Source organism: Giraffa tippelskirchi, chromosome 8 (assembly GCF_054371585.1).
Source record: "Giraffa tippelskirchi isolate mGirTip1 chromosome 8, T2T-mGirTip1v1.2.pri, whole genome shotgun sequence".
NCBI classification, from domain to species: domain Eukaryota; kingdom Metazoa; phylum Chordata; class Mammalia; order Artiodactyla; family Giraffidae; genus Giraffa; species Giraffa tippelskirchi.
In genome coordinates this window covers 84,820,927-84,962,459 of record NC_137282.1, presented here as the reverse complement: position 1 = coordinate 84,962,459, position 141,533 = coordinate 84,820,927, and the positions used below count along the sequence as shown (strand labels likewise).

At 37.4% G+C, this 141,533-nt stretch overlaps 1 long non-coding RNA gene, 1 other non-coding gene and 1 pseudogene across 2 annotated transcripts; 1 reads left to right on the top strand and 2 right to left on the bottom strand.

Moving 5' to 3' along the window:
- Positions 1–38,733: 38,733 nt before the first annotated feature.
- Positions 38,734–135,221, top strand: LOC145518265 (uncharacterized). Its single transcript, XR_014062795.1, has 4 exons — positions 38,734–39,189; positions 129,966–130,058; positions 133,637–133,805; positions 135,047–135,221. It is a non-coding gene; the product is annotated as an uncharacterized LOC145518265 (long non-coding RNA).
- LOC145517069 (putative inactive 1-aminocyclopropane-1-carboxylate synthase-like protein 2 pseudogene) lies at positions 90,702–92,037 on the bottom strand (annotated as a pseudogene).
- TRNAC-ACA (transfer RNA cysteine (anticodon ACA)) lies at positions 96,008–96,079 on the bottom strand. The gene has a single exon. It is a non-coding gene; the product is annotated as a tRNA-Cys (tRNA).
- Positions 135,222–141,533: the final 6,312 nt, after the last annotated feature.

The window sequence follows — 141,533 nt, the reverse complement described above, 5'->3', positions numbered from 1 at the left end:
CAGTCTGTAGTATTCCTTGGCTTCATCCCATGCATCACTCCGATCTCTGCCTTCACAGTCACACAGCATTTCAAACACCTGTCTGTGCTCAGAGTTTCCCTCTTTATAAGGACACAGGTTACACTGGATTAGGGCCAACCCTAATGACTTCACTTTAACTTGATTACCTCCTATCTCTCCAGATATGCTCTCATTGTGAGGTGCTGGGGGTTAGGATTTCCACATATGAATTTCAGGAAGAATAAAATTCAATTCACAACAAAGGTCAGTAAAACTAAATCTTGGTAAGTATACAAGCTGGCTTTGTAATGTGCAATCATCAGAACAATTTTTTAGTGGCTCCCAGTGTGTTTCTAGTAATAATGCATGTTTTAAGAAGCTAGAAGATCAATTTTCACTTATACTAGACTAATAGAATGTGGTGTGATAAATAGATTAATAATGCACAGTATCTACCAATGAATATAAGTTCAGTGAATCCACTGAAAACATAAAACAAACATGTTTAGACAATATTCATCCCAACATATTTTGAAAAGCCCTGAATCATGCTGAATTCAGAAAGTGACAGACCATGCAGTGTCTTTAATACTGAATGTAAATTGCTGATTGGGGCCTTTCTATGCTTCTTTCACCAAGCTTCCCCTACGGCTCAGTGGTAAAGAATCTTTCTGCAATGCAGGAGACTTGCAGGAGATGTGGGTTCGATCCCTGGAGTGCAAAATCTCCTGAAGGAGGAAATGGCAACCCACTTCTATATTCTTGCCTAAAAATCCCCATGGACAGAGGAGCCTGGAGGGCTACAGTCTATGGGGTCGCAAAGAGATGGACATGGCTGAGCAACTAAACAACAACACTTCTCTCATGAAAAAGCAGGAGAATCCACACAAAGAAGGATAAGGTATTTTATTTATTTCCTTCTATGTCTTGTAACTCAAGACCTTGGGCTTTATCAACCAAAATATGAAGCAGCCGACCATCGATTATAAACATGTTGCTCATTGATGTTGCCAGAGAAATTCTTTCCTTATTCCAATTCTATTTTCCAAATCCAGGCAATGAAAGTGGCACACTTTCCTCCTAAAGGTATGGTCTCTCCGTTGTTGTGGATGGAGTCAAAAAGACAAAGGCACAGCTTCCAAGGAACTTATTCTCTGTTGGAGAATACAGTTAAAGACATTTCTATAGTGACATTTTCCCATTGTGTTTGTCCAGAATCGTTACCTTTCCTTCATTTTTGGTAATGTTCAGTATTTTGAGTTCTAGCTTGTAAAGACAGAACAAAAGTCATACACTCCACTCCCTTTAGGTCAGTTGCAAGTAGATGGTCTAGGTTTCGCCAGTCCTTAGTACCCAAGCAAATCAGAAGATAGAAGAAGCAAATGTCGGGGGGGAGGGGGGCGGGGGGGCAGAGTCAGTCACCTGGCAGGTGTGAGGAGAGGCACGTAGAATCCCAGGGTGGCAGTTCCAACTGTCATATGACTGGGTGCTTGTGGCAGTGATATTATTGCCAGAGGCCACACAGCATGGTTGGGAATTGTGACCAGTATAACACAGTCTTAGGGTTCAGAGCTTTAGTACTCTTGGAAATTCTAGAACTGCTTATAACATTCAGTAAGCCTTTTGATACCAAAGAGTAGTCTTTTATTAATATCTGAGACTCTCTGAACAATAATATAATCAACTGTGAAATGCCAACTACTGTGAAGGAAAAAAAAAAGTTGGTAAGAGAATGAAATGTTCCCCAGACTTCATTGCTCACATCTCCCCAGAGAATTTTAAACTTATAGGGACCTCTGTTCAGCATATTTTAAAATGACATCCAATTTCTTTATAGGAGCCTAAACACTACAGTGCGATTTCTGTAACATAGTACATATTGACATTTTAAAATGAAACTGTTATACAGCACACTTTTAAATGTGTCCAGTGCAAATATATACTTTTGGAAATGTAACTCTTCATGAACCAAATAGAGGTTTTTTTTTTTATGCTTTAATTAGTTTATATGTCTATGGGTAAACATAATAAAAATCCTAGAGTCAGTTTTTGTGTGTTGTATGTTCAGTCGCTCGGTTGTGTCTTTGAGACCCCTGTGGACTGTAGCCCGCCAGTCCATGGAAACTCCCCTCTGTCCGTGGAAATTCCCCTCTGTCCATGTAAATTCCCAAGCAAGAATACTGAAGTGGGTTGCTATTTCCTCCTCCAGAGGATCTTCCCTACCCAGAGATTGAACTCGAGACTCCTGGGTCTCTTGCATTGCATGCAGATTCTTTAATCTGAGCCACCAAGGAGGCCAGTCTATTCTATTATTATTTTTTATTTTAATATTTATCAACTTTGAGAAACATTGTTCATGTAAATAATTAGAAGGTAGTTGAAAGAATTGTACTAGAGCAATTTCACTTATTTCTTTGAACACCTTACGAATTATATGTCAAAATGACATTGAAAGACCTAATTGAATTCCCAGATAATATATTATAGACCACTATGACATTCATTTATTTCAGTTTCTAGAATAGATCCCCAAATTACCTTTCCAAGAAGTATCAAATAACTATTAATTGCATTAGTTATTCATTTCCACATTAAATTGAATTAACTCATAAAACTTTGAAAAATCAAAGGGTTTTTCTGTATTAGATCTTTACCAATACAATGTTTCTTATAAAAGGTTTTAATTTTATCATGTGTATACAGAATCTTTTTTTCAAATCTTGCAGCTGTAGTAGTTAGTGTATTCAACCTATGGAAAATTTATACCTTATTATTTAAATTTGTAAATCAAACCATCACTGTCATTTAAAATATAATTAATCTTATTTTATTTTAGAAAAATACTTAATTTTTAGTTTCAGAGTAGTGTTAATAAAGTATTTTAAGAAGTACCATAAAAGCCACTAAAAAATGAATTGCAGCATACTCATGAAACATAGACTAGTAAAATCAGTAGAGAGTAAAAAGATGTAGAAATAATTTAACCAATTTATCAATTGTAAATCCATTTTTATAAATTAGAAAAACAAGATAATATATCATTATACTTTTTTCATGCTTAATTTGTAATGCTAAACCAGTAACTAAAATCACTACTAATAGAGCATGATGTAAGATAAAATATATTTTTATGTGTGACTACAATGTCAAATTGAAATGTTTGGCTTTTGAGAAAAAACAAGAGTTTGTAATAAAAACCTGTAATAATGCCAATGAGTTTATATTTTTTATATGCATTAAAGCTAGTAGGTAATAATGAAACATGATAAAAAATTACAACATATAGTCTATAAGGCTTTTTTTTTCTTAGAATGAGACAGAAAATGTTAAATGAAGATGGTATAGAGAGTCCTTAAAAAACAAAGAATAAAACCACCATATGACCCAGCAATCCCACTCCTAGGCATATATCCTGAGGAAACCAAAATTGAAAAGGACACTGTATCCCGTTGTTCATTGCAGTACTATTTACAATGGCTAGAACATGGAAGCAACCTAGATTTCCATCGACAGATGAATGGATAAAGAAGTTGTGGTGCATATACACAATAGAATATTACTCAGCCATAAGAAGGAACACATTTGAGTCAGTTCTGATGAGGTGGATGAATCTAGAACTTAATACACAGAGTGAAGTGAGTCAGAAAGAGAAAGATAAATATTATATTCTAACACATATACATGGAATCTAGAAGAATGGTACTGAAGAACTTATTTACAGGGCAGCAACGGAGAAACAGATATAGAGAATAGACTTATGGACTTGGGGAGTGGGGAGAAGAGGGTGAGATGTATGGAAAGAGTAACATGGAAACTTACATTACCGTATGTGAAATAGATAGCCAAAGGGAATTTGCTGTATGGCTCAGGAAACTCAAACAGGGGCTCTGTATCAACCTAGAAGGGTGGGATGGGGAGGGAGATGGGAGGGAGGTTCAAAAGGGAGGGGATATATGTATACCTATGGCTGAATCATGTTGAAGTTTGACAGAAAGCAACAAAATTGTATAAAACAATTATCCTTCAATAAAAAAATTAAAAATGTTAAATGATTTATGAAGTGAAATAGTGAACATTTACTAAACTTGGAATAATAGGTCAAAACTGTGATTTGATGAAATCAGTTTTGTTTACTTTATTGGCTAATGTACACTCAAATTAAAAGAAATTATGTATGAGTTTTGCCCATGGATTCTATTCAATGTATATGAGATAGTCAAAGAGCATCTAGTCAGTCATCTTTCACTGATGCTGCACTGACACGTTGCAAGAGATTGTTTTTAAGAGAAAATAAAACATTTTAGAGATGAGTGTTAAGAATTTCTGAAAATAACTTGTGTTTAAATGTTTTTACACTTGGGTTTAAACGTTTTCAAACCATTTTTTTTTTTTTTTGCCTTCAGTTATTTCATTCTTATGCTTTCTTAGCATTGCTCTGCTAGTACCCTTTCTTGAGAGCCATGCAATCTTTGACATTGTTCGTCTGAATTTATTAAATGGGTAGTTTCCATGTCTCCATTCCACCGTGTGTCCAGATTCAAAACATCCTAACAATACCTTGCTGGCAATGCCTCATTTCAGCATTAAGAAACAGGTTTGTAAGACAGGGAATGGGGAGCAGCCTTAAAGATATGTGTTCTTAATTAAACACAAACACTCTTTGTCCCTTTGCTTGACAATGGAGAGATTTTTATACACCCTGGAACATTAAAATGTCTGAAAGTTAACTGAACTGATAGATGCCCTTAAATGTATCCTTGCTGGAATATTATTGGGAGTGTCTTTTCCAACATGAATGCACCTGTGATAGGGTAGATGGGTTGAGGTAGGGAGTGATTTATTTAGATAGAAGAGTCGAAGAAAACATTTTGGTCCAAGTTTCATGTGAACTGAGACATGACACATGAAAATGAGTAGAGATACTAAATGCTTGATTGGTTGGTTTAGTCACTAAGTTGTGTCCAACTCTTGTGACCCCATGGACTGTAGACTTCTAGGCTCCTCTGTCCATAGGATTTTCCAGGCAAGAATACTGGAGTGGATTGCCATTTCCTTCTCCAGGGATCTTCCTGACTCAGGGATTGAAACTTGAAGACAATTTTAAGCAAATAAAATGCAAATACAAAAGTCCTAAAATGAGGATGAACTTGGCTCATTCAAAGAAATAAAAGGCTAGTGTGGATGGGAGGGAGATACAGAGAAATTGACAATAAGGCTGGTGGTGGAAGGACACAGAAATGACACAATCTAAGACCCATGTGAATAAGTAAGAAGTCTGTTTAAGTGGAAATGCAATGAGAATCCACAGAAGTGTTTTCAACATAAGAATTTCCTGATCTGATTTACACTCTAAAGGTACAATTCTGAGACTCTTCAGTGAGAAGTAGTGATAGACAAGAGAGATAGAGAAAGGTAGAACTGAAGGTCACTTTGGAAGAATAGCCAACAGGATTTTCTGATGAACAGAATTTTCAAGGTATGCAAGGAGTAGAAATTGTAATTGATAACCTGGAACTTGAATTGATGTCAGGTCCAATTGTTGAGATGGGAACTACTGGAGAATAAATATACTTAGAGAATTCTATTCTTGCTTGGTATCTCTTCCAACAGGTTTCTGCTAGGTCCTGTCTATGAGCTCATGTTCCCTTCTATATTACATATACAAAACCATGCTCTCCATATCCTTGCTAGTACTGACAATCTTTTTAACTTAAGCTCTTGTGGTAGGAGTGTACCTTTATCTCATTATACTTGCATTTGAGGTTCCCTGATTGTTTGGCCATTCAGACATCTTTTGTTAAAATGCCTATTTTGTTATCCTATTGATCATGTGAATATACTCTTTTATAAAAGATTTGTTTGTCTTTGCCAATTTTTAAAATAATTTTATTTATCTTTTTAAAAAACTGCTTTGTTCAGTTCAGTTCAGTTCAGTTCAGTCACTGAGTCGTGTCTGGCTCTTTGTGACCCCATGGTCTAGCAGCACACCAGGCTTTCCTGTCCATCTTCAACTCCTAGAGCTCATTCAAACTCATGTCCATCAAGTCGGTGATGCCATCCAAGCATCTAATCCTCTGTTGTCCCCTTCTTCTCCTGCCTTCAATCTTTCCCAGCATCAGAGTCTTTTCAAATGAGTCAGTTCTTCACATCAGGTGGCCAAAGTATTGGAGTCTCAATACAACATTAGTCATTCCAATATATTCAGGACTGATCTCCTTTAGGATGGACTGGTTGGATCTCCTTGCAGTCTGAGGGACTCTCAAGAGTCTTCTCCAACACCACAGTTCAAAAGCATCAATTCTTTGACACTCAGCCTCCTTTATAGTCCAACTCTCACATCCATACATGATTACTGGAAAAACCATAGCTTTGACTAGACCGACCTTTGTTGGCAAAGTAATGTCTCTGCTTTTTAATAAGCTGTCTAGGTTGGTCATAACATTTCTTCCAAGGAGCAAGTGTCTTTTAATTTCATGGGTATAGTCAGCATCTGCAGTGATTTTGGAGCCCAAAAATAAATTGTCTTTCACTGTTTTCATTGTTTCCCTATCTATTTACCATAAACTGATGACACCGGATGCCATGATCTTAGTTTTCTCAATGCTGAGTTTTAAGCCAACTTTTTCACTCTCCTCTTTCACTTTCATCTCCTCTTCACTTTCTGTCATAAGGCTAGTGTCAACTGCATAACTGAGGTTATTGATTTTTCTCCCAGTAATCTTGATTCCAGCTTGTGCTTCATCCAGACCGACCTTTTACATGATATACTCTGCATGTAAGTTAAATAAGCAGGGTGACAATATGCAGCATTAATGTACTTGTTTCCCAATTTGGAACCAGTCTGTTGTTCCATGGCCAGTTTTAACTGTTGCTTCTTGATCTGCATACATATTTCTCAGGAGGCAGGTCAGGTGGTCTGGTATTCCTATCTCTTTAAGAATTTTCCGTAGTTACTTGTGATCCACACAGTCAAAGGCTTTGGCATAATCAATAAAGCAGAAATACATGTTTTTCTGGAACTCTCTTGCTTTTTTATTGATCCAACGAATGTTGGCAATTTGATCTCTGGTTCTTCTGCCTTTTCTAAATCCAGCTTGAACATCTGGAAGTTCATGCTTCACATACTGCTGAAGCCTGGGTGGAGGATTTTGAGGATTACTCCAGCGTGTGAGATGAGTGCAACTGTGCGGTAGCTTGAACATTCTTTGGCATTGCCTTTCTTTGGTATTGGAATGAAAACTGAGCTTTTCCAGTCCTGTGGCCCCTGCTGAGTTTTCCAAATTTGCTGGCATGTCGAGTGCAGGGCTTTCACAGCATCATCTTTTAGGATTTGAAATGGCTCAACTGGAATATCTTCACCTCCACTAGCTTTGTTTGTAGTGATACTTCCCAAGGCCCATTTCACTTCACATTCCAGAATGTCTGGTTCTAGGTGAGTGATCACACCATCGTGGTTATCTGGGTCATGAAGATAGTTTTTGTACAGTTCTTCTGTGTATTCTTGCCACCTCTTCTCAATATCTTCTGCTTCTGTTAGGTCCATACCATTTCTGTCCTTTATAGAGCCCATCTTTGCATGAAATGTTCCCTTGGTATCTCTAATTTTCTTGAAGAGATCTCTAGCCTTTCCCATTCTGTTTTCCTCTATTCCTTTGCACTGATCACTGAGGAAGTCTTTCTCTCCTTGCTATTCTTTGGAACTCTGCATTCAAATGGATATATCTTTCCTTTTATCCTTTTCTTTTAACTTCTCTTCTTTCTCGGCTATTGTAAGGCCTCCTCAGACAGCCATTTTGCTTTTTTACATTTCTTTTTCTTAGGGATGGTCTTGATCAGTGCCGCCTGTACAATGTCACAAAACTCTTCCCATAATTATTCAGGCACTCTGTCAGATCTAATCCATTGAATCTATTTATCACTTCCACTGTATAATCATAAGGGATTTGATTTAGGGCATATCTGGGTGGTCTAGTGGTTTTCCCTACTGTCTGCAATTTAATTCTGAATTTGGCAATAAGGAGTTCATGATCTGAGCCACAGTCAGCTCCCAGTCTTGGTTTGCTGACTGTATAGAGCTTCTCCATCTTTGGCTGCAAAGAATATAATCAATCTGATTTTGGTATTGACCGTCTGGTGATATCCATGTGTAGTCTTCTCTTGTGTTGTTGGAAGAGGGTGTTTGTTATGACCAGTGTGTTCTCTCAGCAAAACTCTTTAAGCTTTTGACTTTCTTCATTCTGTACTCTAAGGCCAAATTTACCTGTTACTCCAGGTGTTTCTTGACTTCAAACTCTTGCATTCCAGTCCCCTATGATGAAAAGGACATCTTTTTTGGGTGTTAGTTCTAAAAGTTCTTCCATTCAACTTTAGCTTCTTCAGCGTTACTGGTAGGGGCATAGACTTGGATTACTGTGATATTGAATGGTTTGCCTTGGAGATGAACAGAGATCATTCTGTCGTGTTTTTTTGGTTTTTTTTTTGCATCCAAGTACTGCATTTTGGACTCTTTTGTTGACTATGATGGCTACTCCACTTCTTCTAAGGGATTCCTGCCTACAGTTGTAGATATAATGGTCATCTGAGTTAAATTCACCCATTCCAGTCCATTTTAGTACTCTGATTCCTAAAATGTCTACGTTCACTCTTGCCATCTCCTGTTTGACCACTTCCAATTTGCCTTGATTCATGGACCTAACATTCCAGGTTCCTATGCAATATTGCTCTTTACAGCATCGGACCTTGCTTCTATCACCAGTCATATCCACAACTGAGTGTTGTTTTTGCTTTGGCTCTGGTCTCTTCATTCTTTTTGGAGTTATTTCTCCACTTATCTACAATAGCATATTGGGCACCTACTGACCTGGGGAGTTCATCTTTCAGTGTCCTATCTTTTTGCCTTTCATACTGTTCATGGGGTTCTCAAGGCAAGAATACAACTCCCTTGAGGAGTGCCAGTATTTAAACTTAGATGTACTAGTTATTATATTACATGTAAATGGAAAAGTATCTTAATTAAAATATACAGTTTGTTTGGATGAAAAAAGAAAATTGAACTATATGCTATTTTGAAGAGGCACACATTAATTACAACCACACAGAGAGGAGGAATGTAAAAGAAAGAAAATTATTTCCTCTGTAAACCCTAGCAAGAAAAAAAGCTGATATATATTGATATTGAAATAGACTTTAAGACAAGAAGTATTGCTAGATATAAGTGAGCCATTTCACATGATAACATGATCAATTTGAGAGAAAGATATAACAATATTTGTATTCACTTAATTTATTTTCAGTTCATTTCAGTCACTCAGTCGTGTCCGACCTTTTGCGACCCCATGAACCACAGCACGCCAGGCCTCCCTGTCCATCACCAAATCCTGGAGTTTACCCAAACTCATGTCCATCGAGTCAGTTATGCCATCCAACCATCTCATCCTCTGTCATTCCCTTCTCCTCATGCCTTCAATCTTTCCCAGCATCAGGGTCTTTTCAAATGTGTCAGCTCCTCACATCAGGTGGCCAAAGTATTGGAGCTTCAGCTTCACCATCAGTCCTTCCAATGAACACCCAGGACTGATCTCCTTTAGGATGGACTGGTTGGATCTCCTTGCAGTCCAAGGGACTCTCAAGAGTCTTCTCCAAAACCACAGTTTAAAAGCATCAATTCTTCTGCGCTCAGCTTTCTTTATAGTCCAACTCTCACATTCATACATGACTACTAGAAAAACCATAGCTTTGACTAGACAGACCTTTGTTGACAAAGTAATGTCTCTGCTTTTTAATATGCTGTCTAGATTGGTCATAGCTTTACTTCGAAGGAGTAAGCATCTTTTAATTTATTTTAAAATATGTAAAAATATAAAGTGAGAGCTGACAAAATTGAAAGAAGAATAATCACAAAATGAATACTGGACTTTTTTTTTAATACTGGAGAGTGTAACACTGCTTTCTGTAACCAATGAAAAAAATGTCAAAAATCAATAAAGATTTAGAAGGTTTGAGCAACAAAATTAAGTACCTTGACTTTATTGATATGTATTGACCATGATTCTCTAAAACTGTAAAATATATATTCTTTTCAATTGCACAAAGACATTTGTCAAAATAATACCTATTTTAGACCGTAGAGTGAATATCAACAAATTGCAAAGAGTTGAAATCAAGCAGAGTTATCTCCATGTGGAATTAAACTAGAAATTAACAAGAGTAAAATAACTACAAAATATTTAAAAGTTTGGAAATTAATCAATACATGTAACTAATCCGTCAGGCAAAGAAGAATTCAGACAAAATTAGAAAATATTTTAAATTGAATGATAATTCAAAGTATGAAAAACTATAGAATGCTGCTAAAGCTGTGTTTAAAGGAAATTAAAAATTTAATATTTTTAAAGCCTATTTTCCTAAGATTGATCTATAGATGCAACTCAATTTCAATCAAAATTCTAATTTTTTTTTGTGAAAATTTTCATGTGTTATTTCTATGGAAATACAGAAGACCTGACATAGTAAGACAATGTTCAAAGAGAAAAGCTAATGAAGGCTCTACTTGTTATAAAGCTACAGTAATGACCTGTTATAAGCTACAGTAATCCAAGACAAAGAAAAATTAACACAAGCACAGACTAGCAGCCCAATGCACTAGAATAAAGAGCTCAGAAGCAGTTCCACAAAACACAACATATGACATTATATATAACAGAATCAGTACTGCAGTTGAATATGATAAACAGTGCTTAGTCAACTGGACATCTAAAAGGGCAAAAACATGTACTTTGGACCCCTAAATCCTAAATAAATAAATTAACATGATTCATAGACCTAAATGCAAAAAAAAAAAAAAAGAGGTAAAGTTACCTGAAGAAAATAGGAGAAAATCTTCAAGACCTTAGGGTAAGCAAAGATTTTTTAAAAAGAATGCAAAACACCTAATGTAATAGAAAACATTGAAAAGTGAACTACATTAAAATTAAGAATTTATATTCACTGCAAGACATTTTCACAGTAAAACTGCTAAAAGGAAAATCATAGATTGGATATTTGTAACACACACTGTATAAAAGACATATGTAGGTCCATGAATCAAGGCAAATTGGAAGTGGTTACACAGGAGATGTCAAGAGTAAACATTGACATTTTAGAAATCAGCAAACTAAAATGGACTGGAATGGGTGAATTTAACTCAGATGACCATTATATCTATTATTGTGGGCAGGAATCCCTTAGAAGACATGGAGTAGCCATTAGTCAACAAAAGAGTCCAAAATGCAGTACTTGGATGCAATCTAAAAAATGACAGAATGATCTCTGCTCGTTTCCAAGGCAAACCATTCAATAAAACAGTAATCCAAGTCTATGCCCGGACCAGTAATTCTGAAGAAGCTGAAGTTGAACAATTCTATGAAGACCAACAAGACCTTCTAGAACTAACACAGCAAAAAAAAAAAAAAAAATGTCCTTTTCAGTATAGGGAACTGGAATGCGAAGGTAGAAAGTCAAGAAACACATGGATTAATAGGCAAATTTGGCCTTGGAGTAGAGAAGGAAGCAAGTCAAAGGCTAAAAGAGTTTTCCCAAGAGAATGCACTAGTCATAGCAAATGCCCTCCTCCAACAACACAAGAGAAAACTACACATGAATATCACCAGATGGTCAATACCAAAATCAGATTGATTATATTCTTTGCAGCCAAAGATAGAGAAGCTCTATACAGTCAGCAAAAACAAGACTGGGAGCTGACTGTGGCTCAGTTCATGAACTCCTTATTGCCAAATTCAGAATTAAATTTAAGAAAGTAGGGAAAACCACTAGACCATTCAGGTATGACTTAAATCAAATCTCTTTTAATTATACAGTGGAAGTGAGAAAGAGATTTAAGGGACTAGATATGATAGACAGCCTGATGAACTATGGACTGAGGTTCCTGACATTGTACAAGAGACAGGGATCAAGACCATCCCTAAGAAAAAGAAATGCAAAAAAGCAAAATGACTGTCTGAGGAGGCCTTACAAATAGCTGTGAAAAGAAGAGAAACTAAAAGCATAGGATAAAAAGGAAGATATACCCATTTGAATGCAGAGTTCCACAGAATAGCAAGGAGAGATAAGAAAGCCTTCCTCAGAGATCAGTGCAAATAAATAAAGGAAAACAATAAAATGGGAAAGACTAGAGATCTCTTCAAGAAAATTAGAGATACCAAGGGAACATTTCATGCAAAGATGGGCTCTATAAAGGACAGAAATGGTATGGACCTAACAGAAGCAGAAGATATTGAGAAGAGGTGGCAAGAATGCACAGAAGAACTGTACAAAAATGATCTTCATGACCCAGATAACCACAATGGTGTGATCACTCACCTAGAGCCAGACATCCTGGAATGTGAAGTCAAGTGGACCTTAGGAAGCATCACCACAGACAAAGCTACTGGAGGTGATGGAATTCCAGTTGATCTATTTAAAATCCTAAAAGATGATGCTGTGAAAGTGCTGCACTCGATATGCCAGCAAATTTGGAAAACTCAGCAGTGGAAAAAGTCAGTTTTCATTCCAATCTCAAAGAAAGGCAATGCCAAAGAATGCTCAGACTACCGCACAATTGCACTCATCTCACACGCTAGCAAAGCAATGCTCAAAATTCTCCAAGCCAGACTTCAGCAATACGTGAACCGTGAACTTCCAGATGTTCAAGCTGGATTTAGAAAAGGCAGAGGAACTAGAGATCAAATGGCCAACATCTGCTGGATCATTGAAAAAGCAAGAGAGTTCCAGTAAAACATCTATTTCTGCTTTATTGACTATGTCAAAGCCTTTGACTATGTGGATCACCACAAACTGTGGAAAGTTCTGAAAGAGATGGGAATACCAGACCACGTGGCCTGCCTCTTGACAAATCTGTATGCAGGTCAGGAAGCAACAGTTAGAACTGGACATGGAACAACAGACTGGTTTCAAATAGGGAAAGGAGTATGTCAAGGCTGTATATTGTCACCCTGCTTATTTAACTTATATGCAGAGTACATCATGAGAAATGCTGGGCCCGATGAAGCACAAGCTGGGATCAATATTGCCGGGAGACATATCAACAACTTCAGATATGCAGATGACACCACCCTTATGAAAGAAAGTGAAGAAGAACTAAAGAGCCTCTTGATGACAGTGAAAGAGGAGAGTGAAAAAGTTGGCTTAAAGCTCAACATTCAGAAAAATAAGATCATGGCATCCGGTCTCATCACTTTATGGCAAATAGGTGGGGAAACAGTGGAAACACTGATAGACTTTATTTTGGGGGGCTCCAAATCACTGAAGATCGTGACTGCAACCATGAAGTTAAAAGATGCTTACTCCTTGGAAGGGAAGTTATGACCAACCTAGACAGCATATTAAAAAGCAGAGACATTACGTTGCCAACAAAGGTCCATCTCGCAAGGCTATGGTTTTTCCAGTAGTCATGTATGGATGTGAGAGTTGGACTATAAAGAAAGCTGAGCGCCGAAGAATTGATGCTTTTAAACTGTGGTTGTGGAGAAGACTCTTGAGAGTCCCTTGGACTGCAAAGAGATACAACCAGTCCATCCTAAAGGAGATCAGTCCCAAATATTCACTGGAAGGACTGATGTTGAAGCTGAATCTCCAATACTTTGGCCACCTGATCAGAAGAACTGACTCATTGTAACAGACTCTGATGCTGAGAAAGATGAAGAGAGGAGAAGGGGATGACAGAGGATGAGATGGTTGGATGGCATCACCGACTCAATGGACATGAGTTTGAGTAAACTCCAGGATTTGGTGATGGACAGGGAGGCCTGGTTTGCTGTGGTCCATGGAGTTGCCAAGAGTCGGACACGGCTGATCGACTGAACCGAACTGAACTGAAGTTCCACCAATAAGAGATAAGCAAACAAGATAAGTGGGATGGGAAAATGGTCACTGACTCTGCTGTCCAGCTTTGGGAAGCTCTGGATGGGAAGCAGAGGTGGTGAATGGAAGGTTTGGCTGCTAGTAAGTGGAAGAGCTGGGATTTAAACGGGCTATGCAACTGAAGTTTGCTTTTTTTGCAACTTTTGCTCTACCCCGCCTTTTTCCAAGAGCACAAATCCTTTTCTACTTTGAAAAGATCTGCTTAAAAGTTGCAATCTGGAAAGATAATCAGAATTTTCTGTTAATGGTGATTTAAAACCAGGTGAAAATTCTGGGCACATGTCAGAACTCAGTAAATGTGAGTAATATTTTCTTCACTGGAAATCCATTTCAGCTGTTTAAATATGTTGCCATAGACGTATATTTAGTAACTGCTTTCAATGATGAAGGCACAGGGCCCAACACTGAGTAATTTAAAGTAGTACTTTTGGAGGAAAAAGATGAGGGAATAACTGAGGAGAGTGTAAGAGAGAAAATTTTTCATGTTCTTTTCTAAGAAGGTATTAGATGACATTTAAGATAAAAAATGAGGAAAAATTATAAAACAAAAATATGTAGATAAATATCAGAAAATAAAATTTTAAAAACAAAAAAGTGAAAATTTAGTACTTCAGGTCAATTGCATAAATTGAAAAGTATTAATAAAAAGTTTCATAAATGTGGTTATTTGTTAAGAAACAATGTTTTAATCTTTTTTGTTTTAAAACCTTTTAAAGAAAATGTGATTTCATAAAAATATTCTATTTACCTTGAAGAAGACAATGTTTTAAGCTAGGAAGTAACTAAAATATGTTTATGCTATAAAATTTCCTTAAGGAAATTTTTTAGAAAAAATTAAAATGTTTATTTGCTGCTTACATCTGATTTGTGAATAGCTAGATGTAATACAATGATACATTGTTATTACTCAAATCCTAAATTGTCTGAACTGAAACATATGTCTGAGACCTGAAATAAACTGGATTGTAGCTCTGATAAAAACTGTTTGTTAAGGGAACTAAATATACTGTTGGAGACATTTTTGTAAAAATGTTTAATTATTTATTTGGCTTAATTCTAGAGGGAATATGCACAGTTCACTACTGCCCTCTGCTGCATGGAAGGACCAAGGAAAAAGAACTATCACAGAAACCACAGTATCTGAACTGAGTTGCTGGATAACCTACACCAGCCATTCTTTCCTGTAAAATATGCTGACCAATACTCACTGCAAAATGAGCCCTTGGATTAGATTCCTAGTACACCTAGAACTACTTAAAGAGAGAAGATGATAATTTTAAAAAAACTTAGACAAGATCTACATGAAGCAGCTACTATTTCAGAGGCAAGGTCTAGAAGAAATTTATCTCATTACTAATAGGTCAGTATAGTTTGTCTTATTGTGGGAAGAAGCTTTAGAGAACACATCATTCAATGATAATTGTATTGTTGAAACAAACATAAATCAATTTTGTTTTTAAGGGTATGAAGTTCTTTTTGTTATATATAGAAAGCCTCCATTTATGAGAGGGTAAAACTATGCCCTCTTGTTAACAGGTGGTTTATTATAATAGAAGCAAATCTTAAACCTCTTTCCCCCAAAGATAAAAACATTTATTCACAAACAAGAAGTCACTTAGTCTAGTCATGCAAGCTGGGAGAACCCCCATTCTGTTCTCATATACTCACACAAGAAAATTGAAACGCTAGTCTTTCTGCAGAACTATTCAGTCTTCTAGTTAGTTCACAAAACAACTTCTCTGTTAAATGAGGCAAGTCAGTGGTAATGTGGGGAAAATCACAATCAGACGTTAAAGACAAGATAACATATCTCCCAAATAGACACAAGTATCTTTTAAATTGTCAGGATAATATTAATGCTTAATAAAAGTAAGAATGACGCCTGAATATCATCACCTGATTCATTTCCAATTCTCGTGCATATGACTGCTTAGTCATGTCCAGCTCTTTTGAGATCCCATGGATTGTAGCTCACCAGGCTCCTCTGCCCGTGGGATTTCCCAGGCAAGAATACTGGAGTGGGTTGCCATATCCTCATCCAGGGGATCTTCCTAGTGCAGTGTTCGAGCTCACATCTGTGTCTCCTGAATTGGCAGGAGGATTCTTTACCATTGAGCCACCTGGGAAGCCCTTCCGGTTCTCATTTATACCCAAACTGTGCTTTGCAACATCTATATTATAATCCTCAATACCGTTTTGGTGATACTCTGACTTACAGAATGGTTTGTATTAGCTTGTATTCCCACACTGGTTGGGACTATTCTGTTATCCTTGGGTCTCTGTGAGAACGGGTTAGTTTTAAGCTGCTTTTAATAGAAGGATCAATCTACATTGTGTGTCAGATAAGACAAATTCCTCTGTGACAGTAATAGGGGATTGGACAAATTGGAGCTTGGGGATCACCATTCCACACACCCTGGATTCTTATATTTCTTCCTGCAAGGTGATTGTCCAAATTGGTTGAGATTTATTACTGTTTTGTCTCCTCTTTCTAGTAATTATTTTGCATTTGACAAATATTGCTTTAAACTTGTTCTCACAACAGCATTTCATCAAATGCTGAGACTGTAAAGGAGCTTCTAAAATCTAGAGCGACTAACATTTATTCCTTCCAAAAAAAATAAAATCTGACAATTAACAAGTGGTTGAACTGATCAGTTCTCAAACTCCACCAAGGGCAATGAATTATCATAACCAACATATAATGGGAGAGATTATAAAGGAGGCAGGGGATACTGTGAACAACAATGGGAACCTTGGAATAGTCTTGCAAGTTAAAATCACAGGTAAAGAACAATTACTAAATAAAAACATCAAAAAACAATCTACCTAAGTTTACTAATATCAAAGTGAAAGTGAAAGTCATTCAGTCGTGTCCAACTCTTTGGGACCCCACAGACTATAGAGTCCATGGAGTTCTCCAGACCAGAATACTGGAGTGGGTAGCCTTTCCCTTCTCCAGGGGATCTTCCTAACCCAGAGATCAAACCCAGGTCTCCCGCACTGCAAGCAGATTCTTTACCAGCTGAGTCACCAGGGAAGCCCAAGAATACTGGAGTGGGTAGCCTATCCCTTCTCTAGCGGAACTTCCCAACCCAGGAATAGAACCAGGGCCTCCTGCTTTGCAGGCAGATTCTTTACCAACTGGGCTATCAGGGAAGCCCAAGTGAAAGTCTCCCAATTGTGTCCAACTCTGCAACCCCAGGGACTGTCACCTGCCAGGCTCCTCTGTCCATGAGATTCTCCAGGCAATAATACTGGAGTGGGTGGCCATTCCCTTCTCAAGGGGACTAATATCAAAGATGAAATAAAATCAGAGTGATGGGGTTGATCATTGAAAATCTGCTGCAGATGAGTTTTAAATCTGCACTTGAAGGAAGATATCTGATTAAATTTTTAAAATCAGATTTAAAAGAGCAATTCTTCATGTTTTAGATGAAAAAGTTCTCCAAGGAGTGCAGGGTAATACAGATAAGGCATGAAGACGAAAACTACAGTGTAAAGAGAATCTAATGAATTGCAGATGGCTGGCCTAAGCCTTTGTAACATAATTTTGATGTTGGCAACACATGCAATCTATGCAGTAACTCCATGCCCTAACTCCAGCAAGAGGTGTTAAAGTCCCCTTTCAAGATGAAAAATGTTTAGAATGATTTAGTTATACAGAATTAAATGCATTAAAATTATATTTTGGCATAAACTTAGATTTTAAATGAAAATTAAAATTTAAGTGATGAAAAATGAATGTAGCATAATAATTTATGGAAGCAATGGTTAGAGAAAAGGCAAGGACTACTGCCATGATTAATAATGTGACCAATGAGCTTATTTCCTTGCCAAGCAAAGGAACACAGACCAAAAAAGAAATTTCCTAGGAGATGATTTTTTCCTAGTGGGAAAAATCAAGAGGTTTTAATGTGCTAGAAAGGTAGGGTTCATTATAGTTATGTTAATTAAGGGTTGAAAATCACTTTCTGGATAGGATGGAATAGGTTACTAAGTCTGTGCTTAATTGGTTAAAACAAAACCTGTTGTCCCTTGTTCAGGAAAGAATCTTGATTTAGATATGGTGAGGGTGAACACACTGATGGCTCTCCAAGCTCTTTGTCATTGGGACTTCTCTGGTGGTCCAGTGGCTACGACTCTGCACTCCCAAATCAGGGAGCCTGTGTTTGATTCCTGTTCTGAAACTAGAGCCGATGTCCCTGCAACTAAGAGTTTGCATGCCTCAACGAAGATCTTGAATTCCGCAGAGCATTTAGTTTTGATATCTTTTAGGCAAATGCTGCTTTAAGTAGAAAGAGCTCTTTTTACACAATGTGCAAGCTATCTAAATTGGATTTCTCTGTGATTAAATTTCTCTATTATGTCTTCATCCTCCCACCCTCTATACTTCATGACCCCCCCAAAAAAAAAGATTGGCAAAATACAGATCACATCAGGTACAGTTTCTGATAATAGACATGAATAACTTCCCCAACTATAAGGTTCATTGCTTTAACATTTCTGTACCTTGAATAAATAACAGAATAGTGTGGGATAATAATGCTTTCCATTCACTGGAAATGGTTCACTTGTGTTCATCTGGAATAACTCAATCCATCTGCTCTCAGACAATTTATTAGATTTACCAAAACTATGACTTTAAATTTAGATGCTTGGAAGAGGAACTGTATGAGGCAACATGAGTTTACAACAATATGCAATTCCATACCTTTTTCCTTTGACCAGAATAATTTGGCCAATTTCACAAACAATTTAACACTGCTTAACGTTAACACTTAAAATGTAGCAGAGTGTGTCCTTTACTTCTTCAGAGTAAGTTGAAAATGTGATCTGTAATTAAAGCACAATGATTCAACTTCTCCCTAACAGGAAAGATGCTGATGATTGGCCTCTTAAAGAGCGTTGCATTCCTTCGTGAGGTTTGCCAAGTAGCATTTTGAAATGTACCTCTTCGTATAGGAGGCAGTTGTGGTAAAGAACAGACCTATAAATGTAGGAGAGGTAAGAGTTGTTGCTGTTGTTTAATCCCTCAGGCGTGTCCGGCTCTTTTCAACCCCATGGACTGCAGCATGCCAGGTTTCCCTGTCCTCCACTCTCTCCAGGAGCTTGCTCAAGTTCATGTCCATGGAGTTGGTGATACTATCTGTCTCATCCTCTGCCACCCTCTCCTCCTTTTGTACTCAATCGTTCCCGGCATCAAGGTCTTTTCCAATGAGTCAGCACTTCACATCAGGTGGCCAAAGGATTGGAGCTTCAGCTTCAACATCAGTATTTTCAAAGAATATTCAAGATTGATTTCCTTTAGGATTGACAGGTTGATCTCCTTGCAGTCCAAGGGATTCTCAAGAGTCTTCTCTAGCACCACAGTTCAAAAGCATCCAACTCTCACATCCATACATGACTACTGGAAAAACCATCGCTTTGACTAGACAGACCTTTACTGGCAAAGTGATGTCTCTGCTTTTTAATACAGTGTCTAGGTTTGTCATAGTTTTTCTTCCAAGGAACAAGTGTCTTTTAATTTCATGGCTGCAATCACCATCTGCAGTCATTCTGGAGCCCAAGAAAATAAAGTCTCTCACTGTTTACATTTTTCCCTATCTTTTGGCCATGAAATGATGGGACCAATGCCATGCTCTTCATTTTTTTGAATGTTGAGTTTTAAATCAGCTTTTTCACTCTCTTCTTTCACCTTCCTCAAGAGGCTCTTTAGTTCCTCTTCACTTTCTGCCACTAGGGTAGTATCATCTGCATATCTGAGGTTATTAATATTTCTCCAGGCAGTCTCGATTCCAGCTTGAGCTTCATCCAACCTGGCATTTCCCATGATGTACTCTCCATATAAGTTAAATAAACAGGGTGACGATATACAGCCTTGACGTACTCCTTTCCCAATTTTGAACCACTCTGCTGTCCCATGTCAGTTCTAACTGTTGCTTCTTGAGCTGCAGGTTTTCTCGGAGGCAGGTAAGGTAGTTTTCCCATTTCTTTAAGAATTTTCCACAGTTTGTTGTGATCCACTCAAAGGCTTTAGCATAGTCAATGCAGGAGAGGTAAGAGACACCAGTTCAATCCCTGGGTGGGGAAGATCCCCTGGGGGAAGGAAAGGCAACCCACTCAGTATTCTTTCCTAGAGAATCCCATGGACAGAGGAGCCTGGCAGGCTGCAGTCCACAGGGTCGCATAGAGTCAGACATGACTGAAGTGACCTAGTACACACGCATATACACCCTATTTCAATTTAGAAACTCACTAATTGTATGACAATACCCAATACCAGCCCATCCACTAATCTTCCGTATTTAATAAAGTTGTCTGCATTTATGACCACAGAATGGCTATTAACTGTGGAGCCTTAGTGTTGTTGCCTGGAGAATCCCATGGTCAGAGGAGCCTGGTGGGCTACAGGCTGAAGCAACTTAGTACGCACGCATGTGGAGCCTTAGACATGTTGCAGGAATGTTATGTGCCTTCATCCTTAATCGTAAAGTAGAGGTAATAATAGCATTTATAGGATTCCTGTAAGACTGAATAAGATAACACATGTAAAATTCATGGAACAGAATCTGAAACATGCTGAGTACAAAATATGTTAGCTCTTGATAGTATTGATATCAAAACTGAGTTGGCCAAAAAGTTTTTTCAGGTTTTTCCATAAAATGGTATGGAAGAAAACTTGAACAAGCTTTTTAAGCTAATCCTTTATTTTGGTGACATCCCATTGTTCATTGTCATGCTATCATGAAACCATGCTATCAACTCACCAGGTCAAGAACTGGGCATAATAATTCTCAAAAACATAGCATTTTATTTTAATAGATTAAGAATAGTCAATAAAAAAACAATAGTCAATTTAACTTCTGCATTAGAAAATCTGAGATAAAAGGAATTTAGAGTATTAATTACTTTTCATAGATGGGGCAAAAAGCTAGAAATAAAAGAATTCCCTGGTTTGATATACCCTGATCATTGACTGTGTGGGTTTTCAAAGGAATTATGATAGAATTACAGGTAATACTTATTTTGCATGATATTTTCTTTGATCTTCAAATTTTTCTAAGCCAAACAAGCATTAGTTTTTAGCTCCAGGCAAAAACTAAAACAAGCAAATGTGACAGTATTTTTTTAAAGAAAGAAACTAAAGAAAATATTAATTTGTAATGACTTCTGTCATTGAAAATAAAATTTTGTGACTTTAGTAAATAAACTTTAGCTATCTAAAACATTTAAAACCCACAATTCATAATCTGATGATATGCATGAAGAGTTGCCACAGTGACTTGAAACAAAATGCCAATTTATTGTCGATGAAAAGTTCAAGACTTTTCTTGAGTAAAATTGGAGACATTGCCTCCATCAATACATTCACAACAAAGCAAATACAATGTAGGGATAATAACACTAATATTCATTAGTATGCAGATCTTGAGTTCCAAATTCCTATTTTCCTATGGAGAGCACCTCAATAGTAGCCTGTCTTCAAGGACTCTCAAGGATGCTCACAAGCTTTTTCTCATCACTTCTGGCCTTTTGCCTCCTTCTGCTGCTGATGCTTTTCACCAAACTGGTAGACATCTTTGCCAAGGTACCACCTTAGAGCTGAAACCCTACTCCTGACCCATTACTGTATCACTACTTCCTGTGGATGTTCAATTTAGGGAAACTTCCTATAGCAAAGGTTCATGCTTTAAAATCTGCTGGTAGTTAATGATAGAGCTCTTTCCACTCATCACATGAGATCATGCCCAGGCAGTGTCACATGGCCCAAGGCAACCATTGAGAGGGCAGCTTCATGCAGTCACCAGTTCCCATGACCTTCAGTGTCACCACTGTGACTGCTATCTCTTCCTTGAGGATTCCTGTGAATTTACCCAGGCTCAGCATTATACGTGGTGAAGTTAATATGTATTTTCCATTTGTCTACTGTGTTCCTATCTTTTGTTTAGTCAGGGAATATTCCACAGTAATGGTGCATTAGTCCTAGAATATTGTAGTTTCTTCTGTGCTGACACAGTTACTCATCAGTCCCTGGTCATACAGATACACTCAGTCTCCAACTGGAATAAGTTTCAAAATCAGTCATGTCCTTTGACCACATAGACTTTTTGCTACATGTGGACTCATAATTCCAGACTCTTTCTTCCATTTGGGACCCTGTTGTTCTTTTCTGTTGTCTGGGCACTGCTGAAACCACTCAGATTGATCAGATATGTTTGCAACATCATTTAATAGTATATTAACATGGATTCCAGCCTTTTCCTTCCACCCCAGGAAGTCAATCTCTTGGCAAATTAGTAGATTCATATAGATATCTATCATCTCTTATCAAACAGAATTGTATAAACCCTTGTCTCCCCAACCTGAATTCCAGATAAGAATACTTTCAGCATGTACTGCCTTTCCAGAAATTAAGTTGGTAGCTCTGGGGGTTTTTGTTGTTGTTTTTGTTTTTACCAACTTTCAACTTGTTATGTCCCAAATTTAAAAAGTGTTAAAATTTATAGACCAAAGGGTAGTTAGTCAGGTGTACAAGCATTATCTTTTAAAGCTCTCAGATAAAAGTTGTCAATGTTTCTGACTTTTTGCTTGTCATATCATTATTTGCATAGGTAGTAAGAGAAAATCTATACATTTTATATATTTTTTGATTAAAATAAATCCTTTTAAGTATTGAAACAGTATGAGACTATGTAAGGTAAAAGTGTAAGAAAAAGAAAGTTAGAAAAAGCACAGAAAAGTCAAGGAGGAGTTGTGCTAAAGTCCTAAAAATGGTTATGCTGGAAATGTTATTGGAGAAAATTTCCACCCTTTGTGTGATTGCAGAATGGTGTGGTTGAGGTTGAATTTCACTTCTATTAGTAATATGAGAAAAATGTAACAAAAAAACATAGTAATGTATGTACACCTTTAGGGTACACATTTTTTCTCTTTGAATGGCACTATGTTTGTAATGAATGACTTCTCTAGATACTGAAGTAATAGAAATAGAAATAACATCAATTTCTTTTCCCACAGATTATTTGCAGTTTAAACATTCTGCTATTCACTGATGTAATATTACTGTGATCTAGTTTTTCCATTCTTTAATTTTGACCTCAAACAATCTGATCAAATGAAGTTCAGCTACTTTCTTATCAGAACTGGAAGTTGTCTGTGTTATGAGTGGAAAAGGAACCCATTTACTATAAATTCAAAACCTACTTCTATTCTGTGTAAGATATAGTCAAATAATAGGATACACTGTCTTAGATAAGCCATTTGATTTATGTGGAAAACAAGAAACTCCACCCAGTGTTCAAGGATTTCAAGCCTGCTGTCTTTAAAGTAGATTTATAGTTTCATATTTGTCACTATTCATTCATATTTTCTCTCACATGCTGGCTTGCTCTCTTTCTCTTATGTTGATGTATTTTCTGATGAAAAAGTAGGTATAAAGGTCAGGTTGTGAAAAATATCCCATTTATGTTGTAAATAGTAAGATACAGTTTTTTGCTTTGTTTTTTGATAGAGTCAATATGCCATTAATTTCTTTGAAAGCTACAACTGATAAAGTCAGTTGTACAGCTTCTAGAGATTACAGTGATCTATTTCTCTTTAATCTGTCCTTGATCTGACTTATGAGCCCCTTTTGGAAAAAATGACTCCCAAAGGAAGAAAAACAATGCCTGTATTCCCATCCCATACCCAAAATCTCACTCAGATACTTTAAGAAGACGACAGTAAACATGGTCCTGAGGATGCAAACTTGAAGATCGGAGGCCTGAAGCAATGCTTGTGGCTGGTGCTAATGATCAGATGTGGAAGAGACAAAACAAAATTTATTGCCATATTTTTCTCCTTTACAATCTTTTTATTTGTTTTTCTTTTTAATTGAAGTACTGTTGATTTATAATGTGTTAGTTTCAGGTATTCAGCAAAGTGATTCAGTTGTATGTGTTTATATATACTCAGATTCTTTTCCTTTATAGGTTATTGTAAAATACTGAATATAACTGCCTGTGATACACAGTAGTCTCTTTTTGGTTATCTATTTTATATATAGCAATGTGTATATGTTAACTCCGAATTCTTTCTATAATGTATGTGCTGTGTGTGTGTGTGTGTGGTTAGTCACTAAGTCATGTCCGACCCATTGAGACTCCTTGGACTGTAACCTGCCAGGCTCTTCTGTCCATAGGATTTCCCAGACAAGAATACTGAAGTGGGTTGCCATTTCCTTCTTCAGGGAATTTTCCTGACCCAGAAATTGAAAACACATTTCCTGAGATTCCTGCATTGGCAAGCAGACTCATTACCTATGAGCCAACTGGGAAGCCCTTCTATAATATATAATAGAGATCAATGATCTGGGGTGATTTTTCTAGCTAACCCCACACCTGAAGGAGAGTAACATTAAAATGACTAAAATGAAAGCCCAGTGGAGACAGATAATATAGGGTCTCAGCTGAACAGAGGACAGGTAGCTGGGTTCACGGCACAGGCTAACAGGGGAGGCCATAACAATGTTTGTATAGGATCAACCCTTTTTTCCTTAATCAGTAGGAAACAGTCATTGTAGGTCTTAGGAGGAAATGCACTGAAGGTTTTTTGCAAGCGAGGCCAATGTCTAGTGGCACAGTAGTTGTCAATTAATCAGGTAGTCCTTGATAAGCCTTAGCATTCCACCTATTCTGTTCTGTCAGCAGAGAAGAATGGAATGTGAGAGAAGATGAGAGTTTTGATAAACCCTGTCCAAAGGATTTAAAAAAAAAAGAGTAGAAGTCTATGAGAGTTTCAGTTACCAACTTAGATGCGGGTTAGGAATGACCTTTATAAGAGATTTGAACGTTTTGCCATTCCTTATGTTTGCAATTTTGTAATTGTTATGGGGACTTTTTATTGTTATCAGCAGCCTTCCTGATTATCTTTGAGAAAAACAAATACCAAAGGAACTAGGGTGTCTGTATCTCATTTATAAGCTTAATTTTGGAGGGCAGAAAGGAAATCCAACCGGCTAGAACAGCACTTACGAAAGAGGAAGAAAGCAATTGAATCCTGGTGATCTGTTGAAAAGATAAAGAAGATGGGTGGCTGACCTGGTTTTGCATGATTTTTATTTTATTTTATAAATAAATTTATTTATTTTAGTTGATTTTGCATGGTTTTAAGAAAGGTTTTAGCAATGAAAAGCATTAGTTGAAATTTTTAAGTTTAATTTTTTTAACTTTAAAAATTTTTTATATTGAAGTGTTGCTGATTAACAATGTTGTGTTTGTTTCAGGTGTACAGTAAAGTGATTCAGTTATATACATATTAATACATTTATCTATTCTTTTTCAAATTCTTTTCTCATTTAGGTTGTAACAGTTTAATTTTATTCACAAAGTGTATGGACATTTTTTTTTTATTTCTACAATATTGGGTTGAGAGTTTGTACAAGTAGGAAGTACCAGGTTGTTCACTAAAGTCTATTTTCTTGGGAAAAGGAAAACAAGGTTTAAATAAAGTCAAAGATGAGTATCCCCAACTTCCCTTCCTCAAATTATCTCATCCTTCTCCTGGCAGAGACAGAATTGTACTAAGGGTTGCATTTGTTGTATTAGTAAAGGACAATCTGTTCCATTCACCTGGTATAATTTTAGGAACAGAAACACATTTTAGTAGTAAGTTGTAAATTTCCTGTCAAATATGTTTCCGCCACATCCCCACACTTGATGCTCAGCAGACTCCAGAAAAAATAACTGCAACAATCTTCTGAAAACTTTATTAAATCATTTCCCTTCCTGTGGTTCATATACTAGTTTCTAAAAAGAGTTCTAGAATGTAAGCTCCAATGGAACATAACAATATGCCATAATAAAAATTAAAGTTAGAAGACTACATATGCGTGAATTCAGAATGCTGATGATTACTCCCCAATCCAAAAAGATAAATAATTTCAGGCACTTGCTCATCTCTTTCTCTGGCCTGAAATAACTCAGTGATGGTGATCATCACCCGTGTGCTCTCATATCCTTCTAAGGGACTCTGGCCACCCTTAACCTCTGCTGCCAAAGTAGCCACATGTTCACACCCCTCTCATTGCTGACCTCAGCTTATTGAATTAGGACTAGTCCCTGATTAGAGGCAGTTTATCCATGGAATGCTTAATCACTTCATCCAACACAAGAGTTAGGCTCTCTCTGTTGATTGCAGTGGGAAGCAAAAAATTCACAGTTGGATGACTGACAAACATTAGGACCAAAACTCCCTAGGGTATGGCCAAGTCATAGCTGCAAAGACTTAGAAGAGAAAATCTATTAACCACAAATTCTAAGCTTTCAAGGCATCCTGAGAAACCAGTTGCCCCCTACCAAGTTCTCAGTTTAGTGAGAACTTAGTGTAGCTGCTCTTTCCAAATTTCCATGAGAATCCATTTATTTTCTCAAGGTTAGCTTGATAATAAATTGAATTAACTTGAATTTTTTCTTTTCATTGCAACAATGAACACTAGACCAAAATACCCTACACTCAACTTTCCATCAAAGCAGAGTCTCTTCCAGGCATTATTCAAAATTTACATTCTCCAAGCAGCATTGTTTTTAAAGGGAGCCTATTCTATACATTTGCACTCATCTCAAAATTGCAATCACTCATCTCACAATTAAACTCATCTCACACACTAGCAAAGTAATGCTCAAAATTCTCCAAGCTAGGCTTCAACAGTATGTGAACCGAGAGCTTCCAGATGTTCAAGCTGGATTTAGAAAAGGCAGAGAAACCAGAGATCAAATTGCCAACATCTGTTGGGTCATAGAAAAAGAAAGAGAGTTCCAGAAGAACACCTACTTCTGCTTCATTGACTATGCTAAAGCCTTTGACTGTGTGGATCACAAAAAGCTGTGGAAAATTCTTCAAGAGGTGGGAGTACCAGACCACTTTACCTGTCTCCTGAAAAATCTGTATGCAGGTCAAGAAGCAATAGTTAAAACTGGACGTGAAACAACAGATTGGTTCCAAATTGGGAAAGGAGTACGTCAAGGAGGTATACTGTCTCCTTGCTTGTGCTGTGCTCAGTCACTCAGTCCTGTTGGACTCTTTGCGACCACAAGGGCTGTAGCCCACCAGGCTCCTGTGCCCATGGGGATTCTCCAGGCAAGAATACTAGAGTGGGTTGCCATGCCCTCCTCCAGGGAATCTCCCCAACCTCAGGATCGAACACAGGTCTCTCGCATTGCAGGCGAATTCTTTACCATCTGAGCCACCAGAGGAGCCACCTTGCTTATTTAACTTATAATGCTGACTTCATCATGCGAAATGTTGGGCTGGATGAAGCACAGGCTGGAATCAAGATTGCCTGGAGAAATATCAATAATCTCAGATACGCAGATGACGTCACCCTTATGGCAAAAAAAACGGAGAGAAACTAAAGAACCTCTTGATGAAAGTGAAGGAGGAGAGTGAAAAGGTGGCTTAAAACTCAGCATTCAAAAAAATGAGTATCATGGCATCCGATCGCATCACTTCATGGCAAATAGATGGGGAAACAATGGAACCAGTGAGAGACTTTCTTTCCTTGGGCTCCGAAATCGCTGCAGATGGTGACTGCAGCCATAAAATTAAAAGACGCTTGCTCCTTGGAAGAAAAGCTATGACCAACCTAGACAGCATATTAAAAAGCAGAGACATTACTTTGCTGACAAAGGTCCATCTGGTCAAAGCTATGGTTTTTCCAATAATCATGAATGGATGTGAGAGTTGGGCCATAAAGAAAGCCGAGCGCTGAAGAATTTATGCTTTTGAACTGTGGTCTTGGAGAAGACTCTTGAGAGTCCCTTGGACTGCAAGGAGATAAAACAAGTCAATCCTAAAGGAAATCAGTCCTGAATATTCATTAGAAGGACTGATGCTGAAGCTCCAATACTTTGGCTACCTGATGTGAAGAGCTGACTCATTTGAAAAGACCCTGATGCTGGGAAAGATTGAAGACAGGAGGATAAGGGGATGACAGAGGATGAGATGGTTGGATGGCATCACCAACTCGATGGACATGAGTTTGAGTAAGCTCTAGGAGTTAGTGATGAACGAGGAAGCCTGGAGTGCTTCAGTCCATTGGGTCTCAAAGAGTTGGACATGACTGAGTGAACTGAGCTGAACTGATCTGCTTACTCAACAGAAGATAAAAAATTGGACCAATTCTATATACTTGCTGACTGTACTGACTATAAATTTGTGCTCAAATTAATGGGCATTATGAGCATTCAACACTGCTCTAGTAGATTTGTTTTCAACTCTGAGCCAACTAGTTAACATCTTAGCTCCTTAAATCTCCAAAGCTCAAGTGCCTCTCACATAAATTGTCAACTTCCAACACATAGTTCATTGGGAAAAAAAAAAGATGAAATCTCAGACCAAAAATCCCAGTCTCAATTTCCACTACCAATTTCCTTAAACTACCACCATCCAGCTACACATTCAATTTGTTTTTTTCTAGTGGAATTAGAGGTCCTCTTTCCGGACTAAGTCCCCTCTTACCCTGTGCCTTAGATCCTATTCTTCTTTGCCTTTATAAAAAATACTGCTTTTGAATAATCTTCCTTCTCTTCTACAGCATTAATTTCTCTATACTGGGTCAATTTTTTGAGTTAGAAGTATGTATTAATGTCTCTATCATGAAAACAATGAGCCTCCTTAGATTCCTTGAGCACTTCCAGCCTCAACTGTATGCCTTAGGTCTCCTTCACAGAAACCTCCTCCCAAGGCTTGTCTACAGCTACTGTTTCTACTTCCTTGCATCATATTTTCTTCTCAATCCACTGCAGTTGAGGTTTAGTTTTCATTTCTTTAAATTTACTTTGCGGGGGTCACCAATAACCTGAGCCTCATCAAAGCCAGTGACTGCTTCTCCATCCTCATCTTGAGGAAATATCAATTTCCTCAGCAAATAGCAGAATTGGCCACTCCTCTCACCCTTTTTTCACACATTTATTCTTCAATTCTAGGATCATAGTCTTAGCTTTCTTCAGACTTTACTGGATCCTCGCTCTGTGTGTTTATGAATGTGCATCAGTCTGTCTGTCTCTCCTAGCCACTTTTCCCCCACATGATCTCTATATTGATGCCTCAAGGCCAAGTTCTCTATCTCAAGCATTCATCTTTTCCCCATAAATTCTATGTTATTAAAATGCAGCTGTATACTAAAAATTTACATCTTAATCCTCAATCTGTCTTCTAAATTCCAGACTTAACTATCTAGTTGTTCAATTCATGCGTGTGATGGATGTCCAATAAACAGTCAGGTTTAGCACAGCTTATATCTACATGATATTTGGGTCTTTCTACAAACAGCACCTCCCTGCTGACACTTTATCAACATACCTATTTAAAAGAGCAAATCCGTCTTTCGGACTCTGTGGGAGAAGGCGAAGTTGGGATGATTTGAGAGAATAGCCTTGAAACATGTATATTATCATATGTGAAATAGATTGCCAGTTCAGGTTCAATGCATGAGACAGGGTGCTCAGGGCTGGTGCACTGGGATGACCCTGAGGGTTGGGATGGGCAGGGAGGTGGGAGGGGGATTCAGGATGGGGAACACATGTACACCCATGGCTGATTCATGTCAATGTATGGCAAACCACTACAATATTGTAAAGTAATTAGCCTCCAACTAAAATAAATTAATTAATTAAATTTTAAAAAATAAATAAAAAAGAAAAGAGCAAATCCACCCTAAGTGTTTCTGTTTTCCTTGTAACATTAAAATTGGCTTTATTATACTCATCACCTTCTGATATCTATTGTTTATTTATTATCTATCTTACCCTCAAGGAAAGGTAGCTCCATAAAGGTAGAGACTTATTCTACTGCCTTCACAGCTATATTTCCAAGGGTAAGTATAATCTTGGGGTAGGAATAATGCACTCAAAAATGTTTGTGAAATTAATATACCTCACAACAAGTCTTTGCTACTCAGAAAATGGCATCATGCTATGCTTATTTGCTCAGAACAAAAGCCCCCAGAATTATACCTAATTTTTCTCTTCTCTCATTCTCTACATTCCATCCCATCAGTCTAATTCAAAATATATCCTACATCTTAGCATTCTCACTATCTTAATTGCTATTCACTTTCAGTCCAAGATACCACCATCTCATTGGGTTATTTCCACAGGCTCCTAATCATTTTCTCTGCACCCCTAATTTTCTCCCCTAGCCAAAGAGGTCCTCCTGCACAGTACATTGAGTGTTTTTTCTAAATTACAAATCTGACCCCACCACAGTTGTACTCAAAATCCTTCAACTTCCTACTGAAACTCTAAAACATTCAAAACTATTCAACACAATATGTGGGGTCCTACACTAGCTCCCCTTTGCCTATGTCACCATCCTTATCTCTTAACACTACTTCTAATCATTTCCTTTGGACACAACATGAGCAGTCCCATCTCAGGTTTCTTCATTTGGAACACTTCCTCCAGGATTTTTACTTAGTTGATTTCTTCTCATAACTTGGACTTTAAATGCTAGCTCTTCGGGCCTGGAGTTGTAAAACATGATTAAATCTCAAACCACACCATTAACTCATTTTGTGACTGAGAAAATAATTTAACATCACTAAATGCTAGTTTTCATAATATAACAATAAAAGTGACAGTCGCTCTGTTCTGACTTTTTGTGACCCCATGGACTGTAACCCACCAGGCTCCTCTGTCCATGGAATTCTCCAGGCAAGAATATTGGAGTGGGTTGCCATTCCCTTCTCCAGGGGATCTTCCCAACCCAGGAATCAAACCCAGGGCTTCTGCATCACAAGCAGATTCTTTACCATCTGAGCCACCAGAGAAGCTCATAACAATAAAAACCTGTAAATTATAAGACTATCATTAACCTCAACTGAGAGCACAAGTTGAAAGTTCTGCATAAATCATAAAGTACTATAATCATACTCTGATCACCATCTGTACAGATTGCCTGCATTATTAAAATTCTGTGAAGATTAATTGGGATTTTATGCAATGAATAGACCTGTAAATAGGTGAAAATGACAACTTTTACATGGAAATATTAATATATGCTTTATATGTAATAGTATTTGATCTTTGAAATAGTGTATTAATGTGTTACTCTTTATTTCAATGATAAAAAATAATATCCAGCATTGGTTGTCAAGTACCTTATTGAAATTTTATTTCATTAAAGAGGGGAACATACATAAAGGCAAATTTTGTTCAATTTTCTTAATTAAATCTTGAAATCTTGGATATGATACTTGTAAAACTACCTGTATGCCTCACTACTGTGGCCTTTTTTGACTATATCATTTTGCCAGCTATCTACACAAATGCCTACACTTCAATCATGGGTAAACCCTTGAGTCAAAAAAAGAAATAAAAGCTATACTACAGTGGAATGGCAACTGTTAAATACAAACTGCAACTCCATCACAAAAATAAAGATTCATTGATAAACAATTTTTCAATTAAAATGACAAGTACAAAAATCAGTAAATGCATAGATTAAATTTTGACCAGAGTATAGGAAGATTTACTGGAAAATTAAATGACCTGAGTTGTTTCGTTGAACTGGAAATAAAGCAGTGGTCTGGAAGTAAGAAATGCAAATTCTATTTCTGTATTTATAATTTATTAAGTGTGACAGAATCTTCTACCTCTCTGGGGATCAATTTCTTTTCCATAAAAAATGAAAGTTATAGATGACCTAGATGACTGCCAAGGTCTTTCTATTTTTGGAATTGTAATTCCATGAACAACTTCTGACAGAGCAGCTCCAGAATGGGATAAGCTACAGACCAAAAAACACAGTGATAAGAAGCTAGAAGGAGCTATCAGGGCCTGGACACACATATCATTTGGGTAGAAGGAAATCTGTCGGCCCAGATTCATTTCCTAGCTTCACTGCAACCTCTCTGAATGATCTCTGGGAATTTTTGCTTTATTTTGGTCTCCGAACTCCAGAGAGTTTTGAAAATTACATGAGATAAGAGTGGGAAAGCACCTTTCTCTCCTGGAAAATTCCAATGGAAAATTATAAATAGTTTCTATAGTTCATAATCTAAATAGTTGCTCAGACTTTTGCTGTCATAGATGATATCGGAGATGACAAATTACTTTTCTATTTATCAGGCTCTAAAAGGAATGTACACACTTTGACACAGCCTGTTGGGAAAATGAGGACTCCCTAACTGAAAGGAAAACAACTCTGGGCCTTGAAATAGTAAAGAAATATAGCTCTACTAAGGCATGAATTTAAGACATTTGTCTTCAGTAGATGTAGATTTTACCAGGTTGGGTGAATTAAAGTTGCACTGGAAAATTTCTTGGGAAACTTGGTACTTTTTCATTTTCTTACAAACCACGTGAATAATTTTGAATATTTATGTCTTCTTTACAATTTTCCCCACTGAAATTCTCTCTAAGATGAACAGTGACTTAATTAATTACATTTTTAGGTTTATTGGTAAACACAGCCAGTCCAAAGTAAGTGTAACTATCAGTGAGAAAAATGGGTTCCAGGTTTAGTCTAACCTCGCCACATGGTATTTGCTAAAAAGCCTGTCTCTTTGCTCTGCCAATTTATAAAGGAATTATGCACTAAACCTGGAAGCTTAGTGGTCAAATGTTCTACCAAAGAAAAATGTTTTATTCTATTTTAAAAATACCAAGAGCATTAAACATTATATCAAGGTTTTTTATTCAATAATCTTTTTTTTTTCTGTTTCTCTCTCTGGATAGTTGATTGATAGCTAGGTAGATAGATAGATAGATATGAATTCATTTTAAAATGTAATTAATTAAAAAAAAAAATAACTTAAAAATCCTATAATCGGATGTTACAAACACATATAGCCATCTTACCACAAAGCCCCTCCTGTTTTCCACTTTCCAGAAATACAGAAGAAATGGAAGACAGGAGCAAAAAGAAAAGATGACAGAACAAACGAGAGAAAGAGGGATTTTAAGATGGCATGAGGGGAAAAGGCAGAGTGAAAGATGAAAGGGAAATAAATGGCAAAAATAGGGTAGGATAATGAGGCAGTAGGATGAGTGGTAATTAAATGTCTTGCAATTTTTCTTTCCATGCCTTCCTGCTTAATATTATGTGCCTAATTATTTTTTAAGTTGTTTTCTGATTATTTTGCCTAATAGGAATTGTTTCTTCTTCCATTCAACTCACAGTGGAGACAACTGTAGTGTAGTGGTGGAGACAACTTTTGATACCATTGCCTCTTCCCTAGTCTAGTAGATCTTTAAGCAGAAGACAAGTGCCTCAACTTCCAAGATGTTACAATCACACATTTTATCTTTTCTCTGTGTTCTGAGATTTGCTAGTACCTAGATCTATGTGCCTGGTGGTGAAATGAGTTTAATAGTCTTCATGTAAGTAGATGCCATGACATATGCAATCTCTGTATATTCTTCATGAAAATACACAGAAGAATGAGCAATGCAGGCATAATGAGATGAGACTGTTTTATTGTTACCATTTTAGTTTATTTTTCTTGACTTCTATTTTAAGTGCTAGACTTGGCCTAGGGAAGAACAGGCAAACTATAAGGAGGCTTTAGGTCCCAGAGCTGACTCAGTCCTTAACTATCTTTGAGAATTTACATACTCCTCAATGAACAGTTTGTTTTGAACATACAAATTGAAAATGTAATATTTTTATACTGGTTTCTTTTTTTATAGGTATACAATAAAGTGATTCATTTATATATATGTGTGTGTATTCTTTTCTATTTTAGGTTATTACAAGATATCAAATATAGTTCTCTGTGCTGTACAGTAGGTCCTTGTTGTTTACCTATTTTATATATAGTAGTGTATATCTGTCAATTCCAAACTCCTAATTTATCCTTCTTACCCTTTTTCCCTTTGGTAACCATAAATTTGTTTTCTATGTATATGAATCTTTTTCTGTTTTGTAAATAAGTTCACGTGTGTCATTTTTTTAGATTTCACATATAAGTGATATCATATGATATTTGTCTTTGTCTGCCTTACTTCACTTATTAGGATAATCTCTTGGTCCAAATATGTTGCTGCAACTGCCATTATTTTATTATTTTCTATTTTTTATGTCTGAGCAACATTCCATCATATGTGTGTGTATGTGTGTGTTTGTGTGTGTGATAGTATTAGTCACTCAGTCATGTCCAATCTTTGCAACCCCATGGACTGTATAGCCCACCAGGCTCCTCTCTCCATGAGATTTCCCAGGCAAGAATCCTGGAGTGGGTTGCCATTTCCTTCTCCAGAGGATCTTCTTCACCCAAGAAATGAACCCAGGTCTCCTGCATTATAGGCTGATTCTTCACTGGTTGAGCCACCAGGGAATCCTACATCTTCTTTATCCATTTGTCTATCCATGGATACTTAGGTTGCTTCCATGTCTTGGTTATTATAAATAGTGCTGTTATGAACATTGGCATGCAAGTAATTTTTTGAATTTTAATTTTTTGTGTTTTTCTGGATATATGCCCCAGAGTGGGATTGATGGATCATATGATAACTATATTCTTATGTTTTTAAGGAAACTCCATGGGCTTCCTAGATGGCGTTAATAGTAAAGAACCCACCTGCCAATGTGGTTTCAATCCCTGGGTCAGGGAAGAACCCTGGAGTAGGAAAGGGCAACCTGCCCCAGTATTCTTGCCTATAAAATTCCACGGACAGAAGAGCCACAAAGAGTCAAACACTCCTGAACTACTGAGCACAAGGAACCTCCTCCATACTATTCTCCATAGTGGCTGCCATACTTGCTCTGCTTTGTAAACTGTAAAACAATGACAAAAATGATGGCCATTATTACTTCTATTTTTTTGTAGTAATATTACCAACAAAATAGAGGTATAATAATTTATTTCCCATTTCTAAGGTTTGTTGCACCAATTTACCCCATTTCTTATGTACTTATGTGGCACTTAAAGAAGTGTTTTGGTATATTTGGGCTTCCCCAGTGACTCAGACGATAAAGAATCTGCCTGCAGTGCAGGAGGTTCCCTGGGTTGGGAAGATCCCCTGGAGAATGGAATGGAAATCCACTCCAGTATCCTTGCCTGGAGAATTCCATGGACAGAAGACCCTGGCAGGCTACAGTCCATGGGGTCACAAAGAGTCAAACATGACTGAGTGACCAACAGTTTGGTATAGTTGTTCTCCCTATGACCCATTCTGCCTTGTCTGTAATTTTTTTCTCCTGGGCAATTGATGCCTAGTTCCCCTTGTTAAATTCACTTAAGCCTCAGGAATCTCCATCGAAGCCTATAGCACTGTTTGTATAGGCAGCAAACTGTTCCCCATATTTGGGGGAGGCAATAAAATTAAACTAACTTATTTACAATAACAGCCACTTGTTGCTATGAGATGTGCCATGACAGGACTGAAAATCATCCTCTTGGTCATGCAAGAAGAAGGTATAAATAAGGCAGCCAGAGAGGTTTTATTTGTGTTAGCAACAGATGCAGAAGAGCAAAACAGCTACTCCAATAATACCTCCCATATGCTGGCGCAAACAAAAAGAAGACCTAACTGTCCCCAGCTAAATGAATTAGTGCTCCTCAGTGATGCCATTGCCCAGGGCAGGGTTTTGTTCTTCCTCTATGATGTCTTTTCAGTGCCAAATCTCTCTTCAGTTTCACTAAGCTCAGTTTCCAGGAGCCAGGCTGCCTGGACTCTGATTTGGACCTATTCCAAGGACAATGATTGGTTTATTCACAGGCTGTTCACGTGATATCTCCTTTGACCTTGGATGCTCTTCAGAGTTCAAACGATGCAAATTGGTGTTTTTGTTTTTCTTTCCACTTTAGTTTTCAGAATCACCTTTCTTGGCCCTGTGACCATTTCTAGCAAGAATTTTGCCCTCCTCCCTTCAAAATTTGCTTCACTGCTCCTGAAATATGAAGTAGAAAAGATTGAAGCTGCCTCTGAGGCAGACTAAGCTGTTACACTCAGCCAAAGTTTAAAGAAAGAAGGCTTTGAAGTTGCATTTTAACTCACAATCCAATGAGAGTTTTACATTTTTTTCAAGCACAATGGATGTGGCTGATGAACAAATCTCCCTTTTTCACTACAGGGCACCCTACTCATTCATATAAACATTAGGAATAGTCTTTAAAGAAAATAGAAATCCTAGTCTGGCCAATGTGAAATCAAAAAGAATGAGAAATATGCATTTTTGCCTTCATGTCAGTGATATAATATGGATTTCCTACATGTGTATCAGAACGTCAGGATTTTTAAAAATAGCCTTTTTGCTCTGGCTGGTTTCTCAAATAACCTCAGACTATTTGTGGTCTGTAAATAAGATTTTGATAGTTTGCATTTTTCCATTCATATCAAATACTTGATTTGAGACTAATATTACATGCAGTACTGTAGGGAGTAAAAAGATGAGTTAGTATATTTAAGTAGATCAGAGCTCAATAGAAGAAATTAACACCTATACATATGCAACTTTTATACGTGCTTCATTCTCTTTCCTGGAAAATGATGTTACCATTGATTTAGCTCAAGCTAGAAGTCTCAGCATCCTCCTCAATGTTCTCTCCCTCTCGTGCATCACATAGCACTCGTTATAAGAGTCTGTATAATCTATTTCCAAAATGGTCTTTAATATTTCTCTTCTAATACACAAATTTTTTCATACATTAAACTTTCATAAATATAGCATTAATTCATAGATTGGAATTTTCTCTTTATCTATTACAACAAATTGCTTATTTGATTATTCTGGATATAGTAGGAAGTTTCTGAAATATTTAGAGCTGCAGGACTATGTGATTATGCATGCTCTTTATTTTTTCCTCCTCTCTTTTTTAAATTGGAGTGTAACTGCTTTCAATATTGTGTTATTTTCTGCTATACAATGAAGTGAATCGGCCACATGTATATGTATATCCTCTGCCTCTTGGATCTCCCTCTCACCCAACCCCCATCTCACCCCTCTAGATCATCATGGTTGAGCTCCCTGTGCTGTACAGCAGTTTTCTACGAGCTACACATGGTAGTGTATATATGTCAATCCTAATCCCCCAATTTGCAAATGAAGCAACTGACAAAAGATTAATCTCCAAAATACACAAACAGCTCACATAGCTCAATATCAACACAACAAACAACCCAATCAAAAAATGGGCAGGAGACTTAAATAGACATTTCCTCAAAGAAAACATACAGCCGGGCAAGAGGAACAAAAAAGATGCTCAACATCACTAATTATGAGAGAAAAGAAAATCAAAACTACAATGAGTTATCACCTCACACTGATCAGAATGACCATCATCAAAAAAGTTTTCTCCTTTCTTGTCCATTTTACATTATGCTAACTGATAGAACCTGACACAGAAAGACAAATATTACATGATTCTACTTATATGAGTTACCTAAAAGAGTCAAATTCATAAAATCAAATAATGGAAATGGTGATCACCAGGGACTGGGGAGTTATAAATCAACAAAGTAAAGTGTCAGTTAAATAAGCTTAAGAAGCTACAGAGATCTGTACTATGCTGCTGCTGCTGCTAAGTCGCTTCAGTCATGTCCGACTCTGTGTGACCCCATAGACGGCAGCCTACCAGGCTCCTCCGTCCATGGGATTTACCAGGCAAGAATACTGGAGTGGGTTGCCATTGCCTTCTCCGGATCTGTACTATAGTCAACAGTAATGTATTGAACACTTTACATTTGTTGAAGATATATTTTATGCTGTTTCTTATCATAATAAAATTAAATTTAAAAGTACACACACGTGCACACACATACATACAAAAAATTTGGCACCATCCCTCAAGCAGACCAACTAGCTGCATTATTAATCACTAATGCACAGGCTGCTATTTGTTTTGATAAAAATACATGCATTTTCTGGATATAGGTTTTTCTTTCTTGCCTACAGAGTTTCAGCCAGAACCACTACCACATGCCTTATGAAAGTTTTGACCTACTGGGAAAGTGTTAATCATTCAGTCATGTATGACTTTTTACAACCACATGCACTGTAGCTCACCAGGCTCCTCTGTCCATGGGATTTCCCAGGCAAGAATAGTGGAGTGGGTAGCCATTCCCTTTTCCAGGGGATCTTCTTGACCCAGGGGACCTTCTTGACACAGGGATCAAACCCAGGTCTCCTGCATTGCAGGCAGATTCTTTACCATCTGAGACACTAGGGAAGCCCTGACCTACTGAGAGTCCCACATATATCACAGCAAACCAAGCAGGTCACTTTACAGTGAAGAATATTGGGGAGTGGGTCCATGCTATCGGCCCCACTAATCATGTCACATATCAAGCTATCCAGAAGCTGCTCACCTCACAGAATGCTGGAACAACTTCCCGACGGCACAGCTAAAGCATCAGCTCATATATAATTCTCTCTAAAGATGGTGTCTACATACTACAGGATACAGTATGGACTTTGAATCAAATCACTTTATATGGTTTTATGGCCCCAATAAGAAGAATACAACAGTTGAAGAATCAAGTTATAGAAGTAGTAATGACCCTCCCAACTCATTTCCAATAACCTGCTAGGGAAATTGTTCTCATACCCACAACTCTGGGTTCTGCAGAGTTAAGAGTTCTTGGTCCGCAAAGAGGGGACACTTCAGAAAGAACTCCATTGATCTATAAATTTCAGCTGCTCTCTGGTCGCTTGAGTCAGGTAGCAGCAGTAAGTAGAATTGACATACTGGCTGACAAGTAACCCTGACTGTGGGGAGGAGGTGGGATTCTCCCTGGAGCAGCCGGGAGGAATATATATGATCTCAGACTGGAGCACTTCCTTTCACTTCCTTGCTGTATTATGATGTTAAATGGACAAGCGCAGCATCACAGTCTGAGGAGCCTTGGTAACCCCAGTCTCAGAGCCCTCAGGGATATGGTCTTAGTCCTGACACCAGTTATGCCACCGAGGTCAGCAAAGCTATTTACCGAATCAAGAGGAATCTAGAATAGATAGTGGAGAAGGGAGACCATGACCATTTGTTGTGATGTCAGCTGCAATAGGGGAAGCTGTAGTTGGTCCTGACCACCTCTTTCTCCTGTTTCTCTGGGGAAGAAGGACCCACCAAATGCCTAGTTGAACTCTTCCCCAACTGTGTAAGTGGCTCCAAGCAGTACAGGTGTAGACTGCAATGGACATGAAGCTATAACTCTCAGATCTCCTTCAAGAAAGAACAGTTTGAGGTTGCCTGTCAGTGGGTGATCTCCAGCTGTCAGCCTCATCTGATGGAAATTCACTTACCCATGGGCGTACCCTTCCAAAGAAGACCCACCTTTAATGACTGATGTAAGTAGAGGTGATCCATTTCTCCCTGGGCCACTTTCCTCCCTGGAGGAGTCTGTTACTAGCCTGGACTTCAATTCAAATTTTCTGCACAATGCCTGCTACACTGTGTTTCAGACTATGGTTCCCAACTATGGACTTTAGTTGATCCAGCATTGATTTTCTTCATTATGGCACATTTCTCTGACTAGCAAATGTGATGATGTAACAAATGATATTTTTTCATTTAATAATTAAAAAATTGTGTAATGTTTTGCAAAAAAAAAATTTAGAAACAGTTATGCAGTGGTAGATAGACTTTTAAAAATACCCTTCAAATAATTTGAGAAGCTTGTGTAAAAATGCTAAGAAATAGTAAACAAGTTATAAATTCCTTGAGGAGTGGGAGCATGTTTTATTCATCTTTATATTTCTTCTGCCTGGTGTGGTAGCTGTTAGACAGCATAAGATCACAATGAAGTGAATCATTCTGAACTGGAAGGACGGAATAATATATAGCATTCAACAAATTTTAGAGGTTCCTTGTATAATTAGTCACCTCTTGTTGTTCCTATATGCTTATTTGCTTTTAGAGAGCAAAGTGTGAAATAATTGCAGCCATCACCTCTTTGAAACATTATAGACTTCCTGTTAAAGGAATCCTGGTTCCCAATCTTCATATTTCCTTTAGGAACTATCCATTGAATCTACACTTAAGGTCACTGTTTTAACCTTCTTATCTGACTTGCAAGGTTGGGATAAACTGTATGTATAGTTCAGTCCCTTTATTTTGGAGCACCTGCTAACACAGATATGATTTCTGTCTGTTTTATACAGGTCTACCTCTGTGATGAGAGCTGTAGAATCTATGACTATGTAGGTAATTATTCCAATTTGAGGGAATATGAAAAAGCTCCAGGAAGTCTGTCTGTCTTTTAATCCAAGTCATGTTCTCTAAAACCAATTCTACCAATCATAATAGTGATATATTAATGTCTATCAGTTGAAATTTGATGTGCAAATATCTAAGATGGGGAGAAGCGTGTGATTAAACCCAAAACTCTAGCTGACTCTCCAACAACTGATGACTTCGCTTCCTGTTTCTAGGAGTCTACTCTCCTTTGCACCCAGGCTGTTGTCCAGTACCCTTCATCCACCCATCCTCATATCCCATGGGGCACTGAGTCTATCTGAGTCTTTACTCATGATCAATGTATAGAAATTTAGAGCTAAGAGATGTAGATACAGACAGGAAGCCTTATCCTCCCTAATCCCTTATACTTGCCTCTATAACCTGGAGGGCAGGCAACCAACTCTAGCAGGTAACTACTTCTCTGTTAAGGTGAGGAAGGTCTCTGTGATGCTAGGAAGTCATTATCAGCCACTCAGCTTTCATTCTAAGATTTACACTGAGAAAAGTTTGTCCCACATAGAAAAGACCATAATATAAACACACTTAACAAAGAACTTACATTTATTTTCTTACCATTTTATGTCACTTTTATTGAGGGTAGTAAAACTTTGTTTTAAAATTAAGTCTTGGATAACAAAAATTATATCTTTAAAAACTTAAACTGGCATAATTAAATCAATTTCTCATATATCAAGTTTCCCTGCAGCTGCCACAGATTGCAGATGTCATTTAGACAAAGAAGGAAATCTCTTTGCATTTCAAGCCTCAAAATAAATTTTGAATCTATAATGACATTATGGTCCTGAAAGGCTATTTTTGAAATATGAAAGTTTTCTTTTCTATATTATAAAAGCTTTCCTTACATGTTAAGAACAAATCATGGAATTCTGAGCTTAGCTTAGGTTTATCCTAGTTATGGAAGATAATGAATATTGCTTCGCATTTTTCTGCTTGTTATGGTTTAACTATAAAACAGAAAAATATATTCTTTAATTTTATAGCACATATATTTTTCCACTTTTACAATGTCATTTTTTTCTTCTCCATTTTCTCAACACATATCTGCATCCAAATAAGCAGAACTAAAGCCTAGTATGTATTATTTCATTCATTTGTTAATTTTCATATAATCATAATATAAAAAATATAGGGTGATTTTTGGATATTTACTTTTATAAGCCAACCTATATATGTTAATCACTTAATAACACATTAAAGATTCCTTTTCAACTCAAAGTATGCATCTGACTCATTTTGTTATCATTGCTTTGTATATTTTTTAATTAATATAAATTTAGAAAAACTATAGATTTACAGAAAAATGGAGCTAAATTAGAGACCCCACATTCTCTCTCTCTTTCTCTCTCACACACACACACGCTCACACATAGTCACCCTTGTTATTAACATCTTGCATTCACATGGTGCTAAAATAAATCATGGACTTAAGTTACTAGTAATGTACCAACATCAGCTCATCAATTGTAACAAACAGACCACATGAATGTATAACATTTTAAACAAATATATGATGTTATGTTGTTTGAGTTTAGTTCTGCATTCCTTAACTGATGAAGGTCCTAGCTGTTTATAAATTTTAATCACTATTACCATTGCTGCCATACACATCCTTGAACATTTATCCATAGGTACTAGGAGTTGTACAACTATGAAATGAATTTTCTTATGAAGTAATCAGGTAGGTGACAGTGAATGCATATTTTACTCATTTACTGTCACTGGATAATTCACCCTCTTTTTTTCATCAGTTCAGTTCAGTTGCTCAATCATGTCCGACTCTTTGAGACCAATTGGATTGCAGAATGCCGGGCTTTCCTGTCCATCACCAACTCCCGGAGCCTACTCAAACTCATGTCCATCGAGTTGGTGATGCCATCCAACCATCTTATCCTCTGTCGTCCCCTTCTCCTCTTTCCTTCAATCTTTCCCAGCATCAGGATCTTTTCTAAGGAGTCAGTTCTTTGCATCAGGAGGCGAAAGTATTGGAGCTTAAGCTTCAGCATCAGCTTTTCCAATGAATATCCAAAACTGATTTCCCTTAGGACAGACTGGTTTGATCTCCTTGCAGTCCAAGGAACTCTCAAGAGTCTTCTCCAACACCACAGTTCAAAAGCATCAATTTCAGTGCTCAGCTTTCTTTATGGTCCAACTCTCATATCCATACATGACTACTGGAAAAACCATAGCTTTGACTATGGACCTTTGTCTGCAAAGTAATGTCTATGATTTTTTAATATTCTGTCTAGGTCGGTCATAGCTTTTCTTCCAAGAAGCAAGCATCTTTTAATTTCCTGGCTGCAGTCACCATCTGCAGTGATTTTGGAGCCCAAGAAAATAAAGTCTGTCATTGTTTCCATTGTTCCTATTTGTCATGGAGTGATGGGACCAGATTCCATGATCTTAGTTTTTTTAATGTTGAGTTTTAAGCCAGCTTTTTCACTCTCCTCTTTCACTTTCATCAAGAGGCTCTTCGGTTCCTCTTCCAATTTCTGTCATAAGGATGGTATCATCTACGAATCTGAGTTCTCCTGACAATCTTGAATCCAGCTTGTGCTTCATCCAGACTGACATTTCACATGATGTACTCTGCATAAAAGTTAAATAAGCAGGATGACAATATACAGCCTTGATGTACTCGTTTCCCAATTTGGAACCAGTTTGTTGTTCCATGTCTGGTTCTAACTGTTGCTTCTTGATCGGCATATAGATTTCTCAGGAGACAGGTCAGGTGGTCTGGTATTTCCATCTCTTGAAGAATTTTCCACAGTTTGTTGTGATCTACACAGTCAAAGGCTTTGGTATAGTCAATAAAACAGAAGTAGATGTTTTTCTGTAACTCTCTTGCTTTTTCTATGATCCAACAGATGTTGGCAATTTGATCTCTGTTTCCTCTACCTTTTCTAAATACAGCTTGAACATCTGGAAGTTCATGCTTCACATACTTCTGAAGCCTGGCTTGGAGGATTTTGAGCATTACTCCAGCATGTGAGATGAGTGCAACTGTGTGGTAGCTTGAACATTCTTTAGCATTGCCTTTCTTTGGGATTGGAATGAAAACTGACATTTTCCATCCTTGTGGCCACTGCTGAGTTTTCCAGATTTTCTGGCATATTGAGTGCAGCACTTTCACAGCATCATCTTTTAGGATTTGAAATAGCTCAACTGGAATATCATCACCTCCCCTAGCTTTGTTTGTAGTGATGCTTCCCAAGGCCCACTTGACTTTGCATTCCAGGATGTCTGGCTCTAGGTGACTGATCACACCATCGTGGTTATCTGAGTCATGAAGATACTTTTCGTATAGTTCTTCTGTGTATTCTTGCCACCTCTTCTTAACATCTTCTGCTTCTGTTAGGTCCATACCATTTCTGTCCTTTATTGTGCCCATCGTTGCATGAAATGTTCCATTGACATTTCTAATTTTCTTGAAAAGATCTCTAGTCTTTCCCATTCTATTGTTTTCCTCTATTTCTTTGGATTGATCATTGTGGAAGGCTTTCTTATCTCTCCTTGCTATTCTTTGGAACTCTGCATTCAAATGGATATATTTTTCCTTTTCTCCTTTGCCTTTCACTCCTCTTCTTTTCACAGCTTTTGTAAGGCCACTTCAGACAACCATTTTGCCTTTTTGCATTTCTTTTGCTTGGAGATGGTCTTGATCCCTGCCTCCTGTACAGTGTCACAAACCTTCATCCATAGTTCTTCAGGCACTCTATCAGATCTAATCAGTTGAATCTATTTGTCACTTCCACTGTATAATTGTAAGGGGTTTGACTTAGGTCATACCTGAAAGGTCTAGTGGTTTTCCCTACACTCTTCAATTTAAGTCTGAATTTGGCAATAAGAAGTTCATGATCTGAGCCACAGTCATCTTCCAGTCTTGTTTTTGCTGACTGTATAGAGCCCCTCCATCTTTGGCTGCAAGGAATATAATCAATCTGATTTCGATGTTGACCATCTGGTGATGTCCATGTGTAGAGTCTTCTCTTGTGTTGTTGGAAGAGGGTGTTTGCTATGACCAGTGCATTCTCTTGGCAAAAGTCTATTAGTCTTTGCCCTGCTTCATTCTGTACTCCAGGCCAAATTTACCTGTTTCTCCAGGTATGAGAATTCCTACCTTTGCATTCCAGCCCCCTATGATGAAAAAGACATCTTTTTTGGGTGTTAGTTCTAGAAGGCCTTGTAGGTCTTCATAGAACTGTTCAACTTCAGCCTCTTCAGCATTACTGGTTGGGGCATAGACTTGGATTACAGTGATACTGAATGATTTGCCTTGGAAATGAACACAGATCATTCTGTCATTTTGAGTTGCACCCAAGTACTGCATTTTGGACTCTTTTTGTTGACTAATGGCTACCATTTCTTCTAAGGGATTCTTGCCCGCAGTAGTAGATAAAATGGTCATCTGAATTAAATTTGCCCATTCCAGTCCATCTTAGTTCACTGATTCCTAAAATGTCAATGTTCACTTTTGCCATCTCCTGTTTGACTACTTCTAATTTACCTTGATTCATGGACCTAACATCCCATATTCCTATGCAATACTGCTCTTTACAGCATTGGACTTTATTTCCATCACCAGTCATATCCACAACTGGGCGTTGTTTTCACTTTGACTCTGTATTTTCATTCGTAGTGGAGTTATTTTTCCACTCTTCACCAGTAGCATATTGGGCACCTACCGATCTGGGGAGTTCACCTTTCAGAGTCACATCTTTTTGCCTTTTCATACTGTTCATGGGATTCTCAAGCAAGAATACTGAAGTGGTTTGCCATTCCCTTCTCCAGTAGACCACGTTTTGTCAGAACTCTCCACCATGACCCATCCATTTTGGGTGGCCCTACACAGCATGGCTCATAGTTTCATTGTGTTAGACAAGGCTGTGGTCCATGTGATCAGTTTGATTAATTTTCTGTGACTGTGGTTTTCATTCTGTCCACCCTCTGAGATAATGTAATATTTTCATCAAATATTACAAATGAAAATCACATTTTCTTCTAGGGTTTTTGTACATATCTATTGAGATTTTTGAAGTTCATTTAATAGATTTAGAGTTTTACCAACAATTGGATAATAGGTTTGGCTGATATTACTGTGTTCTCAGGAATAATACAGTAAAAAACTGTTCTCAAAGACATAAATGACTATATAAGGATCTGTACCCATATCATCTTTTTTTGCAATTTTTAAAAATTTTGTTGATGTATAGTCGATTTACAATGTTGTGTTTAATTTCTGCTATACAACAAAATGACACAGTTATATACTTACATATTCTTTTTCATATTCTCCTCCACCATGTTTTATCACAGGATAATTAATACAGTTCTTTGTGTTATATAGTAGGACCTTGATGTTTATACTTACTTATTCTTATCTGAAAGTGAAAGTGAAGTTGCTGAGTCGTGTCTGACTCTTTGTGACCCCATGGATTGTAGTCTACCAGGCTCCTCCATCCATGGGATTTTCCCAGGCAAGAATATTGGAGTGGGTTGTCATTTCCTTCTCCAGGGGATATTCCTGACCTAGGGATTGAACCTGGGTCTCCTGCATTGCAGGCAGACGCTTTATCTTCTGAGCCACCAGGGAAGCTTACTCTTATCTGAGGGTGGTCATTTTTTCCATAAGTTTAATAATAGTTCTTTCGTGGTGCTGTTTCTTGATAGAATTGTTCCCTGTGTTCACTGCTAAGTAATCTGTATACAACTGATCCAATCCAGCATTCAGGCCTTAAAATTGATATGGCGTTGCATTTTATATTGTGTATTCCATTATACTCATATCATTTCTCATATATTTGAAATCACTGTTTAGGGAAATACTATGAAGTCATGTATTTACTATGAAATAAAACTTAAAGGACTCCTATATGGTCAACAGTATGCCCATAACAGTAGCATTTTGCATCTTCAACTTCTTGACTATAAACTTGTTGACTGGAAACACATATTCATGGCACTAGGAAGCAAATGGAGTTAAGTCACAAATTCTGAAAGTGTATTTTTGTGTGCAAGAAAATATAGAAGTGATCCATTTCAACAATCAAATATTAGTTGAAGAAACTCAATTTCAGAGAAGCAAAGTGAATTGCTACAGATCACCCAATCAGTTATTAATAGGATCAAGATGAGAACAAATATATTCATTTTTTTTTGCCTTTGAGATTTTTTTAATATAAATTTTTATTGAAGGATAATTGCTTTAGAGAACTTCATTGTTTTCTGTCAAACCTCAACATGAATCAGCCATATGTATACATATATCCTCTCCATTTTGAACCTCCCTCCTACCTCCCTTCCCATCCCACCTCTCTAGGTTGATACAGAGCCCCTGTTTGAGTTTCCTGAGCCATACAGCAAATGCCCGCTGGCTATCTATTTTACATATGGTAATGTAAGTTTTCATGTTACTCTTTCCATACATTTCACCCTCTCCTCCCCTCTCCTCATGTCCATAAGTCTGTTCTCTATATCTGTTTCTCCACTGCGGCCCTGTAAATAAGTTCTTCAGAACTGTTTTTCTAGATTCTGTATACATGTGTTAGAATACGATATTTATCTTTCTCTTTCTGACTCACTTCACACCGTATAATAGGTTCTAGGTTCATCCACCTCATCAGAACTGACTCAAATGTGTTCCTTTTTATGACTGAGTGATATTCCATTGTGTATATGTACCACAACTTCTTTATCCATTCATCTGTCGATGGAAATCTAGGTTGCTTCCATGTTCTAGCCATTGCAAATAGTGCTACAATGAACAATGGGATACATGTGTCCTTTTCAATTTTGGTTTCCTCAGGGCATATGCCTAGGAGTGGAATTGCTGGGTCATATGGTGGTTTTACTCCTAGTTTTTTAAGGACTCTCCATACTGTCTTCCATAGTGACTGTATCAATCTACATTCCCACCAACAGTGCAAGAGATTTCCCTTTTCTGCACACCCTCTCCAGCATTTATTGTTTGTCGACTTTTTGATGGCCATTCTGACTGGTGTGAGGTGATATTTCATTTGATTTACATTTCTCTAATAATGAGCAATGTTGAGCATCTTTTCATGAGTTTGTAAGTCATCTGTATGTCTTCTTTGGAGAAATGTCTGTTTAGGTCCTTTTCCCACTTTTTGATTGGGTTGTTTATTTTGCTGGTATTGAGTTGTATGAGCTGCTTGTATATTTTGGAAATTAATCTTTTGCCAGTTGTTTCATTTGCTATTATTTTCTCCCATTCTGAGGGTTGTCTTTTCACCTCGCTTATAGTTTCCTTTCCTGTGAAAAAGCTTTTAAGTTTAATCAGGTCCTACTTATTTATTTTTGTTTTTATTTCCATTACTCTAGGAGTGGGTCATAGAGGATCTTGTTTTGATTTATGTCATCAAGTTTTCTGCTTATGTTTTCTTCTAAGAGTTTTATAGTTCCTGGTCTCACATTTAGGTCTTTAATCCATTTTGAGTTTATCTTTATATATGGTGTTAGGAAGTGTTCTAATTTCATTCTTTTACATGTAGCTGTCCAATTTTCCCAGAACCATTTGTTAAAGAGGCTGTCTTGGCCCCATTGTATATTCTTGCCTCCTTTGTAAAAACTAAGGTACCCATAGGTGCAAGGGTTTATTTCTGTGCTTTCTATCTTGTTTCATTGGTCTATATTTCTGTTTTTGTGCCAGTACAATACTTTCTTGATGACTGTAGCTTTGTAGTATAACCTGAAGTCAGGAAGGTTGATTCCTCCAGTTCCATTCTTCTTTCTCAAGACTTCTTTGGCTATTCAGGGCCTTTTGTGTTTCCATATGAATTGTGAAATTTTTTGTTCTGGTTATGTGAAAACTGTCATTGGTAATTTGATAGGGATCACATTATATCTGTAGATTGCATTTGGTAGTATAGTCATTTTCACAATATTGATTCTTCCTACCCAGGAACATGGAATATCTCTCCATCTGTTTATGTCATCTTTGATTTTTTTCATCAGTGTCTTATAATTTTCTGTGCACAGTTCTTTTGTCTCCTAGGTAAGCTTATTCCTAGATATTAAATTTTTTTGTTGCAATGGTGAATGGGATTGATTTCTTAATTTCTCTTTCTGATTTTTCACTGTTAGTATATAGAAATGCAGGTGATTTCTGTGTATTGATTTTGTATCCCGCAACTTTGCTAAATTCACTGATTAGCTCTAGTAATTTTCTGATACTATCTTTAGGGTTTTCTATGTACAGTATCATGTCATCAGCAAACAGTGACAGCTTTACTTCCTCTTTTCTGATATGGATTCCTTTTATTTCTTTTTCTTCTCTGATTGCTGTAGCTAGAACTTCCAGAACTATGTTGGATAATAGTGGTGAAAGTGGACACCCTTGTCTTATTCCTGATCTTAGGGGGAAGACTTTCAGTTTCTCACCATTGAGAATAATGTTTGCTTTAGGCTTATCATATATGGCTTTTACTATGTTGAGGTAGTTTCCTTCTATGCCCATTTTTTGAAGGGTTTTAATCATAAATGGGTGCTGAATTTTGTCAAAGGATTTTTCTGCATCTATTGAGATGATCATATGGTTTTTATCTTTCAATTTGTTAATATGGTGTATCACATTGATTGATTCGTGTATATTGAAGAATCCTTGCATTCCTGGAATAAACCCAACTTGATCATGGTGTATGAGCTTTTTGATGTGCTGCTGAATTTTGTTTGCTAAAATTTTGTTGAGAATTTTTGCATCTATGTTCACCATGATATTGTCCTGTAGTTTTGTCTTTGTCTGGTTTTGGTATCAGGGTGATGGTGGCCTCGTAGAATGAATTTGGAAGTGTTCCTTCCTCTGCAATTTTTTGAAAGAGTTTTAGAAGGCTAGGCATTAGCTCTTCTCTAAATGTTTGATATAATTCACCTATGAAGTCATCTGGTCCTGGGCTTTTGTTTTCTGGGAGATTTTTGATCACAGCTTCAATTTCAGTGCTTGTAAATGGGTTGTTCATAATTTCTATTTCTTCCTGGTTCAGTCTTGGAGGACTGAACTTTTCTAAGAATCTGTCCATTTCTTCCAGATTATCCATTTTATTGCCATTTAGTTGTTCATAATAGTCTCTTATAATCCTTTGTATTTCTGTATTGTCTGTTATAACCTCTCCTTTTTCATTTCTAATTTAGTTGATTTGATTATTCTCTCTTTTTTTCTTGATGAGTCTGGCTAAAGGTTTGTCAATTTTATCTTCTCAAAGAACCAACTTTTAGTTTTATTAATCTTTACTATTGTTTCTTTCATTTCTTTTTCATTTATTTCTGCTTGGGCCTTTATGATTTCTTTCCTTCTCCTAATTTTGGGGGCTTTTTCCTTCTTTCTCCAATTGTTTTAGGTGTAAAGTTAGGTTGTCTATTTGATGTTTTTCTTGTTTCTTGAGGTAGGATTGTATTGCTATAAACTTCTCTCTCAGAACTGCTTTTGCTGTATCCAATAGTTTTTGAGTTGTCACGTTTTCATTGTCATCTGTTTCCAGAAATTTTTTGGTTTCCCTTTTGATTTCTTCAGTAACCTGTTGGTTATTTAGAAACGTGTTGTTTAATCTCCATGTGTTTGTGTTTCTTACAGTTTTTTTTCTTGTAATTGATATCTAGTCTCTTAGCATTGTGGTCTGAGAAGATGCTTGATACGACTTCAATTTTCTTAAGTTTACTGAGGTTTGATTTGTGACCCAAGATGTGGTCTATCCTGGAGAATATTCCATGTGCACGTGAGAAGAAGGTATATTCTTCTGCATTTGGATGGAATGTCCTGAAGATATCAATGAGATCCATCTATTTAATGCATCGTTTAAGATTTGTGTTTCCTTATTAATTTTCTGTTTTGATGATCTGTCCATTGGTGTGAGTGGGGTGTTAAAGTCTCCTACTATTATTGTGTTACTGTCAATGTCTCCTTTTATGTCTGTTAGTGTTTGCCTTATGTATTGAGGTGCTCCTATGTTGAGTGCATACACATTTACAATTGTTATGTCTTCCTCTTGGATTGATCCCTTGATCATTATGCAGTGTCCTTCCTTATCTCCTGTAATCTTTTTTATTTTAAGGTCTATTTTGTCTGATATGAGGATTGCTACTCCAGCTTTCTTTCACTTCCCATTTGCATGGAATATATTTTTCCATCCTCTCACTTTCAGTCTATGTGTGTCTTGAGGTCTAAAGTGGGTTTCTTGTAGACAGCATATATATGTGTCTGATTTTTGTATCTATTCAGCCAGTCTCTGTCTTTAGGTTGGAGCATTTAATCCATTTAAGGTAATTATTGATATATATGTTCCTATTGCCATTTTTAGTTGTTTGGGGTTGATTTTGTAAATATGTTTTCTTCTGTTGTATTTCTTGATTATATAAGTCCCTTTAACATGTGTTGCAAAGCTGGTTTGGTGGTACTGAATTCTCTTAACTTTTGTTTGTCTGAAAAGCTTATGATTTCTCCATCAATTTTGAATGAGATCCTTGCTGGGTACAGTAATATATGGTTGTAGATTTTTCCATTTCAGTACTTTAAATATATCCTGCCCTTCCCTTCTGGCCTGCAGAGTTTCAGCTAAAGATCAGCTGTTAAGCGTATGGGGTTTCCCTTGTATGTTACTTGTTGCTTCACCCTTGCTGCTTTTAATATTCTTTTTTTGGTGTTTAGTCTGTTAGTTTGATTAGTAGGTGTCTTGGTGTGTTTCTTCTTGGGTTTATCCTGTATGAGACTCTCTGTGCCTCTTGGGCTTGATTGACTATTTCCTTTTCCATGTTGGGAAAATTTTCAACTATAATCTCTTCAAAAATTTTCTCATACCCTTTCTTTTTCTCTTCTTTTTCTGGGACCCCTATTATTCAAATGTTAGTGCATTTGATATTGTCCCAGAGGTCTCTGAGACTGTCCTCAGCTCTGTTCATTCTTTTTACTTTATTCTGCTCTTCAGAAGTCATTTCCACCGTTTTATCTTCCAGCTCATTGATTCATTCTTCTGCTTCAGATATTTTGCTATTGATTCCTTCTAGAGTATTTTTAATTTCAGTAGTTGTGTTACTTATCTTGCATGCTTATTCTTTAATTCTTCTAGGTCTTTTTTAATTGATTCTTGCATTTTCTCCATTTTGCTTTCAAGGTTTTTGATCATCTTTACTATCATTATTCGGAATTCTTTTTCAGGTAGTTTGCCTATATCCTCTACATTTATTTGGACTTCCATGTTTCTAGTTTGTTCCTTCATTTGTGTAGTATTTCTCTGCCTTTTCATTATTATTATTTTTTTTAACTTATTGTGTTTGAGGTCTCCTTTTCCCAGGCTTCAAGGTTGAATTCTTTCTTCCTTTTTTGTTTCTGCCCTCTAAGTTTGGTCCAGTGGTTTTTGTAAGCTTTTTATAGGGTGAGATTTGTGCTGAGTTTTTGTTTATTTGTTTGTTTTTCCTCTGATGGGCAAGACTGAGTGAGGTGGTAATCCTGTCTGCTGATGATTGGGTTTGTATTTTTGTTTGGTTTGTTGTTTAGTTGAGATGTCCTGCACAGGATGCTATTGGTGGTTGGGTGATGCCGGGTCTTGTGTTACAGTGGTTTCCTTTGTGTGAGTTCTCACTATTTGATACCCCTTAGGGTCAGTTCTCTGGCAGTCTAGGGTGCTGGATTCAGTACTCCCACTCCAAAGGCTCAGGGCTTGATCTCAACATGGGCACACCTGTCAGCGGTATCTTATTCCACTTTACTGGTGCCACTTCTAGGTCCTCCACCATTTCTCCTTGCCTCACTTTTCTCTGAAGTTGCAAAAGTGGGTTAGAGTAGTACCTGGTTGTTGACTGAAAGCCTTGGTTGAGGATTCAGTGAGGTTATCCACCCAAAGCTCTTAAGACAGTTTTTCTAAACAGCAAGGACTCAAAACTGCTAGTTCCTTTGAACAGTATGTGTATAGTCTTTGAGGCTCACCCTTTCTCTGGGATCAACAAATGTATTCTGAATTGACAGTTATAGCCTTTTCCCCAATGCCATACTTAGTCCATCCAGTATTTAGGACTGACCATATGAACTCAGCATCCCTCCTCCTTTCTCAGTTTAAAAAATAAACAAAACTTCTACCTCACTTCAACTTTGCAGTATTACTTATTACAGAGAATATTACATTCAAGTTGTAATAGCTAATTTTTTTTATCATTTACCATGAGTCTGGCAGGCTTCTCAAGTGGCTCAGTGGTAAAGAACTTGCCTGTCAAAGCAGGAGACGTAGCTCAATCCCCAGGTTGGGAAGATCCCCTGGAGAAGGAAATGGCAACCCACTCCAGTATTCTTGCCTGGAAAATTCCATGGACAGAGGAGCCAGGTGGGCTACAGCCCATGGGGTTGCAAAAAAGTAGGACACAACTTAGCAATCAAACAACAACAGCAAAACATGAGTCTGGCATCATGGCTGATTTTTTTAGTGATAATTTTTTTTAATTGTGATAAAATAAACATAACATGAAATTTATTATCTTAACCACTTAGAAGTATGCAGTTCAGTAGTGTTAAGTAAATTCATTTTGTTGTACAGTCAGTCTCTAGGGCTCTTTAATTTTGCAAACCTCAAATTCCATTTCCATTACACAATAGCTTCCCATTCCTTGCTCCTCTGAATTCCTGGCAAGCAACCATTTACTTTCTGTCTTTATAATTTTGTCTACTCTATATACTACATATAAACAGAATTACAGTACTCATCTTTTTGTCACTGGCCTATTTAACTTCATATAATATCCTCAAAGTTGATCAGTATTGTAGCACATGTCAGGATTTTCTTCCTTTCTAAGGCTAAATAATAGTCCTTTGTAGATACATACCACAATTGTGTTTGTCTATTCGTCCATAGGGTTGAAAAGGGTCGAACACAATTAAGCAACTGAGTACACATGCATGCACTAATCCATACGTGAACAGTTTGGCTGCTTTTGTTAATACCTTTTGGCGCTTGTGAGAAATGCCGCTATGAACATGATGTAAATTTATCTCTTCTAGACTTTGATTTTAGTTCTTTTGGGTTATACCCAAAAGTGGAATTGCTCAGTTATATAGCAATTGTATTTTATATATTTTGAAGAATGACCAAGGACTGAAATCTGAGGATTTCATATTCCTCTCTCCCCCGCTTACAATGGACATTAATAACAGTAGTAAATCTTTGGGAAAAAATCATAAAGAAATATTTACATAAGAAGTGAGTTTATAAATAGAAATTGATAACAACAAATATTTTTAAAAACTATATATCAAATATGTTGTCTGTCCCTTGGAGACTTCGTTGGCAATAAAACCATGGGCTAAATAGATTGTAAGTATGAGGCAGTATAGCAAATTCTATTTTCTTACAAACTAATCATGGGCAGGATGGCAATTCTATACCACAGAGATGCCAATGTTGATAAATTTAATTTTTTAAATCTGATATTCCTGTCTGTTCTTGATTCCAGGAAATCAAGATTTTTGCATTGCTTTCCTTTGAACATCTATGCTATGAAAACTTGAACAGAAATGATAAAATTTTAAGTTTTATGAGATGTTTTTGTTTGAATTGAGATTGAGGATATTCCTTGGAGAAAATTCCGCCAGTTTTCAGGGAGCAAGTCTGTAGCCAGTCAGCACAGGAAAGGAAGCACAATGGCGAGTGAGACAGGGCTAGTGTGTGACCCTCTCTTCCTGTCTTTCCAATTCCAATAGCCTCAAGCCAGACTCTGTCTAAGGCTGTGGTAATAGATATGGTACACAAGGAATTCTGAGTCTGGCTAGAGCCCATCAGTCTCATTTTTCTCGCAATCTATATTTAGTAACTCACAGCCTTTGTGATTGACCAGAAATTTTAAGTGGCTCTGATGCTTTCTCTCTGGCAACTTTGGGAAAGTTAACTTCTTTTTGCCTCAGTGTCCTTTCAGTAAAATATCTTCTATTTTTTAATCTACTATTAATTCAAAATAGAGAACACTTAACAGTTTTATCATGTCTGTTCAAGTTTTTTAGAGTATAGGTATTCAGGGGAAAAAAACATATAAAGTTTCTTTTCCTGAATTACTTAGGTACTGAACAGGAAAACCAGATTTTTAAATTAAATTTGTCAATATTATGTGGTAATTACCTTCAAATATGCTATTGGTCTCCCCAGGTGGCACAGCGGTAAAGATTCTGACTTCCAATATAGGAGACATGAGTTCAATCCTTGGAGAAGGAAATGGCAACCCACTCCAGTATTCTTGCCTGGAGAATCCCATGGACAGAGGAGCCTGGTGGGCTACAGTCAGTGGGACTGCAAAGAGTCGGACACAACTAAGCAACTGAGTGAAGTGTATCATGCTCTTATGGAATATGTACAGGAAAATGGACCAGCATAATCCAGACTCTTTTAGCTGATTTTTCAGCATGGGATCTTTAGTCATAAACTTTACCTAATCCCAATTCATTCCTTCCCTTAAAAGATCTGCCTTCCATCACTGGCGCCCAAACCCCAAACTCTACAAATATTTTCCTTTAAACTTTCCACTCTAAGACATGATTCAGGTACTATCTATTTGTTATTCTTCCTATATTCCCTTGAGTCTGATTAACATCATTTGGTCACCGTTTTTTCCTGGTGGTCCTTTGGGGAGCTGAGAGTGGAAATAGGAAAGTCATAGTGTCATTAACAATGGTGGGCTCTTTTTAAACTGTTGGAAATCTAGAGTCTGTTTTTCCAGAAGAAATGCTATCCAAGTTAAACTATACTGTTGTTTTTTACTATAGATAAACATCTACTGAGTCCTTCTATCTTCTATTTGTGTGTGCCTTTACATGTGTTGCCTTTTAAAATACTTACAAAACCCTCCTCAGGTTATAGTACCATATAGGAACCAGGCTCATTGTGCTTTAGTTGACTGTTCTTCTGTCCCATCATTCTACAGCCTAGTCTTCCTGCAAACACTCTTGTTATCCCTACTCCTGCTAAGTATCTTGGCAATTGCCTCCTTTCACCGTTACACTGTTCCAGTAAGTTTCTCAGTGCTGATATTCTCAAATTCCTCACATTCAGTCCTACCTACCTTGGAAAAGTCCTCTTGTTTATAAAAATAGTAATAGTCTTGTGATGATTGCAAAGTTAAATTTTAAAAATGTTTAAAAATTAATTGTCATTCATATATGTATTTATGTGAGTGCCATGTCGCTTCAGTCATGTCTGACTCTTTGTGACCCTATGGACTGTAGCCTGCCAGGCTCCTCTGTACATGGGTTTCTCCAGGCAAGAATACTGGAATGGGTTTCCATGCCTTCCTCCAGGAGATCTTCCTCACCCAGGGATTGAGCCTGTGTCTCTTATGTCTCCTGCATTGGCAGACGGGTTCTTTACACATTAGGGCCACCTGGGAAGCATATATATATATATAAAGCATATATATATATATATATATATATATATATATATATATAAAGCATACCTGACCATTTAAGCTCATTAATGAGGGAACCAATAGAATGAAAAAACAGGAATTTTATATGATCAGTGAAGAAAGGTGCTGAAATAAAATGGCTTAATTATGTACAAATGGGGCTATATTCTATAGAGCAATAAAACTGTGGTTTTGAAGACCTCAAGTCTGACAGAAGAAAAACAAACCATTGCATCTTATCAGTTTTCTACAACTTAAATTCTATATTTCAAAGTTGTACAGTGCTTGGATCCAAATAAATTTCGATTGCCATAGTGAAAATTCCATTTTCTGAGGGAGTCAGATGTGTTGGATAGCACTTTGGCATAACATTAAAAGGTTGCACAATCATCTTGCTGATTTATTTCCAAGTCAAAAATAGTTCTCTGTAACATCATAAACAAATTATTAAAGAATCTAAAAAATTTTAATTACTAAATAAATATTGTTTAAGGGGAGTGAATTTATTAACTAAGGTGAACTTTTAGCTGAAAATAAGGGTTTCATTTATTAAATCCCTGTGATGGATTGTGCTACATCAACTTGGTGAAGCTGGGATTTATGTTTTACTGAAGCTCCTTCTCTGTGCGGTGCTGGATAGGACTTGGAAGGTAGACGTTAAATAGCAGTCATGATTTATTGAAGGACAGTGGGGTGAGTTACAGCAATGTTTCTTCATAGAAGCGCCCGACAGATCCTAGCTCATCCCCACTCCTTCCTGCTCTCTGGTCAGCTCGCCTTCCCAACCAGGGGCCATGCTGGGCAACAGCTGTTCCGGGCCCGCCAACAGATGTTTGGCAATGGCTTCCTGGAGGTTGAGGGCCTCTAGTAGACATCTCTATGGCAACCTCCTTTGCATCTATTTCATTGTCTGGGCATGCTTAGTTTCTGTATTTGTCTTCAAGCTCTGACTTAGTCATTCTTGCCAGAGTGTTTGGCATTAACTGGTTAATGTTTGTGTCTGATCTCTACTTCCTGTTCCAGACCTTCACTTTACCACCTGTTCCCACATTTCTGTAAGATCTAAGGTCTGTGATAAATCTCTTACTCCCCAAATGTTCAAAGGAGCTCTGCTGCCCTGACTTAACCCTGACTAATGCATTCCTACTATTTTAGAGCTATGATCTCTAATTTCAACCCACTCAAATATTTCCAACCACATTCTGACACAGAGTCTAGTGACTAAAATGATAATGATGATAATAATATTAAAACAATAATAATAATAGTAATAGCTAATGCTTACCTAAGGGGGCTAGCATTACTGTAAATAATTTACTACTAAATGCTTAGATATTTCTCAGTCTGTTTAAGCTCTGCTTCCTTTGTCTGTCAACATCAGGTTGAAAGTATTCTTAGTTCTGTGGTCATATTCTTATGAAAGGATCACAGGGAAATCTAGGGGTGTAGTTAGATGAATGATGTAGGTAGCTAAATATAATCATTAGAAATTCTCTAAGATGTTAAGAACTGTTGCTATAAAGGATCACAGGAAAATTTATTTGGACCCAAAATGCTATATATTGCAATCACGGCTCTTATTGTGAACTTGTCATATATCAGACACTTTGCAAAGGAGTTTATATATACTATCTCATAATTCTGCCAATGACACCAAAAGATAGAGAAATACCATCATTTCTATATAAGTGATAAAACTGAGACTAAAAAAAGTAACTTGTCCAAAGTCACACATTATGTATGCAATTATAATGGATACTTGCAGTTGTCTTCCTATATTCATTCTCTCCTATTACTAGACTCCTGAGTCTTAGCGAAATGAATACTCACAAAAATAGTGACTACATCCCTACAGTGCTTTGGAACTAGGTACTGCCACTTGGCTATATATCTGACAAACGAGGTAAAAATAGAAGTGATAGAAAGTGATCCTAGAGGGAGAGACTATATTCTCTTATTTGCCTTCTTTCCTGATTGCTGTGGTGCAGATGCAATGACTAGATCTTCAACAGCCATCTTTGGTCATGAGGTGACCTTGGGAATGGTGGTCAAGCATAATGCAGAAGGATGCCATAAGTATCTTGAGTCATTAATACACTACAACACCTTAGACACCTTTAGAACTTTTACCTGAATGAAAAATAAACTCCCATCCTATTTAAGCCACTGTTACTTGGGATTTTCTATAACAATTTAACTTAACCTAATCTCAATTAATGCAATAATATAAACTTTTTATGTACACACACAAAAATAGAACTGAAAACCCTTACCATCAGTATCACCTTCATTCTTAGCATTTTTCCCCCTTGTGGTAGATTAGAAATCAGAAATATTTCTGTTATTATAGAATTCCACCCTCAAGTCTGAGAACTTATATTCATCAGGAGTCCTTGAAAATGCCAGTTTATGTCTATCAACATGACCTCTAATCAGAGTACTAAAAGTATAGAGCTATTGCTAACCTCTAACTTTGATTTTTTTTTTCTGTAATAGCAGGTTGGTGGAAAAATGCATTACTCAGGATCTTGAAAATTAAAATGACTTCTACCTTAAGTGATGATCAGTTGAAAAATTGGACTGGATTGCTTTTTACAAACCTTAAGAGCATAGACCTGAAGCACTTCAAAATATATGTAGTCAAATTGACTAACTTGGCATCTTTTGCTCTTCCTTTATACCTATGGGAGAGTCAGACAGGCTTATTTTTGGCTTGACAACAAAAGTAAACAGGCTATATTATGAGAGAATATCTTCTTAGAGTCATTAAAATCAAAGAATAATGCTTAAAAAAAACTCTTGTAGATGTGTATTTGTGAATCTGAAGAGAGTAAAGCTAATGCTCTATGTACCCAAGTTCAAAATAGTTTTCCTAGTTTTTACTATTCTTGGGGCCACATTCCCAAGACCGTTGTTTTGGGAATTTTGTTTAGCAACAAAAGTTGCTAAATCCATTTTCAGTGCTGAAAGTGGTGGGCCTCCAATTAACCAATAACATTTATTTCTGCTGGGCATGCAGACATTAACAAGCCTTGTAAGTTTATACACAATTCATGACCGAAGCGTTCAGACCTGTATGAGGGGAAATAAACTATGTTAAGAACTGTCCTGTGGTGCCTGTATAGAAGGTATTTAAGGTTTGGGATTTTAAGGTTCAGTGAGACAATCTCTCTATAAATTAATTCCCTCTGGACTTCTAGATACCAATATTTCACCATTAGAGCTTCATCTGGTCATAAGATGAGTATGTCTCTTGTTTAAATACTCTTGAAGTGAATAACATGCTAAGTATGTCAACTCCTTTCTAAGTACGTGCATCAAAAGTAGGTTGTAAAAGAATGAGGGACATTGGCCTAGTACAATGCCTTAGCCCTCCCCGAAGCCGGCAAGCTGGAATGACGTGCTTAATTCACCGGGAGCATTAGAAAGGCATTTTGTACCTTTGGGCGTATGTAAGGAAAACACAACAAAATAATAAGCTAGCTGCAAAAAGGGAAGGTGATGTAATTAGAGACTTGTTTTTCCTACTGAATACCATGTAATTTTCAGGTTGCCAAGCTGGCATTTTAAATCAAATCAATTTACTTCTCAGTTACTGAAGTAAGGAAAAAATGTTTTGAAATTCTGTTGAAAATTAAAAAAATAAATAGCTCAATCAAATATCTACTTTTATGATTTCCAAATGGTTTTATTAACATATTTCCCTAAATTTACAATTGAGCAAATTTTTTGGCATCAGAGGCCAGAAAAGGAAGACATGAAGTTGGCTGTGTCCTTTCTCGAGTGGGAAGGAAAAGAGTGAAGACAAATTTAGCTGTGTAAATCATCCTACAAGGAATTTTGTACCAGTATACTTGTCCCACTTACTATACAGAAATTCCTCCTTTCTTGTTGTTGCGGGTAGCCTTGTTCTCTTCTAGAAAGAACCAAAATTTCCAACAGCTTGGAATCCATTTTCATTTCATCAGGGACAAATTCAGACACATTTCTACTTTGACTTTCCAGGCCCCTTTTAAAAAGTCATCTGCAATAGAGACTAAAAATATAATCCAATGAACATCATTCTACTTCTAATTTAAAATACTAGAATCTATTCACAACTGAAAAACATAGAAGAAATGTTGAAATGATCTTAATAGAAATTGGTCAAACAGTGATCCCACTGGGAAATCTTTTTCTAAATCCTGAATCCCTTTCTTAGGTACAGATTCAGAATGTATGGCTGAGTCCCTTTGCTGTTCACCTAAAACTATCACAACATAATTAATTGGCTATACTTCAATACAAAGTAAAAAGTTTACAGGAAAAAATATATAAAAGAAAGCTTCAGTGGAGCCAGAACTCAATGTCTGTTAAGGATCTAAGTTGTTCAAATGAGAAGTGGATTCAGTTGCCAGTAGTTTTCCTCTTGTTTTCACTATTTTTCCTATTATTCTGAGATAAAATAAGAATCTAATGATTTGTTTTTTGGAGATATAAGCCCTCTTCCTATAGTCCCTTCCCTGTGAAAGCAGATAGCTCTGTAATTGGACATTTGACTTAATAGAGCTACTGCTTTTAATGTAGTAATCCTTGCAAATGAAAATTGAGTTAAGAGAGACTGTCTGGAATGGAGACTCCAAAATAATGAATAACAAATACACAATAGATGACAGGACCCAACAGTCCAGCAGTGTGCACTTGTCTTCATTTGGAAAATTCTATGTATGTTCACCAATAATTGAGGAGTCCAACCAGGAATAAAACAAAAATAAGCTGCTGGGAATTGTTTCCATGTTCCTAAGTTTGAGATCACAGTTCAGTGTCCAGCCTCTTCATTACTAGAGAACCGTATGGCCTATTTCTACAATAAACACATCTTTAAGAACATGAAAAAGGAGTCCATGTTGGTAAGAATTTAGGCCAAATTATACTGGGAAACACAATACAAATATTTCTGAGTGATTGTGTTGTTTTATTTTATTATTGTATTTAATAATTTCTTTTTATATTAAAATTACTGCTACTATAGTAGGTGACAGTATGCTGGATTCAACTCAGACTTTTTTGGAAAAAAAAAAAAAGAATCACCTCAGATTTTTAGCAAACAAAACTATTTTCTGCCTTCAACTTACATGAGTTTATTCACTTGAATGGTTTCCCAAATATCTTTGAAATTTTTGTTGTAAATTTTGTAGAAACAAGCATTTTAGAAAATGTATATTCCTCATCAAATAAGAGAAGAAAAATATGTTCCTTCATTTTTCTACATATATAAATCTCCTACATTTGCAGAAAGATTTACCTGTTCTGTCATACTCAGAGATAAAATATTTGTTGTTTATTTCAGATTTTTATTTTTATTGAAATATAGCTGATTTACAAAGTTAATTTCTTCTGCACAGCAAAATGATTCAGTTAGACATTTATATATTCTCTTCCATTATGGTTTATTCAGTTCAATTCAGTTGCTCAGTCGTGTCCGACTCTTTGCAACCCCATGAATCGCAGCATGCCAGGCCTCCCTGTTCATCACCAACTCTCGGAGTTTGCCCAAACTCATGTGCATCGAGTTGGTGAAGCCATGGTTTATTATGGTTTATTATAGGATATTAAATATAGTACCCTATGCTATACAGCAGGGCCTTGTTGTTTATCCATTCTATATACAACAGTTTGCATCTCATTGTTCTTCAGTTACTCAGTCCTGTCCAACTCTTTGCAGCCCCATGGACTGCAGCACACCAGGCTTTCCTGTCCTTCACTATCTCCCAGAATTTGTTCAAACTCATGTCCATTGAATTGATGATGCAATCCAATCTTCTCATCCTCTGTTGCCCCCTTCTCCTCCTGCACTCAATCTTTCCCAGCATCATCATTTGCAATGAGTCAGCTTGTTGCATCAGGTGCCCAAAGTATTGGAGCTTCAGCTTCAGCATCAGTTCTTCCAATGGCTATTTAGGATTGATTTCCTTTAGGATTGACTGGTTTAATATCCTTGCTGTCCAAAGGACTCTCAAGAGTCTTCTCTAGCACCACAGTTCAAAAACATCAATTGTTCAGCACTCAGCCTTCTTTATGGTCCAACTCTCACATCCATACATGACTATTGGAAAAATTCATAGCTTTAACTATACAGACCTTTGTTGGTAAAGTGATGTCTCTGCTTTTTAATATATATGTTACCTAGGTTTGTCATAGCTTTTCTTCCAAGTAGCAAGTGTCTTTTAATTTCATGGCTGCAGTCACCACCCACAGTGATTTTGGAGCCCAAGGAAATAAAGTCTGTCACTGTTTCCATTATTTCCCCACCTACTGGCTATGAAGTGATGGGGTATTTAGATATGGAAGCCCATGTCTTGGCTATTATGAAGAGTGCTGCTATGAATTAGGAGTGCATGTATGTTTTTGAATTATAGTTTTAACCAGAAGAGGAGTTTCTGGATTATATGGTAGTCCCATTTTTATTTTTTTTGAGGAATTTCCATACTGTTTTCCCTATTGACTATACCAACTTAAGTTCCCACCAACAGTGTAAGAGGGTTCCCTTTAGAGATGAAATATTTAGAAAAATAAAAAGTTTTTTTTTGCAAATGATTACAAAGGATCTAGACCTTAGAAGACTGATTCAACAAAAATAAAACAGGTACTCTATGATAAAAATCTTAAAAGTTTAACCATATTACCGAGTTTAGACTTCATCTATTCATAGTGGAAAACAACTTTCTTTCATGAATATAAGAAACAACAAATGTCTTCATATCATCAGGTACTACCTTGCAAAATTCAGGAATAAAGTTGTTTGTGTTAGAGAGTTAGCAATTTAAAGGAAATGCTAGAGTTTTCTTTTCTTTGAAAGACTAGAATTCAATAAGAAACCTATCTTCTTCTTGTTGCTGATGTTGGTATTGTTTCGCTGTTTGAACTTAACTCAGGATATACTGATTGTTCTATTTATCAAAAGAAGTTTCTACTTCTCCATGATGTCAAAGGGGGCAAACTGTTATTTTACAATTGGAAGCATTCAAAAGTTTTATATTATTATTTGAGGAATTAAAGAAGAGAGAAAGGAAGAAGGAAGTCCAGAGTGGTGTGAAGAAAAGAAGACAGCCAAGGAAATGAGGCAACAATTGGCATAATCATTCAGCATTATCAGAAATATAGATTAGGGAATAAGCACAATAATATAATCCCCTCTGAAATTCCATGATTTGAGAGAGGGTAGAGACTTCTTACAAAATTGGGACTGGAAGCTCAAGCTTGTTATTTGGATATTAATAAAGAGAATTCCTGGGGCTTCCCTAGTGTCTCAGATGGTAAAGAATCTGCCTGCAATGCAGGAAATGCAGGAGACGCAGCTTCGATCCCTGAGTTGGGAAGATCCCCTGGGAGATGGCATGGTAACCCGCTCCAGTATTCTTGCCTGGAGAATCCCACAGACAGAAGAGCCTTGTGGGCTACTGTCCATAGGGTTGCAAGGAGTCGGACATGACTGAAGTGACTTAGCATGCACGCAAAGAGAAATCCCACTGGAGTATTTCAGTATATTTAGATATTCTACTCTCTGATTTCCGAAGTGACAAGCTCTTAGGATAAATGAACATATGTGCAATATTTTAGAAAAAATATAGTCCCCATAACTTTGTTTTTTTTTAGTTAAAACATGCGTTTTAGTCCCAGACTTCTGAAGATATTCTCTTTAGCTAAAGGGCCCTTTGTACACCATAGCAAGCCAAGAAGGAGATGGCATTTCTGGAAGGTGAAGGAAGGGTTTTTATTGTGTGTCATGTTATCTTACATTAAAAACAAATCAATATTATAAATTTAAAGTTTTCTTATCCAAAAATCCAAATTCCTTTTTAGATGAATTGTCCTCGTGTACAGTTTTCAAGTTACCACTCAAGGATGGTATCTTCCATCTCTTTAAATAGAATCGACTGTTTCTTCTTTTGCATCTGTCACTGACATGGCATGAGTCCATAGGGGAGGAGGGGACTGTGACACAGTGTATCAGCTGACAGAACCTCTTCCTGCTTACCCAGAAAGCTCTCAGTGACTTAGCCCCATCTACTGGACATCAATATGGAGTCCATCACAGTCCAATGGGATGTTTCCTGGGGAGTATTCTACTCAGTGATTCCAAGACCAACTCCTTCCATCTTAGTTAGGCAATCGCCAAGGCCTTTGCCTGGTTCTCAGGATGTGGCTAGCAGACGGAGGAAAAGGAAGAAGTCATCGTGCAGAGAGAGATTTTGTAGCCCAAGCCTTGAAATAGCACCCATCTTCCCACTGATATTTCATTGGCTGTAACTCAGTCACAGGACAAGACCTAGGAAAATGGAATTGCAAGGGAAAATGGAATTTGCAGTTTGTTTATCCAGAAAGAAAAATAAGCATCTGTCTAATCTCTGCCAAAAGGTACATATCATTAACTGTAACACATCTTGCTTTTTCTGAGGTGTATGTATTTAACAATTTTGTATAAAATAATTTCAATCTCCAGGATCAAAGACACATCTGTAATCATATCCAAGAACTAAAAATGTTCCAACAATAATTACACTGTGTTATTCTGCTTTTTGAATATTCTCACCCTTACTTCCTTTAATATACTCATATTTAATTAAAGGAAATCTGGCTCTTCTTAATGTTCAAATTATCAAAATTGCATGCATCTATGTCACCCGTTTGTATGTCTCCTTTGAAACAGGTTCAGGTAAAGTTCGCTTTGTCAGAAAGCTGTAATGATTTCATGCATTAAATAGCCTGATTTAAGAGTATGAGCTCTAAATGAAAGCAGCAGTCCTGCTTATCATCAACTTTGGACCAGTTTTGCCATGGTCTTGCTGGAAGTGTTTTTGAAAGCTCAGGATTCATTTTCTCCAGTTGTCACAGAGATGATCCTCCAGTGCTGTTATGTGTACTGTGCTAAGTCACTTCAGTCATGTCCAACTCTCTACAACCCTATGGACTGTAGCCCAACAGGCTCTTCTGTCCCTGGGATAACTCCAGACAAGAATCCTGGAGTGAGTTGCCATGTACTCCTCCAGGGGATCTTCCCAGCCCAGGGATCAAATACGTGTCTCCTGTGTCTCCTGCATTTTTGCAGGCAGATTCTTTACCACTGAGTCACCTGGGAAGACCACTCATTCTCATAGCCAATTCTTTTTGAAACAGATTACTGCCAGAGGGTATAATCACTATATCTAGCTGTGTTAGTGAAGAAAGTTAGTGAATTGTTTAGCTTTATAATGAGACACAATGTTTCTCTGAATTTTGCACTTTTACAAAATTTTGCCTCTCTGCATGAGTTCCAGAGAATTTTGCAGTAATTAGTTGAGTTCATATATCATATAACTCACTGTCTGTAGTAAAAAGCAACATAACACAGGATCAGTTTATAAATCTGATTCTTTTGCCCAATTTCATATAACATTGAAGGCTTCTGTTGGACAACTGTCTTTGAATATTAGAAGTTAATGTACTGTTAATCAAAAAAGAAGAAACAAAGCAAAATTATTAAAGTAGGCCTTTTCCTATAGAGTGTCAGATAGTAAATATTTTCAGCTTTGTGGATGATAGTCTTTGCTGCAACCTACTCAACTCTGACATTATAGTGTAAAAGCAGTCATAGGCAAAACATGAAAGAATGGGTAAGGCTGTGTCCCACTATAACTCTATTTACAAAAAGGGACAATGGGCCAGATGTGTCCTGTAAGATAGAGTTTGCCAGAGTTTGATGGAGAGATTACTGGAGGTCATGGGCTTCCCAGTGGTAAAGAACCTGCCTGCCAGTGCAGAAGGTGTAAGAGACGTGGGTTGGATCCCTGGGTTGGGAAGATACGCTGGAGGAGGAAATGGCAAGCCACTAAAGTATTCTTGCCTGGAGAATCCTATGGACAGAGGAGCCTGGCAGGCTACAGTCCATAACGTTTCAGAGTTGGACATGACTGAAGCAATTTAGCACACAGCACTCCTATATATACTTATACTGATCAAACATTTTCTAAAAGGTATATAATTTCTTCCTCACTACAGTTAATCTTACTTTAATTAGCTTTCTGCCAAGAATATCTTGCTTTCACCTACAAAACATTGTGTGAGTGGAATAAAAGATGATGATGCTTTTCTTCTTAGACTTCAGACTCAGAAGAAAATGGTACATACAGAAGCAAAAGACCCAGACATAGGAGAGGGCCTGACTTGTCACTACTACCTAACAAGAATGAACGATTTCTAAAAAGATGCTGAAGAAACAATGGATCCATTAAACAAAATAAGTTCCCTTAAATTTATTAATGGTGCAGTCATATAAGAAATAATGTAATAGACTGTGTCAGGAATTGTGTTTAATAGTGTGTCAGGAATTGAGAGATGAAAGTAGATACTGTGTAAAAATCCTCAGCAATCCAGTGCTTGTTGAACGGACTGGTCAAATGAAAACCATACTCAGTTGAAATTGAAAGTATTTTATGGTACACTTAATATAAAGTAGATGACAAAATTTTATATGCTATTATTTTAGAATAATGTTTGGAAGGAGTTTTCCAATAAAAAAGCATATAGAAAAGCTTTTTGAGCAGTGAAAACACTGAGTTGGAGTAAAACAATAAAAATATATTTCCAGCAGTACAGAAGCAAGACTGGTTTTGCCCTGTGCCCTTCCTTGTTTCCAGTGTGGCAAAGTGCCACCAGCAGCTGCCCAGAAAGTATTTGTTTAAAGGATATTGACTTTGTTTTCAAACAAAAATTTCTAACAGGACTTTGTTTAAAACATTCCTATTACTGAAGCGCCATTCTAACCTTAAGAAAAACAGTCATTGAGAGTTGTGTGTGTGTGTGTGTGTGTGTGTATGTTTTAGTGTGGAGTGTCCAATGAACAGTGAATTATCATTTTTACCAGGTCTCTTAAAATCTCTTCTAATTTGATTGATGAACTGTTTCATCATATTTTGAGTAAATATTCTGACTCCACCTTATTTTTAAGCATCTTTTTTGGCTGAGCCCCTGGTGCATTAACCTTTTATAATTCCAAGTATTTCTTTCCTAAACTTCCAGTTTCATATCAGCCTAATGAAGACTGATCAGAAAACATACCACACTTAAAAATAACATTCTGTATTTCTATTCTAGAGAGATAAAGCACAAATAGAGAATAAATGTCAGTCCTCAGCAGAGCAGCAGAGGGTGTGTTTTCTCTCATTTCTGTGCCAACCATCATTAGGCTGGGAATGACAAGAAGAGCCTGACAGAAAGCAAAGAAATGTCTCTGGCTAATGATATAGCAGGCATTTGGGGCACTGTTGGGTGGCTAACTTACTGGCCAGCCCTTATTTTTGGCTTATTACTCCATCCCAGGGTTTTTCTATGCCTCTTCAGATACATTAGTTCTCTCTGCCCTGTGTTCCTATAACAACCCATCCTTCACATTTCATCATACTTGTTAAATTATAAATTCCATGAAGGTCAATATTTTGCCTGTGATGTTCATTGCTGTTAGCCCAGCACTTTAGTCAGTGCCTGGCCCTTTGTCAGCATTCAGTATATAGTTATTGAATGAAGGAGTGAAAATACGAACTGCCTGGGAGATTCACATTATTGGTAATGATCATCTTGCTATGGTGGCTGCCCATATAATTTGAGTACAGGAATCAGGAAAGCTTGTGTTTTTAAATGTCCCACCTACATCCCCCCAGAATGCTTAAAATACCACTGCTAAGGCATGCTGTCTACAAGGCATCATCTGATCAAATGAAATGTGAAAACAAAGGACCTTGTTTTCAGTCTTAAATAGTTTCTTATGAAAGAAACTTGTGAAAGAGTCCAACCAGGACAACCTATTTCAGAAATTAGCCAAGAGAAGGGCCACAAGGAGGAGCAACATACGAGCACAAGGAGAAGAAAGGAAGGGGAGATGAAAGGCATTCTGACTGCTGGGAGCTGGTGGCTGACTGTCCTGGTCAGGGTGTTCCCAGCGGTCCTATTACTCAGGACCTGTGATGGCTGGGCTTCATTTGACCTAGACAAGAGGCTTCAAATATAGAGAGCAGTGACCCTCAGGACAAAAAAGTGCCCCTTTGCTTTTCCTCTCTCTGTCCCTATTAATGTATATTCCATCATGCAAGGAACCACATTTTTGCACATCTGATTTTTCCCTGATGCTACCCAGAACCGTTACTTTATGTACTAAAAATTATATTTAAAAAAACAGTTTTAAAAGAAATTGCTTCTCAAAAATTAGCATGTAGTGCATTTACCTAGAAAGTACTGTACTTTAGTACTCTTGTCTGTTTTTATAAAGTACTAAGAACTCAAAGTAAATGTAATATTCTTTAACCGAAAAAACCAAACTGTTCCCTTTCAAATCTCAATATTGTGCATAATATAATATGAAAATGGAAAATCCTTGTCACTGGATCACTTGATTTTGATTTGGTACTAAGTATAAATCAAATGTCATTTTTAAATGGGCTCTCTTAGTCACATGTCATTAAAGAGTACTTACATTTCTTAAAAGTTTTTTGCCAGAAGGTATGTCATCCAACAGAGAAGTGTGCCTTAAGTGGATTTGTTTCATATTTTATTATTTACACCACAATATCTTTCTAAATCCAAGAGTCTATGAAGTCCAAAATGCATTATATATATTTTTAAAATGTGAAATGGCATGAGAGTCTTATCATTAACTATCATGAAGCTATCATAGAAGTCAAACACTGTTAAAACTTAAAATCTACATGTCTAAGGAGATGAACATGTGTAAGCTAGGAATAATCCGTCCTAACAGAGTGGAGTGGTTTTCAAAGCCGCCTAAAACATTTATTTTCTTTTCTCAAAAACTGCTACTGCGTAGCAAGAAATATGTATTTCTGACTCACACTGCTTTTGAGTAAGGGATGATTTACTTTAGGGGAATTTATCACTGTAGGTAGAAACAAGAGATGTGCAACTCTTTTACACGTCTGTAAGGAATCTCATCTAGGTGGAGTAGAAGGAAGCTACTTAGTGACTTAATACATCAAATAAGCTGTAGGCCTTGTGTAGTTTGAAGATGCTAAACAGAAGTAGAGGAGAATAGAAGAAAGAACAAGAGACTGGGAATCAGAAGTCTGCCTAATTGGATTCTGAGCTTTAGTATTTCTCACCTGTTAAATCAAAGAAATCATAAGAGGATCTACAGCTTCTCATCCAAGTCCATTGATCTATTCCAAGTCATTATCACATTATCAACTCTATTTGGGTCAACGGAGACTACAGAGAAGGGACAAGAGTAAGGAAACAGCTATTTTTATTAGATTAAAGCCACAGTTTTAGATCTTCCTAGCAATTTCCCTTCGTTACTAGCAGAGATTCATAAAGAAAGTCCACCGCACCCCCTAACAAACTTCAGTTTCATGTAGGAGTTTCAACTACATAATACATGTTAGAACTGTTTATATTCCAAAGATACTATGAACTTTATATAGTTCATCTATTTACAATTAGCATTCAAATCATAAACGGTAGCTTGGCTTTAAGTTGCTACTGCAGCAACACTTCTAGAACTGGCCATTTTGTAATGGTTCCAGAGGCAGATTATGTTGTGCAGATAATGTTTATTTTCTTGATTTACTAAGCCCTTATTTTTCAAGTAATGGCAAAGTTAGATGAGTAAAACATGAACTAAATCTTAAAAATTAGATCATAAAAGGAAACTTGAGAGGTTGAACATAAAACCCATTCGATTATTATGTACAGATACCAAGACAATTTATAGCACTAGTAAAAACAATCTACATCTTCCTGCCACTATCATGTACCCTTTAATTTGTGTTAGAAATGTTGCTCAGTGAACTGATACAAATATATGTGAACACTGATGATGTATGTCTAAGTTCATCCCTTGAGAAATCAGACTTCAAAATGAAAGAAGACTTCCCTGGTGGCACAAGTAGATAAGAATCCACCTGCCACTGCAGGAGACAAAGGTTTGATCCCTGGTCCAGGAAGATCCCACATGCCATGGAGCCACTAAGCCCATGTGCCTCAACTACTGTGCCATAGTGCTGCAACTACTGAAGCCCATCCCCCTAGAACCTCTGCTCCACAACAAAAGAAGTCACTGCTATGAACTGCAATGAAGTGTAGCCCCCATTCACCTCAACTAGAGAAATCCCGTTCAAAATTACAAAGACCCAGAATAGTCACAAATTTTTTTAAAAAAATTTAAAATTGATAAAAGAATACAAACCAGAAAAAAAAAAGTTAAAAACAATGAATAGCTGATAATAAGGGACAAAATTAAGTTAAAGAAGTTGTCTTGGATCTGTATTCAAAGTTTCTGGAACATTCTTTTGTTGTTTTATTAACTTCATTAATTTTATTCTTTACTGCATGAAATAAGTAAGGAGCATGTGTTCTTATTCATGGATATATTGCCACTGAAGTTCAAAAGTATGAAGAGGCCAAGCCAGGGTTGAATTTAATTGTCTTAGCATGCCCTTTAGCTTCAGAATTTGTCATGGTTATAGTGAATTTACTCCCATATTAATATTAGTGAGATGTAAAAAGTCATACTGCTAAATTCAATTCAGATGCTTCAGGAAACAATATCATTAACTGTGTAGGGAAGTGAAATTAGAATATTAGTCAAATAAGTAATACGAATCATTATTTTCTTATAATTCAACAATAAAATTAATTTTCTTTCTAAAATTCTTGATTTGATGGTCAGGAAGCTAAAGTTTCACAGAAAACAGTAATTAGATATCTTCTCTTTTTTTTATCATTGACCTAATGTACAGGGTGTTCAGTGAATAAATTCAAGAGGGCACACAATAGTCTCTGCTCTCTTGAATTTATTCATCAAACACCTTGTACCTGGCAGGTGCCACACTCTGCAGTCGGGGAACCTGGCCACAACTGTAGTTTAGCATTCACTAAAACTACCGCACAACTGCACGCATCTCACACGCTAGTAAAGTAATTCTCAAAATTCTCCAAGCCAGGATTCAGCAATACGTGAACCGTGAAATTCCAGATGTTCAAGCTGGATTTAGAAAAGGCAGAGGAACCAGAGACCAAATTGCCAACATCCGCTGGATCATCGAAAAAGCAAGAGAGTTCCAGAAAAACATCTATTTCTGCTTTATTGACTATGCCAAAGCCTTTGACTGTGTGGATCACAATAAACTGTGGAAAATTCTGAAAGAGATGGGCATACTAGATCATCTGACCTGTCTCTTGAGAAACCTGTATGCAGGTCAGGAAGCCACAGTTAGGACTGGACATGGAACAACAGACTGGTTCCAAATAGGAAAAGCAGTACGTCGAGGCTGTATATTGTCACCCTGCTTATTTAACTTCTATGCAGAGTACATCATGAGAAACACTGGGCTGGAAGAAGCACAAACTGGAATCAAGATTGCCTGGAGAAATATCAATAACCTCAGATATGCAGATGACACCACCCTTATGGCAGAAAGTGAAGAAGAACTAAAAAGCCTCTTGATGAAAGTGAAAGAGGAGAGTGAAAAAGTTGGCTTAAAGCTCAACATTCAGAAAACTAAGATCATGGCATCTGGTCCCATCACTTCATGGGAAATAGATGGGGAAACAGTGGAAACAGTGTCAGACTTTATCTTTTTGGGTTCCAAAATCACAGCAGGTGGTGATTTCATCCATGAAATTAAAAGACGCTTACTCTTTGGAAGGAAGGTTATGACCAACCTAGATAGCATATTAAAAAGCAGAGGCATTACTTTGTCGACAAAGGTCTGTCTAGTCAAGGCTACGGTTTTTCCAGTGGTCATGTATGGATGTGAGAGTTGGACTATGAAGAAAGCTGAGTGCCGCAGAATTGATGCTTTTGAACTGTGGTGTTGGAGAAGACTCTTGAGAGTCCCTTGGACTGCAAGGAGATCCAACCAGTCCATCCTAAAGATCAGTCCTGGGTGTTCATTGGAAGGACTGATGTTGAAACTGAAACTCCATTACTTTGGCCACCTCATGCGAAGAGTTGACTCATTGGAAAAGATGCTAATGCTGGGAAGGATTGGGAGCAGGAGGAGAAGGGGACGACAGAGGATGAGATGGTTGGATGGCATCACCGACTCCATGCACATGGGTTTGGGTAAACTCTGGGAGTTGGTGATGGACAGGGAGGCCTGGCGTGCTGCGATTCATGAGGTCGCAAAGAGTTGGACACGACTGAGCGACTGAACTGAACCGAACTGAACTGAACATTATCACCATAGACAATTTATTTAACTCAGAAAGCCTTGGTTTCCTCATTTGTAAAGTAAAGATTGTACTAATCTATCTTGCAGAGTTACTGTGAAAACAAGAAGTAATGCATGTTAAACATTGACTGTAAATTATCTTCCTCATTTGAATTTTATAGACATATATTTCCTATAACCTATGGCCACCAAAAGCCAAACCAGCTGCAAAATCTAAAACCAGAAATACTTCTTTTGTTTAAATGGAAGTATTCCTCACCCCTCATCCAATTCCACCCTTCACATTCCCAAGCTAGGGCAGCGGAATTACAGGGAATGAGAATAAAGAGTGAAACAGACTATATACTTTATGTGCAATCATCTTCCTTTAAGCAAGCTGACTAAACAAGGAGTCCCATTTGTAATACTCTAAGGAGGGATACTGGTGGCTCAGTGGTAAAGAATCTGACTGCCGGAGATTCTTGCAGGATACACAGGTTTGATCCCTGGGTCTGGAAGATCCCCTGGAGAAGGAAATGGTAATCTACTCCGGTATTCTTGCCTGAGAAATTCCATGGACAGGGGACCTTCGTGGACTACAGTCCACAGAGTCAGACATGACCTAGCAACAAAACAACAACAACAAAGGAGGGATAAATATTGTCTTCAGAGGAGGTAAGAGGGTCGAACACACACTGAAAGAAAGGGGATGAGACATAGCAGAGAGCCTAGGGAGCCCAAGCTGAATAAAAGCCATTTGTGAACATGCAGTCATTTCATGTATGCAGCAGGCTACTTAGAGAGGACTTTTGCAGCATCAACTGCCAAAGCATAAACTTAATCTTCTTATGACATTCACTCATACTTCTTCAAAGTATTCAGTATGCAACAAATAATTTGCAAAGTAAGAATGCTGTTATATAAACTTGTTTCACTATTCAGCGTGCCAAGGTACTTCATGGTCTATATGAGAGAGATCTATATCTATGTATTTATCTATCTAGATCTTTCTATAAATAGAAGCTTAAATATTATCTGCTCAAGTGTCCTAAAATTGAATAAAAGAAAATATAAGCAAGAGTCATTTAACTATTGATATTATTTTTTTAACTCCTGAAGCTAGTTAGAGATGAGAAAACAAACTTTCTGGTTTCCTGATTACCAGGTAAAAAAGACCATATACGAACAGCTATGCCCTACATTCAATCAATCATAGTAGGACATTTGGTCCAATTATCTCTAAAACTGTTGATCCGTGGTCATAAGTATATCAGGCAGGTCAGCTTTTTATTTCATTCTCTTTCTATTTCTAAAACCTGATTATTCAAAATGTCCCTACGTATCCCGTTTCCTACATTCTCTATAACAAAATAATTTGCTTAACTTCTAGCAACTAGGCTCCAGTTGAGTCATCCGGTGAGACTGAGAAGCAGAACAGGAACTTTTAAGTACTGTGGCGATGGTTTTCAGAGAAGGGCAGGTGATCGGATGGAAGAAGAGTGCCACACACTGGGAAAAGAGAATAGTGTCTCCTCAGATGTTTCTAAAGGTGTTTAAACGAAAGTTCTCAAACTGAGAACATTCAAATTTCATTCTCCCCCTCCTTTTTATTGTCATTTATTTTGCTGATATCAATTACAGAGGATTGGGTTTTGGATTAGTCATAATCCCAGTTCATGACAGCATCATCACTGTTGTATTTAAGGCAAGGTCTGCTTTTAGTTAGTAAGTTCTTGAATTGATATTTTTTAATAACATGGTAAGCCCGGTGGACCCACCACCCCAAACAAAAGCAAGGCCCTTGACAACAGTTTACGTGAAGCCATGACCCCACCTCATCTTCTTGCCTGCCCCCACCCAGAAGAACCAGGCTTAGATAAGTCTAGACCAGAGTTGAGGTATGATTGTCATAGGCAATAACAGTTCTGAAGTTTTGTTGTATTGAATTAACAATCATTTTCATAACTGTCATCACTGGCCAATCCTACTATTTTCATACAATTAATTTAATCAAGTTTCAGATTTCAAGTTGGCAAAGCAGTTGGGCACTTTGGCGAAGCAATTGGACTTGTCTTCTGGAGTCAGACTAACTTCTGTATTAAATTCAAGAGCCACCACTTATTACCACCACTTATTTTTACCCTAGGCAAGTTGGCATAACTTCCCTAAGCTTCAGTTTGGTCATTACAAATAGCAACAATAGCTAGTATTGTGAGAACGTGATGATATAATCATGAAAACTAACATACTGCCTACCTGGCACAGAGAAAATGCTCAATTTATGCAAGCTATTAGTATTTCTATCTTTTATTTTCTGGGAAGTATTTTTTAAGAATTATGTTAAAAAATTTATAGTTATAATGTCATAAAACAAATTTCATGTTATTGTGGACTTTTAATTCCAAGGAGATGATTACTATTTCTTGACATGTTTTTTGTAGTTTCTCTGAAACTATATGATTTTCAGAACATCTTTATCTCATCTGTTACATAAAAGAGTTCTAGGTATGTTTCAATAGGTCAGATTATTTCAAATGTATGCAATTGAGATTCAGTACAATTAAGTAGCTGGTAAAAATGCATGACATCTATACGCCTATAATAACCTGACATTCAGTAAATTTTGTTTGTCTTCAAACTGTCTATTCTACTCTGAGAATGTGGACAATGTTTTAATGAGTCTTTTTTTATACTACAGGTCATAGTATTTTGTTTACTGGGACAAATTAGACACTTCTTTCCCAACTAAGGAAATTTATCACTTAGCTTCCTATCATGAACAACTCCTTTCAAAAATCAAACAGATTAAAACTTTTACTTAATTTATTTTTATTATTAGTCCCATTTATTATATTCTGCATTAGAGACAATATTTTCATTTCCTTGGAACTTTTACATTTCCCCCGCTACTCTTCCCACATTAATAAACAAGTCTTCCAAGGCATTTGAATGGCATTCAAATTTAGAAACAGCCTTATAAACTTCTCAGAGATAGAAATGACTGTTCTAAACCAACCTGTACTTCCTGACACATTTTAACTTCCAGGTTAATAAAGCCTCTTGTCTACTCAGAGTTATAAATCTCATTATTTTATTTATATTTCTTTATTTTTAAACTGAATTATCATAAGAATTGAGAATTGGGGAGAAAATAAAATTGAAGAAATGATAGGAGAAGAAACATCTATGACAAAAGCTAAGAAATCTTTGGTGGTGATTAAGAAGAGATGCTTCGGGGGGCTTATATTTACGTAAATGTATTATTTATGTTTATATTTATATACTCAAAGGAAAACTGCAGCAGATTAAATAGCAAAATGAAGTTTTATATTAACAAAAAACTCACCATATGGAAACTAAAATGAATTTTTCAGAAGTACATAAATAAATAAACAATACTTAATAGTCCTTGTGTGAAGAATAAAGAAATAAAGCAAATCAGAAAATACTTACAGATGAATGACAATGAAAAGACAACTTCAAAACTGCAGCACTTTTACATGACAAATGGCTGTCATCATATCAGAAAACAAGAATGACTGAAAACATAGGAGTCAAGGATAAACTACCATATGACACAACAATCCCACTATTGGGAAAATACCCTGAGGAAACCAAAGGAGTCTATTATACAGAGTGAAGTAAGTCAGAAAGAGAAAGGCAAATATCATATATTTACACACACATATGGAATTTAGGGCTTCCCTGGTAGCTCAGTTGGTAAAGAATTCTCCTGCAAGGCAGGAGACTCTGGTTCAATTCCTGGGTCAGGAAGATCCTCCTGGAGAAGAGATAAGCTACCCACTCTAGTATTCTTCAGCTTTCCTTGTGGCTCAGCTGATAAAGAATCCTCCTGCAATGTGAGAGACCTGGGTCCGATCTCTGGGTTGGGAAGATCCCCTGGAGAAGGAAGAGGCTACCCACTCCAGTATTCTGGCCTGGAGAATTCCAAGGACTGTATAGTCCATGGGGTCGCAAAGAGTTGGACATGACTGACCAACATTCTCTTTCATTTTTCATGGAATCTAGAAAGATGGTACTGATGAACCTATCTACAGAGCAGCAACAGAGACACAGATGTAGAGAGCTTGTGGACACAAGGGTGGGGGAGGAGACGGGCTATGCATTGAGAGAGTAGCATTAAAACATATATATTACCATATAAAAAATTAGGTAACAGGTGGAAATTTGCTGTGGCACAGCAAGCTCAAATCTGGTGCTCTGTGATGACCTAGAGGGGTAGGATGAGGTGGGCAGTGGGAGGGAGGTTCAAGAGGGAGGGAACAGTCCCTGCTCCCTGCTCCCTGCTCCCTCCACTCCCATCAAAAGATCGATTTCTAAAAGTCCCCTGATTTATGAATGACTTTGAAATGCACCAGAAATCCAAGAATTGTTCAAATCAGAACAGATGTAGGGGTTTTCCCTTGTTTAAATGAATGAAAACTTCTAAAGTAAAACAAAAACTGTTTTCTTAAGGGAAATTGAAGTTAGAATTCTGTCCTAAAGCAAGAAAATCTATATAATGGCATTCTTTATTTTTTAACTTTTAATTTTGTATTGGAATATAGCCCATTGACAATGGTATGTAGTTTCAGGCAGAGAGCAAAGGGACTTAGCCATACTTATTCATGTATCCATTCTCCCCCAAACTCCCCTCCCACCCAGGCTGCCACATAACATTGAACAGAGTTTCCTGTGCTAACATAGCAGATCCTTGTTGGTTACCCATTTTAAACACAGCAGTGTGTACATGTCAATCTCAAGCTCCCTAACTTCCCTTCCCTCCACCCCTTCTCTCTGGTGACCATAAGATCATTCTCTAAGTCTGTGAATCTGTTTCTGTTTTGTAAATAGGTTCTTTTGTATCATTTCTTTTTAGATTCTGTATATAAGGGATATCATACTTTCTCTTTCTGACTTACTTCGTTCAGTGTGACAATCTGTAAGTCTATCCATGTTGCTGCAAATGGCATTATTTCATTCCTCTTAATGGCTGAGTAATATTCCATTATATATGTACCACATCTTCTTTATCAATTTCTATATCAATGGATATTTAGGTTGCTTCCATGTCTTCACTATTTTAAATAGTGCTGCAAGGAACACTGGGATACATGTATCTTTTCAAATAATGATTTTCTCTTGACCTATGCCCAGGAGTGGGATTGCAGGATTATATAGTAGCTCCATTTTTAGTGTTTTAAGGAACCTCCATACTGTTCTCCATAGTGGCTGTACCAATTTACATTCCCACCAACAGTGTAGGAAGGTTCCCTTCTCTCCACTCCCTTTCCAACATTTATTGTTTTTGGATTTCTTGATGATAGCCTAAAATAACAGCATTCTTGAAACACTAGAAACTGATTTCTTTCTCACTTAAAAGAAGTCTCAAACTTAAGAAAATTATTAGGGACCCAGGTTCCTCTCATCTTGCAGCTCTGTTATTTTTGGCATGTGGCTTTCTCCTCTTCATCCAATATAGCTTCTGGAACTACAACCATCATGTCTGTATTTTAGCTAATAGGAAGAAGGAAATGAGAGGAACACATTGTCTCCTTTTAGAACATTTTCCTAGTCATACACAACACTTCTGTTTACATCTCATTAGCCAAATCTTAGTCACAAAGCCATAAAAAGCTGCAAAAGGCCAGAGGATAAATGTTTAGCCCAAGCAGTCATGATTGCAGCTACAAATGAGAAGTTCTGCTGAAAAAGAAGGAAAAAAGTAGATATTTAATCCAGACTAAGACCTTCTGCCATAGGAGAGTGAAAACCATCTTCCAGGACTTTCTGTCAACAATATTGAGTCTTCTACTTGCCCCAATTAGGAATCTTAAAAGGAAGGCTGAACTTGGTGCCCTGTAGCATACTCTTTGCTACAACTTATTTAGCATCCACCTGTTGTCCTCAGTGGGCATTCCTGCTGGCTCAATGGTGAAGAATCCTCCTGCCAATGCAGGAGACACTGGTTCGGTTCCTGGGTTGGGAAGATCCCCTGTGGGTAACCACGTGGAGAAGGAAATGGCTACCCACTCCAGTATTCTTGCCTGGAAAATCCCAAGGACAGAGGAGACTGGTAGGCTACAGTCCATGGAGTCACAAAGCAGACACAACTTAGCAACTAAACAGCAGCAGCATTGTTCTCAAGTGCTGACTACTATGAAATTAGGCTTGACTTTATGAGAGTAAATAGGACAACATGAGGACATTAGTCATTGAAAATCTTTTCCAAAAGCTTAATTTATCTGATGTTATTTTATTATCACTGCACCTGAAACTGGAAAGTGGGGCAGAAGGCTTTAATATGCATTAAACATTCCTGCCTGCTTATCTTTCCTTCCATCTCTGTATTCCTTTCTTTGATGAGTAAGCAGTCTCAGAGTCTCAGGGATCACCAAATATAGGTGTCAGCAAACTAGTGTCTGCTGGCCAAAGAGTGGCCCACTGCTAGTGTTTATAAATAAAGTTTTACTAGAACACAGACAAATCCATTAGTTTACGTATTGTTTATGGCTGCTTTCACACTATAGTGGCAAAATTGAGTAGCTTTGACAGAGTCATTTGGCAGACAAAGTCTAAAATAGTCTCTATCTGGTCTTTTAAGAGAAAAAGTTTACCAACCCCTGATCTAGCATCCTGGAGCTGGAACACTTTATAGATAACCCACCACATAGGTTCCCATTTTTAACTCTTCAAAAAATACAGTGCTCCTTTTTTCCTTTGCTGTCTTTTGCCTTAAAAGTTTGTACCTACCAAATTATAATTTATTAATTAAATAATTTAATGCACATAATGATGTTCAAACAAATTAGCTGCTCAGCCTGAGACCACTTATGGGGTTACATGCTCTTATTACCACTTGTGGGGTTACATTAAACTGCTATTATTGCTTTAAAAAAGTAAAGAAAACAGTTTCTTTCAGACTATCTACCCTAATTGAGAAGAACATAATTGATTTCAATTAAACTTTTTTTTAAATTCAATAAAACTTTCAGATTCTCCTGACATCCTAAAGGACCCATAGAGGTTTTGGGATCCTAGGTTGAGGATTAAAATAGGTGAGAATAACAGCCTAAAGAGATTCTTGCTCAGTGTCACCCAATAAGATTTAACAGTTAGTAAGACCCAGGTATTCAGACTCACCTTTCCATGTATTGCCTTGACAATTGCACAAATGAACGGGAAACCAGGAAATAATGCTAAGCCACCTACATTCTAGGTATACATCTGTAAACAACATGGATTCCTGAGAGAACTGGGATCCTCATGGAAAGATCAGGGTGAATCTAAACCTTGTAAACTAATAAATCTCTTGGAAAAAATTTTCTTTTTTTCTTTTTAATTATTTTTTTATTAAAGTATAATTGCTTTACAGAATTTTGTTGTTTTCTGTCAAACCTCAACATGAATCAGCCATAGGAATTTCTTTAAAAAGAAAGATAGATAGAAAAATATAATATTTTAAAATGCTAATAGATACTTATTCTGTTTCAATACTTAACTTTCAACAAATTTAAAGCCTCCTTAATCATTACCAGCTAGTAAAACAATTGTGGAGTTTTCTGCATTCTCTGAAGAATTCAAGCAATTCTTTGTTTTTTCTCCATGTCAACATTGTGTTTTCTTTCTAACTTCACCATTTGGCAAGAAGAGCCTTCCTGTCACTGTGGTCTCCTTTCTCCCATAGTATGAAATTTTGCAGAATAGTTTGTTCAAGTTACCAGGAGTGATTCCAGAACTGTATGCTCCACATTCACTAGCAACTTTGGAAATGTTTTCCCTTGAAACAGGATTAAGCTTTGCACAAGTTGAACTGGGAAAAGGCCACACAAGTTCCCTGGCAAAGAAGGATCAGAATCAAATTCTTCTATTTCTCCTTTAAAATGTATTGCAGAGTTGCTGTTGTTATTTTGTCATTTGTTTCATTCAGAAATAAAGTGTCAGTAAGGTGACAACAAACATTATTGAACATAGAAACAGAAGGAAACCATGTTTTAATTTACTAAAAATGTGAATAGGAAATAAAAATCAACAAAGAAAGGGACATTGCCCCATAAATGATCTGAAATTCGTAACCTGAGAAACTCTTGTGAACACCTACCTTAACCTTTTAGAGAAGAAGTCAATCAGCTAGAGTAGTCAAGGACTTGGCCAAGTCATGAAAGGAAGAACTCAAAAAGAGAAGCAAAAACATCTGGGTCTAGGATACAAGACCATTACTTTCCTCTGTCGTATAATGACAAAGAGAAGAATACCTCAGAAAACATTTCTATCCAGGCAACTCCATGAATTAATGATTTTGATGGGACTCCAGGCTCTTCATGGACCCTAAGTCTCCTGAGCCCAGTGCAGTGATATTCTGCCAAATCATATTATTACTGTATTAGATTTAATGAAGGTAATTAAACTTGACATATGTCTTCCTAAACCATCTATATGTCTTCTGTGACAATACCATGGTATAATGATTTAATAGTAATTTAATAAATTGTATGCCTAATGCCTGAATTAATTTCATTCATCTGTTAAACATTAGATCAATTATTTTCAAGTACCTATCAGTGCCTGAACTGAAAGTGTACAAAGTAGCTCAGTCGTGTCCGACTATTGGCAACCCCATGGAGTATATAGTCCATGGAATTTTCTAGACCAGAATAGTGGAGTGGGTAGCCTTTCCCTTCTCCAGGGGATCTTCTCAACCCAGAGATTGAACCCAGATCTCCCCCACTGCAGGTGGATTCTTTACCAACTGAGCCACAAGGGAAGCCCAAGAATACTGGAGTGGGTAGCCTATCCCTTCTCCAAGGGATCTTCAGAGAAGATTATATAATATATAATGTATATAATATAATATATATCATAATATATATTATATTAAAATAATTCCTATATTATATATACATCATGTATTATGTATTACATAAATATATTATAAATTATATATATTTAATATATATGTTTTATATAATGTATATTATCATTATATATTTATGTTATATATAATATAATATAAATATAATATATAAATATTAAATATATATATAATATATATTTATGTAATATATATAATATACAATATAGGAATTATATTTTAATATATTATAATTATATTTTATTATATTACATATTATATTATATAAAAATATATAAAATAAATATAAAATGTATAAAAATATTATAATATTTTAATATAAACATATTTTAATATAAACATATTTTAATATAAATAATAAAATTAATAATATAAATAAAATTAATATCAATAAAATAAATAATAAAAATTTATAAATAATTTTTATCATTATAATAATTTTTATAATTATATATTTTATATTTTTATGTTTATAATTATAATAATTTTTATAATTTTAAAAATATATTTTAAATTTTTAAAATTTAAAATTTATTAAATTTTATTTATTTTATATAAATAAAATAAACAATATAAATAAAAATATATTTAATATAAATATATTTTAAAATAAATACATTTTTATTACAATAAAATATATAAAATTATAATATTATAATATTAAATTTTATATAATATATTATATAAATTATATATAATACATAATATATTATATAATGATGTAAATATATATCATATATACACATTATACATATGTACAAAATATATAATATATATATTTACATAATTACATATAGATCTATAATTTATATCTCAAATTGGAAGAAAAAAAAGAAAAGAGAACACTCTTTAGTCCAATCCCACCATCTCATACCTATTTGTCCTAAATCATTCCCAGGAAAAATGACTTAAACTCTGACTTATTCTAGTGATGAATTGAATTTCAAGAGCTTTTGCAAAACCCTTATATCTGTGAAATGCTATTATCTAAAGCAAGCTCTTTAAATAAAACATAATTTAATTTGTGGAGAAGAGAAAAATGTAACTTTATACTTAAAGATGATCCTAACATTTTAAAACATTAAAATAATTTATCTTAACATTTTATCTACATATTGCCAAGTTTCTAGGTATTGAAAACCACCACAATTGTCAAAGTGATCCTGTTCATTTTTTTCCATATAACTTTCATATGAAATTATAGGACTGTCTAGCATTAAATAATCATTCTTGATTAGGGAATATTTGCTAAAACAATAAGTTATGATATAGCAGTGATGTGGGTACTTTATCGACTTCAGTTCAGTTCAGTTCAATCGCTCAGTCGTGTCTGACTCTTTGCGACCCCATGAATCGCAGCACGCCAGGCCTCCCTGTCCATCATCAACACCCAGAGTTTACTCAAACTCATGTCCATTGAGTCGGTGATGCCATCCAAACATCTCATCCTCTGTCGTTCCCTTCTCCTCCTGCCCTCAATCTTTCCCAGCATCAGGGTCTTTTCCAATGAGTTAGCTCTTCACATCAGGTAGCCAAAGTGTTGGAGTTTCAGCTTCAACATCAGTCCTTCCAATGAACACCCAGGACTGATCTTTAGGATGGACTGGTTGGATCTCCTTGCAGTCCAAGGGACTCTCAAGAGTCTTCTCCAACACCACAGTTCAAAACCATCAATTCTTTGAAATTCAGCTTTCTTTATAGTCCAACTCTCACATCCATACATGACCACTGGAAAATCCATAGCCTTGACTAGACGGACCTTTGTTGACAAAGTAATGTCTCTGCTTTTTAATATACTGTCTAGGTTGGTCATAACTTTCCTTCCAAGGAGTACTGCTGCTGCTGCTGCTAAGTCGCTTCAGTCGTGTCCGACTACGTGTGACCCCGTAGACGGTAGCCCACCAGGCTCCCCCGTCCCTGGGATTCTCCAGGCAGGAACACTGGAGTGGGTTGCCATTTCCTTCTCCAAAGCATGAAAGTGAAAAGTGAAAGTGAAGTCACTGAGTCGTGTCCAACTCAGCAACCCCATGGACTGAAGCCTGCCAGGCTCCTCTATCCATAGGATTTTCAAGGCAAAAGAGTACTGGAGTGGGGTGCCATTGGCTTCTCCAGCGTCTTTAATTTCACGGCTGCAATCACCATCTGCAGTGATTTTGGAGCCCAGAAAAATAAAGTCAGCCACTGTTTCCACTGTTTCTCCATCTATTTGCCATGAAGTGATGGGACCAGATGCCATGATCTTAGTTTTCTGAACGTTGAGCTTTAAGCCAACTTTTTCACTCTCCTCTTTCACTTTCATCAAGAGGCTCTTTAGTTCTTCTTCACTTTCTGCCATAAGGGTGGTGTCATCTGCATATCTGAGGTTATTGATGTTTCTCCCGACAATCTTTATTCCAGCTTGTGCTTCCTCCAGCCCAGCATTTCTCATGATGTACTCTGCATATAAGTTAAATAAGCAGGGTGACAATATACAGCCTTGACGTACTCCTTTTCCTATTTGGAGCCAGTCTGTTGTTCCATGTCCAGTTCTAACTGTTGCTTCCTGACCTGCATACAGGTTTCCCAAGAGGCAGGTCAGGTGGTCTGGTATTCCCATCTCTTTCAGAATTTTCCACAGTTTATTGTGATCCACACAGTCAAAGGCTTTGGCATAGTCAATACAAACAATCAAAAAACAAGTCTCGCAAAGTATGTGCGTGCGTGCTTAGTTGCTTCTGTTGTGTCAGACTCTGTGACTCTATAGACTGTAGCTGGTCGGGCTCCTCTGTCCATGGGGATTCTCCAGGCAAGAACACTGAAGTGGGTTGCCATTTTCTCCTCCAGGGGATCTTCCTGACCAAAGGATCAAACCCATATCTCCTGAAGGTCCTGCTTTGCAGGCAGGTTCTTACAGCTGAGCCACCTCAGAAGCCCCTTGCAAATTACACTTATCATAAAATGGCATCAAATTATTTTTTCAATATGTTATAGCTGCTTATGAAATTTAAAAAAAGCACCACTAAATTATTTGGTGTTAGATGTATTCTATAACACTCTTAGATTAAAAAACCGCATCCACCCAGTAATAATTGGGTGAAAATCCAGTTATATTGATTTATTTTCTGCATCTTCACCTATTTTACAAACTCTCATCTACAACAAATACATTTTCATTTCTCTTCTTTCATGACATTATATCTTAAAATTCTATTCAAAATGCAAGCTCTCCTGGTACTTGAAAATTGATTAATTTGAAAACAAAAGTTTTCCATTTACTTCTAAGTTGCCCTTTAGCCATTACTCTACCATCATTTTATGTGTGATTTTTTTTAAAAGAATACAAAAAAAGAAAGCAAAAAATTCAATGTGTTTGTGAGACATTTTTGCCTATGTTTCTTTGGAAACATTGCTTTCTATAGACTTTATTTCAGTGAAAACCACCTTTATTGGATGCTTTAGATTTTTGGACTGTGAAGTTTGTGCAGGTAGACAAAGGTCCATTTATTTCTATAGCTAGTGAAATAAATAATAAGATATTGTCACTACTTACACCTATGGCTTTTAGGCATCATTCATATCAAAATCCAGTTCAGTCACTTAAAGTGACAATATACTCCCTCTTGTCTTTCCTGTTTTCCTCCCCATTCTTACATTTTAGTCTCTTTCAAGAAAGCCATCTATGACTTTAATTCAGCTAATTCAAAATTCTGCATTAAATGTTCCACTTAAAATGCAGTTTCCACAAACTAATATATTTCCAGGAGCTTTGAGCCTTCAAGGCAACCACTGTGGCATGTACTTGTTAGAAAGATAAGTAACCACAAACTGTTCTTTTAAAACCATCCAAAGGCTTGATTTTGATTCTCAGAGAGTATCTAGGAGTAAGTAGCATACACAAAAAGAGATTCTACAAACTAGAATGAACAAACTCCACAAGTATACATATTTCCCCAATTTTAAGATGAGTTTCCATTCTCCTCAAAATGAAAAGGACATAATTTTTATAAATTCTGCACAAATTACTTTGGAATTAGTCTCAGTGGTTCTCAACTCTCTCTCTTTAGACTCAGAAGAAGCTCTGGTTTCATCCAAAGATTTAATCTTGTTGGTTTGGGATACAGTCTGGCTGTCAATATTTGTTAAAAGTTCAAAGCATGTATATGAATGTAATATGTATGCCAATATTAAGAATCAGTGAACTAGGGTAAAAATAACTTTATCACAAAGCATTTAATTCAATTCACCTCTAGAAACTCACCCAACCTCAAATATATGCTGTCTATGTCACACCTGGCCAAATATTTGCTATTGAAAAATTGATGCTACTACATATATTAAAGCAACCTTAAATGTATAACATTGCTTGCAAATTATTTCACAGAAGCATTGTTTCATAACAATAATTCCTCCATTATTTCAGTAGACGATAATGAGTTTATTCTGAAGCTAGATATACGATCCTTAGAGAGGTATGGGAACAAGGTATGCACAATATGCAAATAAATATTGCAAGGTAATTAAAATAATGATAAAGATCTATGCTTATTGATAGCCATGAAATAATGCTAAGTGAAATAAAAAAATACAGATTCAAGAATATTACATTAAAATGCTATTTTTGTATGGATAATATTTTGGTTATATATATTCTATAGTGTTTGATCTTTAAAATTAGTATGCATGCTTTTAACAAAACAACAAATAAAACATAGTTTGAAAGGAAAGAAAAAGGACTAAAAGCAAGAGAAAAAGAAAAAAGAGATAAACTGGACAAAAAGTAGCTTGTATTACTTTGAGACATCAAAATTTTAGCAGGTCTTGAAAGATGAGTTTATAAAAGCCTTGAGAAAAAATCGATTCCAATTTCCTAAATGTGTTTGTAGCAAATTGTACAATTTCCTTGTCAGCAATAGTACTGACAAAATCTTCTGAGATTATTGAAACTCTTAAAAGAAATATTATTTTAGTTCACTTAATTTTAGTTCAGTCGCTCAGTCATATCCAATTCTTTGTGAGCCCATGGACTGCAGCATGCCAGGCCTCAGTGTCCATCACCAACTTCCGGAGCCTACTCAAACTCATGTCCATTGAGTCTGTGTTGCCATCCAACCATCTCATCCTCTGTCGTCCCCTTCTCCTCCTGCCTTCAATATTTCCCAGCACCATAGTCTTTTCAAATGAGTCAGCTCTTCACATCAGGTTGCCAAAGTATTGGAGTTTCAGCTTCAACATCAGTCCTTCCAATGAACACTCAGGACTGATCTCCTTTAGGATGGACTGGTTGGATCTCCTTGCAGTCCAAGGGACTCTCAAGAGTCTTCTCCAACACCATAGTTCAAAAGCATCAATTCTTTGGTGCTCAGCTTTCTTTATGGTCCAACTCTCACATCCATACATGACTACTGGAAAAACCATAGCCTTGACTAGACGGACCTTTGTTGGCAAAGTAATGTCTCTGCTCTTCAATATGCTGTCTAGGTTTGTCATAACTTTTCTTCCAAGGAATAAGTGTCTTTTAATTTCATGGCTGCAGTCATCATCTGCAGTGAGTTTGGAACCCAAGAAAATAAAGTCTGCCACTGTTTCCACTGTTTCTCCATCTATTTGCCATGAAGTGATGGGACCGGATGCCACAATCTTAGTTTTCTGAATGTTGAGCTTTAAGCCAACTGTTTCACTCTCCTCTTTCACTTTCATCAAGAGGCTCTTTAGTTCTTCTTCACTTTCTACCATAAGGGTGGTGTCATCTGCATATCTGAGGTTATTGATGTTTCTCCCAACAATCTTGATTCCAGCTTGTGCTTCTTCCAGCCTAGCATTTCTCATGATGTACACTGCATATAAGTTAAATAAGCAGGGTGACAGTATACAGCCTTGATGTACTCCTTTTCCTATTTGGAACCAGTCTGTTGTTCCATGTCCAGTTCTAACTGTTGCTTCCTGACCTACATACAAATTTCTCAAGAGGCAAGTCACATGGTCTGGTATTCCCATCTCTTTCAGAATTTTCCAGTTTGTTGTGATCCGCACAGTCAAAGGCTTTGGCATAGTCATACCTACAATTTTATAGTTTCATTATTTAGAATTGAAGATTCCTAAGTGATGAATTAGTTTACACTGTTTAGGTTTCCAAATGAAAACTACTTAAAAAGTATTTTTTATTTAAGGGATACTTCCCTGGTGGCTCAGCAGTAAAGAATCCACTTGCCAGTGCAGGAGACATGGCTTTGATCCCTGTGTTGGTAAGATCCCCTGGAGAAGGAAATGGCAACCCATTCCAGTATCCTTGCCTGAAGTGTCCCACATGGGGTCTCAAAGAGTCGTGAGAATTTACCATACTTGGAAAAAAACCTAGACCATTCTTCTATGACATTTTCTCATTCATATAAGTATTTACTCAATATCAGATAACTAATAATATAAAAATAAATTATAATGTATGTTTCTATCATTTCCCTATTTTATTCTACAGATGAAAGGATGCAACTCAGAGAGCTTTTTCCTTCCAAAATTGTAAACATGTGGTTCTTTCCTCAAATAACCTTTATATCATATTTTATATCTGTAAGGCTCCACACTAGATATAAATGGGATAAAAGGTGCTATCTTCAAGTCTCTAGGAACCTGGAATGCACCATAGAAATGACAAAACACACACACAGAAACGTAAAGTCTAATGTGGAGATGCACCTTCATACATGAAACCGACAAGCAGGATTTTGAAACTAGACCTTGAAGCTCCTGTCAATTTCAATAGTCAGAGGTTGCATAAAGACCATCATTCTAGTAGCAGATCCATGAGAAGTAATTTGGGGTCTGATGAAGACTGTTGGGCTGACGTGAAGTATTCACGTAAGGGGACTATTAAAGTAAAGTTGGAAAAAGTTGAAAAAAAAATAATGGGGGCCTTGGTTACTCAGTCAAGGAGTCTGTATTTTGTTCACTGAAATTTGAGGAAACATATTTGAACAGGTTGGGATAGAGGACTCTAATGACCTGGCCATTCTGTATCTTTTCTGACTTTATCTCTTACCATTCGTCACCAGATTTCCTCTGTTCCAGCCACACTAGAAAAGTGAAGTCACTCAGTCAGGTCCAACTCTTTGTGACCCCATGGACTGTAGCCTACCAGGCTCCTCTGTCCATGGGATTCTCCAGGCAAGAATACTGGAGTGGGTTGCCATTACTGGCTCTTCAAATACATCAAAGTTCTCTTGCCTTAGGGCCTTTGCTCTTGCTGTTTAGTACATTACTGCTGTGCTTTCTCCTTGGATCTTTTCTTAGCAGGATCCCTCACTTCACTGTTGTACCCGTTCACCACGCTCCTCAGACAAGGCTGGATCAAAAATAGTACTTTCCATACCACCATTCTATACGTTTATGATTTTCTTTGGTTTTCTTTGTAACATTCATACTTTCTTCTCAGACAGGACATATACACTTTGTTGTTGTTTTAGTTATCTGTCTCCGCTACTAGAAGGTGAAAAAGAAAATGCATGCAGTATGAGCAGCACAACGCTATCTGTCACGTTTACTTCAGAGCCTGGCACGTGGATGAAACATAAGGGATGTTCAACATGCATTATTTAAAGAATTAATAGCATTTTAACTAAGTAATTAAATAATCAAAGAAGAACTTTAGGAACATTGGTATGAATATGGGAATCTGTGACAATAATCTAGACAAGAGGTAATAATTGACCAAGAATAAGCACCATGGGGATAAGGAGAAAAGAAATGGATGTAAAACTTGATTTTCCTCCCTGGGCTCAGAATCCTTATCTGTAAAGCAAGGATTATTGAACTAAAATTATGAATACAATTTTTCAGTATAGTAAAAATAATGCCTCTCTCAGGGCCAAATTTTAGGCAGGCTTACTGGTCATTACAAAAGAATCAGGTTCTCTAAATGTGGGTTTTCTCTCCTGCAACCCACCCCGTTGCACATGCAGGCGTCACTTGGTCCTCCTCACTTTGCCCTGTAGGAAGCAAGGCTTGGGGAACCCAAGCAGAAATTAATACTCTGATTACTGCTGTTACTGTGGTTAATAAGTTGTCATTTGTCTGTGATCCAGGCTTCTCATGCCTTCTGTCAACTTCCATGAAATCTATTAGTTTGCAAGTAGGGTAAAATTTCAAATCCCCCAGGGTGGCACAGTGGTAAATACTCTGCCTGTCAATGCAGGAGATGCAAGAGACATGGGTTCAATTCCAGGGTTGGGTAGATCCCCTGGAGAAGTAAATGGCAACCCACTCCGGTATTCTTGCAGAGAAAATTCCATGAATAGAGGAACCTGGTGGGCTACAGTCCATGGAGTCATGAAGAGTTGGAGACAACTGAATACAGGCACAAAACAAAACACCATGGTAAAACCTCAGAATCTTCAACGTTCTTGATAGGTACAAGATTCATTTTATAGACATCAGTTATTTCAGTATACTAGCAACAAACGATTAGAAGACGAATTAATTAACAAGACATTTAAAATAACATGAAAAGCATAATAGAATGATAAATTTAACAAAATATGTATAAGATCTTTTATGCCAAAAGCTAGAGAAGCATTGTTGAGAGAAATTAAAGACCTAAATAATGGAGGGAGATTCCATACTTGTAGATGTGACAGTGTTCTCTCCCCCCTCCCCCACTCTATTATTTGAATCTGTGGAACAGGAGACAAAAACAGTCTATCTCTTCCATGGAAGGTATCATCTCTCCCATCTTAGGGACTGAATCCTGATAAGACTGTCTATTAGCTGCTATTTCAGAGGCCCTAAGAAGAGCGTGTCTGGTCATGTCTAGCTCCCTCATCTTTCCAATGCATTCCCTTTCTCTTTTTATTAGCTGTAGTCAATTTCTAAAGAACACTATCTGGTATTAAAAAAAAAAAAAAAAATTGAAGAATCAGGATTTGTTGGTACACTTCTTTTTTTAATTTTTTTATAAAAGAACATTATTACTGAAGAACAAGAACCCCCTAACCTAGACCCTAATGCTGGGTAGGATTGGGGGCGGGAGGAGAAGGGGACGACAGAGGATGAGATTGTTGGATGGCATCACCGACTCGATGGACATGGGTTTGGGTAGACTCTGGGAGTTGGTGATGGGCAGAGAGGCCTGGCGTGCTGCAGTTCATGGGGTCGCAAAGAGTCGGACACGACTGAGCGACTGAACTGAACTGAACTGAACTGAACCTAGACCCAAGAGGGAGGATGACCACAAACCCAAATGACTGACCAAAGCCACCAGTTGTTTCTAAAAGCCCTATCATCATCTGTAAAATGGTGGTGGTCCCTGTCTGATTCATTTCATAGCAGCAGTGTTCACACTAAATCTCAGATTTGCAAAAGTTTTGCAGAGAAACTCTCAAGTGGTGTGATTAAAACAGCTGAAAGCACCAGAGTTGGAAATGAAAGACCCCAGGCTTGTCACAAGAGATTCATTTTAAAAGCCTTTTGAAAAAGAGGAAGTAGGGACTTCTGGAATTCTGCCTCCACCCTGTCAGTCAATCACCCGTGGGCAAGGACAGTGTGACCTTGTCAGGATCCTGTGGGACAGTGCCTCTAATGCCTGGAATATGTTCCATCAGTTAGGGGCCATTTTTCCCCTTTCTTTCTGGCCTGTCCCTGAACTATTCATCACGTGTAACCTCCCTCAGAATTTTTAAAAGGACAAAAATTCATCTAACTTTCGAAGGAGATTATGAAAAATATCAACAAGAAAAAGAACAGGCCTGGAATTCAAAAAAATATGGAATTTAGAAGACATCAAATACAAAAACAAACCTAACTAAACAGGGCCCCAAGGAGTTCCCTTTATTCCTGTAGGCTTTCCCATTCCAACCCCATAAAATTTGTTTGCACATGCAATAGCTAGCAAATAATGAAAGGATGCAAAGCTTCCAAAAATGATAGATGCTCAGCTGAAGGAGGTTGATGACTGAGTCACATGAGCACCTTCCTGGAGGAGCCCACTGTTTGCTCAGCCGCAGCACCAGTTTAGCTCAGTGCCCCAGTGTTCTAGACCAGAGGCTGATAGCAACGCCTCCCTGTGCATGTGATTGGCTGGAGTGACTGACTGGGAGGAAGAGAGCTTACTCACTCCCTCTGCACATCCTCCAGCCACTTCACTATCAAATCCTGCTTCTGCTCCATAGAACCACCTGATAGAACTGGTGCATGGTGTGTTTTAGCAGATGAGTTTATCCACCATGATTAGGTGGAAAATTCTAGGCACCTTATACTTGTAGGTTTCACCCTGGGACATCAGCTTGCTGTTCAGGAAGCAGCAATGGAGGAGCAGCTCTTCCTCACATGCATACAGGTCCAGGATATGTTCCAAGCTGACTCAGACATAGAGGCCAGAGCCACAGTTGAGAAAGGAGATCTTCAAAACCTTCACCTGTTGATAATGCACCTGTGAGAGTTAGTGAGCAGATAAACTTTTTCAATCTGTTTTCTGTGCTGTAGCAGCCAACATGGCTTGTCCTGGGTGATACCAGAAATGCTGCAGAGCTCATGGCAGAGCCTACCTCCTTGTTGTGGGTTTACAGAGCACCTAAGCCAAAGTGCTGCTGCTGCTGCTGCTAAGTTGCTTCAGCCGTGTCAGACTCAAGCCAAAGTGAGAGATGCTGAAATCCTTATTGGTGTTGATTGATTGATCAGGTGTTGTTGAAGTCAGACGAACTTTCTATGCCCAGTACATTTTTGTGTTCATCCAACACAGACAGCATGTAAATCTCATTTATGATGACATGTAGGTTGTATTTCTTGGCAAATTCCAGATATTCCTTCAGTGAATCTGGGGAATAGAAGTCATCCAGAGGATTCTGATGATTAATTTTGCTTATTCTCCATAAGCATAGCCTCAAGCAGGGCTTTCTCCAACTTGTACACAATGAGCTGGAAAGCATGGGTGTTCACATCAGTGGACAAGCATCAGCTCAACTTTCACACACAGCTGGAAACTGAAGAGGAAACCACAATAGAAGGGAGTGAGGAATCAGAAAGGCCTTAATTGGATCACACAAATCTGTGGCCAGCATGGGAAAGACAGAGCAACAACCATTTAGAAAAATCAAGTTTTCTGGATCAAGGTGGGCACCTGCCTTGCAGTAGTAGGTCAGGAATGGGGTCACTTCTTCCTCAGAGATGATTGCCCTCTCTAATTGGGATATTGCAACAGGATCTTCTCAATGCAGTTCATGTCACTCTGACTTAAGATTTCAGTCATCAGATCAGTACACAGCTTATTCTCATCAGTACCAGGGTTAATGAAGCCCGAAGTATTCTTGTCTTCCTGGTATTTGTCTCTATGGCAGCTCTTGTCATCCTAGAGGCTGGAGCAGTACAAGGCAGAGATGTCAATCCTATGGTTGGACAGGCCAAAGCTGAAAAACGCAGCTTCAAAATCTCTCAGTGGATGAACTAGGAGGTTGGGCTACCTGGATGATGGGCTCACTGCCCAACTCTGACATCAATCCTGGGAAGGGCAAGACAGTTTGTTGGAGCTCCAGGCCACCCATGGCCTCAGACTGTAGGAGGTAGACCAGTTGACAGATTAAGTGGTCCAAGAGAGCTTCCTGCTCCTAGCTGATTGTTCCTTTGCTCTTCCAGTGGCAGGTTCTGTTGCAAGTGCTTGGATATCAGCTGTATGTTATGCTCTTCAATGATCTACTGTAAATGCACCATCATCTCTATCAGTTGGCTGTGAATGCTCTGGTTTCTGAGACCCTGGCCCCTTATTGGGCCACAAAGCATGTGGAAAGTGTCTGATCCGTGATTCATGCTCTGGATATTTGCGTGGCCTCTGAAGGCTGGCTAGAAGTTTTTCCATTCATCTTTCCCTGGTCTAAGATCCGCATGCCCGATGAAATTACCCTGGATCATCAGGGCTTAGAGATCTCTCCAACACTTTCATCTCACTAAGCTTGCTTATCCATTTTTTTAATTATAATAATCCTAGTTAGTTTGAAGTTGTAGGTATTTCATTGTAGTTTTTTGATTGACATTTCCCTACTGACTAACGATGTTGAATATTTTCTCATGTGCACATTGGCCATTTGTATATTTTCTTAGGATAAAGGTCTATTCAATATCCTTTGCCCACTTTTTAATTGAGCTATTTGTCCTTATAGTATTGAGTTGTCAGTGTTCTTTATATATTCTGGATACAAATCTCTTATCAGACATATGATTTGCAAATATCTTCTCCCATTCTGTAGGTTGTTTTTTTATTTTCTTGATTATATCATTTTCAGGACAAACTGTTTAATTTTGGCAAAGTCCAATTTAGCTATTATTTTCTTTTATATCTTTGCTTTTGGTGTGATATCAACGAAACCACTGTCTAAAATTAATATCATGAAGGTTTACTTCTATGTTATCTTCTAAGAATTTTCTAGGTGTAGTTCCTATGTTTAAGTCTATGAATATTTTGAGTTCATTTTTGTATATGGTGTGAGGTAGATGCCCCAATTTCACTCTTTCATATGTGAATATTTCGTTGTCCCAGTGTCATTTGTTAAAAAGATTGTTCTTTCTTACAGTGAATTATCTTAGTACATTTGTTGAAAATAAATGTGTCATTAATGTAAGAGTTTACTTCTGAACTCTAAAATCTATTTCATTAATCTATATATCTACCCTTATGCCAGTACTACACTGTCTTGATTACAGTAGCTTTGTAATAAGTTTTCAAACCAGGAAGTATGAGTACTTTCACTTTGCTCCTTTTCAAGATTATTTTTTGCCATTTTCAATTCATATCCATTACTTTAAGCTGCTGAGAACATATCCTTCCAATCTGCTTGGTTTTAGACTGAAATGCTTCTTTTAAATCCTTCCTCAAATGCCAGACCATTCAGCCCCTTTGTTTGCAAGTATGTTGCCACCTCTCCAAATTTTCACTTATGGTAGTCAACAATGAGCACAAAGAGCAGCTGAAAATCAAGGACAGGATGGAAAATATGGTCTTTTAAAAGTAAATGGCAGATTTAGGTCACCAGAAAGTCTTTCAATAAGATGTTGTGAGAACAAAGTGACTGTCATGGTGAAAAAATTAGATCATAAATCTCAGAATAAATTCCCAAAATAGGTCTCGTGTTTTCCTCTTCCTTCTGTGGACTGGGGAGATTGTATTGACTAAGTTAGTTCATTTTCTCAGATTCCTCCAAAATGAAATAAAGCTGTGCTGTTTCTCATGTTCTTATTGCAGACTCTGCCTTTTGGCCTTTTGTAGTCAGTGTTCTTGATCTTTTTGTATCTGTTAGAGATTAAGCACTGCATTCCTTAATTATGTTCAAGGGAAAAAAAGTTATCATTTAGAGATGCACGTATAATAAGAAGGTTAAAATAAACATGTCTATATATGAGGGTTTCTGAGAACACATGTCCATGTTTCAACACTTCACATAGTTACATCAGACTCTGTTGGTTGGCTACAGAAAGTTACTGCTCTCGTTTTACAGAAGCATAACTGAAGTGCCAAGAGGTAAATTGATTTGCTTAGATGATTGAGCATGGCAGGGACAGAGACAGTATGAAAGTGCAATGTATCAACCTCCTGGGGATGCTGTTAAGGGTTAAAATGTGTCCTCCGAAAGAATATGTTGAAGTCATAAGCTCTGGTACCTGTCAACATGACCTTATCTAGAAAGAGGGTTTTAGTAGATGTTAAGTTGAAATCATTAGAATGAGTCCTAATCAAACATGACTGGTATCATTATGAGATGAAGAATGCCATGTGACAACAGAGGCAAAGACTGAAGCAATGAACTGCAAGCCAGAGAATGCCAAGGACTGATGGCATTCAGAAACTAGGAAGAGTCAAGGAAAGATTTTTTTCCCCTATAGGTTTCAGAAAAAATCTGTCCCTGCCAACATCTGGAGTTTGAACTTCTAACCTGTAGAAATTTGAAACAATAAATTTCTGTTGTTCAATACCACCTAGTTTTAAATACTTGGTTATGGCATACCTAGAAAATGGATACAGACAGTATGCATTCCTTGACACAGCATTTTATTTTTTTAATATTTTTATGTGAACCATTTTTTAAAGACTTTATTGAATTTTTTACAATATTGCTTATGTTTTATGTTTTGGCCACAAGGTATGTGGGATCCTAACTCCCCAGCCAGGGATCAAACCCACACTCCTTGCATTGAAAGGGGAAGTCTTAACCACTGGACCACCAGGGAAATCCTGACATAGCACTTTATAACAGAAAATCAGCCTTCTCAGAGCACCAGAGGGTGCTTCACAATTTAAGAATCATTCCCTACTATTTAAACACAATTCTCCTGCCCTAGGACAAATTCAGTCTTGCACAATGACCCTGGTATAAAATATTCTTCCCCTGATTGAATATTATCAATGAAGAAAAGCTTCCTATTTCATGATTCAGAGGAATCGCCCCCCTAACCCCTTCTGCACAGCTCTGGTTGTTTAAAGGTTCTTCCTCATAAACTAATTTGCCTTCCTCTCATATCTCTCCATTAATACTAGCTCTGTTTTCTGAAGGCACTTGGGATGACGCTAATTCCTCTTTCATATGCTAGGCCTTTAAACATTTAAAATCAGATACATGTCCCCCACATCTTCTTTTCTCCTAAGAATTTCAACTGTTCCTCATCGATCATGCTCCCAAAACCACTAACCATCCCTATTGGCCAGACACCAGTGAATCAATGTCCCTCTAAGTGTAGCATCAAGAACTGAACAGCAGATTTCCAGTGTCAACTCCTTACAATAGATGAAGCACAACCAGTTCTTCTGCTGTAGAGACAATTATTCTGATACAGGAAAATACCACTATTATAGTCCAAACTGCCTTTCAATGAGGTAAATCTAGACAAATGAAAGGACACTTTATTCCTGTTACCGTCTTCATAGATTGGGGTTGGTGGAGGGGACAAATTTTGGAGTCCATCAGATTTTCCATGTGAAGATAGGGTTTCCTAAAGAGTGTAGGGGCATGAGATGGCAATACAGCTATGCAAGTGTCTACTTCATGAAATAAAACCCCAAAGTGTTACAGCCAGTTAGAAAGATGGGCCAAATAAAATAACATCAAGTGGAATATGGATAAATAAGAAATCCATCACTTGGGATTTTAAAATGTAAACTTGCTATAGACTGAATTTTGTCCCCTGCCAAAAAATATTATATGTTGAAGCCCTAGCCACCATCCCCTCCAATATAATCATATTTGGTGATAAGGCTTTTAGGGAGGTAATTAAGATTAAATGAGGTCATGAGGATTAGATCTTAATAGGATAGAATTGATGACTTTGTCTAAAGAGGAAAAGTGCCCCTCTCTCTACTTCTATCTCTCTGTTTCTCTTCCCATTTGTATGCACAAGTGAAAGTGAAGTCGTTCAGTCGTGTCCGACTCTTTGTGACCCCATGGACTGTAGCCTACCAGGTTCCTCCGTCCATGGGGTTTTCCAGGCAAGAATACTGGAGTGGGTTGCCATTTCCTTCTTCAGGAGATCTTCCCAACCCAGGGATTGAACCTGGGTCTCCTGCGTTGTAGGCAGACACCTTACCATCTGAGCCACCAGGGAAGTCATAAGAAATGCACAAAGGAAAGATCATATGATGTTAGAGCAAGAAGGTGGCATCTATAAAGCAGGAAGAGAGTTTTCATCAGGAATCAAGTAGCCAACACCATAATCTTAGACATTTATACTCTAGAACTGTGAGAATTAAATTTCTGTTATTTAAAGCCACCTAGACTATGGTACCTTGCTATGCATGGAAGCCTGATCTAAGACAATATTAATGCAGGATGGAGAAGACGAATATCAAATGTGACAAAGACACAATATGAATTGCAAAGGTGTTAAAGCTGTTCCAAAAGACAATGTAGCCAAAGATTGTCCTAACACAGTTCAGTTCAGTTCAGTCGCTCAGTCGTGTCCGACTCTTTGTGACCCCATGAATCGCAGCACGCCAGGCCTCCCTGTCCATCACCAACTCCCAGAAGTTCACGGTTCACGTATTAACTTTCTGCCATAAGGGTGGTGTCATCTGCATATCTGAGGTTATTGATATTTCTCCCGGCAATCTTGATTCCCGCTTGTGTTTCTTCCAGCCCAGCCTTTCTCATGATGTACTCTGCGTGTAAGTTAAATAAGCAAGGTGACAATATACAGCCTTGACGTACTCCTTTTCCTATTTGGAACCAGTCTGTTGTTCCATGTCCAGTTCTAATGTTGCTTCCTGACCTGCATACAGGTTTCTCAAGAGACAGGTCAGATAATCTGGTATTCCCATCTCTTTCAGAATTTTCCACAGTTTATTGTGATCCACACAGTCAAAGGCTTTGGCATAGTCAATAAAGCAGAAATAGATGTTTTTCTGGAACTCTCTTGCTTTTTTGATGATCCAGCAGATATTGGCAATTTGATCTCTGGTTCCTCTGCCTTTTCTAAAACCAGCTTGAACATCTGGAAGTTCACGGTTCACATATTGCTGAAGCCTGGCTTGGAGAATTTTGAGCATTACTTTACTAGTGTGTGAGATGAGTGCAATTGTGAGGTAGTTTGAGCATTCTTTGGCATTGCCTTTCTTTGGGATTAGAACGAAAACTGACCTTTTCCAGTCCTGTGGCCACTGCTGAGTTTTCCAGATTTGCTGGCATATTGAGTGCAGCACTTTCACAGCATCATCTTTTAGGATTTGAAATAGCTCAACTGGAATTCCATCACCTCCACTAGCTTTGTTCATAGTGATGCTTTCTAAGGCCCACTTGACTTCACATTCCAGATGTCTGGCTCTAGGAGAGTGATCACACCATCGTGATTATCTGGGTCATGAAGATCTTTTTTGTATAGTTCTTCTGTGTATTCTTGCCACCTCTTCTTAATATCTTCTGCTTCTGTTAGGTCCATACCATTTCTGTCCTTTATCGAGCCCATCTTTGCATGAAATGTTCCCTTGGTATCTCTAATTTTCTTGAAGAGACCTCTAGTCTTTCCCATTCTGTTGTTTTCCTCTATTTCTTTGCACTGATTGCTGAGGAAGGCTTTCTTATCTCTCCTTGCTATTCTTTGGAACTCTGCATTCAGATGGCAATATCTTTCCTTTTCTCCTTCGCTTTTCACTTCTCTTCTTTTCCCAGCTATTTGTAAGGCCTCCTCAGACAGCCATTTTGCTTTTTTGTCCATAGTTCATCAGGCCCTCTGTCTATCAGATCTAGTCCCTTAAATCTATTTGTCACTTACACTGTATAATCATAAGGGATTTGATTTAGGTCATACCTGAATGGTCTAGTGGTTTTCCCTACTTTCTTCAATTTCAGTCTGAATTTGACAATAAGGAGTTCATGATCTGAGCCACGTTCAGCTCCCAGTCTTGTTTTTGCTGCCTGTATAGAGCTTCTCCATCTTTGGCTGCAAAGAACATAATCAATCTGATTTCGGTGTTGACCATCTGGTGATGTCCATGTGTAGAGTCTTCTCTTGTGTTGTTGGAAGAGGGTGTTTGCTATGACCAGTGCGTTCTCTTGGCAGAACTCTATTAGCCTTTGCCCTGCTTCATTCTGTACTCCAAGGCCAAATTTGCCTGTTACGCCAGGTGTTTCCTGACTTCCTATGTTTGCATTCCAGTCCCCTATAATGAAAAGGACATCTTTTTTCGGTGTTAGTTCTAAAAGGTCTTATAGGTCTTCATAGAACCGTTCAAGTTCAGCTTCTTCAGCATTACTGACCGGGGCATAGACTTGGATTACCGTGATATTGAATGGTTTGCCTTGGAAACGAACAGAGATCATTCTGTCGTCTTTGAGATTGCATCCAAGTACTCCATTTCGGACTCTTTTGTTGACCATGATGGCTACTCCATTTCTTCTAAGGGATTCCTGCCCACAGTAGTAGATATAATGGTCATCTGAGTTAAATTCACCCAATCCAGTCCATCTTAGTTCACTGATTCCTAGAATGTAGACGTTCACTCTTGCCAAATGCTGTTTGACCACTTCCAATTTGCCTTGATTCATGGACCTAACATTCCAGGTTCCTATGCTATATTGCTCTTTACAGCATCGGACTTTGCTTCTATCACCAGTCACATCCACAGCTGGGTATTGTTTTTGCTTTGGCTCCATCCCATCATTCTTTCTGGAGTTATTTCTCCACTGATCTCCAGTAGCATATTGGGCACCTAGCGACCTGGGGAGTTCATCTTTCAATGTCCTATCTGTTTGCCTTTTCATACTGTTCATGGGTTTCTCAAGGCAAGAATACTGAAGTGGTTTGCCATGCCCTTCTCCAGTGGACCACATTCTGTCAGACCTCTCCACCATGACCCATCTGGACCACAGCCTTGTCCTAATACAGGTGTAACCCAAATGTGAGTTGGGTACTTGTCTTTGTTAGATTTAAATGAAGTGCATTGAATTGTTGAGGTCTCAGTTTCAACTTTTCCTTGAGAAAGTCAACCATTTCCAGCCGATTAGTGACACATCTCAAAGTTCACAAGCTGGGCCAGCTTCATGAGAGTGTAACCACTGCAGTCATCCATGGTTCCGCATTCAGATGGGCCTGAGTTTAGTCCCCTTTGTAACTATCTTGAAATTTTTAATCATGAAATATTTTATGCAAAATACAAAACTCACAAATGGATTCAAAAAATATTTCCCTTCTTTCTAAAGCATAGTATTTCATGATTTTTAATCATTCATGGGTTCTGCAAAAATCAGAAAAGAATCAATTTGAGCAGTTGGGGAAAGGAGCATTACCACTTACTAACATGATCTGGGCCAAGATTTTGACCATCTATAAACCCCAACATCCTCATTGCTTATGAAAGCTGAAAGAATATAACAAAATATTTTATGTAAAACACAAAACTAGCAAATGCATTCAAATAACATTATTTACCTTCTCCCTAAAGCATAGTATTTCATTGACTGTTACCACCAACTCCTGAGATCAACTGTGTGATAAATCAAATAATAAATATAAAATGTGTTTCTAGAATTATATTTCTCTATGATAATTCTAGACATTGGGCTGTGGAACAACGTGTTAGAAATTGTCTTTGTTGCATGTTAACCAAACACTTCATTAAAAAACTCATTTAACAAGTAGCATGTGGGTTTACTTTAGTCATGGCTCAAATATTTCATGGCAAGATGTTTCCTACCCAAGAAAAACACAAGTGAAAAAGCCTTGGGGAACAGTAAAAATAAAAACAAAAATAGAAAAATCCTGTTCAGCTTCCAGTGAAAGGAAATGGGTTGTATATAGGAAATAACCCAAACGTTAGCATGGAAGACACTTAATGTACTTATATCAAATTACAATCCACTAAATTAATGCAATTAAAATCAAAATATAGTTATTAAATGTTACAAGTTGTAAAAATATTTGTGTATAGGTTTACCATTTAGTCATAGCTAATCAAATAACTACAAAGATTGTTAAATGTAGAAAAGTTAGAAAAAAGCAAGAGGCATCATTAAAATTTTAGAAGCAATAACTATGAGGGAAAGTTTCACATAAAATGTATGCAGTCTGGTTAAAAGGAAAAGACAGCCAAGCATTTATTAATAACCGCTTACAAATATGCAAATATATATATAAAATAATTCTTGCCTTTCCTTTACTTTCTTCAAAATGTTAATAAAGGGGCTTAATCAATGACAAAACCTTAAGTGTAATAGTTTGTAAGTGCCTGGGACATGCTGTGAAATTAAGCTTCCAGTGAGTCTTTTTAGAAATGAGAAACCAATTTGCTTCTTAGTGTTTGTTTTTCTAGCTACAGGTCATGAGCTTGACTAATGATGACTACCAATACATTATATTCTCAAAACTAAAATCCTCTGCGAAAAATGAACTACTCTTTGAAAAAAATTACATATAATCTGATCACTTATGTAACAAAATAGACAAAATGACATTTTCTTGGCAGTCCCTAGTAGAATTGTTTGATGGAGGAACACATATGTGTTAAAACAATCAGTAATAACCTTGGCAGTGGAGGGGTTGGGGGATGGTGAGTGGCATTGCCATGCAGGCAGTGACAAAGGAAGATAGGAATTTGTTTGTTGCTTCTGAGAAAGGTTAAAGATGGGTGGATGGGGCAATGACAGCCTTGGCACCAACAGATCAAACTGTGCAAGCCCACCCTTAATACATCACATCATCAGTACATCTAAAATTTGATAGAGGAATTTTATTCAGCCTTAAAAAAGAGGAAAATCCTATCATTTGCAATGACATAGATAAGCCTGAAGACTGTTACAGTAAGTTAAACAAGCCAGATGGAAAAAGGCAAATACCCCATGGTATCAATTATCTGAGGAATGTAAAAAAATAGTGTGAACTCATTGAAATGGAAGAGTGACTGGCAGGAGTTAGGAGTGGTGGGGGAAGTAGGGAGAGGCTAATAAAAAATACAAACTTTAAGCTATAAGATGAAAAACTCTGAGGATCTAACATAAAATATGACTATAGTTAATAACTGTTTCTGTATAACTGAAATTTGCTAAGAGGGTAGAACGTAAACGTTCTCACATACCACAAAATCCGATAAATATATGAGATTATGGATGTATTAACTAACTTAATGGAATTAATCCTTTTATAATATATATGTATATCAAATCATAGCACTGTACATTTCAAATATTTTACAATTTCATTGGTCTATTATACTAAAATAAAAAAGTGGGGGAAATGCTTTTTTGGATTGGAGTAACTGGATGTCCTAAGAAAACAGTTGAAAGAAGCTAAGATTGGTATCTAAGGTGCTATGAAGACTGACATACCCAGTGATATACCAAGTGTAGATCTGTGGATGGTTAGAGAAGCACAGTCAATGATGGGAAAGAGGATTGTCTGTAGATTTAAAGATACTACTAAAGTCAACTAAATGTTTTGTCTGTTTCAGCTAGCAATTCTAAACAATGTAAGAGATACAATACTCTTTCTTAGGGGAAAAAAAGTTTTTTTATTGCTCTAAGTTCTAAATCTAAACAATTGTCTTTTTTACTGTTGAATGAGGAAGGTAAAAGTTGACATATTTGTATTACTTATCTTTTTAATAAGTATTGTGTTTTGAAAAGTGAAAGTGAAATCTCTCAGTCGCGTCTGACTGTTTGCGACCCCGTGTTTTACATAGAAGTTAATTTGAAGAAATTAAAATATAACCATCAGCTCCCAAATATGCATACTTGGAATAATAGTGTCCAACTCTTTGACCCCATGAATCACAGCACACCAGGCCTCTCTGTCCATCACCAACTCCCAGAGTTTACTCAAACTCACGTCCATCGTGTCGGTGATGCCATCCAACCATCTCATCCTCTGTCATCCCCTTCTCCTCCTGCCCTCAATCTTTCCCAGCATCAAGGGCTTTTCAAATGAGTCAGCTCTTCACATCAGGTGGCCAAAGTATTGGAATTTCAGCTTCAACATCAGTCCTTCCAATGAACACCCAGGACTAATCTCCTTTAGGATGGACTGGTTGGATCTCCTTGCAGTCCAAGGGAATCTCAAGAGTCTTCTCTAACACCACAATTCAAAAGCATCAATTCTTCGGCACTCAGCTTTCTTTATAGTCCAATTCTCACATCCATACATGACTATTGGAAAAACCATAGCCTTGACTAGACGGACCTTTGTTGACAAAGTAATGTCTCTGCTTTTTAATATGCAGTCTAGGCTGGTTATAACTTTCCTGCCAAGGAATAAGCGCCTTTTAATTTTATGGGTGCATCCTCATCCAGTGATTTTGGAGCCCGCCCCCCAAAAATATTTTGTACCATATTATATTAAATTCAGGCATACAGCATAGTGATTGAACATACAAAGTTATTCCAGTATTACTGGCCATAATGCTAATGCTGTATATTACATCCCCATGACATTTATTTTATGACTGGACATTTGTACTGCTTAATTCTACTCACCTATTTTGCCCATATCCCCACCCTCATCCCTCTGGCAACCACCTATATTTTCTCTGTGTCTATGAATCTATTTTCATTTTTTTAAATTTATCTATTTGTTTTCTGTATTTGAATCCATATATAAGTGATAAAATATGGTATTTGTCTTTCTTCGTGTGACTTATTTCACTTAGCATAATGCCCCCTACCACCTTCCATGTTGTTGTAAATTCCATTTCTATGGCTGAGTAATATTCCACTATATATAGCACATCTTCTTTATCCATTCATTTATCAATAGACACATGTTGCTTTCATAACATGGCTATTGTAAATAATGCTGCAACGTTTTGCTAAGATTTATTCCCAGGTTTTTTAAATATATTTATGCAATTGTAAAGGGAATTGTTTTCTCAATTTCTTTCTCAGATGGTTCATCATTTATGTATAAAAATGTATCATTTATGTATAAAAATGCAAGACCCTTTTGTTATTAAAATCTTATTAGCATACAGAAAGGAAGAAATTGACAGAAATACAACAGTAGGAAATTTTACCATCTCACTTACATCAGTAGACAGATAATCTTGACAGAAAATCAAAAAGGATACATTGGCCTTAACGATAAATTAGACAAGATGAACTTAATAGTTATATGTATAGAACATTCCTTCCAAAAATAGCAGAATACATATTCTTTTCAAGTGTACACAAAATATTTTCCATGAGAGGTCACAAAACAATCTCAGTAAATTTATGAAGATTGGAGAACTTAGCCATAGCATTCAGGCTAGCAAAAGAAATAAAAAGAATCTATGGTCCCCAAAATGGCTGCCACTATTGCCTCAGTCCCTAGCGGCTGTCTCATTGCCTCTTGCCTCTGTGGGAGGCTCTTAAGCAAAGTTGCTCTGACCACTTTCTTCTGCTGTAGGACTCAAAGTGTGTGAAATTTTTGCATGCTTCCTTGGCAGCCCACTCCAGTATTCTTGCCTGGAGAATCCCACGGACAAAGAATCCTGGCAGGTTATGGTTCATAGGATCACAAAAGTCAGACACAACTTAGCACACATGCATGTAAGAGTGGGGGTCTCCCAAACAACAGTGGGTTTCCACCTTGTATACTGATAACTAAAAATGTAAAACAAATTTACATTCAAGAGCAAAAAAAAAAAAAAAAATAGAAGTGAAGGCCATTTCTCCAGTTCTCAAAGTTGAAACTAGCCATGTGAGTGGCTTTGGCATGTTAGATGCTAGCAAACATGATGAAAGTAAAGGTTTGAAAAGTACTTGTGCATTGGGGCTTCTTGTCTCTTGCTGTTGGGAACTCTGCAGTCAACTCTGTGGGGAGGAGCTGGGCTAGCCCACTGGAAGATGAGGGATGCCTGGTCATTGAGCCAACTGCTAGACCTGTGACTGTAGGGAACTTTTAGATCTTCCAGTCCCAACTGAGCCAGCTGAGGCTAAAATTACCCAGTCAATTCATAGAACCATGAGAAATAATTTTTAGAGCAGTGAGAAATATTAAATTTTTGTTGATTAAAGGCAAAAAAGCAGAGTTTCTGTTTCCTATAGCTGTCATGTAGGCCTCTTGTTTTCATAGCCTGATTTTTTTGGGGGGTTCATTTCCTGGTGCAGAACTCTTGGGTTGAGGAGGCTGATGTGGAGTTTGGATCCCTTATTCCTTAAGGAAGATCTTTGCAATTGTGATATCCTTTCCATTTATGAGTCACTGACCACGGAATGTGGGTCCTGACTAGATGCATCTCTACTCCTTCTACCTATCTTGTTGTGTCTCTTTCTTTTTCTCTTTAGTTGGGAATCTTCTATGCTAGTATTCATGTCATTCTCATAGCTTGTTTTTCTGTAAGTAGTTGTAATTTTGGTGTATCTGTAGAAGAAGGTAAGCTCAGGGTCTTCCTATTCTGCCATCTTGTTCCACTTAAATTGACTTTTTTTTTTTTTTATAAATTTATTTATTTTAGTTGGGGGCTAATTACTTTACAATATTGTAATAGTTTTTGCCATACATTGACATGAATCAGCCATGGGTTTACATGTGTTCCCCTTCCTGGACCCCCCACCCACCTCCCTCCCCATCCCATCCCTCTGGGTCATCCCATTGCCCCGGCCCTGAGCCCTTGTCTCATGCATTGAACATGGAATGGTGTTCTGTTTCACATATGATAATATACATGTTTCAATGCTATTCTCCCAGAACGTCCCACCCTCACCTTCTCCCTCAGAGTCCATAAAATTGTTCTATGCATCTGTGTCTCTTATTCTGTCTCACATATAGGGTTATCGTTACCATCTTTCAAATTCCATATATATGTGCATTAGTATACTGTATTGTTGTTTTTCTTTCTGGCTTACTTCACTCTGTATAATGGGCTCCAGTTTCATCCATCTCATAAATATATAATACCAGATCTCAAACTTCTCCAAATTATATATAGAAATTATGATTTTTGGTGAATATATCATTTGAAAGCCACTAAAATTGATCTAAACAGACATGACAGTCTTGCAACTTCCTGAATGTATTGTAAAATGAGGAGTTTTATGGATGTATCCCTAATATTCTTATGCTTACAACTTTTCCTAACAAAGGACAGTAGTTTAAAGAAATAAGGAAATTTGAATAAAGTATGTGCTTTAGTTAAAAATAATGCTTAAATATTAGTTTGCTAACCGTAACAAATGTACAAAGTAATTTGTTAATAGGAGAAAATGGGTGTTGGTGCATGGGAACTCTTTAAACTATCTTTGAACTATATGATGATTTATATAATTATTACTGCATGTGAAAGAAAAATTTGAAAGTAAAATTAATAAAAATTGTTCTTCCATCAAGTATGAACAAATTTGACTGTGCTTTCTATTGAAAGTGAATACACAAAGAAAAATCATTTCCATGAAGTCACTTTAATTTTTTGGAAGTTAGAAATTGAAAACAAGCACAGTAATGTTATTTATTACTGTAACAGACCAATATGTAGTTATAAATATTTATGTATTTGTTTCAAAACATGAATAAATGTAATTTTAAAATATCAGCCCATATTTTTTTATTTCAGTATGGTTGTATTTATTCTACTTTTCATGTTTTTATGGTCATAATTATATATAAGTAAAATATATTTATAAAGAGCAGTAACAATTTTCATTATCATTCCTGACCACTAACGTTATTTGCTTAATTTCATGGTTAGCATTAAAAATAGTTCATCGTGTACAAGGAGGCAGGTAAGGTGGTCTGATGTTCCCATCTCTTTAAGAATGTTCCACAGTTTGTTGTGATCCACACAGTCAAAGGTAATATATTAAAAAAAAGAGGTGGCAAAAATACACAGAAGAACTATACAAAAAAGATCTTCACGACCCAGATAATCACAATGGTGTGATCACTCACCTAGAGCCAGACATCTGGAATGCAAAGAAAAGTGGGCCTGAGGAAGCATCACTATGAACAAAGCTAGCGGAGGTGATGGAATTCCAGTTGAGCTATTTCAAATCCTAAAAGATGATGCTGTGAAAGTGCTGCACTCAATAAGCCAGTAAATCTGGAAAACTCAGCAGTGGCCACAGGACTGAAAAAAGGTCAGTTTTCATTCCAATCCCAAAGAAAGGCAATGCCAAAGAATATTCAAACTATTGCACAATTGCACTCATCTCACAGGCTTGCAAAGTAATGTTCAAAATTCTCCAAGCAAGGCTTCAACAGTATGTGAACCATGAACTTCCAGATGTTCAAGCTGGATTTTGAAAAGGCAGAGAAACCAGAAATTAAATTGCCAATATCCACTGCATCATCGAAAAAGCAAGAGAGTTCCAGAAAAACATCTGCTTCCGCTTTATTGACTATGCCAAAGCCTTTGACTGTGTAGATCACAACAAACTGTAAAATTCTTCAAGATATGAAAATACCAGACCACCTGACCTGTCTCCTGAGAAATCTGTGTGCAGGTCAAGAAGCAATAGTTAGAACTGGACATGGAACAACAGACTGGTTCCAAATAGGAAAAGGAGTACGTCAAGGCTGTATATTGTCACCCTGTTTATTTAACTTATATGCAGAGTACATCATGAGAAACGCTGGGCTGGATGAAGCACAAGCTGAAATCAAGATTGCCGGGAGAAATATCAATAGCCTCAGATATGCAGATGACACCACCCTTATGGAAGAAAGTGAAGAAGAACTAAAGAGCCTCTTGATGAAAGTGAAAGAGGAGAGTGAAAAAGTTGGCTTAAAGCTCAACGTTCAGAAAACTAAGATCATGGCATCTAGTCCCATCACTTCATGGCAAATACATGGGGAAACAATGGAAAGAGTGAGAGACTTTATTTTTTGGGCTCCAAAAACACTGCAGATGGTGACTGCAGCCATGAAATTAAAAGACATGTGCTCCTTGGAAGAAAAGCTATGACCAACCTAGACAGTATATTAAAATGCAGAGACATTACTTTGCCAACAAAGGTCCATCTAGTAAAAGCTATGGTTTTTGCAGTAATCATGTATGGATGTGAGAGTTGGACTATAAAGAAAGCTGAGCACTGAAGTATTGATGCTTTTGAACTGTGGTGTTGGAGAAGACTCTTGAGAGTCCCTTGGACTGCAAGAAGATCCAACCAGTCAATCCTAAAGGAAATCAGTCCTGAATTAGAAGGACTGACGTTGAAGCTGAAACTCCAGTACTTTGGCCACCTGATGCAAAGAACTGACTCATTAGAAAAGACCCTGATGCTGGGAAAGATTGAAGGCAGAAGGAGAAGGGGATGACAGAGGATGAGATGGTTGGAGGGCATCACCAACTAGATGGACATGAGTTTGAGCAAGCTCTGGGAGTTGGTGATGGACAGGGATGCCTGGCGTGTTGCAGTCCATGGGGTCACAAAGAGTCAGACACAACTGTGTGACTGAACTGAACTGAACTTACCATATATTGTATCCCTGGTGGCTTAGACAGTGAAGAATCTGCCTGCAATGCGGGAGACTTGGGTTCGATCCCTGACTCAGGAACATCCCCTGGAAAATGGAATGGTTATCCACTCCAGCATTCTTGCATGGAGAATTCCATGGACAGGGGAGACTGGCAGGCTAAAGTCTATGGGGTCACAAAGAGTCAGACTCAACTGAGTGACTAACACTTACTCACTTATTGTATCCAGGCTAGGTGTATTCTTACCATTAGTTCATCACGTTACTGCTATTGTAGTCTATCTCTGGGGTCAGGTCATCTTTTGGCAGTGCTGGGTATTTTTACTCTATCTCATCCCCAAATCTTTAACAGCATGCATGACTTCCAAGTCCCAGGACATTGCTGTCTCATGCTGAGCATTACTTTGTTTCACTCTTAAAATCCAATGTCATCTTCTCACCCCTCAGTGATTTACAATATTTGAGAAGTAAGAAAAGGAGGAGATTTATTCCCCAAAAGCTTAAAAGAAGAATTTTCAACTATTCAGCATTTGAAACTCCTCTTTTTTCATAAACAGGATTTTGTCTCATTCATAGCTTTTAGTCCATTGATCTCATATTCTTATTCACCAAGTTTAGCTATAAAGGTAGCCCATAAATTGGACACACATATAGTCTTGATACAGGCTTCCCTGGTGGCTCGGGCAATAAAGAATCTGCCTGCCTTGCAATGCAGGAGGCCCTGGCTCTATCCCTGGGTTGAGAAGGTCCCCTAGAGAAGGAAAATGACAACCACTCCAGTATTCTTGACTGGGAAATTCCATGGACAGAGGAGTCTGGCAGACTACAGTCCATGGGGTCACAGGAGATGAACACAACTTGGAGACTAAACCACCACCATAGTCCTCAGATTTTCAAGGATAGTAATACTATTTTCTATTTTGTCTTTTAAGAATACTCATAATTTTCTGATGTTGTGTCCTCACTTTTTGTGCAAAATGTACCATTGTCTTATCTACATATCTATCTACACAACATCTTTTCAAATTCAAGAAGGAAATTTTAAGGTTCCTTCATAGCCTCATATACGTAATATTTTAGTTCTTCCTTACGAAGCTGGTTTTCTAAAGTTTCTATTATTCTCATAGCTTTCCTTGTGAGTGCACATTTGTTTAAACAATAAAACAACCAGCTAAGAAGTTCAACTCAGAGGGAAAAAAACATCATCACCAAATTCCATCAAAGCATTCAGTGGCATTCTTAGACCCATCAAATGGGCCCCATGTTTACTTCAGCATTTGGAGCAGCAAACTGACCCTAGGCTCTGCCAAATGTGGACACAATATGTTCTCTTCCAAAGCCTATACATTTTGGTCCCACTTAGTTTATTCTTGCCTTTAATGAGTTGTGTTCCAGAAGTCTATTAATTGAGTTTCTTTGGATTTGTAATGCCTTTTCCGAGAGAAATGTGATGGGTGTGTTCCCAGGCCTGCCCGCAAACTATTTAGCCATAAAGTGTTAGAGCTAAGGGGACTTAAAAGATCATCTAATCCAACCATTTTAAATCAAAAATAATATTGCTGAAATTTTAATAATAGTTGTCCCCAGAGAGTCTTTGGAGGCTTTCTTGAGTTCATCAAGGCTCCTCTGTGTCCTGACGGAGTCAGTCTGTTTGGGATTGTTAGAAGACAATGTCCAAGGACAGAACCAGGAACTGGGCTTATCCTGGGAAAATCTTCCCAGCACAAGGAGCATCTCTAGCTTTCTAGATCCAGTGGGGGAGGGGCACTAACAATAAAGCATCACTGAAATCACCCCCTGGGTAGAGGTGTCTCTCCAGGAAGAAGGAATCTCAGTCTAGAACTTATCCACATAAACTAGTTTTTATCTATTTTACCAATAGTTTTCTTTGACTGACTTGGCTTTACACTGTGGTTCTCTTGAGCAAGTGATGAGGAGAAATGTCACCTTAACTGCCACCAACACCCCATGCTCAGCTCAGTGAACTTGGGGTGGCAGGAATGTTACCTCAGGAGTTTGGACAACCTTATGTTTATTTCCCAAATACCAGGACTCAGGGTTATTTGCCCTCTATAGACTATATGCCAGAAGTCAGGCTTCACTCCTAAACAGTAGAATCCCAGTAAGGCAAAATAATATTTGTAAATAGCTTCTTCCTAGCAAGATAGATTCCAGAATAAGATTTGTTCCAGTTTTTGCTTTCTTTAAAATCTTGTCTCTTTTAGAGAATCATATCAGAAAAATCTCATCTCCTTTACCCCCATTTTTAAAAATTTTATTGAAGTGTGGGTGATTTACAGTGTTGTCTTAATTTCCGCTATTCAGCAAAGTGATTCAATTATACATGTGGTATGTGCAACTGTGTACATGCTTGGTTGTGTCCAACTCTTTGCGACTCCATGGAATGTAGCCTGCTAGACTCCTCTGTCCATGGGATTTCCCAGGCAAGAATACTGGAATGGGTTGCCTTTTCCTTCTCCATGGAATCTTCCTGACCTAGAGGTCAAGCCCACATCTTCTGCATCTCCTGTTAGCAGCCAGGTTCTTTACCACTACACCACTTGGGAAATCTCAGTTATACATATATATATACATATACATTCCTTTTCATATTCTTTTCCATTATGGTTTATCACAGAATATTGAATATAGTTTTCTGTGCTATACAGTAGGACATTGATGTTTATCCATCCTATATATAAAAGTTTGCATCTGCTAATCCCAAACTCCCAATCCTTCCCTCTAGCCCTCAGCCTTGGCAGCCAACCACAGTCTGTTCTCTATGTCTGTCCTTCACCCTTATTTAACATCACTTACTCTCCCCTAGGATTACAAGGTCCAGCATAAAGAATTACTGTCCTAGGACTATTAAGGTTTTTTCTGCAGAGAAAATAAAACCCAAATTTCATGGTATCTTATTTGGAAGTCTATAGAGTATTATGATATTATGATCACGTAACTAGAGACTTTTTACTTCTTACTACTTAAAAAGGTACCCGAGCAGATAATTCAGGCTAATACAAATTCTGGAGATGGATCCAAATCTTTGTTCCACTAACGTAATAGCTTGTAAACTTGAGAGAGTTACCGGATCATGTCAAGCCTCAGTTTTCACCACTAGAGAAATGATGATAATAATAGCACCAAAGCTCACAGGCCAGGCTTAAGAATTAAATGAGAATATATAAAAAAGTTTATTAGGGATAAATAAGTTACAGGATATATTGTACAGTGCAAGGAATATAGCCAATATTTTATAACAACTAAAATAAAGTATAACCTTTGAAAATTGTGAATCTATGTTATACTAAGCAGGTGTACTATTTGGTACACCTGTAACTTGTATAATATTGTACATCAACTATACTTCAATTTTTAAAAAGGCTGCAAAAAAATTAAAATTTAAATTAAAGAATATGTAAATAGGCTAGCACAATGACTGGCACCAGAGTAAATATTCAATGAATATGTAATTTTTACTATTGTTAATATTGTTATTTCTGACATTAGTCTTCTTTTAAATCTGATCTGATTCTTTAGATTGTTTGACTTCCTATTTGATTTGCTGTAACCATGTAAATTTTAGTCATATTTATATAAAACAATCTCTCCAAGCTTACTACAAGCTATTAGATAAATTTTCATCTCCTTAAGTGCTATTTTGACAATGTTCATTTATGTCTCTGATTTGTTCAAATAATTTTGAAAGGGCAGCTTCCTTCTCTTTTGCTTCCTATTCTCCACTCAGTGTGATATTGTTGTGAACACAGGACTATGTCACGATGAACACCAACATCAGCAAACACATAAATGTTTAACGTCAATTCCTGGAACTTTTCACTACCCAACGAGTTCATGGAGGGCAAGGATGATACTTTATTAAATTTTCCCTTTTTTTCTATTCCCTCACCCACAAAATGTAGGTAATCTTTTCACCTAACAGATGATCATTTAATGCCTTGAACACAGCAAATCTTTCAATGTAATTGTCCACTTGTTATTGTGTCTATTGCCCTCTCTCCCATTAATTGTTAAAGATTTTAAAGATGAGTTTGAAGTGAAGATATATTACCTCTGTCACTGCATATTTGTCACTACATTGCAGAGTTGTTTTTTTTTTTTTTGCAAGTCAAATATCACAGAACATAAGGGAACACACACACACTTGGGAGGAATTTAATATTCTGAGACTGTTGGTTGACACTGAGCTGTGAAAATCATCTAAATAGTACATTTTGTGCTGTCTGCTGGAGCATAGTGAATTGAAATGTACAAGACTGAACAATTTCACTAGAGACCCTACTGTCTTAAATAGTTGGCATTATCTATCCTAATGTGGCCCAAAAAATGGTTGTAAAAGATCTGAGGAGGCACATTAAGTGACAATCACACAGTGTACCTTGCTTTTGTTAAGTAAACTAAAAATCTGGTGGAGAGATTTTTAACAAAATTTACAGGAAGTAGGGATCTTAGATGCATTTCAGACGATTTTTCTGCAATTGTTATGACTTTTCCTATTTTTCACTATTAAATACATATTTTTAATAATGAAGCAGTACATGTAATTGGCTTTCTTTTAAAGAATGCTGGAATATTACTCATCATTTCAGAATGAAAACAAGAAACATATTTCTGATATTAAAGTTAATACATTTTTTTAAATTCGTGGGTTTAGTTCCCTTGAGGAAATTTTGTACTGACCAATTAAGAAAGCAACATAACTATAATTTTTTCTATTTATATTTGCTGTGTCAAAACACTGTTATTAGCATTCCTTTCATCAAATCGGATAAGAAGAACATTTTCTAGAATCTAGAGTACTCATTAAAAAGCTATATATGGTATCATTGGTTTATCTACTTGCTTATTCTCTGCCCTTGTCATGTTTCCTTGCCTTACGAACCCTGGGCTTGGTCATTTGATGTGCTTTGGAATATGTAAAATGTGACATTTGTCACTGTTGAAGATAAACACCAGTTAAAGCAGTGAAGATGGATTTTATTCAGTAATACACTCTTGCAGAGGGAAAAGAGTCCAACAGGAACTTAATTTAACTTTGCAGAGGTGATGGGGCTTTTAAGGAAGAGTTAGAGAACAGAGATTGAGCATAGTTGGGGAAGGGAAAACTTACAAAAAGCAAGAAATGTGTCAGTTACTGTGACCAAGTCATTTGTGTTTGTTAGCTGGTGCTTATCTGGAAGAGAAACAAATTACTGTATCTTTATGACAGGAGGTAGTCATGTAGGAAGTTAGGCTCTTATCTTCCCAAGGGAAAAATTAGCTAGAGTCGTGAAATGTTTGCATTTCAAAGAGGTGGCTCTCAGGTCTGGATGAGATGGTTCTGGTTGGTGGAAAGGGCAGAGAAGGGATTTATATTCGCAAGTTTTCTCAAGTAACTCCTCTAAGAAGGAATTCAGGAGTCAACCTATCACCAGGTTTTACTCTGGAATGAACAGAAAATTTTCCTGGCAGTACTGAACTTGGTTAGGCATGCATTTTGAGAAGGGCTGGGATCATCAAAGATGTGTGTGGGTTCAAGGAGGGAAGAAGGGTGTGCTAAGAATCTGATGTATTATAAGACAAGATTAAGGCTTACTGGAGAAAAAGGCTCAGAGGAATGTGACTGGAGTTAAAAGAATGTGTCTTTGCCATCATGTTATGCAGAAGAACCTTTAAATACCACAGAATGACTTATATGTGGCCCTCCTACTCTGGCCTTCAGTTGTATATCCCCAAAAGTAACTACCAAAATGTACATGGAGCTGAGTCTAGCCCAGCACAATCCAGTGGAGCTCTGAAAACCTGCTAGTAGAGCTAAGTAGAGTCCAACAGAGCTCAAAAAAATCTTAAAAAAAAAAAACCCAAGAGACTCCAGTGGTGCCAGTGAGGTCCAATAGATTCCAGTAGAGACCAGGAGATTGGCAGATAATCACAGCAAGAAATGAATGCTGTTTCCCATATGCTATTGTCTACTAACGTAGCAAAGTGTAAAAGTGTTAGTTGCTTAGTCATGTCTGACTCTTTGTGACCCCATGGACTGTAGCCCTCCAGGCTCCTCTGTCCATGGAATCCTCTAGGCAAGAATACTGGAGTGGGTAGCCATTCCCTTCTGCAGGGAATTTTCCCAGCCCAGGGATCAAGCCTGGGTCTCCTGCATTGGAGGTAGATTCTTTACCATCTGAGTTACCAGGGAAGCTGACTGATAAACCAGAATAATTGTCCTGGAAAATACTTAATCACCTCCTCTTTCTCTGGTTTTCATTCAGACATGGGAGATGAACTATAGCTACTCATGCCCAAATGGATTCAATATAACAAAGGAAATACAGCTGTAATTAAGTCAGATCTATTCACCTCCTAACTGCTCCAAGTAATGCACAAAATCCAAAAAGAAAGGGGTGAGGTGGGGATATTTGTCTAATCCACATCATGGAGAAAGTTTCCTCACACACACACACACACACACACACAAAGTAAAAGCTCTTGATTCCCTAGGTTTAGAAAACTATCACCAGCAACCAGTTAATCAGAATATATCCAAACTCCTTTTTATAATGGGCTTCCCTGGTGGCTCAGATGTAAAGAATCTGCCTGAAATGCAGGAGACCCAGATCTGATCTCTGGGTGGGGAAGATCCCCTGGAGAAAAAGATGGCTACCCCCTCCAATATTCTTGCCTGGAGAATTCCATGGACAAAGGAGACTGGTGGGCTACAGCCCACAGGGTCACAAAGAGTTGGACACAACTGAGTAACTAATACTCAAGATCTATTATAATTCCAAGTGTTTCCAATATTCATGTGGTTGACTCACTTGATAACCTGGTTTGATGCTTCTTTGACTTCCTGAACCCCAGTGGTCTTCAGATTTATTTCATTTCATCCATCTACATGGATGGCATCTGTAGGAATTGTTTCACCTCTGAAATTTCAAATTCTAAACTTCTTTTTCTGACTACAGCTTCCTTTCTAACTCTTTCTCTCAATGTGGCAATTTTTTAGTCTCATCAAATATAGACCTTATGTTTTTGGTCATCCATTCAACACCATCCTGGCTGTTGGGATGTCCCTACCCAATGACAACCATATGGCACAGGGCAACAGTTCCTATACCTTCGAGTGCTATTTTGTCTATACCTTTGACTATTTTATTCAGTCATGCCCACTCTGTAAAATTCCTACTGTTTATTTGGTAGTCTGCTTCATTTTACCTTAATCTAATGTTCTAAGGATTTTAAGAGAAAAACCACAAAACCATTTTATTTTACTTAGGAAACTCTTAGCTGAAAATAATGGAAAAACTAAATGTAAACACTTTAAACAATAAAGATGTTTATTATTTCATATAACAAGAAATCCAAGGGGATGGTACTTCTACCATTAATTCATCAGATTGTTATCTTGGCTTGGTTTTTGGGCTTATGCCTTCAAGACTGCAAAATGGCTGCTACAGTGTCATGTATCACACATAGTTAGAAAAATATTCAGATCAAGAAAGTAGGGGTTTCAGGTCAGTTCAGTTCAGTCACTCAGTCGTGTCCAACTCTTTGCAACCCCATGAACTGCAGCATGCCAGGCCTCAATGTCCATCACCAACTCCCTGAGTCCACCCAAACCCATGTCCATCCAGTCGGTGATGCCATCCAACCATCTCATCCTCTGTTACCCCCTTCTCCTCCTGCCCTCAATCTTTCCCAGCATCAGGGTCTTTTCCAATGAGTCAGCTCTTCACATCAGGTGGCCAAAGTATTGGAGATTCAGCTTCAACATCAGTCGTTCCAGTGAACACCCAGGACTGATCTCCTTTAGGATGGACTGGTTGGATCTCCTTGGAGTCCAAGGGACTCTCAAGAGTCTTCTCCAACACCACAGTTCAAAAGCATCAATTCTTTGGCTCTCAGCTTTCTTTATAGTCCAACTCTCACATCCATATATGACCACTGGAAAAACCATAGTTTTGACTACACCAACATTTGTTGGCAAAGTAACGTCTCTGCTTTTTAATATGCTGTCTAGGTTGGTCATAACTTTCCTTCCAAGGAGTAAGTGTCTTTTAATTTCATGGCTGCAATCACCATCTGCAGTGATTTTGGCACCCAGAAAAATAGAGTCAGCCACTGTTTCCACTGTTTCTGCATATCTTTGCCATGAAGTGATGGGACTGGATGCCATGATCTTAGTTTTCTGAATGTTGAGCTTTAAGCCAACTTTTTCACTCTCCTCTTTCATTTTCATCAAGAGACTCTTTAGTTCTTCTTCACTTTCTGCCATAAGGGTGGTGTCATCTGCATATCTGAGATTATTGATATTTCTCCCGGCAATCTTGATTCCAGCTTGTGCTTCCTCCAGTCCCGCATTTCTCATGATGTACTCTGCATATAAGTTAAATAAGCAGGGTGACAATATACAGCCTTGACATACTTCTTTACACTTTGGAACCAGTCTGTTGTTCCATGTCCAGTTCTAACTGTTGCTTCCTGGCCTGCATACAGGTTTCTCAAGAGGCAGGTCAGGCGGTCTGGTATGTCCATCTCTTTCAGAATTTTCCACAGTTTATTGTGATCCATACAGTCAAAGGCTTTGGTGTAGTCAATAAAGCAGAAGTAGGAGTTTAATCCTATTCATTTGCTTGAATGAGATGAAAGTCTCTTTGAAAATTCTCTCAGTGTGTTACCCATAAACTTTCATTGGCCAGGTTTGGGTCATAATCCCTTGATACAAAAGCAAGACAGAAAGCAAGGATTTGACCATTTCAGTAGGAGTTCACTTTTGTCACCAATCATGAAATGACTTCTGGATAGGCAACAAGAGAAGTTTGCTAAACATTAATATTTATGCTTACAAATGCATAGTCTCCATTTCAGCTGGCCTTTTAATGCTGCTTGACAATAAGTCTGCTTGTCCTTGGGCACCTCAAACTTTAATGAACACAAAAAATCATCTAGGGAAATTTCAAAATGCAGATTTGATACAGTTGGTCAGGTGCTAAGATCCGGATTTCTATCAGGCTACCATGGAATGTCAAAACTACTTAACCTATGGCTATACTTTGTGTCACAAGGTTCTATATCTCCTTCTCTTATTTCAAATACTCATCATCACTCTCCACTAACCTAGCACCATCCCTGTCATGGTAAGCAAATGATTTCATTTTCTATTTCACAGAGAAAATAGATCCCATAAGTAGGGAACTCTCAACATAAGAGGTAATACTGGGACATCCCTGGAAATCCAGTGGTTAATATTCTGCACTTCCAAGGCAGAAGGCACGAGTTTGATCCCTGGTCGGGGGACTAAGATCCCACATGCCACATGGCCAAAAGAAAAAAGAAAGAAAAAGACCCAAGTAATACTGTATAAGCATAAAGAGAATGGCTTGTAGCATTAAAAAGCTGAAGTTTCCTACTGCAGATATACTACTGTGATGTTTTCCAGTATCGTTAACCTTTCTGAACCCCAGATACTTGACATATAAAAATGAAAACAATAAAGCCAGGATTTCCCTGGCAGTCTTGTGGTTAAGACTCCGTGCTTCCAGTGCAGGGGGAGCAGGTTTGATCCCTGATGAGTGAACAGATCTCACATGCTGCATAGTGTGGCCAAATATTTTTTTTAATTTAAAAATAAAATATGAAAAAATAATAAAGACATACTCTTGGTGTTTTTGAGAACTGAGATAATCTGAATAGGTCCTATTTAAGTTTTTCTATTATAAGTAAAGAAATAACTTAGAAAAAGAATTGAAAGAATATTAAGTAAGGTATTGGTTAAGATTAATTTTGACTGTAAGAGAAAAACCCAAAGTAACAGTGGCTTAAATAAGTTAGTTACTCATTACTATCTCACAGTCAAGAGTCTGGAGATATCATATCCATATTGATACGGCTCTCCACAGTGACGTAAAATCAGGCTGGGGTTCCCCAGTTATTGAGAGCATTTATTTCAAGCATACACTTAAAAATGGAGATGGACTCAGTATTCTACTGGGCTTACTTTGAGATGGAATCCAATTAAAACTCATTTATCAGCTCACTACACAAAGTTCCACTTTTCCTGATGTGCTGTTCCGGATCTCAGGAGCTAGACCTGACTCACAGTCTGTACTCAGTGAAACCTGAAATCTCTGGTTATTTCCCTTGCCCAGAATACATTTACTCTGAAAAGCGGATGGCAGCATATTAGAGGCAAGTAAGGGGAAAATTTATAGGAAGTATTTGTGAAGTGACTGAAGTGAAGGATACATCCTCAAAGTTACCCAGCTTATTTTCAATTCAAGGAATGCTAGATCCGGATTTGGGGTGAAGATTTTGACGTTATACAGTGATATCTTTTTTTTTTTTAATAAATTTATTTATTTTAGTTGGGGGCTAATTACTTTACAATATTGTAATAGTTTTTGCCATACATTGACATGAATCAGCCATGGGTTTACATGTGTTCCCCTTCCTGGACCCCCCACCCACCTCCCTCCCCATCCCATCCCTCTGGGTCATCCCATTGCCCCGGCCCTGAGCCTTTGTCTCATGCATCGAACATGGAATGGTGTTCTGTTTCACATATGATAATATACATGTTTCAATGCTATTCTCCCAGAACGTCCCACCCTCACCTTCTCCCTCAGAGTCCATAAGACTGTTCTATGCATCTGTGTCTCTTATTCTGTCTCGCATATAGGGTTATCGTTACCATCTTTCAAATTCCATATATAAGCATTAGTATACTGTATTGTTGTTTTTCTTTCTGGCTTACTTCACTCTGTATAATGGGCTCCAGTTTCATCCATCTCAATAGAACCGATTCAAATGTATTTTTTTAATGGCTGAATAATATTCCATTGTGTATATGTACCACAACTTCCTTATCCATTTGTCTGCTGATGGACATCTAGGTTGCTTCCATATCCTGGCTATTGTAAATAGTGCTGCGATGAACATTGGGGTACACGCGTCTCTTTCAATTCTGGTTTCCTCCGTGTGTATGCCCAGCAGTGGGATTGCTGGGTCATATGGCAGTTCTATTCCCAGTTTTTTAAGGAATCTCCACACTGTTCTCCATAGTGGCTGTACTAGTTTGCATTCCCACCAACAGTGTAAGAGGGTTCCCTTTTCTCCACACCCTCTCCAGCATTTATTGCTTGTAGACTTTTGGATAGCAGCCATTCTGACTGGTGTGAAATGATACCTCATTGTGGTTTTGATTTGCATTTCTCTAATAATGAGTGATGTTGAGCATCTTTTCATGTGTTTGTTAGCCATCTGTATGTCTTCTTTGGAGAAATGTCTGTTTAGTTCTTTGGCCCATTTTTTTTTTTTTTTTTTTTATAAATTTATTTATTTTACTTGGGGGCTAATTACTTTACAATATTGTAATAGTTTTTGCCATACATTGACAAGAATCAGCCATGGGTTTACATGTGTTCCCCTTCCCGAACCCCCCACCCACCTCCCTCCCCCTCCCATCCCTCTGGATCATCCCACTGCCCCGGCCCCGAGCCCTTGTCACATGCATCGAACATGGAATGGTGCTCTGTTTCACATATGACAATACACATGTCTCAATGGAGAAATGTCTGTTTAGTTCTTTGGCCCATTTTTTGATTGGGTCGTTTATTTTTCTGGAATTCAGCTGCAGAAGTTGCTTGTATATTTTTGAGATTAATTGTTTGTCTGTTGCTTCATTTGCTATTATTTTCTCCCATTCTGAAGGCTGTCTTTTCACCTTGCTTATAGTTTCCTTTGTTGTGCAAAAGCTTTTAATTTTAATTAGGTCCCATTTGTTTATTTTTGCTTTTATTTCCAATATTCTGGGAGGTGGGTCATGGAGGATCCTGCTGTGATTTATGTCGGAGAGTGTTTTGCCTATGTTTTCCTCGAGGAGTTTTATAGTTTCTGGTCTTACGTTTAGATCTTTAATCCATTTTGAGTTTATTTTTGTGTACGGTGTTAGGAAGTGTTCTAGTTTCATTCTTTTACAAGTGGTTGACCAGTTTTCCCAGCACTACTTGTTAAAGAGATTGTCTTTTCTCCATTGTATATTCTTGCCTCCTTTGTCGAAGATAAGGTGTCCATAGGTGCGTGGATTTATCTCTGGGCTTTCTATTTTGTTCCATTGATCTATATTTCTATCTTTGTGCCAGTACCATACTGTCTTGATGACTGTGGCTTTGTAGTAGAGCCTGAAGTCAGGCAGGTTGATTCCTCCAGTTCCATTCTTCTTCCTCAAGATTGCTTTGGCTATTCGAGGTTTCTTATATTTCCATACAAATTGTGAGATGGTTTGTTCTAGTTCTGTGAAAAATACCATTGGTAGCTTGATAGGGATTGCATTGAATCTATAGATTGCTTTGGGTAGTATACTCATTTTCACTATATTAATTCTTCCAATCCATGAACACGGTATATTTCTCCATCTGTTTGTGTCCTCTTTGATTTCTTTCATCAGTGTTTTATAGTTTTCTATATATAAGTCTTTTGTTTCTTTAGGTAGATATATTCCTAAGTATTTTATTATTTTTGTCGCAGTGGTGAATGGTATTGTTTCCTTAATTTTTCTTTCTGTTTTCTCATTATTGGAGTATAGGAATGCAAGGGATTTCTGTGTGTTAATTTTATATCCTGCAACTTTACTATATTCATTGATTAGCTCTAGTAATTTTCTAGTAGAGTCTTTAGGGTTTTCTATGTAGAGGATCATGTCATCTGCAAACAGTGAGAGTTTTACTTCTTCTTTTCCTATCTGTATTCCTTTTATTTCTTTTTCTGCTCTGATTGCTGTGGCCAAAACTTCCAAAACTATGTTGAATAGTAGTGGTAAAAGAGGCCTCTGGTGTTCTTCCAGTTATAAAAATCAGGCATAAAACTAGTGGGTTACACATATATTTTGGTTTTGCGCTCAGATCTTTCTGATTACTGTTACATGCTTTCTGCCTACTTTGATAAACACAGCTCATCTGTTGTCTGCAAGTTTAGAACTGCCATTTGTCTCCAACAGCTTGAGATTCTTTAATTTCTACTGAAATATGAGAACCAATTTAAATGGCACTCTGTCCACCAGGGCCTACAAACAACAGAAAAGAGTCAAAATGCTTTTCAAAACTGCAAGTATTACCAGCCTGTACCACTATCTCTCTCTCTCTCACACATGCACACACACACATGCACACACACACACACACATGCACACACACACACCCATAATTGTAAAAATAAAGGAGGGGTACATATAAGGCAAGTTTATCAACCTACAGGCAAGTGTATCAACCTACAACCAACTGGAAAATAAAATAGCTCTTCACAATAGGTAGTCTGAGAAACACTCCTAAGACTTCTATGCATCTCCTAAGCATCCGTGAAATCCAGGCTATAAAACTTTGGGAAGAAAATCAAGCTTTAATGAATGTAGTTTAAACACATTTCTATTTCTTCATTTGAAATGTAATAATTTATCAGCATTTGCATATTTAACAATCCATATTTCAACTATTTATAAGCAACTCAGAAGGTTCTTGGCATTCAGTACTTTTTCATTTTGCAGAGACAATGGTCTGAATTTTGCCTTGAGACTGGTGTGTCCAAGTAAGTCACTGCTAATAAATAAGCCTTGTCTGACCCAACATCCATCACACTGTGATTCTGTAACATTTGACTCTTTGTCACCCACATAATTTATGGTGAGGATTTTATATTTGCCTTTGTATTAAGGAGTATCTGAACTTCACAGGGAGTTCTTTCAAATGCCTCTAAAAATCAACATTAATTAAACAATCATTATGTGCTAAGTCACTTCAGTCTTGTCTGACTCTTTGCAACCCTATGGACTGTAGCCTGCCAGTCTCCTCTGCCCACAGGATTTTCCAGGCAAAAGTACTAGAGTGGGTTACCATGCCCTCCTCCAGGGGATCTTCCTGACCCAAGGATGGAACCCACATCTCCTGTGGCTCCTGCATTGCAGGTGGATTCTTTACCACCGAGTCACCAGGGAAACCCCTAAACAATCATTATAGGTAACATTAAATGAATAAACATTATAACAGAAAGAGATATTAAACATCAGATATAGAATAACAAAAAAAACAAAATATATATGTACACTGAAAAGAATAAGAAGACAAGCCTAAGAGAAGAAGAAACTATTTGCAAAAGACCTATCTGGTAAAGGACTATTATACAAAGTATACAAAGAACTCAATACTGAACAATAATAAAATGGACAACTTCATAAGAAAGTGGACACCTTCATAAGAATATGGACAACTTGATTAAAAAATGGGCAAAGATTTGAGATGACACCTCACCAAAGATATACAAATGTCAAATAAGCATATTAAATTTTGTTCAGCATCATATGTCACTAACGAATTTCAAATTAAAACAAAAAGATACCACTCCATACCTATGAAAGTGGCAAAAATCTGAAACACAAACAACACCAAATGTTGACAAAGAAGTGAACAACAGAAATCCTCATTCATTGCTGATGGGAATGTAAAATGATACAGTCACTTTGGAAGGCAGTTTGGCAATTTCTTATAAAGCTGAACATATTCTTACTATACAGTCCATCAATTGCAGTCTTCAGTATTTATCCAAATAAATTTAGCACTTATGTCTATACAAAAGTCTGGACATAGATATTTATAGCACCTTTATTCATAATTGCCGAAGGTGGAACTAAGCAAGATATCCTTTAATAGATGAATGGATAAACAAACTGTGGTATATCCAGCACTAAAAAGAAATGAAGAAAGAATGAAGGGATGGAGCCAAACCAAAAACAACACCAAGTTGTGGATGCGACCGGTGATAGAAGCAAGGTCCGATGCTGTAAAGAGCAATATAGCATAGGAACCTGGAATGTTAGGTCCATGAATCAAGGCAGATTGGAAGTGGTCAAACAGGAGATGGCAAGAGTGAACATCGACATTCTAGGAATCAATGAACTAAGATGGTGAATTTAACTCAGATGACCATTATATCTACTACTGTGGGCAGGAATCCCTTAGAAGAAATGGAGTAGCCATCATGGTCAACAAAAGAGTCAGAAATGCAGTACTTGGATGCAATCTCAAAAATGACAGAATAATCTCTGTTCGTTTCCAAGTCAAACCATTCAATATCACAGTAATTCAAGTCTATGCCCCTACCAGTAACGCTGAAGAAGCTGAACTTGAACAGTTCTATAAAGACCTACAAGACCTTCTAGAACTAACACCCAAAAAAGATGTCTTTTTCATTATAGGGGACTGGAATGCAAAAGTAGGAAGTTAAGAAACACCTGGAGTAACAGGCAAATTTGGCCTTGGAGTACAGAATGAAGCAACGCAAAGGCTAATAGAGTTCTGCCAAGAGAACGCACTGGTTATAGCAAACATCCTCTTCCAACAACACAAGAGAAGACTCTACACATGGACATCACCAGATGGTCAACACTGAAATCAGATTTATTATGTTCTTTGCAGCCAGAGATGGAGAAGCTCTATACAGTCAGCAAAAACAAGACCGGGAGCTGACTGTGGCTCGGATCATGAATTCCTTATTGCCAAATTCAGACTGAAATTGAAGAAAGTGGAGAAAACCATTAGACCATTCAGGTATGACCTAAATCAAATCCCTTTTGACTATACAGTGGAAGTGAGAAATAGATTTAAGGGACTAGATTTGATAGACAGAATCCCTGAGGAACTATGGACAGAGATTCATGACATTGTACAGGAGACAGGAATCAAGACCATCCCCAAGAAAAAGAAAGCAAAAAAGCAAAATGGCTGTCTGAGGAGTCCTTACAAACAGCTGTAAAAAGAAGGGAAGTGAAAAGCAAAGGAGAAAAGGAAAGATATACCCATTTGAATGCAGAGTTCCGCAGAATAGCAAGGAGAGATAAGAAAGCCTTCCTCAGCAATCAGTGCAAAGAAATAGAGGAAAACAACAGATTGGGAAAGACTAGAGATCTCTTCAAGAAAATTAGAGATACCAAGGGAACATTTCATGCAAAGATTGGCTCAATAAAGGACAGAAATGGTAGGGACCTAATAGAAGCAGAAGATATTAAGAAGAGGTGGCAAGAATACACAGAAGAACTATACAAAAAAAATCTTCACAACCCAGATAATCACGATGGTGTGATTACTCACCTAGAGCCAGACATCTGGAATGTGAAGTCAAGTGGGGCTTAGGAAGCATCACAATGAACAAAGCTAGTGGAGGTGATGGAAATCCAGTTGAGCTATTTCAAATCCTGAAAGATGACGCTGTGGAAGTGCTACTCTCAATATGCCAGCAAATTTGGAAAACTCAGCAGTGGCCACAGGACTGGAAAAGGTCAGTTTTCATTCCATTCCCAAAGAAGTTAAGTGAAGTCACTCAGTCATGTCCGACTCTTTGAGACCTCATGGACTGTAGCCTATGACGCTCCTCCGTACATGGGATTTTCCAGGCAAGAGTACCGGAGTGGGTTGTCATTTCCTTCTCCAGAGGATCTTCCTGACCCAGGGATTGAACCTGGGTCTCCCGCATTGTAGGCAGACGCTTTACCATCTGAGCCACAAGTATGTGCCTTTCCCAAAAAAGGCAATGCCAAAGAATGCCCAAACTACCTCACAATTGCACTCATCTCACACGCTAGTAAAGTAATGCTCAAAATTCTCCAAGCCAGGCTTCAGCAATACATGAACCGTGAACTTCCAGATGTTCCAGCCGGTTTTATAAAGGGCAGAGGACCCAGAGATAAAATTTCCAACATCTGCTGGATCATCGAAATAGCAAGAGAGTTCCAGAAAAACATCTATTTCTGCTTTATTGACTATGCCAAAGCCTTTGACTGTGTGGATCATAACAAACTGTGGAAAATTCTGAAAGAGATGGGGCATACCAGACCACCTGACCTGCCTTTTGAGAAACCTGTATGCAGGTCAGGAAGCAACAGTTAGAACCGGACATGGAACAACAGACTGGATCCAAATAGGAAAAGAAGTACATCAAGGCTGTATATTGTCACCCTGCTTATTTAACTTCTGTGCAGAGTACATCATGAGAAATGCTGGGCTGGAAGAAGCACAAGCTGGAATCAAGATTGCCGGGAGAAATATCAATAACCTCAGATATGTAGATGACACCACCATTATGGCAGAAAGTGAAGAAGAACTAAAGAGCCTCTTGATGACAGTGAAAGAGGAGAGTGACAAAGTTGGCTTAAAGCTCAACATTCAGGAAACTAAGATCATGGCATCTGGTCCCATCACTGCATGGCAAATATATGCGGAAACAGCGGAAACAGTGGCTGACTCTATTTTTCTGGGCTCCAAAATCACTGCTGATGGTGATTGCAGCCATGAAATTAAAAGACACTTACTCCTTGGAAGGAAAGTTATGACCAACCTGGACAGCATATTAAAAAGCAGAGACATTACTTTGCCAACAAAGGTCCATCTAGTCAAGGCTATGGTTTTTCCAGTGGTCATGTATGGATGTGGGAGTTGGACTATAAAGAAAGCTGAGCACCGAAGAATTGAAGCTTTTGAACTGTGGTGTTGGAGAAGACTCTTGAGAGTCCCTTGGACTGCAAGGAGATCCAACCAGTCCATCCTAAAGGAGATCAGTCCTGGGTATTCATTGAAGGACTGATGTTGAAGCTGAAACTCCAATACTTTGGCCACCTGATGCGAAGAGTTGACTCATTAGAAAAGACCCTGATACTGGGAAAGATTGAAGGCAGGAGGAGAAGTGGATGACAGAGGATCAGATGGTTGGATGGCATCACCGACTGGATGGACATGGTTTTGGGTTGACTCCGGGTGTTGGTGATGGACAGGGAGCCCTGGCGTGCTGCAGTTCATGGGGTCACAAAGAGTCAGACACTACTGAGCAACTGAAATTAACTGAACTGAAAAAGAAATGAGTCATCAAGCTATGAAAACACGTGCAAGAACCTTAATGCACATTGCTACCTGAAAAAAAAACATATCTGAGAAAGGTATCTTGTATGATACCAACCATGAGTCTCTGGAAAAGGTAAAACTATGAAGACAGTAAAAAGATCAATGCTAGGAGTGGTGGAGGAGGAAAGATTGAATTGCCAAAACATAGAGGATTTTTAGGGAAGTGAAACTACTCTATATGATACTCTAATGGTGAATATATATCATTATAAGTTGGTCAAACCCATTGGAGACACAATACCAAGAGTGAACTTTTACATAAACTATGGACTTTGGGTGATAACGGTGTAACAGTATAAGTTCATATTGTTATTATTTAGTCACTAAATCATGTCCAACTCTCTGCAACCCCATGGACTGTAGCCCACCAGGTTCCTTTGTCCATGGGATTTCCCAGGCAAGAGTACTGGAGTGGGTTCCCATTTCCTTCTCCAGGAGGTCTTCCTGACCCAGAGATCAAACCTGTGGCTCCTGCATTACAGTCAAATTCTTTACTGCTGAGCCACTAGGGGAGCCCATGTAGGTTCATAGATTATAACAGATATACCAATCTTTTGTGGGTTGCATATGGTGGGGCCTGGGAGTATGTAAGAACTCTCAGTATTCTGCTCAATTATTCTGTGAACCTGAAAAATAAATCCTATTAAAAGTAGAAGACATGCAGACAGAATTTATTTATAAGTAATTTAGAGGCATATTAAGCCCTGACTCCATAGTTTAGAATAGTAAAAACTTTAAAATGGCAACTTATTCATATAGGGTGTGTCCATAGAGCTAGATGCATCATCCACTGTTTTGAAAAAGCATGCTCTGTGTTAACAATTAATTGGCAACACACTCTCTAGAATGGGTCTGATCAATTCAACATGGAACATTTATCCAGCAATGTGTTTGCTTGCAAAGTCATATGTTTATTTACCAAAGATTAAAGACTACAGTACAGTGCCAAAGGTTTTGTTTTAATTAAAATATTTTAATGTTAGCAATTCTATAACTTGCTTAGAAAACAGCCAATTGTTTTTTTTTTAATTCATTGTTTTACTTTACAATATTGTATTGGTTTTAAGTACAAGTGTTGTTTGTACTGGAAGGAAGCTAACACTCAAAGATAACTCTCAAATTATAACGGCCTACATATTTTAGAATTAGCATGGAGATTCTGATGTATATAGTTTTTAGCCTTCTGGCTTGTTTTCTAGTTGATTGTCTTGTCTTGGCTGCTTATAATTTAATATTTGATAGAGTTGAGCGAGTACAGTTTCGTTCTTTCTTTCTGATATTCTACAAATGGATTGAAACACCGTACCAGATGGTGCAGAGATAAAGAATATATCTGCCAATGTAGGATACACTGGTTTGATCCCTGGGTCAGGAAGATCCTCTGGAGTAGGAAATGGCAACCCATTCTGGTATTCTTGCCTGGAAAATTCCATGGACAGAGGAGCCTGGAGGGCTACAGTCCATGGAGTTGCAAAGAGTCAGACACCACTGAGGGCACACACACACACACCTTCATATAAAATAATTATTTGATATAAACTTTCTGGCAAAGAATAAATTAGTATATAGGACATTAATATCCATTTTCTTAGAGCAACAAATCTGCATTCTTCAATTTTTTTCTCTTCTTTTTTCCAACTTTAAAGAAATTTTGCTGAGAGAAGCACCTAGAATAAAGTTCAATAAATCAAATTATTACCATATTTTGTCATACTAATGACAAAAAGTTACTAAACTTTAGAAGAAATCAGTGTATAGAGAAAATATGAGGATATAGTGTATGACAAAAGTATCATCTCAATTAGATTTGAGAATTTTTCATTTTAAAATCTTTTATATTTGTATTTTCAAAAAATTGGGGCAATTGTTTGGAAAAATTCCATCAGATTCTTATTTCATGCTGCTTAAACAAACAAACAAAAAGGATAAAATATTTGCATGTGTGTTAAGCTAAATGATAGCCTCATAGATACCCAGGTCCTAATCTTTGGGACCTGTGAATGTTACCCCGTCTTGCAGAAGAAATTTTGCAGATGTAATTAAGTTTAGAATTTGAAATGGAAACTTTATCCTAGACTATCTGCATACACCCTAAATGTAATCACAAATGTCCTTATAAGAAAGGGAAAGACAGAGATTTCTGTAAAAAAGATGTGACAATGGAAGAAAGGGTTTAGAGTGATTTAAGAAAGGGATTAGGGTTTCTCTGGTGGCTCAATCATAAAGAATCTGCCTACCAATGCAGGAGATGTAGGTTTGATCCCTGGGTTGGGAAGATTCCCTGGAGAAGGACATGGCAACCCAACTCATTCTTGCCTGGAGAATTCCATGGACAGAGGAGACTGGAGGACTACTGTCCATGGGGTCACAAAGAGTCATACATGACTTAGCAACTAAACAACAACAACAAGAAAGGGATTGCAAGCCAAAGGACACAGCCAGTCAGAAGCTTCTAGAAAAGTCTTGGAAAAGGGTTCTCCCCAGAGCTTCTAGAAGGAACCAGTCCTGCCCCCTGTAGCCCACTGAAACTGATTTCACACTCTGGTCTCCAAAACTGCAAGAGCATAAATATGTTATTTTAAGCCACCCACACCACAAGAATTGCACTTTGGGCCATGAAAACTATGGCAAACCATAGTTTGGAGACCAAAAGTGAAAGGTGAAGTCGCTCAGTCATGGTCAACTCTTTGCAACCCCATGCACTGTAGCCCACCAGGCTCCTCCATCCATGGGATTTTCCAGGCAAGAATACTGGAGTGGGTTGCCATTTCCTTCTCCAGGGGATCTTCCCAACCCAGGGATCAAACTCAGGTCTACCACATTGCTGGCAGACTCTTCACTGTCTGAGCCACCAGGGAATCCCATAAGCCACTCAGTTCATAGTAATTAATTAGTTTCAGCTACCATAGAAAACAAAACTATATGTGTAAGTGAAAATATACCAAAATAAGAGAAATCCATTCAAACATCCTCCAGTAACAACAACAAATAATGCACCACTCATATATTCTTTGATGTGGGATGGCAGAAGTTACTATTTAAAATGTGCTCTATCTGGCTAAGAAATTAAGAAATCAAAGTATCACGAGTGTGAAAGTTTTTTTTAAATTTTGTTAGAGTATAGTTGCTTTACAATGTTGTGTTAGTTTCTGCTGTGCAATGAAGTGAATCAGTTATATATATACATATATCTTCTACATCTTGGACCTCCCTCCTCTCCCATCTCGCCAGAGATGGGTACCCCCACGTTTTCCCACGTATATCTGTTAACCATTTTCTGGAATAATCTTTCATCTTTTAGTGTTGATATTTATCTAAGGTCAGAGTGATTTTCGTTCCCTTGCAGCAACTTTTAAGACTTTAATCATAAAATAAAATCATCTCCAGTACACACAAAAAAGACAAAATTTATGTCAAATACATACAGTATGCATACTGAGGTTTTCAAGAGATGCAATTGATGAATGCCACTTTGAAACGAATGAAAATAGATTGATGTGTTGGATAGAGTGATGGAAAGATGGATAGATATATAAGAAAAGAAAGAGTACAATGCTAATGGTAGAATCCAGAGGGTACTAATACAGGTTTTCACTGTAAATTGTTTTCATGATTTCTAAGTTTGAAATAATTTTTAATAAAATAGTGGGGATGAGTCATAAATGAAAACACAGGTTATCGTGGAATAGGAAACAATCTTTTTTCCATGAAATCAAGAGTAAAAGCTGGAAATCAAAATTTTATTGGATTTGCATGAGTCAAGTGAATAAAGTTAAAAGAAAAATAATGAAGTGGGAAATATTTGCCATATGTGTGTCAGAAGGGTATGTATCCATAATGTGATAATAAAATATTGTCCCTAGAGATTGACACATATATACTACTACATATAAAATAGATAACTAATGTGAATCTACTGTACAGCACAGGGAGCTCAGTGCTCTGTGGTGACCTAAACGAGATAGAAATCTAAAAAAGAGTAGATGTATGCATATGTTTAACTGATTCACTTTGCCGCACAGCAGAAAATACACAACATTATAAAGAAACTATGTGCTGTGCTGTGCTTAGTCACTCAGTCGTGTCTGACTCTTTGCAGCCTCATGGATTGTAGCCCTCCAGGTACCTCTGTGCATGGAGATTCTCCAGACAAGGAAACTGGAGTGGGTTGCCATGCCCTCGTCCAGGGGATCTTCCCAACCCAGTGATTGAACCCAGGTCTCCTGCATTGCAAGTGGATTCTTTACTGTCCTAGCCACCAGGGAAGCCCAAGAATACTGGAGTGGGTAGCCTATCCCTTCTTCAGGGGAACTTCCTGACCCAGGAATTGAACCGGGGTCTCCTGCTTTGCAGGCGGATTCTTTAATAGCTGAGCTATCGAGGAAGCCCAAAGCAACTATATTTCAATAAAAATTAATAAAAAATAAATATTGTCCTTAGAGGCTTTCGGTAGTCTCCAAATGATCCTGAATACATACAACTGTTGAGATTAATACTATATAGTTATACTTTGAAGTCAACTCCTTTTCTTTATCTACAATATCATTATTATTTGGGGAAAATTATACGCAAAAAATATGGAAGAAGAAACCCCATGAAAAGTTATGAGAAAACTCTTCTTTATTTGTCATAATGAATGATGCTAATTAGTGATATACATGATATTCTGGATCTTCCACCAGCAGAGCATGCAGATGGATGTTGACTCAGAAGTAAACGTGCATCTATTAATAGAAGACTTAGCCAGTCTTTCCTTGATCTGTCTTCCAACACACAAGGTGGGTTCTTTAGAAACTAACTCAACTGCAATTAATTTAAAGATTATAAACTGAATATAAAATATAAAGTGCCCCTTAATATCTATTCTCTATAGTTAAGATCATTTATTTAAACATTATAAAGATGAGCTACTGTCTCAAGAATCTACATTGGAAAAAGAATGAATAAGAATATTATGGTGTGTTCTAATCAATGAAACTGTATGTATCCAGTGCAAACTGTTTTCAGAGAATCTTTAGCTGTCAGGGGAAATGTTCATAAAGGATGTTACACAAAATAGCAGTTATGTAGAATTGTTTGTATGATATGGTCCCAATATTTTAACAAAATCTTCTAAGGGAAAGTAAATACAAACAAAACAAAACAAAACAAAACAAGACCAGAAGGAGCAACACCAAACTATTGGCAGTCATTTTCTGGATTTTGAGAAATGGTTGCTGTTTCTAACTTTCAGTTCTCTCCTGTATTTTTCTTTCTTTTCTCCTTTATTTCTTCTTTTCTTCCTTCCTTTCTTTCACTCTCTCTCTGTCTTTCTTTTTGCTATAACCATGAGTCATTTTTATAATAAAATAACACAAAAGATACATTTATACATGCATGTATGTGTAAGTAGACAATGTGATTTCATGAAATCACAGAAGCAGTAATTCCAGTCTTAGTAACCTTAAGGGGGTTGGTCACTATTGAATTCCACCCAATCTGCTTCTCAACGTGCGTCTCTGGCTCCTCAGGGCAATCACTGAGGGAACTTTTTAACATACAATACTTAGGCCCTACCCTTAGAAAGGCTGCGATTATCTTAAATGGGGACAAAGCATTTGAATTCCATTAAGTTCCCTCAAGAAACTAACATGCAGGCAGATTTGAGGATTACATAGCTAAACAATGGTTCTCAGATTTTCCTATGTAGAACTACCACCTGGTACTTGTTAAAAAATACAGTTTTTTGGACTCTTACCTTTCAGTGTGAGGCAAAGCTCAAGCAGAAATCTGCATTTTCAACAAGCACCTGACTGTTCTGATACACGCATTTAATACGCGACATGTTATAAAACAGACTGGAGAAGGAAATGGCAACCCACTCCAGTACTCTTGCCTGGAAAATCCCATGGACAGAGGAGCCTGGTAGGCTACCGTCCACGGGGTCGCAAAGAGTCGGACATGACTGAGCGACTTTACTTACTTATAAAACAGAGCTATTACGCTTTAAAATATACAAGGAAGTTGAGAGAAAGTATTTTATAAGGGCAATTTATACCTTTACTCCAAATTCACACTGCCAACACACATGTATATATATGTACTTTTTTCTTTTCTCCTTTTTTTTTTAATTTCACGTCTTGCAATTATCAGTTTCCATTTGTAGTTTAACTTATAAATACAAAAGTGTCATCTAGGGGTCAAAAGAGGTAACTGCAAGCTTATTCAAGTTTCTGCATTCAATTGTTTGTAGTTATTCCACTTCTAAGAACTCTTGCACAAACACTAGAGAAGCAAGTTTCAAGCTGAGACAACTTCTGAAGTCCCTCTAATCTTTGACTCTTTGCTTTACTATTGTACTTACAAACCATATGATCCTCTGAATCTCAATTCCTTCACTAGAAAAATAGGGCTGTCAGTTGTGCTTCTTCCACAGGGTTAGGTATCAGTGCTTGAAAGTACTTAGCACAGCGCCCAGCATCTACTACAAGCTCAGTGAAAGGTTATGCTTTCCTATACCAAAATCCACTCACTAAATTTGATTCATATTTAAGTCGAATAATATATCAGGTGACTCTAATACTTTAGCCACCTGAAAGGAGGAGCTGACTCATTGGAAAAGACCCTGATACTGGGAAAGATCAGAGTCAAAAGGATGAGGGGGCACCAGAGGATGAGATGATTCTATAGCATCACCGATTCAATGGACACAAATTTGAGCAAACTCTGGGAGATAATGGAGGACAATAGGAATCTGGTGTGCTGCAGTTCATGGGGTCACAAAGAGTCAGACACAACCAAGCAACAGAAAAACAACAAATATGACTTCAGTGGTATACACTGCTCTTGATCATTGCAAAACTGCTAATATCTAAAATCTGGGATAAAAGTTTAGCTACAGTCACACTGATGCAAACTACTGATCTTGTTTTGATGACTAGCCCTAACGTGCACTCAGAACTAAGATTCAGTTGTGAATTCAAATTAGTTCAATTCTTTCTATGATCTTAAACATATCTTCAGTTCAGTCGCTCAGTTGTGTCTGACTCTTTGCAACCCCATGGACTGCAGCACACCAGGCCTCCCTGTCCATCACCAACTCCTGGAGCTTACTCAAACTCATGTCCATTGAGTCGGTGATGCCATCCAACCATTTCATCCTCTGTTGTCCCCTTCTCCTCCTGCCTTCAATCTTTCCCAGCATCAGGGTATTTTCCAGTGAGTCAGTTCTTCGCATCTGGTGGCCAAAGTATTGGAGTTTCAGCTTCAGCATCAGTCTTTCCAATGAATATTCAGGACTTATTTCCATTGGGATGGACTGGTTGGATCTCCTTGCAGTCCAAGGGACTCTCAAGAGTCTTCTCCAACACCACAGTTCAAAAGCATCAATTCTTTGGCACTCAGCCTTCTTTATAGTCCAAATCTCTCATCCTACATGACAATTGGAAAAACCATAGCTTTGACTAGATGGATCTTTGTTGGCAAAGTAATGTCTCTGCTTTTTAATAAGCTCTCTAGGTTTGTTGTAGCTTTTCTTCCAAGGAGCACGTGTCTTTCAATTTCATGGCTGCAGTCACCATCTGCAGAGATTTTGGAGCCCAAGAAAATAAAATCTCTCACTGTTTCCATTGTTTCCTCATCTATTTGCCATGAAGTGATGGGACCAGATGCCATGATCTTAGTTTTTTGAATGCTGAGTTTTAAGCCAGTTTTTTCACTTTCCTCTTATGCCTTCATCAAGAGGCTCTTTAGTTCCTCTTCATTTTCTGCCATAACGATGCTGTCATCTGCATATCTGAGGTTATGATGTTTCTCCCGGCAATCTTGATTCCAGCTTGGACTTCATCCAGCCTGGCATTTTGCATGATGTGCTCTGCATATAAGTTAAGTAAGCATGGTGGCAATATATAGCCTTGACGTACTCCTTTCCCAATTTGGAACCAGTCTGTTGTTCCATGTCTGGTTCTAACTATTGCTTCTTGACCTGCATGTAGATTTCTCATGGGGCAGGTAAGGTGGTCTGGTATTCCCATCTCTTGAAGAATTTTCCACAGTTTGTTATGATCCACACAGTCAAAGGCTTTGGCGTAGTCAGTAAAGCAGAAGTAGATATTTTTCTGGAACGGTCTTGCTTTTTCGATGATCTCTTATTTTTTATGATCCAACTCTCTTGCTTTTTCTATGATATATTAAGTGTTATATAAAACTTATATAACACACCCCAAAGCATACCAAGTATGAGGCAATCTCTGTTTTCCATGCATGGGCAAGTGCCTCTCCTGAGTCCTACAGTTTTTGTTGGAGAATGCATCCTGCAGTCATCTACCTGTGTCCCACTTGTCACTCAGTGAAACACCTCTTTTCCATTGCTTTCCAGAGCCGCTGTGGCCACCTGTCTATGAAGCTGTAGAAGAAAGATGCTCCCCAACACAACTCTGCATCCCAGGGTGAACAAATCTACCTCAGTCCTCTGCATGAAAGGCTGCATACCATGTTGCAAAGATGACTGGTCCCAGGTTCATTAGCTCCGTTGTTCATAACATGAGGTTCGCAGAAGTTATGCCAAGGATATGACAGTATTGGCCTGAGTGGGATCCACAGTTTATCTGACCCCCAAAAAGTATCTCTCTTTCTCTCTCTCTCTGTGACTCTTTTTCTTCCTCCCTCCTTCTCTCTCTCTTTCTGTTACATATGTGTGTATATATATTAAATATTTTATTATAATAAATGAGAATGTATGTAAAGCTTTTCACATAATGGTTGGCACATACAGAATACTTACTATGTGCCAGCCAGTACACTAAGAACTTTGCATACATTCTCATTTATTTTCATGAACTTAAGAATGTGCATCCCTTCTTAAGTTAGGACTTCCCTTGTGGCTCAGCTGGTAAAGAATCTGCCTGCAATGCAGGAGACCTGGCTTCGATCCCTGGGTTGAGAAGATTCCTCCAGAGAAGGGAAAAGCTACCCACTCCAGTATTCTGGCCTGGAGAATTCCAGTCCATGGGGTCGCAAAGAGTCAGACACGACTGAGCGACTTTCACTTTCACTAAGAATGTGCATGATAATATCCTCATTCTATAAACATTATTGCAGGATTAAAGAACTTAAATAATTGTCGAAGGGCATACAGCTATGAAGTAACAGAGCCAGAATTCAATACTCAATCTCAGAATTTCTCACTTCAAATTATATATACATATTATGTATGTGTATACATATTACATATAACATTTATGTTTAGATTATGTAGCTTTTTAATGGGAAAAATACATAGGTATATGCACACATATATGTTTACCTGTATATATATTTATATGTATATGTTTAAATAACTATGTATGTAAAATTTAAGCTATTGATTAACTATTAGTAGAACATATGCTTTGAGTTATTTTCTCAGTTTGCAAGTGAATTTAATTTCAGCTAAATTTAGGACTCACCTCTACTGAGTTCTTTTTTGTTCATTGAATAATGCATATGTAATATATATGTATATATTTGTGTGTGTTTTACATGTCATGTATATGTTTTATATTTATACATATATATTTATGTATTTTATATATTTTCACACATATATATACACACACTTGTTTTTCAATGAACAATATAAAATCCAGCAGAAGTATGACCTAAAATCATTCTCAAGCCAGAAAAATAACTCAAATCATATCCCCTACCCTGGTGAACCAGTAGCTTAAATTTTACAGACTATATCAATTCTATGAGTTGTATGTAATCTTTGGTTTTAAGTACACACTTTTTGTTTTCTGATCCTCAGATAATTGGAGAAAATAAGCAACAGCTTTGAGAGATCACTTGGGTTCACAGCAGATGTATGCATGGTTGGTGTTAATCCTTGTTTAGAACTGGGCAAAATCCAGAGACATCAGGGCTCTCTCCAACATTCTTTCAATGTTATCTTTGGAAAATAAAGCTACTCTATATTAACCACACGAATGACAATCTTCATTTGTTAACCCTGTTGACTTAACCTGGTTCTCCTTTCTATTCATTTCAGACTATTTCCTTCTTTAATTGTCCTTTATGTGTCTACTTACTATCTATCTTGATTATTAGCTAGATTCATTTTAAAGCCAACTAGAATCTGTTTTCAATTTCTTTCAGAATGGTCAACCACACAGTGTTCCCAGCATTTAGCCCGAAGTTTTCAATTAGGTTGCAATGACTTTTTAACTTGAAAATATTGTTGTTCTTTCTGGCTGTATACTTAAGGAAGGAAAAACAACTTTCCCTTTACTTTGATAGTCTTCCACCAAATAATAAAAACCTGATCCAAGATACTAAAGTAGACCAACCCATTGAAACTGGTGGGAAGTAAGACACAGTGAAAATGAAGTGACACTGAAAAATTTTGACAGTAAGTTAATTTTGTATGTTTTTTAAAGAAAGCTAAAATAATCAAAGCAAACTGAAATGAGTTCTGGTATTTAAAAATAACATTTGTTCTATCTATAGAGTTTATTATAAAAATACTATTGACTCTGACTTTTATAGTGTTTTCATTCTAAAGAGTTCCAACTTCAGCCCAATTTTCATTTCTTATTTAAGGATGATTTGACAAATGTGTAAGGAGAAAACAATTTTCTATGGGGCAAATCTTAATAAGAGAAGATATAGATTCATATTCCCAGGTGATTCAGTGGGTAAAGAATCCGCTTGCAATGCAGGAGACTTAGGTTTGATCCCTGGGTTGGGAAGATCCCCTGGAGGAGGGCATAGGCAACCCATTCCAGTATTCTTGCCTGGGAAATCCCATAGACAGAGGAAGGAGCCTGGTGGGTTATAGTCCATGGGATCGCAAAAGAGTCAGATATGACTGAATAACTAAACAACAGCAACAACAGAAGTATCACTATGATCAAGCATTCTTCAATGAAGCCCTGACATACTTACTGAATACTTAACATTTTGTTCAGACTCTGGTTGAAAACTAATGCTTCACTATGGAGAATACATTTATCAACATACTTAGAATACCACTAGTATTCAGTAAAAAAATAAAGTGTAAGATAAAAGTTACTAATGCATATGTTGTAGGTATCCAACTGTTGGTAACTATAAACAGACACAATTATTTCCAATCATTTCTCTGTCACAGTCATTTTTTTTTTCTTTTAATTTTCTACTGACAAGGCTACCAACCCATAAAATCATTGATTTGGAGAGTACAAAGATAAATTACTAAATTATTTTGTTCCATCTTATGTATTATTATATATCATAAATATATAACACATTTTATTAATCTTTAATAAATATGATCACAGCAATCACTTATTAACTATGTGCCAAGTACTCTGCTCAATGTTTTACATTCATTTTTTCCATTTAATCCTCATATCAGCTCTAAGAGATGAGCATTGTATTTATTCCTATTGATAGATGAAGAAACTGAGGTTCAGTGAGCTTCAGTGGCAGTGAAGCATGCTGTCAATAAGCATCTATTAATCGTATTATGTTATTCATGCTATCAATTCTAATTCAATATCCCTGAGCAGACACATCTCTTCTCTTATCAGAGAAAAATAGAGATGAGAGCCTTTCAGTCTTATTTCTGGATATCAAAGAATGGCTGGACTTGCAGCCACCTGTTCCCTAGAAGAAAAGCCAAATAGTGAGCAAGAGAAGTCACAGACCAATAGAGTCACAGACCAATTACAAATATAAATTTTGCCCAAGTGATTACAAATATAATTATGAACTTGGTTAAGGACTCTATCTTTTAGAGTTCAAACAGTCAATTTTACCATCCAAAATATACCAAATCTGATATTAGAAACATTAGCTAAGAGAAATCAAGTTTCTAGATATGGAAAAACTAGAAACGAACATGCTTTATTTTTAAGCAGCCAAAATAATTTCTTAATTGAGACCAAATGAATGTCAAGATCACTTTTGCCAGACAGATATGTCATCAATAACTACCTTGCCCCTTTTCTACACAAAGACTCTAGGACCAACACCTATTATAAGAGCACTGAAGAGTCTTGATGGAAAATGTTGCTTCCTTCTCCAGGTTCCCTGGCCCCACTTGAACAGAGAATGATGTAAAAAGTAGAGTCACAATTAGCAGCCCTGGTGTGTCATGCCCTAGAGAGGGTTCTCAGAGTAAAATTATTCCTCCTCAAAGATGGGCAAAATTGCTCATTGCCAGAGAATTACTAGAATACATCGTTCTTTTACTATAACCCTTCCACAACCCTTTTTGGTGAAAGCAACTGAGTAAACATAAGAGTATTTTAATTTCACCAAAGATCATAGTCTTACCTCTAAAGGGGCTTAGACTCACAACTCTAAATCTTTGGGAAAAGAATAAACTAGAAATATATATCAAAATGAAAAGTGTAAACTGAGACTGTCAATAGTAACATGACTGAGATGTTCAATAAAAGTTTGTCTAGAAAAGGTGAGACCAAACCAAATAAATATTATTTTATCAAGATATTCATACATTGATTACTTGGGCAAAGTGTTGTCTTTTCAGATGATAGTTTATCCATCAAATCTTTCCTTGAGATACTCACCTTACTCTGTCCACAAATCCTAAACTATCATGTCATAAATTTGGGGCAATCTCATCCTATCTCCACTTTGAAACACTGCCCAGACCCTAACCTTGCACAGAGGTCCATTCAGACTTCCCTTTTGTGAGATTCTACTGAAATCAGTCAAAATGAGTTCTGTCACACTGCAGTGACTCCTAATCTATTTAACTGTGCTTTATTAAATGGCTGTTTTGTAATATTTTAGGGAATTCAGTAAAAGAATGCCAATATGGTACAGAGATCTGAATCTTCCAAGTGTATTCATCAAGAGCTCAAGCTGGTTTTGTTTAATCCACTTTATGAGCATCTTTGTTTTTCAAGATTTCAGGGAACTGATTTGGATGATTTCATCACAGCTACAAGTATGGAGATTTCACAGAGAGAATATTAAGATTATTTAGCATAGTCTCATAGTTTGTAAGTGCAGATCAAAAATACTTTTCAGAGGTTGATTTTAAAGCATCAGCAGCTTTTGAAAGTACAAAGGAGTACAAAAGAGAGAATTTCATTTTTTTCAATTTGTGTGTTCATTTCTCACAAATTAAATCCAGACATGTTTCTTAATGCAACATTTGGAAGATATTTTTTAAATAGGCCAACAACTAATTATTTGCCTACTTAAACAAATAAGTAGTTTAGAGAAGGTAATTTTTTTATTTTGTTATTTTTAAAATCAAGTCCAAAACTAAAAAAAAAAAAAAAAAGGAAAAAAATTGGCTTAAATTTTCAGAAGTAAGAAAATTAAGAGAATTAAGCTATAGGTCTCTAAATAAACATTTGTTAAAAAGACTCAATTTTAATTTTCTCTATTGCCAGTTTTCTCATTTGAGAAGAAATTTTTGAGGAGCTGTAGATGAAGCAGTTGTATTTATAATAGTTTGAATACATGATATAAACACCTTTTCACTGCAAATGTATTAATATCTGTGCTAACCACACATTATTTCTTAGAAGAAAAGCTATGACAAACATAGACAGCATATTAAAAAGCAGAGACATCACTTTGACAACAAAGATCTGTCAAGTCAACGCTATGGTTTTTCCAGTAGTCATGTAAGGATGTGAGAGTTGGACCATAAAAAAGGCTGATGGCTGAAGAATTGATGCTTTCAAAATGTGATGCTGGAGAAGACTCTTAAGAGAGTCCCTTGGACAGCAAGGAGATCAAACCAGTCAATCCTAAAGGAAATCAATCCTGAATAGTCATTGGAGGGACTGATGCTGAAGCTGAAGCTCCAAACTTTGACCAACTGATACAAAGAGCAGATTCATTGGAAAAGACCCTGATGCTGGGAAAGATTGAAGGCAGAAGGAGAAGGGGATGACGGAGGATGAGATGGTTGGATGGCATCACCGACTCAATGGATATCAGGCAGACAGTGAAGGACAGGAAAGCCTGGCCTGCTGCAGTTCATTAGGTCGCAAAGAGTTTGACACGACTTAGTGACTGAGCAACAACAACCATATATATCATCTATGTTAACTATGCTGCAGTGACACAGTATTTGATTGAACAGCTTTCAATATCAGTTCCATTTTCACTCTTAGCAGGAAGTTTTAATGCAATGGATCCAATCTGGATTCAAGGACAAATAGCCCTTAACAAAAGATAGAAAGAACTATTGAAAAATAAATAAATAAATAAAATAAAAATAAAAAAGAAAGAACTATTGACTTGATGATATTTCTACTTTTCCTTGGCAAAAGCCCTAGCATATGGAACTACAAAGTCCTACCTCATTTGGATCAGATGGGAGAGGAAAGGAAACTGGAAAAAAAAAAAAATGCACAAATTAAGGCGTCAATGACTTGAAAAATGAAAGTGTGAAAATCATTTAGTCTCTCAGTCCTTTTCGACTTTTTGAGACCCTATGGACTACAGCCCACCAGGCTTCTCTGTCCATGTAATTCTCCAGGCAAGAATACTGGAGTGGGTAGCCATTCCCTTCTCCAGGGGATCTTCCCGATCCAGAGATCGAACCCAGGTCTCTTGCATTGTAGGCAGATTCTTTACCATCTGAACCAGAGAGAAGCCCATCAATGATCTAACTGGCTCAAAACCTGGTTCTGTGGAATCCTGGAAGGCAATAGAGAACTTTTCTCACCTATTCACTTTTTAGACATGAGAAGAAACACAGAAGCTAATTAAAAATGAAATGCTTAATAAATACAAGGAAATTTTAACCTCAAAATACAGTGATTTTGAGACTTACAGAACAAATTGTGGTTACCAAGGGGAAGAGGAGAAGAGAGAGGGAGTTTGGGAAGGACGTGCACACACTGCTATATTAAAAATGAATAACCAACAAGGACCTATCATATAGCACAGGGAACTCTGCTCACTATTCTGGAACAACCTAATTGGAAAAAGAATTTGACCAAGAATTGGACATATTGACATGTTTAAAAAAAAAAAAACACTGTAAGAAAATACAGAGGTTTTGTGCTTACAAAACACACGTTTTATCATCAGGCTCTGAAACTGTTACATGAAAAATACTGATATGCCAATTAGAAAGAATAACCAAGGACTTTTTCAGCAGAGGTATGAGGTAATTAGTAACTATGCCGTGGTTATTGAAAGTAGCCCCTCCTTCCTTCCTTCCATTTTTTCTATTTATTTTCCATTATTTAGACATATGGAAAAGAATAACAATATAGATCATTCAAAGTTACAATTAAGTTATATCAACTTATATTTGGTTTAAGAAATAGTTTGGAAGTTATACTTTGACGTGGAATTTTGGTATAATGGCTAGGGTTTCATAAAACAGTCGTGTGAGTGGGTAGATGGGCAGAGAGCCGCTCTGGAGACAAAGCTGTCTGTCTTAGTTACCTTTGCCATCCTGGTGCTCAACTCAGCATCTGACACTTGGTAAGCTCTCATTTTTTAATCTGTGAAGAAAATGTTCTCTTAAAGGACCTAGTATGTCCAGTTATAGATGCCAATACTACATGATTGTTTTATTTAATAACTGATCTTAGAGCTGTAACTGGGAACATAGACAGGAAGTTCCTATCATTTCTTCAGCAGCAGGGCTGGAATGGATATGGAATCATGTGGTCCAAGTTCAAATCCCATCTCCAGCATTCACTCACTGTGTGACTCTGGGAGGGCTCCTTACCTTCCTTGGAGTGGCTCTTCTTGCTAGGAAATGTATATAAGAAGGGAAGTTGCTTCAGAGGACTTTTGGAAGGGCTAACATGGAAATCCATGCAGAGAGCTTAGGGTGATTGCCCAGTCCATAGAGGACATTCAATAAATATCAGTTATCACTATTACTCACCCCCTAACATGAAATCATTATATTTTTGATAGCTCACTGTATTAATGTTCTGTGGCTGCTGTAACAAATTACTGCAAACTGGGTGGTTTAAAACAATACAAACACTTTCTCACAGTTCTTAAGTTCAAAGTCTGTATCACTGGGCTGAGATCAAGCTGTTGACAGGACCATGGTCCCTTAGAGGCTCTGGTAGAGGATGTTTTCCACTCTTGCCTCTTTGAGCCTCTGGAGGCTGCCAGTATTTTTTGGCTTATGGCCACAGGGGTCCAATCTCTGCCCCGGGGTAACTTGATTTTCTGTTCTGTGTATGTTTGTGTCAGTCTCCTCTGCCTCCCTCTTATAAAATAAAAGTGAAAGCCGCTCAGTCGTGTCCGACTCTTTGCGACCCCGTGGACTATACAATCTATGGAAT